Genomic DNA, 143,732 nt, shown 5'->3' on the forward strand with positions numbered 1-143,732 from the left:
TATGCTTAGTGTAGGTCAATGTGGAGATTTAATCACACCTTTCTCAGTTGAGGAAGTCAAGCAAGCTGTGTGGGATTGTGATAGTTTTAAAAGTCCTGGACCAGATGGTGTGAATTTGGGTTTTATCAAAGATTTCTGGCCGGAACTTCAAGAAGATTTTATGCGTTTTATCTCAGATTTTCACAGGAATGGAAAGTTATCAAAAGGTATCAACAATACTTTTATTGCTTTAATTCCTAAAATTGAGTGCCCGCAGCGCCTAAATGATTTCAGACCTATTTCTATGGTTGGAAGTTTATACAAAGTTCTATCAAAGGTCCTCACCAATAGATTGCGAAGGGTTATGTCTAATGTTATTTCTTCAACACAATCAGCTTTTATTCATGGTAGGCAAATTCTTGATGGAATTTTGATTGCTAATGAGTTGGTGGAGGATGCTAAGCGTCTAAAAAAGGACTTGCTTCTATTCAAGGTTGATTTCGAGAAGGCTTTTGATTCTATTGATTGGTACTATCTTGAAGCAGTCATGAAAAAAATGAATTTTCCTACCTTATGGCGCAAGTGGATTATGGAATGCATTAGTACGGCTTCAGCTTCAGTTCTAGTTAATGGTTGCCCAACTGATGAATTCAAATTTGAACGGGGGTTGAGGCAAGGAGACCCGCTTTCACCTTTTTTATTCCTAATAGCAGCTGAAGGTTTGAATGTTATGATGAAGGCGTTAGTAGAGGCTGGCCTTTTCTCTGGTTATAAGGTGGGATCTAATAACCTTCTTTCCATCACTCATCTACAATTTGCTGATGACACTTTGTTAATTGGGGATCGTAGCTGGGCAAATATTAGAGCTCTGAAAGCTTTGCTCCTTCTTTTTGAGGCGACTTCAAGTCTTAAAGTGAACTTCCACAAAAGTATGTTATTTGGTGTTAATATTCATGATTCTTGGTTGGCAGAGGCAGCTTCTGTTATTAATTGTAAATTGGGCAAACTTCCTTTTCTCTATCTGGGATTGCCTATCGGTGGTGATCCTCGTAAAATAAAATTTTGGCAACCTTTGATTGACCGCGTGAAGTCAAGATTATCGGGTTGGAAGAGTAAAAATCTATCATTGGGTGGCCGATTAGTACTTTTGAAGTCTGTCTTGTCCTCTCTTCCGGTCTACTTTCTTTCCTTCTTCAAAGCTCCCGCAGGTATCATTTCCTCTATTGAATCTATTTTTAATTGTTTTTTTTGGGGGGGATGTGAGGAGGTTAGGAAAATTTCTTGGATTAACTGGGACACCATTTGTTCCAAAAAAGAGAACGGAGGTTTGGGGGTACGGAGGATAAGGGAGTTTAATTTGGCATTACTTGCTAAATGGTGTTGGCGGATGAGGGTTGAAAATAGGAGTTTGTGGTATAGAGTTTTAGCATCTCGATACGGGGAGGTAGGAGGAATAATCGCCGAGGAGGGGCGGTTTAACTCTGTTTGGTGGAATAATTTGATTAATATTAAAAATGGGGCTGGTGTGGGAGGTGGTCGGTGGTTTGATACTAATGTTGGGCGGGAAGTAGGAGATGGTACTCAAACTTTATTTTGGTGGGATCCTTGGATTGATGGTATGGTTTTGAAAAATAGTTTTAGCCGCTTTTTTGACCTTGCTACTAATAAAATGGCTACGGTGGCTGAAATGTATTCGCTTGGGTGGGGGGAGGAGGGTGAAGCTTGGAAGTGGCGGCGTCACTTGTTAGCTTGGGAGGAGGAGAAAGTGCGGGAGTGTAGTTATTTTTTAACTAATATTATTTTGCAGCCCACTCATTCTGACAGGTGGATTTGGCATTTACATGCATCCAACAAATATAATGTTACAAGTGCTTATAACCACTTGTTGTCATCAACAAATAACAACTTGATAGCTGATCACATAACTGAAATTTGGAATAAGGAAGTGCCTTTAAAAGTCAGTCTCTTTGCTTGGCGTCTGATGCGTAATAGGTTACCAACAACAGACAATTTAGTTAAAAGACAAATTTTACAACCAAATGCTCAACTTTGTGTGGGTGGATGTGGCATGATGGAAGACGCAAAACACTTGTTCTTCTCTTGTGATTTTTTTGGTAAATTGTGGTATGGTATTTCTCACTGGCTCAAGTACCACATAGTGTTTCCTGAACATGTGTCAGATCATTTGTATCAATTTGGCACCTTAGGCGGGTTTTCCAAAAGCAACCGCTCAGCTTTTAATCTCATATGGCTTTCTTGTGTGTGGGTAATTTGGATAGAAAGAAACGCTCGGGTCTTTCATCAAAAAGAGGTCCCGTTACATCAATTATTAGATAAAATTAAACTTCAATCATACTGGTGGCTGAAAGCGAACCGTCCTAGCTTTGCTTTTTCCTATCATTTGTGGTGGTTGAACCCTTTACCTTGTCTGGGTATTTATCTGTAATGGGGGGTTTTGTCATTTGCTCTTGTTTTTTGTTACCCTTTGTTATGTGGTTGTAATTTGATACTCTTTCAGCTGGGGTTTTTGCACTACTTGTGCTAAAATTTCCAGTCTACAGTAATATATTTCATTTTAGCTTCTTCAAAAAAAAAAGGTATAGAAATGAATTTCTTTTATGAAATATTCAGTCAAAAGAAAGATAAATGAATACTAAAATTTGGTACTTAAAAATTTATATTTAGTACAAAACACCTAAGAACTTACTCTAAAATTATTAAATCTCTTATTTAAAGTTTAACTTTAAAGTCACTATTATGTTTCAAGTATTTCAAAAAGAAAGTTTCCAATGCAATCGTATTACATAAATTGTGTATTCATAAAAAAAATGATTTAGGTAAGAGTACTAATTTTAAGGAAAACCTGGTAAGGAGAATTACTAATACATAATTTATGTAAAAATTAATATTTTAGATTCATTTATTAAATGATATATATATATTCTTTATTATAGATCATGTATATCATTAAATGAATGAATCTAAAATGCAAAGTTTTATTTATAATAGTGAGCGGGTGATGTATATACAATGTTGTTTGGTAAAAAAAATATGTATGTATTTTCATAGCATATTCCTTAGAGTATTTTTTTTTAAAGTTAATTATATATTTAATTCAGTTTTATTAATACATTGACATTTTGCTTGCACAGTGTCAGCTTTGAATTTTCAATTTATATCAAAGTAGTTTGATGATGCAATTTTGGTAGAACCTCTAGGCTCTATCTCAATAATACATGAGAGACTTGTAAGATTTTATTTATATACTATAATAATTTATGCAAACTAAAACAATCAATAACCAAAACGTCACACCCTTTACTCTTATTTAAAATCATTCATTATATAAACGCAATTCTAAAATTATTTATAATCATACCATATGCATATGTCCATTGTTCATTAAATTTAGAATCTAATTTGCCCACGGTTAGCGTAAATATATTTTAGGACTGCACTATGGTGTGTTGACACACACTGTTTAATGAATGTCAGTGTACATGTGTGTGTTTAAACACATTTAATAATTTGACTAGCATATTACTGAATAGTTTTTTTTTTATGATAAAAGAAAATTGCCAAAAGGATAAGAAACAATACAGGGGGTGCTAAACTCTCTATCACATCAAAATGCAAAAAAAAAAAAAACTGACGCATAGAATGAGGAGGGGCATCTAAAATAGTCCAAGAAAGGGTAAAAAAATTTGAGTGTTACTTTTCCCACCCTATGTCTTTCCTCGCGCGCCCTATTTTTTTTCAATTTTACCCCTTGTCCGGATTTTGTTTTCCGGATTTCATTGTTAGAAATTTGCAGATATATTCGGATTATATAATCCGGAACAGTGTTTTATTAGAACTTTTGCAATTGTAAGGTCTACAATTCGTAAAAGAAAATGCAAATAAACTAAAAAACATAAATAAAAAGACAAAAACATAAAAAAAAATCATTTTATTAATATATGAACAATACATTACAATAATTTTCAAGCTTTCAAGCTTTTTAAGCTTATTACATAATATCCTAAATCTATTTCTAATCCTATCCTATTACATAAGCTATACCAGTGGCTCCAGCTCTAACTCCAGCCACTGATGAAGAGGAAAGAGGGTGGGAGGAAAGAAGATGGCGGTGAAGAAGAAAATCTGTTGGTGGGGAGACAGAGGGGGCACAGGTGCCTCTAGGGAACAAGAGACCATGATGGTCAACATGACACCCAGGCAAACCAACCTCAGATTCAAACTGACCCCCACCCTATTGACCGATCATATGACCCCTGATACTTTTCCAAAGAGGCCTCTTTCTATGAAAGACCAATGATGGAAACACATCGTTGTAGAAGAGGAGAAGAGAAGAAAGAAGAAGGTGTGAAATTTTTTGAGAAAATGAACCATATTTATAAGGGAGGGGGTTAAAAAACGTGTGGGAGGCCATCAATGCCGGTCAAAAAACGTGTTTTTACACTTGACCACCGCCCAAAACGTTTGAAAAACGTTTTCTTTGTGGTGCAGACCACCGGCCTAAAGCTTCTGGTGCAGTCCGGAAGATATAATCCGGATTACACATGCACTCCGGATAACGTATTCCGGAAAAAGACGATAATGGGGTGTCCCAAAGTGAAACTTGGGACGTTGTGTATGGTGAGGGTTGGTCCGGATTGTATAATCCGGATTGATTCAGCATTGGATTCTTCTGTGTGGCCCGCATTGCACCGACAATTTTTGTGGTCCACAGCGCCCAAATACCTCTATAAATAGGGGCCCTGTTTTCATTACAAGTAAACTACACCAGAAAAAAAATCATGGAATTCCCTGGCTTTGATCCGAACACCAAGCTAGCGGCAGTCTACTACAACGGTGGAACACCACCCCCTCTGTTTAGGATTTGTGATGATGTCACCCTCTCCGGGCTGAAGGATGAGCTGGATCAAATCAACCGTCAACTCAACCGCAGAGACACAAGGAGGGTGGTCGGTGTCGAATATCGATGTCCATTGTGCGACTCAGTCGGATCTCTTCGCTTCAGCCGGATGAAACTCACAAACGACGACGACGTGAGAACCATGTTCTCTGCCTTTGGTCAACACAGCGCTAGAGGACCGATCGAGTTGGACGCTTCTTTGGTTAGATCTACTGAACAAATTCTGAAAAGCTTGCACCGGCCCAGGAACTACGAAGAGATCAGGGCTCTGCTGGAGAGACGAGAGGAGGAAGAAGTTAGTTTAAATGATCCATGATAATGTATTATGTTTTAATTAATCGCGTGTTTTATGTTGTTTTAATTGCGTGTTAGTATTGTGTTGTTGAATTAAGTTGTTGCATTATGTTTTAATTGCGTGTTAGTAATGTGTTGTTGAATTAAGTTGTTGCATTATGTTTTAATTGCGTGTTAGTTATCTGTTGTTGAATTTAATTGTGTGCGGCGTTATTATGTTTTAATTTACGGCAAAGATGTGATAAAAATAACCAAATATATGCTTTTCGGATTACTAAATCCGGAAACCACAGGGCGCAAGTGTATTCCGGAAAACGAAATCTGGAATGCCTCAGCATAGGATTCTTTTGTATGGACCACATTGCACTAAGAGTTTATGTGGTCCATAACATCTAAGGACCTCTATAAATACATCCTCTCCGATTTTCACCTTCAATACCATCAAAACACACAAACCCACCAAAGCAAACCATGCAAATTTTTGTCATCAAGCTGAGGATCTTTCTCATGCTGTTTTAAATATATAGATCTCTATATAACGGCATGATGAAGATCTTCAGCATGCTGTCAAAAATATATAGATAGTCCTTGATGCCTCCTTGGTAGATAGATAACTCAAAAATATCAAGAGGTTTCTATGAGTTAGATCTTGCTGCCTGCCAGATGAATATGTCATTTGGCAAGGCAGCAGGATCTAACTCAAAGAAATCCTCTTGAAAACACCTTGCCTTGCTTCATTGTGTTGCAGATCTAACTCCAAAGAAGAGGTTCTTATGAACTCGATCATGTCGGCCTGCCGATCGTAACATGCCAGTTGGCAGGCCGGCAAGATCGAGTTCAAAAGCTCCTCTTCGAACCACCTTCCCAAAAGATTCATCATTTATGTTATTATGGTTTTTTTTAACTGTTTATTTGTCTTATGTTGCTTTTATTTATGTTATGTATCTTTGATCTATTTTTTTCCAAGGCATTCACAACGAAAACGATCCAAATAAAGGGTCAGGTGAAGTTCGGACTATATAATTCGGAATCACTGCATGCATTCCGGATCGTATTTTCCGGAAACCCTCAGTAACATTTTGGCCGATGACGTTTCACCAAAGGTTAGGCCGGCTAGTGGAGTTTGAATGCATTTTTTTACGGTTTTGAATGTGTAACACGTTTTATTTGACTGTAATTAAGACCTATGACTTATATAAGGCTATAAAAAAGGCTTGGATCTTCAACATTTTCCTTCATTCTTCTTCACCTCCTTTCTTACATTTTCTTCAATTTTTTTAAGTTTTTTAGGTAGCTTTTAGGAGTGTTTGTGGTGTCATGGTCATTGTTGACCGCTCATACGACCCCTGCAATTGCTTTTCAGCTTACGCGGGGGTCGTATAACGGTCAACAGAGACCCTTGACATCAAAGAAAGACACAAAATATGCATATCGAATATGTCCGGATTTTATAATCCGGAAACACTAACAATCTGGTTCGGAAAACGTAATCCGGACTAGGGGTATTTTGGAATTTTTGCAGGGCGCGCGAGAAGGCCATAGGATGGGAAAAGTAACACTCAAAAAATTATTAATAAGCGACTCGGATGATTATTTTACAACTGTTTTGAGAGGATTTGAACTCAGCGTCTTGAAGGCAATGTTAAACTCTTACTACTAAACTAACACCTCAAGTGTTTAGCATTAATTACTTATACACTCTAGCAATTAGTACCTAATCTGATTATCATTTTCCAATATGTTTGGCTTTTTTTTTAGCAAGGAGAATCTAGACTAGGAGGAATTGAGGACACAAAGGCAGGTTAAGTTTGGCAACTGTGTCCGTCAGTTTTCATGATGATTGACACTTAGGAGAATGAATTGTGACAGGTGGATGCAAGGATTAGTCATCATCTATTTAAAGGAATATATCACGAAAAAATAGTGGTTACCATGTGTTACATACTTAATGTGGAGGTTCTGGTTGGAATTTGAAAGTAATATAGTATGCTTTTCAAATGAGAAATGTTACTAAAAATACAGACTTTTCATTTTCACGTACTAAATTTATCATATTATTTCACTCTGACAAAGGAAGAAATGTAGTAGTAGAAAGGAATGATAATCAATCACGCTGTAAAACTAAAATCTATAAAAGTTTGGTAAGTGTACATACCACAGTAGACTTCAAATGTAGTATAGCAGAAATTTGTATGATTCAGTCATTTGAGTGGTTAAATTGCGATTTTATTTCGATTCAAGCAGTTTAAAACAAGTTAATCACGACCTTCAGAATTCTCGTGGATTCGATGTCCGATTTGAATTTTAAAACATTGGATTCAACTCAAACATTCCTGGTAAATAACTCTGCACGGTACAGCTTCTATTTGCAGCCTAGTTTGCAGGCAAAACTCACAATATTTCATTTTGACTGAGGGATAAATGTATTACTACTGTCCAAAAGAATGAAATACTTAAAACTAGTAAAAATACCCGTGCTAACGCACGGGTACCTGTTGGGGTGGACGATTTTTACAGTTAAAACTTGAATATATGATATTTTTTATAAATAATTTTGATAATGATAGTTTAGATGTTGATTATTTATTTATTTAAAAGTAAAATATATGATATTTGTATATAAATATTGTCTTTAATTTCAAAATATTTAATTGAATTATATTTAATTAATTTTATATATGATATTCAATTAAATGTAATTATTTTTCAAACTATTTTATATAAATTGAATTGTTTTAAAATAACATGGCCTAATGTTTTTTTATATTTATCTTGTCAAAAAAAAATGTTTTTTATATTTATCATTCACAAATCTTGGTCCCGTGTTTTTTTTTTAATTTATAAGTCACAAATTTTGGTCTCATGCTTTTTGTAAATTTATCATTCAGAAATTTTGGTTCCGTTTTTTTAATATAGGGACCAAAAGTAGTGATTGAAAATTTTATAGGGACTAAAAGTTGAAGGAAAATTTTAGAGGGACTAAAACGAAAAGTTAACATATTTATAGGGACCAAAAACATATTTAACCCTATAATTTATGTCTTTATTTTAATCTTAAATTCATTCAAATTCAAGATCAATTTCTGAGAATTCAAATGTAAAATTAGGCGGCAACTTCACTTAAACGTCAAATTTAGATGTTTTGGTAAAGTTAATTATACAGGTCAAAATATCTGGTTAATGTTAAAGTAGTCCCTCAAATAAAATTGATCCCATATTTTAGAGACTATGATCAATAAAATCCTTCAAGCAAAAATAAAAGAATCAATATAGTTTACATGTTATGAGTATTGATTCAACATAGACCAAATATTACAAGAACTAACACCAAGATGATGAAGACCAAAACCAAATGTTCCCTTTTTCAGGGATTAAAACCAACTGATGTCTCACAAAACCAAATATTGGGTTTTGTGCTGGTGACCGAATTCTAAATCAATTGGAAAACCCCCAAACTTTTGGGGCTAAATACAGTATACATGTATGTGGTTTTCTAATGCAAAACTTAATCACAAACACTAATCCGATTGCTAGCTAACTACGGCTTCAGAAAAAGCATTGCCACCTTTTATTTACCTGGTGCTACAGCAACTATAATTTTGAATCAAAATCACAGAAATGTGGTGTAAGATATAAATCCTCAAATTCATTTAAAATCCCTACTTGAAACCTGAGATTGGTAGAGTTTCACCTATGATGCAGGCAAAACCAAGGTTCATTCTAGGATTGAATAAAGCTGTTAAATTGAAGGGAATACTATACGATATGATATAGTTATAGGTATCAATCAGTTCTGCTGGTTGAGGAGGTAGATTTCTATTCTACTTTATCATTGACAAGTCCATCAAAGACCAGATATTGAAGAGCTATGGAGTACTTTGCAGCTTTAATACTACCAGTACTTGTGTCATCAGTCCGTGAATAACTCCTACCTTTCAAAATAAATGATCCAGATATATCCCCTTCTGCAAGAGTCAAGACAATTAATTAATAAATAAATAAACTTAACTTATATGCACCAGCAGTGTAAATAAGTTTTATACAGACATCTAATCATATTTCAGTGTTTTAATTGCTTGATATGCCATCTACAAGTGGACAAGGGTCTGATGGAGGTAACCTTTAATTGTAAAAGTAGTATGTATCCATTTCTTATAGATGAAGTGAAACCTTGGCGAGTCTCCCTGGTGAGTATGAGTGTCTGACAAGAGAAGCTTGCAGGACCCTTTTTGACTGCCAGAGCACAGAAAGGAAGCTTATCAATTATGATGTGATCATATGCATTATTTTACTATATTATCATATATTATAACCGTTAAGGTAAAGCTAAATAGCTAGATATATAGTGAACTTGTTTATGCAACATGACTCATTTGGGGATTACTAGACCAAAAAATGTATTGTAATGTGATTCCAGTTTCATGTTATATGTATATGATGTGTGGATGACTGAAGACCATTTTTCAGCACTTTGCTTATAAAATTTTATCCTCGTTGATTATTTGACCTGGATAAATCTGGTCACTGCATCGAACTAGATGCAATGCATCATCTACTAAAAATATTTTATCCTTTTCGCTTCTACAGAATGCTTAGTATGTATGTTTATAATAATCAATAGTTGACATGTTACTCAATGCTAGTGTCTGAATAATCACTTAACGTATGAATCTAAGGAACAAAATTCCATTTTCTGAAACATAAAGCTAACTAAGAGGCAATGTTCTATAAGTTATAACTAAGAAGAGACACTGACAACTCAACGCATGAAGAAATACTCAATAATCAGGAATATATGGAAACTTTGATTTCAATGTGTTAGGTGATACGTAAGTAGACAACAAATGAAGAAATATGAAAGTATGATCCTAGAAATTTCAGGATATTTACTGCCACAGAATACAGAATTGAAGCTTATCATCATGTGCATTATACGAATTAAACAGCTTAATTGCCTCCAACAAAAACAAATCATATCCTGAACATGCAACAGTAATTAATGAACACTCACTTTGCATAGTTAATAGCATTGTGGCATAAGGCTAGACTCTTGACCATGGCCAAGTCTCTCCCACGAGGATTAGAATATCGTTGTTGGCATACCCTTTTCAGATCAGAATTCAAAATCAAAAGGTGAAATGATAAACACATAGCAGTTGTTTAATTTATGAGACGAAATTACTTGTTGTCAAAGAAATCTCCAAAATCATCTATCACAACCGCATCAGGCAATGTATCATACAGATGGAAGGCAGCAAAGTACTTCCTAATATCTTCATCATCATTCACGTACCTACCTCAAACAATCAAACAATAATTAATTTCGCATAAGCATATAATCAAAAATCAAATATCAGTGGTGAATAGTGAAAGATAAAAAGGGTTATGTTATATACTTCATTTGTATACGTTGGAAGACATTAGAAGATGGGTCAATACCCTGAAATTCAGAAAACATAACATAATATAAGGCTCTCTTTCAGCTTAATTAAACACTTATAAGCACTTATCATATAAGTGTTTATCTATAAACTATTTCTATAACAAAAAGATAAATAAGTCAAACTATCTTGGTTTATAAGCGCCTACATATAAGTGTTTATCATATAAGTTGTTTTCATATAAGTTATAAATAGTTTTCATAAACTATCTTGGTTTAAACCGTGTTTGGATAAACAACTTGTTTTGCAGCTTATAGCATAAACTCTCATTATATAAGTGTTTATGAATAAGCTATTTCTATAACACAAGATAAATTAGTAAAACTATTTTTGTATGATCTAAACTTTGTTTTCCTGGAGAACTTATGAAAATAAGTTGAAAATAGCTTATGAACAAATCATAAGTTCTCGGAAACAGTGTCACAAGTACTTATGCCAGTAGATAAGCTCAAAGTAGTAAAGATGAGAGTGTGTTGTAGGTACCTGAGAAAGAAAAGGGGGTTTGGAATCTAATCTGTTTTGATTACAGATGAAGACAACATTTGGGTTGGAATGAAGTGCTGATGCTGATGCTGCTGCTACATTGAATGCAAATTGGAAAAGAAGTGAAGTCTTTCCACTGTGTACAAACAATATCAACAATTATTGATAAGATTGATTTAAGAACAAAAATTCAAACCAGTGAAATTGTATAGAGAGAAAGGATATTACGAAGAAGGAGGGCCAGAGAGAAGAAGAAGATTGGAGTGATTTTGAAATTGTTGAAACGGGTTTGGGTTGTTGCTTCCCTTCCAGAAGAACAACTCCTCCACCATCGCTTTCCCTCGCAAATTCACCTAATGGTATGTGCATAAGTAAAGAGGTGGTGGTAGTAGTAGTAGCGGTAATAACAAGTTTTCTTTCATGTAACTTAATTTTGCCGCTAATTCTAGTTTAAGAAAAGAAAATACCGCCGCGCTCTTATTTTTACCGCTAATGTTTCTCGCCCTATTTTAGAAGGCTGCTCTCCAAGTAACTCAACTTCTCAAAAAAAAAAAAAATGATTGAAAGATGGTTTCTGATGTAAAAGAAAAGTTGATCGAAACATATCTTCTAATAGTTTTTTTTTTTTTTACAATGCTAATCAAACAAACAAAAAAGAGAACAAAAGAACAAACCACTCTAGAGAAAAAAGTTCCAACTGCATCAATCCTTAGAAGACTTCAAGTTGGGCTATAAAATCCGCAAATTGGTTCCTTCTCTTAAATTATGACAAACAGTGACATTGATTTGATCAATGAGCTCCTTTATGTCCTAGATCAACACTACATAAGTATGAAACTTCATTGGAGGGCGTTTGATGAGATTAATACAATGAAAAGAGTCAGAGTAACAAACAAGATCAACTATTGTCATTTCCTTCGCCTGCAAAAGACCATGGTAAATTGCCAAAAGCTCCACTTAGAGAATATCAGCTGAATTATGGTGACGCCAAACCCACCAAATAATAGCATTGGGAGAGATCCTTTCAAAAAAAAAAAAGCATTGGGAGATAGAAGTATTGAGATACATTAATATTTATTTTTACTATTGCTTAAATCAAAATAGATTAGATCACCGATTCAATCGTGAAGATGAGACATACTATGAGTTTCTAATTTACAATGAGAATCATCGGTTGTTAGAGTTTTTGACTATTTTCAACCATTATTCTACCATACACCATACATGATACTTATCCACACTAGACATGGTCACAAAATATACAATGATAATGATGATAATAGTTAGTAGTAAGATCGTATCCATATTTTAATTTGAGTAAAAAAAAACAAATTTTCAAAGATTTATTGCCATCATTTAATTAGAAGTTTGTTTGTCCCCGTGAGCTTAGTTCAGTTGGTATGGACAATGCATAAAATATGCAAAGGTCCGGGGTTCAAACCTTGGCCACCACCAAAAAAAAAAATTAGAAGCTTGCTTTTTTGACTTTCAATGTTTCCTAGAAACACAGGGAAATGACTAAAAAACTCAGCGGTAGTTAACTACAGCCAGTTTTCTAGTTATAAACCAGCGGTAGTTAACTACCGCTGGGGGCATTTAAGTATTTTCCATGTGTTATTGGAAAGTTTTTGATGTTAGAAAAACAATTTTCATTTAATTATCCCTCAAGTTGAACGCATACTTTCACAAGTTGTATAAGACAATCAACTCCAATAGGTCCTGCAAATCAAGGATCGGGTTCTCGATAGACAATCAAAATATCAAAATCAATCTCATTTAAAATTTCATTGCAATGCTCTAATCTCATTTAAAATTTCATGGTAATGCTCTCTATGTGACGAAGTTTCCGAGCAATTTATGTATTCAACTTGCAGCTCGTTCAAGTTTAAGATTTCTCATCTAATAAAATCTGAGAAAGTTGATGAATCCTTTGCCTCTTGGGTGATTGTCAAGTTTGGTCCGAGCATGTAATAATTTCCATCATCTTGGTGGGGGATTTCGTCAAGCAATTCCTTTTCGTCGCAGAGAGGAAAGGGGAGCGGATCATTTGGCATGATTGACGACACTATTAAGAGGGAAGGTAGGTTGATGGTCAAATGTTGATGACCATCAAACTATCAAACTCAATTTAAGATAAAAATAAGCAAATGAGGTCATATCCCACAAAGATGGAGAATGGAAACTATTAAAGAACAAAAAGTACAGAACCCATAAAACCTTATTTAACATCCCTTATCTCTCAAATGTTCCATTGAAAAGATAATGACAAACAGCAATCAGTTTGTCCATATTTCAGTTTGCAAAGCAGAACCTCATGTGAACAGTTGATAGAATACAATTGAAAATTAATCATAATACAAGAAAAAAGATTTACTGAAATAAATAAGTGAACTCAGCAACATAACTATTTCTTTCCACTGGACTCCAATTTTAAATCCTGGAGATTCAGCAAGAGATCCTCTGCATTCAAGAAAACCTTGTTGGCAGAATTTGCAATTTCCTTAGCGATTTCCCTAGCAGCTTCAATTTTCCTCAAGTCTATAAATGCAGGGTTGTTGGCAATAGCTTGACCAATCAATTGAGCACTTTTGGCTTCTCCCTGTATGTCAAAAATAAACCATTAAGTAATGAGAAGTTGAAAAAGTAACTCCTATGTATTGGGTTTTGAGAAAAAAGATCAATAGGGGTCATGTTGAAGGAAATTTAGTTTCCTTCCTTGACAACTTATCCATGCATCACCAGTCATCAAATAGGTTCATTCAAGAGGAAAAAGTGGAGAGGAAGGGAGCAGGGAATAGAAGAACATTCAAAACTTCTGTGTTGAAGACGTATGAAGCTAGTTACAAATAACAGTCCTGATTATCCAGAGTTTATATCACTCAAACAAGACAACCAGCAAATACCATTGCAGCGATCTTTTCATTTTCTAGTTAATTTTATTTTGTATGATTTGGTAGCAATTTTTATATTTTTTTAAAAAACAACGGCAGCAATTTTTAGAAGTATTTTACCTGTGCTCTAATAATAGCACTTCTTTTGTCTTGTTCAGCTTTTTCTACAACAAACTTCGCTCTCTCAGCTTCTTGAGCAGCAACCTGCTTGGCTTCAATTGCAGCTGTGAATTCCCTCCCAAAAGTCAAACTTGTGATAGACACATCATCCAGTGCAATGTTGAATTGGGAGGCCCTTTCAGTCAATATCTTCCTTATTTCTCGACTAACAGCCTATAATTTGGATCATTTTAGAAATAATCAGTCTCGCCTGTATGGTTGTGATTCATTTTTAATATAAAATGAATAGAGAATTTATTTTATTCTTAAGAATGCAAATTCCAACTGATATGTAAAGAGGCATAGACCCAATTAATCCAGTATTAGTTGAACAGAAGATAGGAGAGAATCTAGTAAATAGATACCTCTCTCTGAGTAATGAGCTGACTGGCATTGTACTGTGCAACCACAGATTTGAGCGTTTCATGTATAATAGAAGGCAGGACCCTTTCATTATAATTCTCACCCAGAGTTCGATAGACCGTTGGTAATTGGTCTGGCACGGGACGAGTAAGAACTCTAAGTCCAATTTTCACCTGGCAAAATAAAAGATCCATAATAGATTACATGGAAATGAAACTGTGATACAGATTATGGTCGAGTATTGTGCATAAGAAAAATGTGGGGATAAATGAACCGTCTACACAGTAATAAAGTTAGAATGGACAGCACTTGCAATTGCTAAATCAGTTGACATTTTTAACATAAATTTCGAATTTCATGGTCATAGATTGTAACATTGTAATAGTTCAAATATGAATAATAATGAATATGAATTATGGGTGAAATGTATGAATTATGAATAATGTGATACAATTGAGAATTGGTGGTTCAGTTCAGGCACAGATTTAGAGATATTCCCTCCATTTCAAAATGAGTGTCGTTTTAGCAACAAAAAAAAATCAAAATCAAAATGAATGCCATTCTCGCTTTTCAATTTAGTATTAACTTTTTCCAACAGTACCCCCTAATTATTACTATGTACACTACTTCCAAAGCATCATATTCTACTTTAATTTATAACGATGGGAAATGCATCAATAGGTAACAAGGCTATTTTAGTAAAAATGTAATGTCCTTGGACAACATTATTGCATTTCTTAATATGTGTGTAAAAACCTTAAAGGACACTCATTTTGAAACGGGGGGAGTATATGAAATAGGAAGATATCAGATTAGTAATGAGTAATATGATACATAAGCCCACAAGGTCAACAGTCCACATAGATGGCGTGGATTTATATGGAATAGCACTGTGCTACTAGAATTATGCAACATTAAAATGACTTCAATGGACTAAACTGAAAGGGTAAGGTGAGGGAAGGTAGATCCAACTTCAAACCAAAAGACAAGTTGCTATTATCCTATAATCAAGTGTACTAAAGTACATGGTCAAATCTTAAGAACAAGAAAAAATAGCAGGACAAACAAAAGAAATTACCATTTGGAGATCACGGCTTCCTGAAGTGCTCTCCACTAAATGAGGTCGTGCACGAACATCATAGATCACGGGCCTCTCAAACCATGGGATCATAATATGTGTTCCTTCAGGATAGACCTGCATATAAAAAGGCATACTATATTGATATACTACAGCAAGGTTACTAGTCAACATAGGTCTATGCCTAACGAAACATATTAAAATAGAAACATATTAAAATAGGTTTAATAGGCTTGTTCAAATATTAAAATAAAAGATAAAAACCAAACTGAAACTGTGAACTAAACCAGAACTGAACCTAAAAAACTGAATTGTTAGTTAGTACAGTTCATTGAACCGAACTTTCAATTTAGAATCAGTTCTACAACTTGATCCTATTTTTTAGTTCAGTTTATGATACATCAGACGTGTATGAACTTGAACTCTATCGAAGTTTGGTTCAGTTTTTGACACTCACAAATTACAGATGAAGTGACAGTTGTATTGGACCCAAGTATGCAGGTCTTTGGAGTATATTAATTCAGATGTGTCTTTCATTCATGCTTAGTAGTAGCAAGATTGCTAGTGAATCATAACCCTAAAAAGCTTCTATACTAAAAAGGACAGACTGTGATACAAAACTTACAAACAATAATATGATAAAAATGACGGTTCAAAAATCTTCTGCTCTGGTTGGGAGAAGAGTTATCATGTTTCCATAACATAGACGGCATGAAATCATTTTAACCGATCATGAGACTGAAAACAAACAAAATTCAATACTAGACAACTAGATCGACCATGAGAACCTAAACAAAGAAGAAGATTAAAAACAGTCACAACAAATGTTGTGCTTTTATAAGTCTCCTTCATACATGACCCAATCATATAAAACGATATTCTATCATCTCTACAGTAGGGATTCAACAATTTTCTTTCTATCGATTTTTTTTTTTAATAAGTCAATTTTGGGGACTAAAAGCAATTCTACTTGAAGCTACTATTTGTAGCTTTTGATTCTAGAATCGATTCTAACACACAAATTTATAATTCAACTAGCTTTTACATGAACTTATCGAAACACATATCATTTTACCTGCAACTCACTTTAAATCAGCATCAATTCACTCAAAATAAAACTATTTTTCACAGTGTAGCCCCCTGACACTTATTGAAGATGTGTCCGGTGTCTGACACTGATGCGTGTGATTACATTCAATATTTTTCATTTAACTAACAGTGAATGAAAATGGTTTGACCTTATCCTTGACACCAACAACACGGTTAAAGACAATAGCACGATGACCACCCTCAACATTATACAAAGTGTTTGTAGCTCCATAGACAGCAAGTCCACCAAGAATGCTAACTTTAATCAAAGCAGAAATTCCACCACCACCGGGAACCTTTGGGATCTTGACGTTGTTGAAATTCATCTATCAAATCAACATTATTATTGTTATTACCATTAAAATCAACATCAAATCATAGAATGAATCATGATGCAAATTAGATAACATCTGAAAAAATCACAAGCGATAAACATAATTAGAGTAAGTAGAAATTGAACCTTGCGTTGCGGTGAGTGGTTGAAGAGGATGTTGTTTGGTTGTGGAAAGAAAGAAGGGTTTCGATGGGTTATAGGGTTTTAGGGCTTATTGAGCAAGACACTGCTTCCGAAACTTTCGGGTGTGTGTTTTAGCATTTCTGTGTTGGGTCGGGTACCCGATAATTTTTAACCCATTTCCATGGGATTTAGATATAGGCCGTTAGATCTGTACAAATTAATGGACAGGATTTTATAATGCCTGAAAGGGTCGGGGTCGGGTCGTTCTGTTTTTTTTTAGGGTAGCACTTGGGTCAGGAATTGATTTTCCGTAAGGCATGGTAAAGAAAAATTATAGTATGAATGAATGATTGATTGATTGATTAAAATAACTAATGTGGAAATCAACATAAAATTTGCAATAGAAGGTAAGGTTGGCGATCGAAGGTATGACACATGAGATGAAGGTAAAGTGAAACTAAGATGGACAATATATAACAAGGGATTTGATTTCGGATAAGGCATAGTAATGGGAATTGAAACAAAATAACAAATACACAATTTTGGTTGGCATTTCATTGCTTGAGACAAACATTTCTTTAATAGTCTTTCAAGTAATTGGATAATTATCCCACTGTGGAGCCTTCCATGTCATGTATTTTGTGGGATAAACATTTTCATGTTTGAAATGTGTTGGACTTTAAGTTTGTCACCAAAATGGTTCTAATTTAATTGAAGTTACCAAAATGCGAGATTTAGGGCAATTTGTGAAATTAAGTTAGAATTCTCTTTGTTGTTATTTTTTTTTTTTGGGTTAATACATCTTTTGGTCCCTGCAATATCAGCGAATTCCGGTTTTGGCCCTTGTAAAAAAAAAGTTTAAATTATGTCTCTGTCATTACAGATTCTTCCACTTTTGGTCCCTCATTTAAATATGTCAGCAGAATCTGTCTGCGTGGCATGCTGACTAGGACATTTTTATTTTTTTTCTCATTTAATTATTATCACATGGAATTTTTATTATTAACATTTATTTTTAAAAGGTTAAATATGTTATTGGTCCCTACATTTTATGCCCCTTTAAAAAATAGTCCCTACATTTCAATAAATGTTTTTAAAATCCCCTACATTTTTACTCCGTTAACATAAATAGTCCCTGCCGTCTATTTTATTAACGGATCGCTATGTGGCATAAGGGTGGGTCCATTTTGAGTCTTTTATGGCAGACATTTTACCAAAAAAAAAAATCTAACAAGCAAAACGCGATCTGCATCTTTAACTTCTTCTTCTTCTTCTTCATCTTTCTCTCTTCCTTCTAAATTCGTTTCATATTTCCATCTCTGAAACCAAAAAATAAGATATCTTCTCTTCTTGTGTCAAAAAAAATGATATCTTCTCTTCTTTTCTCTTCCTTAATACTTTCATTTTTTTCAATAATTTTTCTTCCGCTTCACTGTTTTTGAGCAGAAACATCAAATTAAGAAAGGGATTATGGGATTGGTAGAAACACTAAAATCCAAAATGCAACTCATACAATGCCCGCTATTCTCTTAAGTGCGCTTCACCACCCTTTGAATTACAATCTTCGTAAAAAAGAGATCATGTTCAAATAAACGAAGACAACGGTCAAAAAGTACAAAGTCTTACAATTTATCCAATGATTTTTTGTATCTTATTGTCTCATTATCCAATGTACTTATGCTCAACGATGTTATTCTCTCAAGTATAAAAAATAAGCTATTTGAAATTTATATTTGTCGACCAATATGTCTTCACATAGTTGAGTCTTCAAGAAGATTTACGAAGAAGAAGAAACACGATGTATGTGTTCTAAATACCACACTTAAAAAGAAAAAGGTTGTGTTCTTATAAAGATAAAAATTAAGAAAAAGTCAAGAACATGATTTCTACAACTCATTGTAAAATTCTCTCAGGTGAGAGTTATCAAATCTCGTTGTAAATTAGTCAAGTAGTTAGATGTACACTTGAATTGATATAAGATTATATTGTAATGTCATCTCCTAAAGAGTTGGAAACAACCTTACGTAATAGTTTGTAGGGACTCTAAACGGTGGAAAGTCTTCATGGTTAAGGTAATGAAATCTAAGATATGAATATATCTTCGTGGAAGTCTTAAGAGGTTGAGGCAAGAAAGTCTCTTTGTTAGGGCAAGGAAATATAGGATATCAGTTTATATTGGTGGGAATCTTCTAATTTGAGGCAAGGAAATTTCGGATACTTTGTATCTTAGTAATCAAAAGTTATTTTATAAATGGTGGATTAGACTAACATATCATGTTGATGAACCATAATAAAAGGTTGTATGTCATTCTCTCTCTTTAAAACCGTCGGTGAACCGTTGTTTTGAAAATTTGGATAATACAAATGTTTGGATTATATAATCCAAAAGTTTCTTAAACTCGGTTAAACTTAAACTTGATTCGAATTATATAATCCAAACAAATGACAATTTAAAAACAAAAGTAGGACGCATCAAGAAGTCATAAAGTGAAAAATAGTAGTCTTTTATTATTTTAGTTCAAAATCAATTTTGACGGTCCATGAAGTAAATAGATCAATCCAATTGACCAATTCATATATATGTACCGGCCTACACCACAAAGGATAGAATCTAGATCATCCCATTTGACAGACATGCTTCACGGCACATTGATGTTCCAATGGAGTGGATCCCACATCTCCAATGGACAAGTTGGCAACTGCATCATGATCTACCAAAGTACCAAACTGTGACGACAGCCTCTTCGATAACTCAGCCCCTCTCGAATTCCATTGTCCATATTAATATTTGAATTTCTACTACCATTTCAAACCAAACTAAAGCGCGTAGCGTTTTGTCTCGCCTTTTTGCCTTTGCACGTTACGCTACTACTGCCTACTCTTCGCTTTTCTCATTTCCCCCTCATCGAGTCAGTGTCATCATTTAAATTTAAGGGTTAATACGTTTTTACCCCTTGTAATATAGGCGAGTTCCGGTTTTCCCCCTATAAAAAAGATTCTTTTGATTCCAACCTTGTAATATAAAGATTCCGTCGAAAACCCCCTGGTCGAATATTGGACCCCCAGCTGATGACGTGGCGCGCTGAGTCACCCTTTTCTGCTGACGTGGCGTGCTGACTGTATAATTAATATTATTTTTTATTTTTTTATAGGGTACACGTGGCATTTGTCATTTTTTTATGTCTTTACCCCCTGTAATTTAGGCGAGTTCCAGTTTTCCCCCTGTAAAAATTTTAAAAATAAAAAATAAAATCTGGAAAATTTTAAAAAATAATTATTACTTTAAAAAAAATTCTGGAAAATTAATAAAAATTGAAAATAAAAAAAAATAAAAAAATTGTTCAGTCTTCTGGTTTATTTTCTCCTTTATGTTGTTTATTCCTTTGATGATGTCTAACTAATTCCTTTATGATTGGGTCATAAATGATTTTGTTCTAGCTCATGACCATGAAAGTTATTATAGTTTATTCAGTATAAATTGTACGTAATGCTTTTATGATTCTTACCCAATATAATTGATTTTAGGGAATTATAATTAGAGAAAAGGGCTTTGAGTTAAGGGATTGATCTGAGCTGTTTTTTTAATTGTCGTAAACCGATTAACAATCATATGATTTAGGTGCAGATTACTAATAAGTGATGAATAGATGATACGAAAGACCTAATCATTTCTCTAATCATATTTCAAAACCAATTTTATTCTTCAGTAATTTATTTATTATTGCAAAAAAACATGTTTTCCTAAGGCAACCCCCCATTAACATACATCCTGAATATTGACGAAATTTTTCAGGGTTATGATTTTTTCTGGGTATTTTTTTATTAATATTGATGAAGATGATGAAGGTGATAAGAGAATAAGATGAAGAAAGGAAAAAAATATCGGGTAGTTATAGTGCACTATTACTTACAATAGACGTCTAAAATTCAACGGTTTATGTTTTATCAAATAGATTCCAGTTATTGATCCAGATTTTTAAAATTTTAAATATTTTCCAGTTTTTTTATTTCGCAAAAAAATCTAAACTTTTTTTTATTTTGAAAATTAAATTCCAGTATTTTTAAATATCTTCTAAATTTCAAAAAAAATCCGAACTTTTTTCCAATTTTTTAAATTTCGAAAAAAAATCTAAATGTCTTTTCTGCTTTTTTATTTTTTTCGAAAAAAATAATCTGATTTTTTGTTATTTTTAAAATTAAAAAAAAATCAATCTTTTATTTTTTTAAAAAAATAATCTGATTTTTTGTTATTTTTAAAAGATTTTCAGTTTTTAATTTTTATTATTAAAATGATTTAATGATGTGATATGTATATACACACATGTTATGCGAAATTATTTTTTTTCCAGATTTTTAATTTTTTTAAATTTTTTTAGTATTTTTTTCATTATTTTCAATTTTTATTAATTTTCCAGCATTTTTTTAAAAAAATAATTATTTTTTAAAATTTTCCAGATTTTATTTTTTATTTTTAAAATTTTTACAGGGGGAAAACTGGAACTCGCCTAAATTACAGGGTGGTAAAGACATAAACAAATGACAAATGCCACGTGTACCCTATAAAAAAAATAAAAAATAAAAATAATTATACAGTCAGCACGCCACGTCAGCAGAAGAGGGTGACTCGGCGCGCCACGTCACGCCACGTCATCAGCTGGGGGTCCAATATTTGACCAGGGGGTTTTCGACGAAATCTTTATATTACAAGGTTGGAATCGAAAGAATCTTTTTTACAGGGGAAAACCGGAACTCGCCTATATTACAGGGGGTAAAAACGTATTAACCCTAAATTTAAATACTGTACTTTATTTTCATTTATTTATATCATATATGAAAAATGTATTTTTGTGATGAACAATTTTCTTAAATAAAATCTAACTATTTTTTTTATAAGAGAAGCTAACAATTTTTGTAGGCAGACTAACCATTGAAAATATATTTTATCTGTTACTGTTAATTTACTAAGCAAATTTGAATATCTCACATCAAATTATAGTTGCACCAGGCCCTGTTATTTTTCGACGTTAATATTCAATATCCGGTTTTCTTTTTATGAAGTGAACTACTAATTTTATTTTTTTGACAAAAGTGACAAATACCACATAAAATTCACACATACAACTGCGAGATTTTAGGTTTCAATTCGCGCATACAACTATTCCTATGAGCTTAACTTAATTGATAAAAATATTGCATAATATATGTAGGGGTCGGAACTCGAAATCAAACACCCTACTTATTCACCTTAAAAATGTGAACTTCTAACCACTAAGCAAAACAAAAAGATATCAAATCTAACAATTTAAACATTGACAATTAAACTAACTTAGGTCTTACGGATAACAACATATAGTCTTCTCTAATATAAAAACAAATAACAAATATTAAAAAAGGAAAAGAAATTAACTCCAAAAACCAACACGAGACTTTTCAGTGTGTTTTGTCATCACTCGCATGTTTTTCAGGAAACCTATCAGAAAGTCATACATCCCAAAATTGTTTCAAGTCAAGTACGCTTAACTGTAGAGTATGTAGTACCAAACAATTTTTATAAACTTTCCTTCAATCATGCTGTCTCATACCTACATGGCCTCATGAACTCTCTCATTCTCATGTAAATTCGGCCGTTGAGAAGTTGTCAGAAGCCGCTCATTACCATACTTTATACACTGACGATCACTCTCCGCCCCCAAAGGAGCATCGGCGTTACAACCTCAATTGTATTAAAAAGAAAAAAGATAAAAAAGGAGAAAGAGCCTCAAATACTCCATCCCTGCTAGCAAAGAATCCTTGAAATTAAGAAAAGTAAGCAAACTTTCATTATTATTGCCCATTTTGATTGAGAATCTTTTCTTCTTATACGCATATATGTACCTAGTAATAGTATCTCACAAAGAAATACATATGATTTTTCTATCCCTTAAAAAATAGGTTTTTTATGGAAAAGAAAAAAAATTAGTCCAATTCTTTTCTTCTTTTTTTTTATTTTTTTATTTTATAGAAAAACGAATTTCATTAAGATTCAAATACTAAAACAAATATGGTGCAATCAAATTGACCATGAGTTGTCTTCGTGAACTTAACTTAGTTGTTAGGGACATTGCATAAAATATGCAAGGTTCGGGGTTCGAACTCCGGCCACCACAAAAAAAAAAAATTGACCATGAGTCGAGACATTTCAAATTTTTATTTTGAGTTTAATGTTGGTAATTAAAAGAGTAAAAAATAACCAAACAATTGGAATCGAGCGGTTAATCAATTTCAAAAAATCAAAAAATGAATTGTTTAACCGAATCTGAGTTCGACCTCAAATAATTTTTGGCAAGACTTTATTTATTTTCCAAATAAACTCCAGATTATCAGTCTTTTTACCGAGAACGGGAGGGTTAACACAAAATAAAAAATAAAAAAAACACTGATGCAAGATTTAATAGGTTATATATATTTTGAAAGATTAATAGGTTATATTATATTTTCTTTTAAAAAAGGTTATATTATATTTGAGTATTTAAGTTATTTTCTTCTATGAAAAAAAGTTATTTTCTATCAGGGTAACATTTGGGTGACATTGAGTGTCTCATTTCATTTCAGGGTAATATTTGAGTGACATCAATGGAGTCATAAGTATACAATAAAAAACAAAAAATCTTTGTGTTAGAGAAAAAAGAAAGCCACTGATAACATTGTAGTTGACCAATGTCACGTGACGTTGGCATTCCAATGTCACCTAAGTGTTAACTCCTGTTTTCATACCCAGAGAGCTAGTAACAAACCCGTGCTGACGCACGGGTACAATAAACGTTTGTTTATTTGTAAACCATCGATTGATATTTATGAAAGTTTTGATGTAATATAATTATTATGTAATGTCAATAGTTTGTATTTGGTTATAAATGAGATTTAAGATCATGGTAATTCCTTGTTTGATGCAGCCTCCCGGGTAGTGGTTGGTTGAGGACGATTTTATTAGTCTGAACATTACAATTAAAGAATCTGAATGTTAATTATTGAAAGTTGAATTTAGTAGTAAAAGTTTGAAATTGAAATTAGTTAAAAATTTGTAAAAAAAAAAACATGTATTGCATGAAGAGTAATGAAATAAGGAAATAATGATAGACTTTATAATAAGTTTTAAATATTAGAATAGTACTGATATGTTTCAGAAATAATGATTTCAGAAATAAGTTTTAAATATTAGAGAATATCATATTAAAAGAAAATCTATCAAATATAGAAATAGAAAATTACCATGAATCTTCTCTATCTCGTAATAAATAAATAAAATAAAAAATTCTCGAGATCTTCGTATTGACTTTACTGTGATTTGAAAAAAGGACGTAAAAGAAGACAATAGAAAGAAAGTGGATCTGAAGATATTTTAATTTACCATATTAATCGTTTAGATTACGCCAATCAATTTTAATCAATATTTACCATAAATAAAATAAAAAAAAAAAAGTAATATCCGCTGAACGCGCCAACGCGCACTTTCTTCTTCCCCTTTTGGTCATTCAAAGTGCGCACGTTAGCCACCATCCCTATATTCTCTCTGTAACTGTCACTGCTCTCGCTTTTCAAAACAAAACTACACTCACAACTTTTAGGGTTCCGATTCCGATTCCGATGCAATGAGTCTCCGCCACCGTCAACCCTCCTCAACTCCTCCTCACGAAGAAGAGCCCTACAACATCATCCCAATCCACAACCTCCTCGCCGACCATCCCTCCCTCCGTTTCCCCGAAGTCCGTGCCGCCGCCGCAGCACTTCGCTCCGTCGGTAACCTCCGCCGTCCTCCTTTTGGCCAATGGCGACCTCACTATGACTTGCTTGACTGGCTTGCTCTCTTCTTCGGCTTCCAGAAAGACAACGTCCGTAATCAACGGGAGCATCTCGTTCTTCACCTTGCAAATGCTCAGATGCGTCTCACTCCGCCGCCGGATAACATCGATACTCTCGACGCCGCTGTTCTCCGTCGTTTTCGTAAAAAGCTTCTCAAGAATTACACCTCGTGGTGTTCTTATCTCGGTAAGAAATCAAACATCTGGATCTTCGATAACCGTCGTACCGGAGAGCCTGACCTCCGGCGAGAGCTGCTTTATGTGTCGCTTTATCTTCTAATCTGGGGAGAATCTGCGAATCTGAGGTTTGTTCCGGAGTGTTTGTGTTATATCTTTCACAATTTGGCGAATGAGTTGAATAGAATATTGGAGGATTATATTGATGATAATACAGGGCAGCCGGTGATGCCGTCGATTTCCGGTGAGAATGCTTTTTTGAATTTTGTTGTGAAGCCTATTTATGAAACTATTAAGAGTGAAGTTGATAATAGTAGAAATGGAACTGCTCCTCATAGTGCTTGGAGAAATTATGATGATATCAATGAGTATTTTTGGAGTAGGAGGTGTTTTGAGAAGCTGAAATGGCCACCTGATGTTGGGAGTAATTTTTTCACGACTGTTGGTAAGGGGAAGCATGTTGGTAAGACAGGATTTGTTGAGCAGAGATCGTTTTGGAATCTGTTTCGGAGTTTTGATAGGCTTTGGATTATGTTGGTGTTGTTTCTTCAAGCTGCTATAATTGTTGCTTGGGAGGAGAGGACTTATCCGTGGCAGGCGTTGGAGGATCGGACTGTGCAGGTTAGGGCTTTGACGATTTTCTTTACGTGGAGTGGTATGAGGTTTTTGCAGTCTTTGCTTGATGTGGGGATGCAGTATAGGTTGGTATCGAGGGAGACGAAGATGCTTGGAGTGAGAATGTTTCTGAAATGTATTGTTGCTGCTGCGTGGATTGTTGTGTTTGGTGTGTTTTATGGGAGGATTTGGGAGCAGAGAAACCATGATAGGCGGTGGACGAAGGCGGCAAATGATCGGGTGCTGAATTTTCTAGAGGCTGTGGCTGTCTTCATCATTCCGGAGGTTCTGGCTTTAGCCCTTTTTATACTTCCTTGGATTAGAAACTTTGTGGAGAATACAAACTGGAGGATCTTTTACATGTTGTCGTGGTGGTTTCAGAGCAGAAGCTTTGTTGGTCGGGGTTTGAGAGAAGGGCTTTATGACAACATTAAGTATTCATTGTTCTGGGTTTTCGTGCTGGCAACAAAATTTTGCTTTAGTTACTTTTTGCAGGTCAAACCCATGATTGCCCCAACAAAGGCAGTGTTGGACCTCAAGAATGTTGAGTATGAATGGCATGAGTTTTTCCATCACAGTAACCGATTTGCTGCTGGAATATTGTGGATTCCAGTTGTTTTAATTTATCTGATGGATATACAGATTTGGTATTCGATATATTCGTCTTTTGCTGGTGCGGGTGTGGGGTTGTTTGCACACCTGGGCGAGATTCGAAATATGCAGCAGCTGAAGTTGAGGTTCCAGTTTTTTGCCAGTGCAATCCAGTTTAATCTTATGCCCGAGGAGCAGCTGTTGAATGCTAGAGGAACATTGAAGAGCAAGTTTAAGGATGCCATCCATAGGTTGAAGCTCAGGTATGGGCTTGGTCGGCCCTACAGGAAGCTCGAGTCTAACCAAGTTGAGGCCAACAAGTTTGCTTTGATATGGAACGAGATAATTTTGTCTTTTAGGGAGGAGGATATTATCTCTGACAGAGAGGTTGAGCTGCTGGAGCTGCCACAGAACTCTTGGAATGTCCGGGTTATTCGCTGGCCATGTTTTCTTCTCTGCAACGAGTTACTGCTTGCTCTCAGTCAGGCCAAAGAACTAGTTAATGATACTGATAAGAGGCTTTATAAGAAGATATGCAGCTCTGAGTATAGACGCTGTGCTGTGATCGAAGCATATGATAGTGTGAAGCACTTGCTTCATGAGATTATCAAACCCAACAGTGAAGAGCATTCGATTGTGACTGTTCTGTTTCAGGAAATTGATCACTCTCTTGAGATTGAGAAATTCACTAATACATTCAAAACAACTGCACTGCCCCAGCTTCACCACAAGTTGATAAAACTTGTTGAGTTATTGAACAAGCCTGTCAAAGATTCTAATCAAGTGGTGAATACCCTTCAGGCGCTTTATGAGATTGCTATCAGAGACCTTTTCAAGGATCGAAGAAATCCTAAGCAGCTAGAGGATGATGGCTTGGCTCCACGTAATCCTGCTTCAGGTCTACTTTTTGAAAACGCTGTTCAGTTGCCTGACACTAGCAATGAGAACTTCTATCGCCAGGTTCGGCGTCTGCATACAATTCTTACCTCCAGGGATTCAATGCAAAACATTCCTATAAATCTAGAGGCCAGACGGAGGATTGCTTTCTTCAGCAACTCACTTTTTATGAATATGCCCCATGCTCCCCAAGTTGAGAAAATGCTGGCTTTCAGTGTTCTAACACCTTATTACAATGAAGAAGTATTATACAGCAAAGAACAGCTCAGGACTGAGAATGAAGACGGGGTTTCAACCCTGTACTATTTGCAGACTATTTATGATGATGAGTGGAAGAATTTTCTGGAGAGGATGCGTCGGGAGGGGATAATGAAAGACAGTGATCTGTGGACTGATAAACTTAGAGATTTGAGGCTGTGGGCTTCCTACCGAGGCCAGACACTATCGCGGACAGTTAGAGGAATGATGTATTACTATCGGGCCCTCAAGATGTTGACATTTCTGGATTCTGCATCAGAAATGGATATTCGAGAAGGCTCACGCGAACTTGTTTCGGTGAGGCAAGATAATTTAGACAGTTTCAACTCTGAAAGGCCACCTCAATCCAAGGGTTTAAGTAGAGCGAGCAGTTCAGTAAGTTTGTTATTTAAAGGCCACGAGTATGGGACTGCTTTGATGAAATTCACATATGTGGTTGCTTGTCAGATTTATGGAACTCAGAAGGAAAAGAAGGATCCCCATGCCGAGGAAATTTTGTATCTAATGAAAAACAATGAAGCTCTTCGAGTTGCATATGTGGATGAGAGAACTACTGGAAGGGACGGGAAGGAGTATTTCTCTGTCCTTGTTAAGTATGATCAGCAGTTGGAAAAGGAGGTTGAAGTATACAGAGTCAAACTGCCAGGTCCATTGAAGCTCGGGGAGGGAAAGCCCGAGAATCAAAATCACGCCATCATCTTCACTCGCGGGGACGCTTTGCAGACTATAGACATGAATCAGGATAACTACTTTGAGGAAGCACTCAAGATGAGAAATCTCCTTGAAGAGTATAGACGTTACTACGGTGTCCGGAAACCAACAATTTTAGGTGTCAGGGAACACATTTTCACTGGCTCCGTGTCCTCTCTTGCCTGGTTCATGTCAGCCCAGGAGACAAGTTTCGTCACCCTAGGACAGAGGGTTTTGGCAAATCCTTTGAAAGTTAGAATGCATTATGGTCATCCAGATGTGTTTGACAGGTTTTGGTTCTTAACTCGAGGTGGTATCAGCAAAGCTTCCAGAGTGATCAACATAAGCGAGGACATATTTGCTGGGTTCAATTGTACTCTTCGTGGAGGTAATGTCACTCACCATGAATACATTCAGGTTGGAAAGGGAAGGGATGTTGGTCTTAATCAAGTATCAATGTTTGAAGCCAAGGTTGCCAGTGGCAACGGGGAACAAATCCTGAGCAGAGATGTGTACAGGTTGGGTCATAGGCTTGATTTTTTCCGGATGCTTTCATTCTTCTACACTACTGTGGGGTTCTTCTTCAACACAATGATGGTGGTTCTGACAGTATATGCCTTTCTATGGAGTCGACTATATCTCGCCCTTAGTGGTGTTGAGAAATCAATGGAAAGTAACAGCAATAACAACAAAGCACTTGGTGCCATCTTAAATCAGCAGTTTATCATCCAACTTGGACTTTTCACCGCCCTTCCGATGATCGTAGAGAATTCCCTTGAGCACGGGTTCCTCCAAGCTATCTGGGACTTCTTAACAATGCAACTTCAGCTTTCATCCGTTTTCTACACCTTCTCCATGGGCACTCGCAGTCATTTTTTTGGCCGGACTATTCTGCACGGTGGAGCAAAATATCGAGCCACCGGCCGTGGTTTTGTTGTAGAGCACAAGAGTTTTGCTGAAATCTATAGACTCTTTTCCCGTAGCCATTTTGTGAAAGCTATTGAATTGGGGCTAATACTTGTAATTTATGCAACACACAGTCCTGTAGCAACTGACACATTTGTTTATATAGCCCTGACCATTACTAGTTGGTTCTTAGTTGCATCATGGGTGGTGGCACCGTTTGTGTTCAATCCCTCTGGCTTCGATTGGTTAAAAACTGTTTATGATTTTGATGACTTTATGAACTGGATTTGGTACAGTGGAAGTGTGTTTGCCAAAGCTGAACAGAGTTGGGAAAGGTGGTGGTATGAAGAGCAGGATCATCTAAAGGTAACCGGCCTTTGGGGAAAGCTTTTGGAAATTATCTTAGACCTTCGCTTCTTCTTTTTCCAGTATGGAATTGTCTACCAACTTGGAATTTCTGCTGGAAATAATAGTATTGCTGTATACTTGCTATCATGGATTTATGTTGTTGTTGTATCTGGGATTTATGCCGTGGTAGTGTATGCACGGAACAAATATTCGGCAAAAGAGCATATCTATTACCGGCTTGTTCAGTTCCTTGTCATAATTCTTGCAATACTCCTGATAGTTGCTTTGCTGGAATTCACAGAATTCAAATTCGTGGATATTTTTACTAGCTTGTTGGCATTCCTTCCCACAGGATGGGGCCTGCTATTGATTGCCCAAGTTTTCCGACCATTCTTGCAGTCTACGATAATTTGGAGTGGTGTTGTTGCAGTGGCTCGTCTTTATGATATATTATTTGGAGTCATTATTATGACTCCTGTGGCATTACTATCATGGTTGCCTGGCTTTCAAAATATGCAAACTAGAATTCTTTTCAACGAAGCATTCAGCAGGGGCCTCCGCATATCCCAGATTGTTACAGGGAAGAAGTCTCAAAGTTGAATGTGAAGCAAGGTAATTCAAATCATTTTTTAGTTTATTTTCATGTTCAGATTAGGATTTTTGGCACAGCTGTTCTTGTTTGTCATTGAGGTAAATGTTTTCTGAAAGACAAGTTTAACCAGACAATGCTATTCTATTGCTGAGCTGATAAAATTGCATATTTTGTTGTTTCTGTTTTTGGTACCTTGTGTGACTTCCTAGATTGTGTTTTACAATCAAGGAACTGTTTATTTTAAAAATTTAAGCCTATTATGTGATTAAGCCGGCAAGAAATTTTCTCATCACATGTTTGTTACAATTAATTCTTGCACGAGCATAGTGCTCATAGGCACAATCAGTTGAGAACTCAAGATAACATTAAAATAGCTTCAGCAGGACTTTTTTGTATTCTTCAATGTTATTTTCATATTTACTAAGTTTTTTTTTTATTGGTTGTACTTAATAGACACTGGCCGTGCAATAATTATTGTGATATGAATGCTCAATTTGCCCTTTTCTCCAATGTTAAATGTAGTGCAGCGAATTCACCAAAAAAAATAAAATGAATTGCAGCGAATGATTACAATTCACCTTGTTATGACATGAACCCTTATTCGGCACCTTTTTTGTTTATTCTGTTGTTTTTGGTATTCAGCTGGATCAGTTGCTGATTATGTCGATTTCCGTGCTTCCTGATTCTCCCCTCCTTTAAATGCCATCATGTTTGAAAATTTAAATTTAATGCATTTTGTAAGTTAGTTGTGTTTAATTTTTAGAAATTTTTACATTGAGGGAACATTTCAGGATATTCAAGGAATTTCAAGATATTTATGAGAGAATCGAAGTCCTTCTTATATTTTGCTTTCTAGTCAAGTTCCAATAAGCCTATATAAATTCATGATACTTGGTATTGGCGTATTGCCGGTGTTATACAGGATACACTCATTTTTATAAATTGCAGGACTTGAGTGGGGTGTGCTTGGTTCTGTTCATGCACTAATTTTTGCATTCTTGATTTTGGTTGGCTCTGATCCTCTGTTCAACTCCAACTTGTTTTGTTTGCCTTGGATTACCTTATTCCTGTGCGGATTGTTGTGTTTTAGCCTCTGTCGTGTTCTGTTTTCCTTTGTTTGGTGATGTATATTGCTTCGGTTGTCCTGTTTAGCTCTGTTGCTGCGTAAATCGCTGTGTTCTTAGTTATGTTTGGCTCTATTGGTGCCTTGTTTTCTAAGCTCTGTCCAGCTGTACACTGTTTTTAGCCTATTTCAACCTTTTCAAATTCCTGACATGTCTTGTAAGGTTTTTTGGGCCTCCTGAATTCAAATTGGAGGGCTTTTTTTAATTGCTTATTTCTCTGTCCTAATCTTCCAATTTGATTTTTATAATGAATTCGGAGAAGTATGTGCCTTTTGTATATGATTGCATCACAAGATGTCTGATTTTGTTGTGCTGTTTTTCCTGTAGGGTCAGAATCAATGGAGTGCCTTTTACATCACGTGGTTTGTGGAGCTAGAATTGAGACATCTGTATATGGTAATATTTTTTGTTGACATATACAAATACAATATCAAAAGTTTCAAAATAAACCTTTGTCATTAAATTTGGTTAGTTACACCATCATGGCCTCAATATTGGTTTATAGTTCCTCTTTTAACTTCATTGAATTATATATTGTAAATCAAATTCTTCTATCTTTAACTATTGAATTATTTTGTATTTAGTCCACCCTCATAGCCTCAATATTGGTCTCACCCTCCCTTCTTGCTTATATATGTGTATACTATATCTGAGTGGGTATGAACCATGCTACCTTTTCAATACTCGGTAACCACCACTTCAGTACATAAATGTTGTGACCAATTTTTGTCGGTCTTGTGAACACTTAAAATGAAGGCTTAAGCTCGTCTAACAAATGGGTATCATAGTAATTTATTTATGTAATTGGTTGATTTTTGTTCAGGACCTTGGAGAGTCTTGTTAATAAAACTATGCCAAAGGCCCATACCAATAACTGTTTGTGTGATGTCTTCCAAGTAACAGTGACCTTCAGTACCACGTTTTCAGTGAAGCACCTTGTACTTCAATGAAATATGAGTATATTTAAACCAAAAAAGAAAAAATATAAATAGAAGGGCTTCGTTCATAAGCCTATGTCGTGGAATTATATGTTTAATGCTTATTTCTCTGTTTTTCTGGGTGCTTTTTGCATGGTGTGTCCCATCTATGTCGCTGTTCCAAATTTGTTCAATTATCTTTGTCTGAAGGTGTTTTCTGTCGATAATTGTTTTTTATTGTTTGATCTTAGCTATTATTCATGTTTTTGTATGTGTCCTTTTGAGTTGTCACAACACTGGCATTCTGTACCCTTTAGTGTTTCGCGTCCTCGGAACTGTTATCGAGACTAAGTTAACTATCGACTTCCCCTATCTTTGAATATTTACCTTTTTAGCTAATAGCTCTGTATTATGTTTGCAGGATTCACATTGGAAATATATGCAGGGAGAAGCTATAGAAGACTACAGATTAAGACTTACTTTGTGTTCCCCAATTTTCCTCTGGTTCTTGTTGTGATTATATTTTGTTTTACTTGGTGGAGGAGAATATTATTTTCTGATTTCCTTTGATGGCCTTTGTAATTAGTCAATTCTCATGCTTAAAATTGATTTTGGTAGCTTGTAGTGGTAGGTGATCTTCTGATTATGTGTGCTGTGTCCCTTGCAGAAAACGGTAAATTATTCCATAGAATGATAGTAACATGATTCAGATTTTTTTAACATATAGTCTGAGATTTTTTACAAGAAAAAAATATATTACAGACTAATGCTATTTCTTCTGGCAGTACTGCTAATTCTCTTGTTGATGACTAAGTTAATTGAAACAAATTGAATTAAAGATCACAATAATAGTTGCAAATTTTGCATGTCTTTTTATACAACTATATATTTATCAGTTAATTTGATCTACATGTTCTAGTAGCTAGATGAATATCCAATTAGTTTCCTTATTTGCTATGAATTAAGGTAATCTGTAACCTTATCTTTTTTTTTGTTGAGAGAAATCTGTAACCTTATCTATTATCTGCTTAATACCTAATGAAGGAATCTTTTGTAGCGACACCCTTAACTGGCTAACAAGAAAGAGAGACAAAAAAGTACAGAAAAAACAGCGAAAGAAATAGTAGGATAAATAAATTAATATACCGGTAATGAAAATTTACAAGCTTATGATTGACATGCAAAAGATGATCTATCTCCTCTCTCTTCATATCTAAAAATAGTGCAAATCGTAGTATAGTGGATATGGCATGTAAAGGTTTTTCAACTAGAATGTTTGTCTAGTAAGTAGTAGTACAAGTTTATATCTAGAGAAATCGTATGTACAAAACATGACTTATTTTTAATTTATGGTAATAGTGGATATATCAAATTCTTGATAAAGCATGATAAAATTATTATTATTCTTTAACTTAAAAGAATTGAACAAAACATTATGAATGTAACCAAAAAAAAAGAACAAAACATTATGACTTCGTTTGATCTATATGCAGTCAACTCAACACCATTGAAGTTTGAATGTTGTTGTTCTTTAATATTAAAAAAACTAGTATACTACATAGGCAAAAAAATCGACTATACTTTACCGATTAAAGAATAAATAATGTGGCTCTCAATTAGTTATAAGTTATAACTGAGTAAATTTCTTTATCACCAAACCCATATGTTGAAGAAAACTACCACCACATCACATAGGTAGATTGTGAAGCACGTGTAAAACCAATTAATATGAATGCTAAAGATTGTGCAGTTTTTGGGTTCTTTTCGTGCGTAAATTATTCATGTTTGTAATGCTCAATTTTGTCCTAAGCTATTAAAGTCAATTGTTTGAAACTTCGTGCATGCATATCTTTTTAAATGGACAATGCACGTCTATTACACTTTTTACCTAAATTTGACTTCCATTTAAATAAAAGAAGTAAGAACAACAAACATTATTATCTTGAACACTCAACTCAATTAGAGTCTTGCAAAGAGCTGCAAGACACGATTGGTTTTCTTAGTCCAAAGCACCCCTTATGACACGTTATATTATACATTATAGTTGAGATTCATGTAAATTAATTAAAAATATTGTAGTGCTTCCTTTGTTATTGCGGTAAGTTTGAGAAAATCACAACGAAGCACGATAGTTTTGTCCAACCTTATTTATGAAATACTGGCATGGAGCCAATTGACATGGGGGAACCCATGAAAAATACACACGACTCTCTAGTCTCTACATCAAAAAGTTTGAGAACAAATACTTACAATAGGCTCTGACATCATCATAATCTGAAATCGAGTTAATATTGCCAAACTCAAACTCAAGAAAACCCATGCAGTGAGAGTCATCCACCACTTATAAATAATCACTATCTCAACTATATCACTCATCAATGAGAAATCTCCAGCTACCAAGAAACGCAACAATTCATGATGGTTTTGATAATTCTCAGTGTACAGCCAATGGGGGCAAATTGGACTTGTATAACTTTCAAAAACTTTTCCATCTCATCTCAAAAAAATGTAGATTTTGTATAACTGGATTACAGACTTCAAAATAGATTACTAATCTACGCCAAAACACTATATATACCCCACTATGCACCCAACTGCACCATTGATTATAAAAATAGGATAGATATTGTACAAAACCAGCCATAAAAGAACTCACTTCCTCTAACACACGTGTTTGAAACTTGGGTTGTGTAGAGTCAATCCCTTGTTGACCTTGGTTAGTCTGCATGAATGTTCAATAAATAGTGAATACATTGATGGCCTTTCCCATGGTACCATCCCAAAATCATCTATAAACTCCGACATTCCGCCAACTAAGAACTGCCAAACCAAAGCACCTGCTCCGGACCGGTTTTTCTTAGCAGATTTGTGGGATATGTCTAGAATTGTTTTGTACATCTTCTCTCGGTTCGACAACGAAAAGTTCGTGATTGAGTCTGATAATCCATATTCGGAGAACAAAACAGGTTTGTTTAATACATTATCACCATCTTCAATGTGAGAAAGCATCCACTTGGAGAGGAATTTCATATACTCTTCAAAATCTTGCTTATGAAACCTACGCAAAAGACGAATAAAAACAAAGGTCAAATTACAAAATAAAAAGATATCTGAAATCATATTGAGAATGTGTACTTCTGAATACACATCAGAAGAAAGATCTTAAAAGGGATAATTAAACATTTCAAACAAATTATTGATAAGATGGGCTATTGATTCGAAATAAAACATGAGAAACTCAAAGCAGAAAACCTTCCCTTCTGTAGGTGGAGTTCTCTGGAACTTCTGAAGTATGTAGCAACAACACTTCAGATGGAAGGTGCGTTCCGTGTCTGATGCGTACATCGACGCGACACTGACACATGTGGTTATGTTCAATAATTTCATTTTCTCAAATTATTACAGGTGTCGATGTGTCAGTGTATTGTCCGGTGTCTGTGTCAATGCTTCATACGAATCTAAGAAAATCCAAAACTGCAGATATAGAATTTAAACAATGTTTGCTTACCAATGGTCAGGATAGATATGGACAGAGGTGAAGTCAATATTTGAGGTCTGGGAGTTCCTAATAAAATCAGATCCAAGCCTGGATGCCCACCCTTCTGGTGGGTTGACAGTCAACCTTTTTGGGTCATTAGGACCGTAAAAACCTTCAAGTCCAATAGTGACCAGATGTTTCTTGTCGATCGATTTGACAAAAGTTGACATCTCTTCTATCCAATCCTGCAGTTCTATGGCAATTAAGTAAATTGTATACTCAAGAAATCCAGGAAAGAATGAGATATTTGCATTGGTCAAGTATCCACTTCAATGTCCAATTTGTCATTGATAATGCTAGTATACTTTTTTTCCTTCTTTAAATAAATATATTTGAAGGGGGTTAAAGGACAGGTGCATGACTTACTTGGAGAGTGTCACCAGAAGGATCAGTTAAACACCGAGGTTCATTGATCAGTTCCCAACCAAAAATGATAGGGTCATGTCTATATTCAATTCCAGTAATAGTATTTTTCCTGGTCAGAATAGTCTGCGACAGATTGACAAGAAACAATTAATTTATCTCGCGACCAGACTCGACGACTGCAAACATGCAACTAAAATTGAAATGTCCGGCCGGCAAAACAAAAAGCAAAGAATCGACATATGAATACAGTAATAATCGACATCAACGTTGTATCAAAATTCAAGAGGAAGAAAAACAGGATAGGCATAACATACCTTAACATAATTTTTGAAATAACTACGGATTGATGGATCATAGAAGAAAGAATCATTAGACGAACTTAACCCTAGCCCTTCTTGCCACGCCCACTGAACATACTGATCTTTCCCACCATATGCTTGCAAGTTATTTACTAAGCTTAGAAGCAGCCTAATTCGATGTCTCCTTGCTTCTGCTATGACATAGTCCAAGGCCTGTCACCCATAAAACCCTCAATAAAGTTTTCATTCATCATGCAATGATTCCAAACAGAAAATAAAGATTTTGCTCCATGGACCAAAAGAGCTACCGACACGAAACAAAAAAACATTTTTCATTTCTATTAGGCGTGACTTCAAAAAAGTATAATACAAAAAGAAAGGCAATCATCATAGACTTCTAAATCATGTATTCAAAATTTTCTAAATTTACACTTGAGGTGCTGGCTTAGTGGTAAGAGCTAAGCATTGTAACTTCAAAGTGCAAAGTTCAAATCCCCTCCGGGGTAGTTGTAAAATGATCATTAGTGTCACTTTAATTAATAAAAATTCCCCCCTTTCCCAATTTTTCTCTCCTAAATTTAAGCACAAATAAATTATCAAAATTTGACTTGCTAACCGTTGACTGATTTCAGTAAGAAGCGCAAACACCATTTCAGGAAGAAATCGACATGGTAAATTGATTAAGACCAAGGATAAAGGGAACGAGAAATGATACAACTCCTGCATCTTCATGTTGAGTCACAAACAAAATTGTAGAGATCAATATCAAACAACAGAAATAGAATCTTCAACTTTATACTACTGTGATTAAAATCATACAGAGAGATTGAGAGAGAGACCACTTCTCACTTTTTGTCTGTATATTGCATCCTAACGCATATGATCATACCACTTTCCAAGATCAATGGTAAACATGTCCTCAAATTTCAGCTCTATAGGACAAGCATTGTCAAATTTTACAACTATCACCACTTCAAAAGTTATTTCCCTACAAATTTTGCAAAATTGGGTCCCTTCCCGAATGAATCTCACCAATTACACGTACAAAGTTATCACCAGTTATATTATACATACAAAAATACAAACCTTGTTTTGAAAGCATCCAATCATATCATAAAAATACAACAAAATTTCAGGTAAAAACAACAAAAAAGTTAAAGAGAAGGTATTTAGAAAATCAAACTAGCCAACAGTCTAAGTAGTTATCAAACTCTCAACTATGTCGGTATTAGATTCAAACATACAAAAACAAAATAAGTTACAACAAAACAAAAACAAAATATGAAATTCAACACGAGGAACAACAAGAAAACAAAAAAACATGAAAATCACAAGTTAAAATACCTTAAAAGCTTGTTCATCAAAAACACCAGGTGAAGTCTGAAGTGCATTATAATCACCATCATTAAAAGCCCAAGTTCTACAAACAGTTAGACCCATTTTAGCCCCAGCTTTGAGCATTTCACCTACCCTAGGTCTTGTATAAGCATCCACAGATTGAACCATAAACCAATAAGAGTTCCATCCATTGATGTAAAAAGCTTTTCCATCCAACACAAACTGAGACCCCTTTCTTTCCACAAAACTTAACTCTATTTCTTCATCATAATCCATCCTTACCCCAAATGACATGTAAATGAATAGCACCACCGATGCAAAACAAAATATTGGATAAAATAAACCATTTCCAGCCATCATGTAGCTGAAAAGTGAAAACCCCTTTTCACTTTTTGCTACAAAAACCACAGAAATTTAACAGATTTAGGAGATTTTCAGATACCCTTTTGGCTCTTTATCCAAAGGGTCACTTTCTTTTTAGATATAGATGATGATTTTTGAATCCACTTTTTTCAGTCACTGATGTCAATGTGGTTTTTCTTCACACCCCAAATGATCAGAATGTATAGATCTCTCTTCTGAAAGAGATTAACTTTAAGAAGTGCTTAAAGAATGCAACTTTGATAGAGATGTAACAAGGGGTGTTTATACAGAAAAATGTGTTGCTTCTATAGAAAAAGAATGAAAACTATGATAGGTTATAAGGTTGAAGAGGAAAAAAGTGAGTGTGGTGAAATGTTAGTATCAGAAAATTATAATTATATGTTATACTTGGATTTAGATCTGAGTAAGAAGTGGAAAATTTCTTCAGTTCTAATATTTAAGGAAATTTAAAAGACAATTTCAAGAACTGTGGGCCACCTTGTGTTGTATGATATCTGTGTTGAGAAATGATATTTTGACAACCACTTTTTGACAACTTTTGGACAATTTTCTCTCTTATACTCACATGATGTTGTTATCCTCTCTCTTCCTTTTTCTCTCTCCATTGTTTTTGACCAATAAGAAGTGAGAAAAACAAGGTTGTCAACAAAGTTGTCATCAAATGGATGTCAAAATATCATTACTCATCTGTGTTATACCATGTTCTGCAAATTTTAAAATTTTAAACCATAGTGTGTGTTGTAACTCTATGTTAAGATTCTTTATGCATAAAGTCATATATCAATGTCCGGTTGAATTTCCTGCTTATTTACCTTTAAAAGTTGAAATTCTAGTGATTAAACTACTTGAAAAAAAAAAGTTATATATCATGTAGGGATGTAAATAGGTTAGGTTGGGTCATACTTTATAAGACATAAACTACTTCAAAAATTATATAGGTCTAAGCTGATCTATCACTTGTCATAAACTCATTCTTAAGGTCTGATCAACCTTTTTAAAGGTTCGATCTATTTTACACTAAGGTCGAGTAACGCCTATAAGCCTTCTACTAAATAGACTAAATCTTATGAAGACCTAAAACACACAAATATGTATGCTATTAAATAACGAAATCTTGCAAATTTCTAATCACACCAGCATACCTGCTACTAAATAACCAAACCATACGAAAACTTGAGTTTATAAAAGAAGCTTCAACGCTATCAATAATAGAAGAAATATTAATAAAAAGCTTAATAGATCAACCTAAAATGTTTTATAGACTTTTTTGTAAGTCTTATCCTGATCTATTTAATTAAATATGTTTTGTAAAAAATTTGAGCCTAGTCTTCTTATTAAACGAGCTGAGTCGGGCTAAACCTTAAATAGACTAGATCGTATGCCCATGTTGGTCGGTCTGGTCTCTTCCCAACCCTAAATATCATGTTCATAAAAAAATATTTTGCTATTTAGAACAAGATTGTTTATTTGTTGCATATAATAGATATTAGCATCTTCCACATGGAAGGTTTTCATGCTAGACAAAATGTACAACCACCATTTTCCTTATATTTTATTTTATTAGCCTACTATCAGTAATAACATAACTAGTAGGGTGATGCAATTTGATTTGATTTTATTATAAAAACAGTAGTTTCAACAAAAGGACAATTGATGCATGATTCGGATTTCAGAGGATTTGTGTTTGATTTTATAATAAAAATAGCTTGCTGTTTTTATTTTATTTTCTTATCACATAATTCACAAGCCTTATCTGCAAAATGTTCATTTTCATCACAATGCTCATCTTTTCTTAAAAGAAGAATTGGATCCCCAAACTTCAACAAATAAAAATGAAAATTACATTAAATTCATAGTTTACCAACACAAAGGGATAAGGCTAGCAAGTATTGTATGAGACATGTATTGACCATAGTGTACACTTTGAGATTTTGAGTCAAGTGTGTCCACAAATGATGGCCTTCTCTTTCACGTATTCTGCAGTTCATAGCCCGTTGTTACGTTCTTTTTAACATAAAATCAATTTTTAAAAGCAAAATAATCACTTTAGAACTTTTCCTCTGCTCATACACTCGATTTCAAACGTCTTGATTGAAGTCATGTTGTGTGTGATGCGGGTCTTTGGGGAAATTTCTAAAACAACTTCAAAGAAACTCCTTTTTTTTTTTTTTTGAAAGAAACTTCAAAGAAACTCCTAGTTTTAGGACTAGGACACCATATAAAATTCATGAACTAAACAGCTCACTATGGAAAATCTAATGACCCCGACTAGCCAAAAGTCCAAACTTTATTAAATGAAACAAAATAACCGATAATATTAGTAGTTTTTTTTTTAGGGAATATTAGGGTGTGGTTATCATGCATAAGCAAAAACTTATGCACCATGCATAAGTCTAGCCCATTAACACCTAGCCCAACAAAACTGCTTTCTACACCCTAGAAAAAACCAAATTTGCTTTCTTCATCCTCACATTCAACTCTTCATCAATTCTCCCAAAACACACAGAACTCAACTGAACTCACCGTACCGTACTTATGCACCTCCGGGAAGTAAACAGAAGTGTGAGAATGAGCAATTTGGTTTCAATGCAACGGACATTGAGCTCGAAGGAAACTATTCAAGTCCACAAAACTATTCCAAAGTTACTATCCTTGAAATAGACATCAAAGAGAATATCAAAACTTACTGAAAGTTTGAGAATACTTTCTTCACAGTATCCTTTTATTTTTTGAAATATGTCGAGAAACCAAGCATCCATTTCAGTTAAAGTTTCACAACAAATTGAGCACTACTAGTTAGGCCATTTTTTACAGAAAGAAAGAGCCCACAAGCAGTTGTTGCAACCAAGTTTCAGAATCTTTATGACCTATCTTGAAATGATATCACCGACAAGAAGCAACACATTGACACAATTTTCATTGAAAATCAAAGTTGTGCATAAATATTATAAAACGTTATATCTTCACATCAACATTTTGAAAATCAAACCAGACATCAAATCGACAAAACTCCTATCATGGTTTAGCTACTTCAAAGTTCAAACCACTAAAATGGTTTTAGCAAGTTTTACTCTGAAACCAATATGCTGTGTAAATGGTTTTAGCAAGTTTTACTCTGAACACTCAGTTGTCCACTCTCATATGAAGTTGATATCAAATCCATTGAAAACAGCAACGAACACTATTAAGAACAAACAACCATTAGATATCATAAATTGAAACTACAACTGAAGCAAAATTGAAGCTAATATGCCAAAACCAATATACTGTGTAAATGGTTTTTTCAAGTTTTACTCTGAAACCATTTTGCACTGGAAATGGTTTCAGAGTGTTGATTTGAAAATACAACTGAAGCAAAATTGATTCTTATACAAATCGAAAAATGAAGCTTATTGCTACAACTGAATCACTAAATTGATACTATACTGAGCTCTGGTTTCTTCTTTTCTCACTCAACTCTAACTAACTTCAACTTCAACTATCTCACACTTTCCACTTCTGGATCTGTTTCTTTCTTCCATTTCAACGCGATCTTCTACAATGCTTCTCTGATTCTTCATCTTCATTTTCAGGTCAATTTCTGTAACGCATGCGATAATCGTTGAATTCGATGAAATCGCATTCAATTATTTTGATTTTTTCTTTTTCCTTCAATTTTTTAGTAGGTTTGTCGAGAATTGTGAATGGCGTCGAAACAAGGAGCGAAATCCTCCCTTCCAAACATGGATCACCTCCATTCATCTCGGCGGCGAAGGCAGTGGTGTCCTAACGCATCTCCGGGAACCCTCCCCTCCGAACTCATCGCAGAAGTTATCTCCGGTAACGGCAACGTTAATTTTCTCCGGTGAAGAGAAGAATAGTGGTATCTTCTGAAACAGAAATCAGAGAAGAGAAGAAACAGAATCGGAGAAGAAACATAAATCATAGAAGAGAAGAAACAGAATCGGGGAAGAATAGTGGTGGTGAAGAGAAAGAGAACTGATTGTGATGCAAAACAATGGGAAAGAGCTGAAGCACAAGATTATAACACGTGTCCCTGATCTGACGGTTGTGATATGTTTATGCATGGTGCATAAAGAAGGGACTTATGCACCATAACTTTTGCCGGAATATTATTCCTTAGTAGTTATTACCTTTTTTAGGGAATTCCTTAGTTATTTCTTAATAGTTTGTGTGTCTATTAACTAAAAAATAGTTTTTTTTTGGTACAAAAATAGTTTTTTTTTGTGTGTATATATATATATATATATATATTATTCTTTTTGGGTAATTTCTTTGTTAATCCTCCGGTTATCAAGAGACACATACTCTAGTAATCTGGAGTCTGGTTGGAAGATAAGTAAAGTCCAACAAAAAATTGTTCTACTCAATAATTAAACTCAAATTCTTTCAAAGAATTTGTCTTTGATGAATTTCATTAACCATGAGGCAAATCACTTGATTGCTAAAAAAATATTTTTCATTTTCCATGATTCCGTTAGACTTATTCTTCTAGATTCAAGCCAAACTTTTAGTTTATTACTCACTTCATTTCTTTTTAATTGTCATTTTAGAATATTACATTCAAATTAAGGAAGTGAATTTTTGAAATAATTTTTTCTATTATACCCTCATTTTAATAAACCATAAGTTCCTTTTTTTTTTTAAACGCACGTTCTCTCTTTTCAATAAATATAATTCTCGATCTTTATTCCATAACAAACAATTGTTATACTCTATTTCCAACAAATTTCTTTCTTTTTTTTTGCACACACTCTATCCCTCTTTGATAACAAACAATTTTTTTAATAATTATAAAAGCAAAATAAAATCTGTTCAACTCTTTCTCTTTCTTTTTGTTCCAACAAGTCTTCTACTTTTTCTTCTTTTTAAACATTTATTGTTTCTTTTTTTTTTACTAGAATTGTTCTTCTAATTTACACTTAAATTTTTTAACAATGTTACAATTTTATTTATAAAATTTATACTCTTCATGAATTCATTATCATAAGTAACAATTTTGTTTAAAAAAGACAAATTTGAATTTTCTAAATACAGAACATAAATTAGTTTTCTTGAAAAAACAAATGAGTAATTGAGAAAAAAATATAATTGACGGATTATATTTTTAAAAAATCAATATGATAGTTAAATAAAAATATAAAATCAACCATCAAACCACACTTTTGTTTTTTTGAACAAGCAACATCAAACCACACTTAAAAAGAAATCGGAGGAAGTATTATTATCTAAAGAACCTGAAAATTAAAATTGTTGAGGGAATAAAGGGCAGTGTCAGTAAAGCTTCAATGCAATACATGTCTGATTTTACCTGCTCCACTATTATAATGGTCACAGGCACCATGTCACTGCCCACTAACTGAAGCAACAAACAATCTAACACTGCAAAGTGTCTCTAAATCTAAGTGTTTAAGAAAAGAATATAACTAACTATGCTTATTTTTTATATGATTTATTCTGCACACATAACTATATTCTTTTACACGGCATTTGATTGTTTAAGTAGTTCCACTTACAAAGACTTGTATCTCATTTTCATCAGATTTACTTTTAAATACATAAAATCATTATGTCAAAGGTTTTTTACGAATCATTATGTAATTTCATATACAATTTATAGCTAACAATATTCTACGAAGCATCACAAACACTAACATATATACACGAACAATCAATTAAATATAATTACATGTGTCGATGTTATACTAGTGACAACACGGACACATCTTCGATCAATAATGCCGGTGTAACACAAACAAAATCATAGAAAGATGCAATGAAGGGAGCAAAGTTTGGCTTGCTTGCAGGACAAGGCATGAGAAAAAATAATCTACATCAAAGTCTGGTCGGTAGGCATGTGAACGAAGACACAAAATTCTAAATTCAAATATTATTATATACATTCTTATTCTTACTCCCTCTGGTCACTATTATAAGCAAATTTTGACTTTTTAGGTTCATTTAATAAATGATGTATGTGGTCTATATTATAGACCACATACATCATTTATTGAATGAATCTAAAAAGTAGAAATTTGCTTATAATAGTGACCAGAGGGAGTATTTCTCACATTCACATTAATTCATTCTCCACCGTCACCTGAATCCTCAATTAACTTATTTACCTAAGTCCTAAAGTAAACACGTCACCCTTTTCTCCAAAGAAGATTTGCATTCATTTCCAAGTAATTAGCTTTATCCTCTTACAGTATTTGAGACAATAATAGAGCAAAGAAAGAAAACAGATGCCAATATTTTTTTTTCTTTTTTAGTCCATAATTTTTCCAAATAATTTGATCCATAAATGTATCAAAATTAAAAAAACATCTCTGAACACGTCTTTTCTTAACGAGTCTAGTCTTCAAGAGCGTCTTTCTTTAATTAGTTTGGTGCTCAAATGTTTCTTCTGTTAGTTAGTTTAGTTCACGAAATTACTAACAAAAAAAAAACACACTCAGATGTTTTTGTAATTTCAATACATTCAGAAACTATATTGTGACACCGCATTACATATTTAGGGACCAACTTCATTGATCCTAATACCAAGTCAGATGAACACTGTCAAGAACTTAGAACGGCAAGTATTCACATGCCAAACAAGTTAGTATCCATCTACTCAGATCTAATCACAAGTTCACAACCATCCACTTTTCCTTTAATTTTCTCACTCCACACTTCTTTTCTTATCTTACATACAAGTTACAACAATAGGTTAATAAACCACAACAGGTTCTTTTTTTTTTTTTGAGAGAAACCACAACAGGTTCTGGGAGGGCCCAAGCACAGAAATAACTTCTCCCTTCAGGAATTAGGTACTGTCATAACTTATGAAAACAAACACTCATAACTAATTTGACAGATATCCAATAACTAATTTTGCTTCTCTAAGGATGGTTCAACCATAATTTGACTTCTAGCAGAAGAAATTTCTTAACAATATATTTTATTAGAATAGAGACAATATGATATGATATATTGTTGGCTAGTAATCTAACTTAAGGAACCCCTCTTAGTCATAGTCTTCTCAACAAGGTTTAGCTAATTTGAAAGGTCCAAAGTCTCTAACTAAAGATATTGTTTAAAGAATGAAAGGTAAAGATTATACAGAATCTCAACATGGTCCACTCTTGTTTACTCAGCTGCCTAATTATTTTTTTTGGTAAACTCAGCTGTCTAATTTGACTTAAAAAGTAAGGAATTGACTAATACTCTGTAAGGACGTGAGTTCAACTCTCGTTGTTAGCATACGTGTGTCTCGTGGATGCTTAATATGTAGGTATTTATGTCAATGTTTTCTGCTTAGAGGTCTGTCTTGACCTTCTGAGGCCCCAAAACCAACTCACCTAAAAAAAGTAATACACATAGCACTCTTCACTAAGTTAACATCTTTTCACTCCACTTTTTCATGTTCTAAGTTAAGAATTAAAAAACTTAGAACATAGTTTGCAAAATGAGTCATCACACAGTGAAGACCAAAACCTTCTGAAGCACACAACTATCTATAAAAATGCATTATAATCTTGAATCAGTAAAACTAATGAGCTTGTAATAAGTCATGAAATCAATGAATCTACAACACTTGCATTTACCATAATCAAAAACCAGATTAGCATCAAAACAACATTTTCAAGTTTGATTTCAACTATGTAATTTGATTCCTACTCTGTCACCAAAAAAAAACAAAAATTAATTAATTAAGACACTTTACCAAATCACACCCACCAGCTAGCTAGCATGATTTGCAAACCCTATCTACCAAAATCAAAACCAACCACTGAACAACAAACTCCACCAAATCAAATCCAAAATCATTCACTATTCCTTCTAACCAAAACAAAATACCCCAAAACAGCACAAACAGCAGCAACAACATTCCCTTCTTTCAGCAAAATCTTAATAACAAAACTGAAAATTTCACCAGTAATCTTCCTTCCTTCAACCACCAAAGTCCTCCTAGGTTTTCCAAAGAAAGCCAACAAAACAACTATGGTTATCCACGTCACCATAACTGCAGGAACCATAATAACCAAAGCAGCAACCATAGAAAGCAACCCAAAAACAGTTCCAAGAAGAACAGATGCATAGATTGCAGGCCAACCAGAGGTTGATGATTGAGCTTGTAAATTGTACCAAGAAAGCATTGATTTGAGAAAATTCCATGAAGAAGCTAAAAGGGTACCGTAAACAAGGAAAAATAGACATGCCCATGTTCTTCTTTTGCTCATTATGTTCAACAATAACATGTATGAATATGGTGCTTGTTGTTGTTGAATCGATGATGTTGGTTCTTCTTCTAATTTTGCCATTCTTGAAACTCAAAAAACAAACACAAAGACAACAATTTTGACTATGTTTTTACTTTTTCCTATGTAGTACCAAAGATATGTCTCGGTTTATGTTACTTGTTTTTACTTTTTCCTATGTAGTACCAAAGATATGTCTCGGTTTATGTTACTATATGTTGAAAACTCACGCGCTTTTGTGGCACGTGGTGTTTACTTAACATCTTGTTGTTTGGCACTTGAGAAAACTAAACTGAAGTGGTTGGTTTTATGAATTAATTAATTGAAGTTTGTAACTTTAATTTGAGTAAAAAAAATTATGGGCAAGTAGTGTACTGCAAGCAGCTGCTATGTTTATGCTATTGTTAGGTTGGGTGAATTCATTGGGGACCATGTCTTAAAATTCATAGATCATTGGTGGCACTTCTCATAAATCAACAATGGTATCAAAGTCGCTGATTATTAAAGGGATTGGTGGTAAGACGGCGTGCCATGTTAATATGGTGGGTGTCAACGACGATGGCAGTGCAAGTGTATGTGTGTGAAAAAACTTTTGTTTGAGAGGGAACAATCTTAAATGATCGGATGAAATCATACTTCATGGAGAGTTTGTCGTGTGTCAAGTGTAAGTGAGAAGTTCACATTTGATGAATGTTTAGCAACATATAAGTGAGATAATTCAAATGATCGGATGAACTCATATTTCTGAGAGAGATTATTGTGTGTCAAGTGTAAGTTAGAAGTTTCACATTGGATAAAAAGTGAATGTTTAGCAACATATAGATGAGAGAACTCATAGATCTAATGTCTTAAAGCTTTGGATAAAAATGTGGCGTCAATTTCTCTTTACGTTATTGCTCTTAGTCCAATGTAATTATCAACGGACTTCCTTCATGATTCAACACCGATAAACTTATTTTCATATAACTAGTTTTAAGTTTAATTACATTTTTTTGTCATTTAACTAATTTTTGTGTTGTAAGTTGGTTTCTTAACTGTTAAAATTAAAAGTGTCATATTGACCCTTCAATTTGATCGAGTTACTACAAATTGACCCCTTCCTTTGAAAATACACATAATTGTAGTATTAGTTCGTGGTGATGTGGTAGATTCAATTGTTAGGAAACATGATATCCAATGAAGAAATGAGAGAAAACTCAAATAATGTTTGTATTGATGATAAAGTGTATATTACAAATGAGTGAATTATTCCACCAATGAGGTTATTACAAGTATATATACTACTACAAACTAGTATCTAACATATATCTCTAATAGTCCCCCTCAAGTTGGAAAGTGTTCAAAACACTTCCAACTTGAAATGAGAAAATACAAGGAAAGATGTCGGGAACACATCAGCTAAAAACAACATAGTCATCAAACAAGTGCTTATCCAACAAGAAGCAACCACAACTCAAGGTTGAACCAATTGAAGGAAGAAGCATCAAAGCAACGCTTAACCACCATCTGGTAGAAGCAATCATCAACAAAGCCAATTAAGGCACAACGCTTAACCATCAAGAGTTTTCAATAACTCAAGACAGAAGCACAAGAAGAAGAAGAAGAAAAACGACGCTTAACCATCCTTGGACAGAAGCACAACGCTTAACCATTCATGACGGAAGCTTATCAACATGGCTGACCCATCATGAACAGAAGCACAAGACAAGAAAAACAAGGATATCCAAAATCAATGATGATATCCTAAAGAAAAAGAAGTGCAAGGAAGGGCCAAAGTCTACAATGGAAGGATGTCATATGTTGAACAAACTTCACACCAAAGGTACCATGAAGCAACAAGACCAAGGTTCCAAAGATAAAAAAGAGATGCCCTCCAATGCCGAGCTGAGACAAGAAAAACCAAAGCGTGTGTTTTCACATTAACCTTTAGGATCAATTTGTCCCCACCGGTAGTATAAATGGTATGAACAGCGAATCCCCTTCAGGATATTATTGGTTTCCTTAATATGATTTGCACAAGCACACTAAGCGTATCTTTCGATAGTAGTTTACAGAAGAATGTTTCCTACACTTCACTCATGCATTAGAGAAGAGAAGGATGATTTAGTGTAAGAAAATGGGAGAGAATAAGACTATGAAACTTGCCAAATTCGTGTACCTTATGATGGTTACAAATCATGTATTTATAACACATGATACACCTCTTCAGATATGAGAAAACAACCTTTCACCATGAGTTGCAATCATTTGAAATCAGAACTTTTGATTAAAAAAATGTATCGGTTCACTTATAGTTATGTAATAACAATGCATTTCAATCAAATCTATGAATCGTTGCGACCATTGGAACCCAAAAGCTAAGAAAAACCCGCACAAAACACATGTTTTCGAATTGCTCAGAAACGTGCCTGGCGCTTGACCTAGCGCTCAACACTGCCTGACGCTTGTACGACACTCAGCTCCAGGACCCAGCGTCCACAGACAGAGAGTCAACACTTGAACTTCCTTCACAAGCGCCCGACGTTGTGGTTTTACATCATGTAACTGGTCTTAGTTCCTCCAATAAGTTCTAAAATAATTCCATTATTTTGGAAATTACTCACAGGATTGGTACGACAAAAATGACCAACTTGTATTAAATTTGTCATGTTAAAGAATCAAACGACACTTTTATAAGTTAAAGGTACTATCCAAGGAGAATAATCATGAGAAAAATAACCATGTCAAGTTAAGTCCAAGTTAGTTGGTGGGATGAGGTTCAGAGGTTTTAGTTATTTTAACAAAGACTTAATTGGAAAACACTAATGGTTGCTACTGATTGGAGAATAATCTCTAACTGGGAGGTTTTCAAAAGCACTTTCATGAAAGGCAAAGTAGGTAATCAACCAAGTTATTCATGGAAAAAATTTCCTAGTTCTAAAAATGTTGGTTCGAAAGGCACATGAAGCAGGGTTGGTAATGGGAAAAGTTCAAAGATGTAAATTTCAAGAACCCATTAGGAATTTCCTTTGGAAATTAGACAAAAATATTCACACCATTAGACAGAACTTGGAAACATATCCACCCCATTAGACAAAAATTTCCTAGTGCTAAGGATCTTTATTTGCATGCTTCCTTGTTTAAGGTTTGTATGGTATAAGTTGATGCAAGTTGTATTGTTAATGTTACACCAGGGTGTTTGATTGGACATAACCAACCTAATTCGATATCTTTTTCTTCATTCTATTTATGTTGTCTAATATTCTATTAATGAGTTTAACTATACTTCTCATCCATTTACTTGAACATACATACAACAACAACAACAACCAAGCCTTATCCCACTAAATTGGATCGGCTACATGGATCAAAAACCATATTTGGATCCAACTCATTGACCTCTAAATCTTTTCTAATGATTTCTCTAATGGTTTTCTTTGGTCTTCCTCTACCTTTTTTAACCTGACTCTACTTGAACATGCATAACAAGTTTTTTTTGTTCGGATTGGGCTTAACACAACAATGATTCTATAAAGCTATATAAGTATCACACTATGACCTATCAAGGTAGGTCTCATTCTGATCCTAACATTCACCTCGAGTTTACACTAACTTGAGTGTGTGTCAAAGTGTTTGCAAACACCCCACCATCGGTTGTCACCTCCACCTCGAATGACCACTTTCATATCAAATTTTGAGTGAGATTAATCTCCTTTCACAAAGCATTCCTTCCACTGATCTACCATCGCTACAAGATCTCTCTTATTCATGAATTACGTGGAGAACAATCGTAAATCTTTACCTGATTAATATTCTTTTTTGGTATTCCATGAAGAAAAATACATATTCTCACTATCTTGCGAGGCATAATATCGTTTTCCGGCCTCCATCACAGTAAAATTCATTGGCTAACGTATTTTATCGAAGAGAGGCTGACATTTTTTTTTCTTCTTCATCAAAATAAGCTTTCAATTTAGTTACTCATGTATTACACTATCTCCTATTCAATCCTTAAAATATTTGTAGATAATAGGTAATTTATGAAGTGTATGAAATGGAAACCCATCATTATTTCGTCCCATTAGTCTCCATTGTCAAGATGCTATGAATTAGTAAGACAAATTTTCAAATAAAAACAAGTCAAATAAAGTTTGATGTAGTCAAAAATTATTTATTTTTTTATTACATAATTATTTTCTTTAACGCTCGCTATTCTATTGTTTTTTAATTGGATATTCTCCGTGTGTAATTGCAAACCTATTCATCTAGAGATTTAACACATCTGCTTCTTTAGAGTTAGGTTTGAACCAAATGCCTCTATTTAAGTTGTAAGAGATCCCTTATCATCTAATTTAAGTGCTCTCGAGTAACACTACTTGTGATAAGTAATCATCTTGATACATCGTCGTACAATCTAAGTTTTCGTAAACACACGGAACATAGATATTAAAAGAATTTCTATTGTACATTTGACAATTTAACATGTATCGAAATATCTGATCTTTAAATTAATAGTCAAATGATTTAGAAAGTAAATATGCGAAAAGTAACCTTCGATTTTTATTTTTTTTAAGGACAAAACCCTTCGATTTGTGAATGTATCATAGAATCCCAAATATTAATTATGACATTGTTAGATGTAAACTTCAATCACAATTGTTCCATTTACTTCTCACTCTTTCCTCCCATCAACCGACAAATTACTTTACGAAACCCCTCTTGAAAGCTCTCCTTTTCAATTATATTTTGAGGCCTAGGATCAATCCTTAATACCTCATCTGCAATTTTTTGTTGTTGAAAAATACCCCATCTACAGCTCGAGGGGATGTAAGACTTACGTATTGCATCAATTAGTTCCATTACAATTATTTAGTTAAAGGGTTAATTAGTTAGTTATACAATAGCTACTCTATCTAGATTTTGCGTATATAAACAAACAATAATGTGTGTACACGTTATTTGCATTATTTATGCTTTATGACACTAGCTACTCCGTTCTGTAGTCAATTAGCCAGCATTTGTGCCCCTTCCCCTACTTCACTTCATGATTTGAGTTTGACCATGAACAAGGTTTTGGAATGTATCTATCTATATACTATTTATCCCTATTAATTAACAAAGTGTATCTAATAGTATTTTGTGGACCATTCCACTTCACGTTGTTCTTTAGTCAATAATATTTCCCTATTTAACAACAATTTTTTTCTTCATTTTCCCTAGTTTACATTCATTTTTATTCTGCCCACTCTTTTGGATTTTATATCCATCATGGTTTTGTAAAAAAATTTAAGCCCCTTGTTTTCTTACTCTTTGTATTTTCCAAAAGCATCGACATCCAAAACTGGTATACCAGTCAAATCCATCCAAAAGGAATTAGATATGTCATGTTTCCTTTACTCTTCAAGCAATCAAGGACAATACAGTTAATGTTTTTGCCGACTTGGTCAAGTTTATTTCATCCTTTAAACGTCATTTTCTTTTCTAAAAGATATTGTTTTATACTCTTCACTATATAAAATTGTACTCAAAAGTATCATTCAATATGGTACATAATTGAAAAATTATCAGCAAGTGACAGATCCAAGTGATAAGAAATTCAGGCGTCTTAAATAAGTAATTAGGTTTGGATCTTCTGTTATTTTTAAGAGGCTTATATACTTAGCTTATTTAGTTAGGAAAATAGTTGCAGGTGAGCTAAAGAGATAGTTAGGGGAAATCACATGTTTCCTACAAATATACAAAATAATGTGCGTATTGACATGAAAGCTAAGGTGAAAAAATCTATTAAAAGGACTAAAAAGGCTTTGCATGAAAGTTGTTTATTAAGTTTTTTTTTTTAGGCAAAAAGAGGTGCAGATAGTGAACCAAATGCAACAGCTTAGAAATATATAGATAAAAAGAAACAAAAGCAAAAGGAGAAGGGGGGCATAGACCAAAATTAAACCTTCTCAAACAAGGAAAAAAGCAAAAACAAGAAAAACAAAGCAAAAAAGAAATAAAAAGCAACCAACAAACCAAGAGATAGGAAGGAAAGAACGAAATCACTGATTGAACTCAAGTCAATTCGGAGGTCTTCCCTTAGAACGAGTGTTATGAACCTGAAAACCTTTCGGCACTTTCTTCTTCTTACTCTTAGACACCTCAATAAATGGCTCTTCTCTATCAAGAGAGCGGTTCTTCGAGTAGTTGATAGCTGCCTCTCTTTCTTCCTCATCAGTATAAACCCGAGGCTCACTTGCACAAGCATCATTGTCTTTCAAATATGGCCGCAAAATCTCCAAGTCATGGGCGATGTTAGGATTTAAAACATCTTTAGAAACCATGACATTGGAAGAACTCAAACCATACCAAGACGGGGGATCTTGAATATAATCCAAGTCTGTGATAGCGTCACTCCAAGGACCAACAATGCGCATATCAGGAAATTTGTTGCTCTGTTTGTCTTCACTTTGTTTTTCATTCATCAGTTCAACATGTGCTGCTTCAACAGGGTGACAACTGATGTGTTTGTGGTTGATGTTATAAACCCTGAGGAAGAACTATTTTATAGCCCTTCCCTTTAGACAACACCAATCTACCATGGAGGTAATTGTTGCAATTAGCTAGACGAGATTGATAAAGATCCTCAGAAATTTTGATTGAAAGGGTATTTCCTTTCAAACAAGGTTTAGGGAGTTCGAACAATGGAGCATCTACTTTGTTGAGAAGGGCCTGTGCAAAATTGCGGTTAGAGACAGATTTTGGCGTAGGCTTCGGCGTAGGTGAGACCAAGCAAGGCCACGGACAAATGAACTGCTCTGCCATAGCAGACATAGCCAGACCAATATTTTGGCACAAACAATAACCTGAACCAACACCAACAGTTGAACAAGCAGCTAGCAAACAGAATCAACACGCATAACCAAAATCAGAACAGTGTCACAAGCAAACAGAGCCAAAATCGGAAGTGTCACAAGCAAACAGAACCAAAATCGGAATAGTGTCACAAGCAAACAGTACCAAAATCGGAACAGTGGTTGTCTAAGATAGTTTATTAAGTTGTCTAAGATAGTTGTCAAAATATGATTTGTGATTACCTTATTACTAGTGAAAAGACAGATACTCACGTGTCCGTCTTTCAGCTCTTTATATTGTGCTAAGGTTATAAATTATGAATGGTAGTTTTTATAAAATTTTGATTTTGATTATAAATGTAAGTATAAATATTTATGACTTTAAAAAATAACAAATCAAAAAAATTGTGTCCAGCTTTTTCAATAACATCAACAATATAGAAAATATAATATAAATTCTTATATTTTTGTAATGACTCCAACAATATAACATTATTATAGGAAATATTGTTTAAAGGTATAATTAAAATAATAAAAAATCAACTCAATTTTTTTGTCAAAACAACTAAAGATATACAAAACAATTTTCGTATTGACATAAAAGTTGAGGTGAAAAAATCTATTAAAAGAACTAAAAAGACTTTGCATGAGGGGTTGTCCATTAAGTTGTCTAAAATAGTTATCAAAATATAATTTGTGATTATCTTATTCCTAGTGGAAAGACAGACACTCACGTGCCCGTTTTTCTACTCTTTATATTGCGCTAATGTTATAAATTATATACAGTGTTTTTAATAAAATTTTGATTTTGATTAGAAGTATATGTATAAATATTTGTGATTTTTCAAACAATATAAAATTAAATAATATATAGTTATTGATATTAAATATTTAACTTTTTCTTCTCTTTGTGGGTCTCATCCCTTTTTAATATTAAATATTGAAATACAATGATATATAATTATTGATTCTCCATCCACCCTAAATTATAAGAAAAAAAACTCATTTTTTTGTCCGAAATTATAAGTAAAAGAGACCTACTTTTGTCTTAATTAGTTATGTTGTTTAAAAAATCATCTTTTCTAATATGAAATTAAATGCAAATTATATTTAATTTGTTCTCCCTCCAAATTTTTTCTGTGGCTAATAATCAATGAAAAATATTTTTACATTTTCTCATGAAACTTATTTCAAAGTGAACACAATAAACTATACTACAAACTATTATGTTTTAGTTTTCTTAATACGTGTAAAATGTTTTCTCTACTTATAATTTAGGACATAGTGGGTATATGATATGAAATTATTCATAAGTCCAAGTTAATAATTTTTATTGAGGACATTTTGTAAAAAAAATGGTCATGCTAACATAAATCCTTCGGGACACTATCATATGTAGGAAGTGGTGTTTAAATCCCAAATTTTCGATTTATTAAAGATATTTTTTTTTTGTCAAGTAGCCTAGTGACTAAAGCATAACCACTAGACTATTTAATAAAAAAATATACTAAAGCATAACCACTAGACTACTTAATAAAAAAATATATTTAGTTTCCTTAAAAAAATATTTAGTTGTTTTTGGTTTTTTTTATTGATTTACGATTTTAACTCTGATCATTTTTGTTAAACCTTCCTTATATAAGGATTAGACTATGCCAAACTAATTAATGTTCCTTTTTTTTAGAATAATTCTTTCTTATATTGAGAAATAATCGATGTTCCTTTTTTAGAATAATTAATGTTGATTTTTTTTTTTTTGACAAAAGATAATTAATGTTGATAATAAATGGAAATTAAGAGAGTTGTGGCCAAGTTCTTCTCTTAATTTACTGTCAAACGTTTCTCTAGAGACGCAAAATTGATTTCATTTCATGGCAGGATGGATATTCCAAATTGTGTTTTGCAGACATAGAATCCTTTGTTTCCAAAACCAACAACAAACACTTTAATTTTTAATTAAAAATAAAATAGCACCATTACTTTGTCACGCATGAGAAAAATAAAAAAGTGAAAACTCATTTTAGTCTTTCATAATTTTCGGATAATCCAATTTAATCTTTGATAAAAAATTAAAATTAAAATTAGTCTCCAACATTTTCATATTAAAATTTCTTCAAAAAAAAAAACATTTATATATTAAAAACAAATTAATCCTTCTACTATAATAATTCTTAATCGGTGTGAAATAATCGAATATGATAAATAATGTGAAATGAAAAGAGTAATTAATGTTATTTTTCTTATATAAAGAAAACAATAAATGTTCCTTTTTATTTCCTAAAAAAATAATGTTCCTTTTTATAGAATAATTAATGTTCATTAACAAAGGTAAATCAAGTTGTTAATTATGCAAGTTCTTCTCCTAATTTACTGTCAAACATAACTAAAAAAGCACAAAATTGATTTCATTTTATGGCATGATGATTAGCATATGCCAAATTTCATTTTATTCCAAACTGTGTTTTTTAGACATAGGATAGAATCCTTTGTTTCCTAAACCAAAAGTACTTTAATTTCTAATTAATTAGTAAAAATTAAATAGCACCATTACTTTGTCACTTAGTGGAAAAAAGAAGAAAGAGTTGCATTAAAATACCAAACAAAAAAAATTACTATAAAAAACGCGTTTAATGTTTAAGCCTTTTGTACTCTCCCAAACAGAACTTCAACGACCAGCTTTGAACACAAAACCAACACCAATCGTTGTTTGACAGAACAACGTGGTTGAAGAAGAACTAAGAGAGAGAGAAAATCACACTACAAAATCATCATCATCATCATGCACTAGAGAGAGAGAGAGAGAGAGTGTGGTTTGTGTCCTTTGACTGAGCCTAAGCCGGCATAAGCCGTCTAAGGTTGTTGTCTGGTTGATGATAATGTTCTTTTTATGTCTGAATACGCGTTGAATTTTCTATCAAACTTTTCTCTTTCCTCTTAATTCCAATTCAAAGGTCTTCCAACTAATTTTCTTTCTTTTTTGTTAAAAAAATTTAACTTTATTCCATACTTAATATATTTGAGTATTCTAATCTTCACCCCAGAAGTTGAATTTCATACCCTTTATTTTCTTCTTTGTAAAAATGTTATCTTTTAGTGTTAGGATCTGAATTTTGATGTTTGATTGTTGTTTACTGCTTCAGAATTCATTTGGGTTGGTTTGGAATTTTCAAATATTGGATTTATGGGAGAAAAGTTTCAATCTTTGGTTTTGTATTGAGAAAATAAAAGTGGTAGTTGTAGTTTTATTTAGCATGACTATGTTCATGAATTTTGGTGAGGTTGTTTGAGAGAAATTTTGTTGCTTTTGAAGGATGATATTGTAATTGTGATATTACTATATATTACATAGTTGAAGTGTTGTATATTTTGGTGCTGCAAAATGGGTTGTTTATGTTCCAAGAGTTCAGCTGTTGAAGATAATAGTGAAAGTATATCAAAGAAATATCAATCAACTAGCACTAGAACTTCTGAGTTGAATGTTTTGAGGTTGAATTCTTCCAAAAGGGTTGATGGAGGAGGTGATTTGAGAGTGAAAGCTTCATCGAATGAAAAGAAATCAAATGGTTCAGGGCAGTTGTATGATGATCAAAATGGGAGGAAGAAGAAAATTGAGAAGAATGAGTTAACTGTTATTGATCATCCTGGGTTTGGAAGGGCTCCAAAGGCTATAGAAGCCGAACAAGTTGCGGCTGGATGGCCGGCGTGGCTTTCTTCTGTTGCTGGTGATGCTATTAAGGGATGGATTCCAAGGAGTGCAAATACTTTTGAGAGGTTACATAAAGTAAGCTGCTTCTCTGTCTGCTCTATTTGTGTATGCAATATGATTAGATTTATATAACTCTTACTTTTAGACTTGGTATATGGTTAAATCAGTAATGTAAAAGAAATTTAAAACACAATAATGTCCCTATGGAAGGAAAGAAAGGGATCAATATATAATGTTTGATTTGATTAGATAAATATAGATACTAGGTGACAAGATTTCATGTAAAATTCGTATTGCAGTTTAAGGTAGGGTTAACTTGATTCTTTGTACTGCAAAAATAGAAACAAGAGTGAATGCCAATTAGGTTGTAGCGTAACTTTGTCTTGTTTATTTGAGTTAAACTTCTTATATTGGTGAAGAAAAGAGGTTGTATTCTTTGATGTTCTTTCCAATTGATGATGGTTGTCTATTGATTTTAAATGAATAATTTGGTGTTCCGTTATGCAGATTGGGCAAGGAACTTATAGTACTGTTTATAAGGCTCGTGATGTGACTAATCAAAAGATTGTTGCATTGAAGAGGGTACGGTTTGATAATCTTGATCCTGAGAGTGTCAAGTTTATGGCAAGGGAAATACATATTCTGCGTAGGCTCGATCATCCAAACATAATCAAACTTGAGGGCTTGATAACCTCGGAAACATCTCGCAGCTTGTACCTTGTTTTTGAGTATATGGAACACGACCTAACAGGACTTGCATCAAATCCCAGCATCAAATTCTCTGAACCACAGGTAGTAACGGTTCTTTCGATTCACTCCGTTGAGAACTTGAGATATGACCAAATTAGTCTTTATACGGCTTGGACAATTTTCATCCTTTAATCTAATTTTTGGGGTTGAGTTAGGCTCAACCGATATTCTAAGATGGTATCTGAGCTTATCCTAGATTTGTTATTAGGCCATCCACATTTGTTCATGCTCCAAATGTCCAGTCTTGGACATGATGTGGTGTGTTGATATCCTACATTGACCACAGAAACGGCCTAAGTAGTTCTTATTTGAAATATCAAGTATTTGATTGAAATTTGTTTTCTAAGAAAACTCCTAATATTTGATTGAAATTTGTTTTCTAAGAAAACTCCTAAAACAATATTTTCTTTGTATGACAGCTGAAATGCTACATGCATCAACTTCTAAGTGGATTGGATCACTGTCATAGTCATGGTGTCCTCCACCGTGACATAAAGGGATCAAATCTTCTCATTGACAATAACGGTGTTTTAAAGATTGCCGATTTTGGTTTGGCAAATGTTTTTGATGCCCATCTCAATATTCCATTGACAAGCCGCGTAGTAACTCTGTGGTACAGACCACCTGAACTTTTACTCGGAGCAAATCATTATGGCGTTGCAGTGGATTTATGGAGCACTGGTTGCATACTAGGGGAACTATATACGGGCCGTCCCATTTTGCCAGGAAAAACGGAGGTATGGTGTTTACAAATCTACTTTCTCCCTTGCAATTTTGTAAATTGGTGGTACTCATAAAATGATTTTTGTTCCTTGCTTGTGAATAAATATATGAGGTAGCTAAAAATTGATTTTAGTTTCATATAGGTTGAGCAATTGCATCGGATTTTTAAACTTTGCGGCTCACCATCTGAGGACTATTGGCTTAAGTTGCGGTTGCCACATTCAACAGTATTCAAGCCTCCACATCATTATAGGCGATGTGTTGCTGATACATTTAAGGAATACTCATCAACTGCTCTCAAGCTTATAGAGACCCTACTTTCTGTAGATCCGTCAAATCGAGGGACGGCAGCTGCTGCTCTGAAAAGTGAGGTATATGAAGGACCGTTTTCACATATCTTGTGTATAACTTTGCAATGAAGCTCTTCATGTTATTTCCTGCCATTATAACCAATAATACTCCTGAGAACCATGTGATTCTCCATTCTGAGCTTTTCCCCATTTTTTACAGTTCTTTACATCAGAACCTTTGCCTTGTGATCCATCAAGTTTACCAAAATATCCTCCTAGCAAGGAGATTGATGCTAAAATGCGGGATGAAGCAACCAGAAGGTACCTGATTTAGGTTAATTCTTTATAAGTTGAGGTACAGACAATGACATAAGCCCATTTCTATAAGGTAACTGATATGTATCATTTTTGTTTATAATCTTAGGCAAGGAGCTGTTGGAGACAAGGAACAAAGATCTGGCTCAGCAGTTAGGCAAGAAAAAGGACCTAGAGCCGCTGTCTCGACAAAAGATAATGCTGACTTGGGCACGTCAATACAGGTAATCTTTTTTTTCAACATATATGCATTCGTCGAGGAATGCACATATATTAAATTTGAATTATTCTAGTGTGCTATTTAGTAATTTCAGTTGTGTTCTTTCTACTGCGTTGATTTTTTTTTTCTTCTTTTCCACTCACTTTATCTTACTGTTGTCTGAAGCAGCAGAAACATTATTCCATTACAAAGAACCGAAGTGAATTGTCCTATCCTCATAGAGAACACGTGTCTGGCACTCAGGGCTACCCACACAAACAATCAAAAGATGTTAAAGAAACGGAAAATAATTTATCTGGCCACTTTTATAGTAGACCGTCACATTCAGGCCCATTGGTTCCTGGTTCTGGTTGGGCCAGGGGAGTGAAGGAAGTTGATAATGGACCTACAGTTTCAAACAGAGTGAACCTATCGAAACTATCCGGGCTAGTTGCATCTAGGACTTTATTGTCAGAAGATCAGGAGCCAAAACCAGTTCCCTCCTTTCCCTACAGAAAACCAATTGAAGTTAGAAAATCCGTCGAGGCGACTAATGGATCAGAGTCAAGAAGAAGGCGGGATAAAAAACGTATTGTTGATCAAAGTCAAATTGTAAATAGAAGAGTCCCAACCGAAAAATCAACTCCGGTAAGTTATTATAGTTGTTATTATTTATTTCTTGTTTTTGTTTTTTCTTTACTAATTATCAATTTTTGGTAGTGAAAACCTTCCCTTGCTTCTATAAGGATTTAGCAGCTCTCGTGTTACACGAGCAACTCTCATGTTATATTTAAAACCATGATTGTCTTTATCTTTGCTGAATAATTGATAATGAATAGCGATTTGGGGCTCTATTTTCAGGATGGACATGGATCTAGTGGAAACAAGATATACATGTCAGGTCCATTACTGGCTTCAAACAATATGGATCAGATGCTCAAAGACCACGATCGTAAGATCCAAGAGTTTTCAAGACGAGCAAGAGGTGAGAAAGTCCGTGCACAGAGAAAGTAGTTACAAATTACTTAAAATATTTCAGATTCGGCAGCTGCATACGGTATTTTTATGATAACATTTATTTATCTCTCAAAACTTTAGAGAAACAATTCAGGAGCAGTGAAGAGTGCATTCACTCTTACTGTAACATATATCATGTAAATTGCAGGCTCTATAACAACAAATTTATCTCTCACTTACTATTCATGTTTCAACAATATATATACAAAATAATATAAACAATTTACTATGGTAGCTTTTGGTTATAATTCACGCTGCCAAAATAGTTTTCAACTACTGGTTGACCCTAAGCCTGTAGGAAAAAAAGTTGAACTAGATGTTTGTGGTGTTGGCATTTGATTTGTTTTTATTTTAGTTGAAGAAATGTAATTTCAAACATAAAAATGATATTGATCTGTTTAAAATTAAATAGAATTCAAAGCCATAGGGCTATTTCTAGGAAGATGCTGCAGCTTAACATAACAAGAGGCGTCTTTTGGTTTTAGCTGCAGATTATTATTTGTTCACCATTAGAAATAAGACTATAAGAAATTTCTTTTTCATTTAAGCTAGGGGAAATTATGTCTATCGTCCTCTAAGTTTGACAATTTAGATTATTTAACTTTTTTCTCTCTCAAATTGATTATTTATGTTACATTTTATTTGCACCGATTGTCCTCTCTCCCACCTTCAACAACGACCAGTGCAACTGAAAGCATCTAGTCATTAGGGTCTCTGCTCACCAATATTTTTTCAGAAAACATCCATCAAGTCCTATAAGAGGATCTACATTTCTTGAAGTTTACAAATTACAACCATCAAGATATATGTCCAACATCTCAAAACTTGATGATAAAGGTCTATCCACATCATCGGTCATCGAACTCTGGACTTTTAACTCCTTTAATTTCTTAGCTCAACCAAGTGAGCTGCTCTCCCCCCTCCTCCACTTGCAAATTAGTTTGGAAAACCAATTTGACCTTGCTACTGGGATTAGGTTTTATCACTTCATAACAGTAATCCAGAAAAATTTCAAAATTAAAGAACAATGTATAACAATGTAAACAGGATGTAATATAAAAGACCAATTTCAGAAAAAGAAAAATTTAAAGGACCAATCCAAAAAAGCTCTAACTTTAATTTTGCTTTTAAGCTGTTATTTTCACTGGACAAAATATGCTTGATAACATCTAATTGTAGTGAACTTCAATTCAACTTCAATCAGATCAGAATTACAATCACAAGAATTTTGCTTTTAAACTATTGTTTTCACATATGATCTGAAGTTTTGATGAAATTACAAAACAACAAATTTATAGAACTCATTGTTTAAGCAACAAGGAAGATAATTTTAAGGACTTATTGGTTGTCAATGTGACCTAATTATATATTTTTGATCCATTAACATTAATAAATATTGATTCTATCACAACAAACAACTGGGTTTTTATTGGCAATAATAAATACCTTCCGTATAACTTTTGAGTGAACAAGGGTTGTTGATGCAGATCTTAATTGATCCAATAAAGCATAATCAATTAATCACGCCATAAATTGACTAGATATCCTGTGGTGGATGGTGCAGAAGCTAGCTAGTTGCATCATGTTTTCGTTTGTTTGGCAAGCCATCTACTTAATTCAGACGGTGCTCAAATTTAAAAGTTATATCATTCATGAGGAAGTGTTAAGAATACTCTTTTCTAACTTTTTTCTCTCTTCAACTCATTTTTTTATTTAACGAATGTTAGAAAGACAGTGTTCTAACATTTATGTCTTTTAAGCATTGTTCAATCAATAAGTGTATTCTAAAAAAAAAGTACTATTTTTCAGCTAACAACAATTTATTTAATATGAAACTTATATTCTTTTATGAAGTGAATATACAAAATAATTTTCATGAATGAAACAACATAATGTGATACTTTCAAAAATTGGCTAATGATATCACTTAATTTTCCTTCCCAGATTGATTGATATTCATTTTCTGTATTAAATAAGAGAGTAATGATATTTTGACATCCATTTGATGACAACTTTGTTGACAACCTTGTTTTTCTCACTTCTTATTGGTCAAAAACAATAGAGAGAGAAAAAGGAAGAAAGAGGATAACTAAGTATGAGAGAGAAAGTTGTCCAAAAGTGGTTGTCAAAATATCATTTCTCTAAATAAGAAACTAGTAATAAACAATGCGCGTTCTTGCAACAAACAGCACCAGTGGTCTAGTGGTAGAATAGTACCCTGCCACGGTACAGACCCGGGTTCGATTCCCGGCTGGTGCATATATTTATGTTTTTTTTTCCGCATTTTTTTGTTTTTGTTTCATTCCGCATTTTTTTGTTTTTGTTTCATTCAATTTAATGTTACTCTATTAAAATTTATACCCGGCTGGTGCATATATTTATATTTTTTTTTCCGCATTTTTTTGTTTTTGTTTCATTCAATTTAATGTTACTCTATTAAAATTATCACAAATGCAATTAAATCACAAAGCGGGGATAGCTCAGTTGGGAGAGCGTCAGACTGAAGATCTGAAGGTCGCGTGTTCGATCCACGCTCACCGCATTTATTCTTTTTTTTTCTTTTTTTCTTCTTCCTGTTTTCTAGCTGGACCCTTTTCTTCTTTAATCTTGCTAACCACACCGCCTGTCTTAAACCTTATCAACTCTGTCTATATCCCGTGATGATAATTTATAACTTATAAAAAATTTGTTTTGAAAGTTTCAACTAAATATTATTGGTTATCCATTTATTTTTAATATGATTATTTGGCCATCCACTTAATCTCAAGCTGCATGCTACTCATACTGAGATAAATTATGCAGTTCATGATATAATATTAAATAAGTATTCCATAATAATCTCAACCAGTTTACTCAATCTCCTTAAGTTGATGATATAATATTAAATAAGTCTTCCAAAGTCATTCTCATTCTCAAGATGGATAATGTAGGCCATGTTTTGAATAAATAACTTAACTAAGCACTCACAACATAAGGAGATTGTCATGTAAGATTAAACTATGTTCTTATAAATAACTATAACTTCTTTTCATAAGCTATTCTGAAGAGCTTATGAAAATAAGCTGAAAAAAGCTTATAGACATGTCATGAGTTGTTTCTATATGCTCTCTCAAATAGTGTCATTTAATAAACTAAAATGAGTCGATCCAAATAGACCTGTAATGCTTCTTATATTGTCAACTGCTCAAAATATGTCTATTTATTGATTCAATCACAATTCTGGACCTTTTAATCGGCAATATATAATATAATACCTTGGTTGGACTTATGACTTAAACAAGAGATGTTCTGCTGTAGCATTACATTAGTCTTACTGTGAATCCATAGGCAGCAAGTTGTATATTTATATATATAGTGCTACCTTAGTCAGCATAATTAACTTGAATTTCTCATGCATTAATTTGTTCATTTTCCTTATGTTTATGTTATGGATGATGATATCATAACTTCGTACTTCTAATAATTGATGAACACTTTATCTATATTATAAGCTGCAGTTTGTTTAGCAACCCCACCATAGCTTAATTAATAATACATTTTTCATTTTCATGGTGACACTGCTCAAACTCAAATCTATCCTTTATATATAAACAAAGATAATTGTCTTCATCGTTCATTTGGATAAATGACGTACGTTTCCATTTTGCAATAATTTTCTCTCAAGTTATAATATGAACATGTTAAAAATTCTAATGCTTCTTCCACTAAAAAAAAATTGCAATGCTTCTCAGAATCTCATATCATTTCAATTATTAGTAGTATATTGTAGCTACACTACAAACATGTTAGCTGAGAATTTGTATGGGGAAAAGCCAACTGACTGAATCACAAATTGGGGAATGTCACTTTTCTAGGCACAAGTTTCTTTTTGTTGAAAAAAAAAAGTTAATTAGGCGATTAAGTATGAATAAGTGTTTTCAAAATTATTTCTAAAAACATTTATTCATAAAGAAGATATAAAATATTTCTCAAAATAAACTTAATGTTATTGAAATATTGTATGATAATATGTTATCGTCTCAATTTTTTCAAAATTTTAAATATATATGAAAATATAGGTTTAACCCTATAAAATTGTTGTCACGTGACTGAAAGGTCACGAGTTCATGTCTAACGTAATATCGTGTACAATACACCAATTACTGAAAATCTTTTCCAAACTCTATGTATGTGGAAATTTTAGTGCACCGGACCGCCATTTTTAATCTTTTAAAATCAAATCTCCAAAAGACCAAAGCCCCTTCAAATCCCTCTATCCAAACATGTCTTCAATTTATCTTCATTTCTTTTTTTTGAACAAGAATTTATCTTCATTTCTAATTGTTGAAGTTAAATGTAATTGCCAACTTGGTGGAAACTGTCATTTGTGCTTGTCTTATGCCAATTAGGAAAACAATATTTCAGATTTGCTATCATAAACTAGTTTACTTTAACCTTTATTTGCACTTTTTTAGTTCTTTTTGATCATCACTCATATTATAAATATAGTATGTTCTTAGTCTTATCTCTTCATTTCCTACGTGTGTGCTCTTTTTCACCTAACATGGACCCTTATTGCTTGATGTCACGAATTCCACCATACAAAGACAATGGCTGGAATTAATTAAATATTGTACTGTGTTTAGTGATCCATTTACCAACTTGTTTTTTTTTCATTGTAAGGTTAGATTTAAAACAATACATTCTCATAAGAAACAGTTTATAAGAGTTTATTGTTTTTTCTGTGTATAAAACAGTAGATTCACCGTGTGCGTGAATGTTAATAGCTAATTATTTCAATTATCTATAACTTATTTTTTTTTTTTTTAAAACTCAGTATCTAATCTAAGAACTAACTATTTTAAGGGGTTCAATATCACCGTTTACTCGCGGGTGCTCCATTTAAAGCCTATGGACTGGCCCACCAAGTCATGGGAGCTTATTGAACTTCCAAAGGGTCAAAAACCCGTCCTGGGAAAGATATTGTGCAAGATTAGTGGTAAAATGACAAAGCTGATCATGTTGAAAAGTTTATAAGGTGTTGATCCTCGTGTGACCTATTTGAAAAATAACAATAAGAACGAACAAGGTGTAGAGATTGTTGAAGCTCGCAAAAGTAGCTTCAAGTGGGAGATTGTGAAATGTATAGCCATTTTTTTGTGGCAAAACAATGCCACATGTCCATGATACATGTAAAGACAAGTCGTAATTTTCATGTGATGCAAAGTGGAAAGTTGCATGCATTGACAAGTTGCAAGATGCATGCGATGTAAGTGACATGCGCACCTGGTGTATTGCAAGGAAGAGAAGTGACTTGTTGCATCTAAGGAAACTTGGTTTGCCTTTGCCCTCTCCTATAATAGTAGGCATTTTTGTACTATTTCATCATCCCATATCAAAGTAGTAGAACTTGCTCAGAGTGAGAGGAACTATAGTTTCTCCTATGAAGTTTCTCCAAATTTTAGTTTCTCCTATTTTTAATATAGAAAGTTTGTAATTTTTCCCACTTGGTGAAAATTCTTCTACTATTGTCTCATGGGTTTTCCTCTTATTTGTTGAGGAATTTTCACGTAAATATTATGTGTTCAATTCCTCTTTTCTCATCTCTTAATTTACTTGCGTGAGATTATTTTGTTACTCTAACATCCAATATTAAATTGAGTTGTTCCTCCATATTGAGCTTAAATCGAGAGATAAAGTCAACTTTGAGTCAAGTTTTAAACTTGATAACAAATCGATTTCAGTTAATTTAATTAGTTAGACACTTGATTCATTTCAAACTTTATTCCCCATAAGGTATCTCACCCTCATACTTAAGTATCTTTATAGGGTAATCCAAATTTCGTTTAATATAAATTAATTTTTCATGTAAAAAATATAAATTACTATGTTTGGGTAATAAAGTTGGAGGATTGTTAAAATGAAAAGATTTTATGAAAGTCTTTTTAAACTAAATTTATTGAATTTCAAAAAAAAAAATATTTTTCATACTATTCATGTCTATCTCTATATGTTTTAAGTTTCACACACTAGTTCCTACTTATTTTTCGAAACATTTGAATTGTCTAAAGTTTTAAATACCTTGAAAATTTAATCACCTCATCCAAAACACACTTACTTAATCTTACCCCTTTATGCTAGGATTCTACGAAGATATGTCATTCAATAAACATTTCATTTTTCCTTAAAAAAACATTTCATTTTATCTTTCTAAATTGCAAGTTGAGGGGGAATGCCTCTTGATAAGGTTCAAGAGTCCGAGGTTTATTTTCCTTTTCTCTTTCTAGTTTAATTATTCTTTGAAAATGATTTAGTTGTAGCTCCTAGTTATTCTGGCATCATTTTGCTTCAGTGAATATCCGCATCAGTCATTTGCAAATAACATTTAATTAATCTCATAAAATGTCGAAATCAGTATAGCTCTTTTACACTTGATATGTTTGTGAATGTATGTACACATTTTTGCGAACAAAATTATACTTCTCACTTTTTCCCCAACTTGCATATAGGAATAAGTTGTTGATGTTTTTGCTGTTATTATTATGGTTATTATTACTTGTGTGCATTATCATGACATCATAGTAAGAGTGTGATTGCAAATATAGCTGCCTTTTATGTTAACTTATTTTTCAAGTATTAAAAATTATTGGTTCTTTAATATTGTCACTTGAAGATGCTAAGAAATAAATTTATGGTTTATTTAAAAAATACTTGAGGGTTAAGACCGGAAACCATCGTGTAAATATATGTTTCCTTCAAAAAAATATTCGTGTAAATATATGTTATTATTTTATTTTACTAAAAATATGTTCTCATTTAAGAATTTGTTTTTAAATATCGTATTAGGGCTAAGACTCGAGCCATGTTTAAAAAGATGCACTTTCTAAATTACTAGACCATCGACCCGTGCTATCGCACGAGTCATACCACGTAGAAGTTAATCGAATCAATCGCAATAATGTAAAACAGATTTAGTTAATAGAAGTTTTATAGCAATTTAAAAATATGTTCCTTCCTAAGACAACAACAGCAACAAAATCAACTGGTAGCATACATTACAAAAAGTTTTGAACATCAACCATCAAGATACATTATGAAAGACTTCGCCACAAACAACATTTGAGGTCGTATCAGTACTCTCTCCATCTCCATCAACGATTAGTATTTTCAAACCCTGTCTTGAAGTGACCCTGGAAATTTCAACGTACAACTGACCATGCGAGAATACAGGACTCGACAAATAAATTCAAACATTTTTAAGTGATTGCAGCCATTTCTAAGTTTTTCTATTAAAAATAATTCTTATTAAAAGCAATTATTACCAATTTATTGCAGCCATAAAAGCAATTAGTGCAAATTAAATGTATTTTTTCTAAAAAAGTTTTTTGTAAAGGAATTATAGCTAGGTATATTCACTCGCATGCTTTTAATGTGAATGACTGTAGTATTCTATTGGTAGTAATTCCTATTTATTGCAGACATAAAAGCAATTAGTGCAAATTAAATACACCCTCTGGTCACTATTATAAGCAAAAAACTACATTTTAGATTCATTCATTAAATGATGTATGTGGTTCATAATAAAGACCACATACATCATTTAATGAATGAATCTAAAATGTAGTTTTTTGCTTATAATAGTGACCGGGGGGTGTATATTTTTCTAAGAAAGTTTTTTGTTAATATCATTATTGCAGTCATGAATGCTTTCAATACGTAGTAATTGGCAGAGCAATTAGTGCATACTGCATAAAAGCAATTAAAAGCAATTATTATTCGAAGAAATTTTTTCTATTAAATATAATTCTTATTAAAAGCAATTACTACCTATTTATTGCAGCCATAAAAGCAATTAGTGCAAATTAAATGTATTTTTCCAAGAAAGTTTTTTGTAAAGGAATTATAGCTAGGTATATTCACTCGCGTGTTTTTAATGTGAATGACTATAGTATTCTATTGGTAGTAATTCTTATTTATTGCAGACATAAAAGCAATTAGTACAAATTAAATGTATTTTTCTAAGAAAGTATTTTGTTAATATCATCATTACAATCATGAATGCTTTAAATACGTAGTAATTGGCAGAGCAATTAGTGCATACTGCATAAAAGTTTTCAATTGCAATCAACTACGATTTCATCAATTTTTTTGTGATGAAATATATTTTTTTCCATTAAATAGAAAATTAAAGATGCTACGGCACGAAAAAGAGAGCAAACTAAACTGGAAAGACAATGACATAAACTGCATTACGTACTTTTTTTGCCTTTTTTTACCTATGCAAAGCTGATAATATTTGAAAATAAAAACTAAATTATTCTTTCTTTCAAAGAAAAACTTAAACTATTACTAATAAAAAACTCCAGTCATGTGTTTATCAACGCTTGGATACGATAACATATTTTTTGTCCATGACGCACTTGTACTTGAAAATCAACACGTCTCCGCCCTCATTACCATTGGCAGCACAAAAACTCGTCCAACCTTTTCCGAACATCACATTTGGTATGTGGTCGTCTGTATATTTGAGTCTCACAGGAATTATATTGTCATAAGGTCCGCACAACATGACGTAATCGTGATGTTTCACTCTAAGGAATTTGCCAAAAGTATCAGGTAGTTCCTAAAAAAAAATGTTAATGACAGACAAAAATCGTTTATTATAGCATATATCTAATTGAATAGCAACAAAAAAACAATAAATAACCTTCGGTGATTTCATCGATCGATATCCAACGATAGGAACTTCAAAGGTACAATAACATGATGCTGCCGCACTCATGGAATGATAGGGTGGATAATCAGCTAGTGTAATGTTATGAGCAAAAACAAAGATTTGAAATCTACTTCCACCAAGGTACTGGAAAGCAATAATCTTACTTCCACTAAACTCGTAGAATGATCGCAATGCACTCCAACCATCTGTCAACAACGGCCGACAAACTGATTTGTTGAACATGACGTTATGAGTATTCCCATCACAATCTAGCAAGTGTCATTGCTCCGGTAGCTCGTAGAAATATTCAGCAACGAAGAATGGTTGCAGTTCTCCGACATCCTAGAAGTTAGGCAGAAAAAGTTTACGGAATAAGTTTACGGAATCCGTTCATCTTATTTAAATAGAAAAAAATTAAATCATCAAGTGAAACAAACCTGATTTTGTACATGCACTGTGAAGAATGAACATTTAACTTTAGTGGTAAAATTTGGGGGAAACTTTACCTTAAAACGCATTTCTTCCTATCACTCTATTTCGGATAGCATTAAGAGTTAGGAGACGATAAAATTTGGTAAACGCATATCTTCCTATAACTTTAGTGGTAAAATTTGGGGGAAACTTCACCTTTAGCAATCGTTAAGAGTTTCTGTAGATAAAAATGATGGTAGGAGACGATAATGGTGGGAGATGATAATGGTAGAAGATGGTAATCGTTAGAAGTTATGGTGATTTGATTAGCGGGAGATGACAATGGTAGGAGATGGTAATCGTTGGGAGTTATGATGATTTGATTAGCATTAACTACGTTTTTAATGGACATTATGACGTACATGCATGAGAGAGGAAATGAGTAGTTTGAAACATAGCCTTTGAATCAACGGCTGAGATTAGATTAGCAATGAATTTAAATCAACGGCTGAGATCAGATACATGCTTAGAAGGGAAAAAAGCTAGTGATTATGGCAAACATGATAGCTTGGCAACTCTAGCTTTTATAATAAAGGATGTGGTACCAATGAGTTTTTGTTTTTGTTTTTGAAGAGGTACCAAGGAGTTGGTCCAAGGATTTGGTTACTGTAGATGTTGTTATTCTTCATCAAGATGTATTTTCACTAGCTTAATAAAGTTATTAGCACCAAGTGTTCGGTGTTGTGAACTTGTGAAATGAAATGATAAGGAGATCAATGATTTAATTTTCACTAGGAAATGAAATGAAAGGAGATCAATGATTTAATTTTCATTCTCAACATAAAACTACTCCCCCCGTCCCTATATCTAAGCGCCCTTTTTTAGAGGCAAATGGTGCTTACATATAGGAATGGAGGAATTAATTAACAATACTAACATTTGCGGGGTAAGAAAAACATCATTTGACCTTTTTTTTTTTTTTTTTTTTTACGAAAAGAATACCTCATTTGACTTGGTTTTTGGTGTTGCCCTTGTTAAATGGCTAAGCATGTATACTTTATTTTAAGTTGTTAAGCCTTTGAGCTTTGACTTTTTTACTTAAACACAATATTTTTCCTTGATCGATGATTTTAGCTTTTTTCTTACCCACTAATAAAAGGCTATGCCTTAAACTTTTGGTTATCATGTCGTAAGTATTACTATTTTTGTTGATTGTTAATGCTCGTTGATTACTAGTCTATATATTTTTTGATTAACTTGAACTCATTACATTGCTAAACAAATTAAACTCATTATTTTGATGTAGTTGTTGATGGAGGTTGTTGGTCGTTCTTCATCAATGTCGGTCGGTCTACTTGCAAAGACACTCCAACGACCAAGTTAGTGAGGACTTGAAATGTTTAGAGTTTTTATCTTGGAATGTGAATGTAGATGTTTTGACGGTTATACCCTTATAGCACAAAGGTCGAACGATCGCTTGATCATTTGAAGGATTCATATGGACTTTGAGCACCTTATTTAGTGCTTCGCACATTGACCTAGTCCGAAATAATATCTAAACTTTAAGAGTGTATGCATTAAATTATAGCTCATTATTGATTTGATGTGAATTCGTTCTTTACTCAAATTATGATTTGAGGCTCGAAATTATGCTTACAATAAAGTGATATGATTTCATCAAACATTTTGTTTTGAGATAAATTTCAATTTCCATTGAACCAAAGAAAAAAGAATCCAATTTCCATACACCAAACTGAAGTTATAAACTGTAAGTGTAATCAACTCAATTATATGCACTAATGATGTAATTGTCAATGGAATTAATGACAAATCAGATTTTATAAGATTGCACATTTATTTGTAAATAGTCAAATAATCATTCTATCAATTAGCATAATTAGTTGTAAATGTATATATGTCAGTTTAGCTAATTTAGTGGGTTGAAAGTCAACTTGAAAGCTTGTAATTGCATTGTATTTATATGAGAAATCAGAATGAAGAGGGACACAGTTTTGACCCTCATTTCTCTTAGTCTCTCTGAGTTTAACATCCCTCATTTCTCTTAGTTTCTCTGAGTTTAACATGGTATCAGCCTAGGTTACAATCCAAGAACCTAGTCTGTTTTTCTTTTCTTTCACTTCTGTGTCTCGGTTATTTGTTTCCCAGTCCAGATTAACCTCTCGTTCTTGTTCAATACCTATTTCCATAGTCACATGTCTACCGAAAAGCATGAAATCTTGGTGGTTCGCCTTAATGGCAAAAACTACTCAACTTGGGCATTCCATTTCGAGATATTTGTCACAGGAAAAGATTTGTGGGGTCATGTTGATGGCAGCACTCCAGTTCCTGACAAAGAGAAAGATAAGGTTGCACATGGCAAATGGGTAGTCAAAGATGCTCAAGTCATGTCCTGGGTCCTAGGTTCTGTTGATCCAAACATTGTCCTGAATCTCCGACCTTACAAAACAGCAGCCACAATGTGGAATTACTTGAAGAAAGTCTACAATCAGAACAACGCCGCTCGAAGGTTCCAGCTTGAACACGACATAGCCTTATTTAAACAGGATAGTCTCTCCATCTCTGAATTTTACTCTCAATTCATGAATCTTTGGGCTGAATACACTGAGATAGTTTATGCAGACTTGACTTCTGAAGGTTTAAGTTCCGTACAATCTGTTCATGAAACTACCAAGCGAGATCAATTTCTTATGAAATTGAGATCTGAATTTGAAGGTATTCGGTCCAATCTCATGCAAAGAAACCCTGTACCATCATTGGATGCATGTTTCAATGATCTGTTACGTGAAGAACAACGTCTACTGACACAGTCCATCATTGAAGATCAAAAATTGTCTACTGTTCCAGTGGCTTATGTGGCACGAGGAAAGACAAGAAGTCATGACATGAGTGCTGTTCAATGTTTCTGTTGCAAGAAATTGGGACATTATGCTTCAAACTGTCTAGACAAAGTCTGCAACTACTGCAAAAAAGACGGACATATTCTTAAGGAATGCCCAATAAGGCCACCAAGGAGAAATGTCACAGCCTTTACAACCTCGGTTGATTCATCTATTCCTAGCAACTCGGTCAATCCAGCACCGGTTCAGCAAAATGCTCCTACTGCTTCATCAGTGACCCCTGAAATGGTTCAACAAATGATCATTTCTGCCTTCTCTGCTCTAGGAATATCAGGTAAATCCTCTTCCTCATGGTACTTTGATTCGGGGGCTTCCAACCACATGACCAGCAATGCCCAATTTCTTACTAATATAAAAAAATATTTTGGAAATCTAAAGATACATACTGCTGATGGAAATCAATTACCTATCACAGCCACCGGTGATATTTCTTCATCTCTAACAAATGTTTTTGTCTCTCCTGGTCTCACTAGTAATCTCATTTCGGTTGGTCAATTAGTTGAGAATGATTGTCAAGTACAATTCTCACAATCTGGTTGTCTTGTGCAGGATCAACAATCAGGGAAGATAATCGCGAAGGGGCCTAAAGTTGGACGTCTTTTCCCAATCCAGTTTTCATTACCTCAAAGTCTTTCCTTACCTTTACTTTCTTGTAATTCTGCTATTGTTGATTACCAAGTGTGGCATAAGCGTCTTGGACATCCAAACGCAAATGTACTTCATGAGTTGCTAAAATCAAATTTTCTTGGAAATAAACACACCCCATCACTTAATTCTGTTCATTTTGATTGCATTCCTTGTAAGCTTGGTAAAAGTAAAATTTTGCCATTTCCAACACATCAGTCTAATGTAACACAACCTTTTGATATAATCCATAGTGATGTTTGGGGCGTGGCACCTGTTATATCTCATGCTCATTACAAATATTTTGTAACTTTCATTGATGATTATAGTCGTTTCACATGGGTCTATTTTCTGCGATCAAAAGACGAAGTCTTTTCCACTTTCAAATTTTTTCATGCTTATGTTCAGACCCAATTTTCATCAAAAATCAAAATATTTCGCTCTGACAATGGGGGGGAATACATGTCCCACTCATTTCAAGAATTTTCGCAATCTAATGGCATTATATCTCAAAGGTCATGCCCCTCAACTCCACAACAAAATGGGGTAGCGGAAAGAAAAAACCGTCATTTGCTTGATGTTGTTCGCACCCTTTTGTTAGAGTCTCATGTGCCTTCACGATTTTGGTGTGAAGCTCTTTCCACTGCTGTCCATCTTATAAACAGAATGCCATCTCCATCAATAGGTAATGAATCCCCTTTCACTCGGTTATATGGTCACCCACCAAATTACTCCACTCTACGTGTCTTCGGTTGTGTGTGTTATGTCCATCTTCCTCCACAAGAACGCACCAAGCTTACTGCACAATCTGTTGAATGTGCTTTTCTTGGATATTCTCCTCATCAAAAGGGTTTTCTATGTTATGATCCTAACCTTCGTAGGATTCGGGTGTCTAGAAATGTCATATTCCAAGAAAATAAATATTTTTTTGCATCACATCATGACCTTGTCTCTTCTCCAGTTTCTGTTTTACCAATGTTTTCTAACTCTCATTCAGATCAACAATCATCTAAACCTCTCTTGACCTACAAAAGACGTAGTACTGCCACTCATGGGCCCCCTCAAGATAATTCCTTGGTTGCTGGTCCAGTAGAAGAACCAGAACCAGCTCCTCTACGACGCAGCTCACGCCAAAGCAATCCCCCAGAAAGGTATATCAATTGCATGACAGCAACATTATCTTCTATTCCTATTCCTTCCTCTTATAAACAGGCCATGGAGAATGATTGTTGGCAGAAAGCTATAGAATCTGAACTTCTTGCCTTAGAAGAAAATCAAACATGGGATATAGTGCCATGTCCCTCATCTGTTAAACCTTTAGGCAGCAAGTTTGTGTTCTCTATAAAGCTGCGCTCGGATGGATCTATAGATCGTTACAAGGCTCGTTTAGTTGTGCTTGGAAATAAGCAAGAATATGGACTAGACTATGATGAGACGTTTGCTCCGGTTGCCAAGATGACAACCGTGCGCACCATTCTTGCTATTGCTGCGTCACAAGCTTGGCCGTTACATCAAATGGATGTCAAAAACGCATTCCTTCACGGTGACCTTCAGGAGGAAGTTTACATCAAACTTCCTAATGGTATGCCTACACCTTCACCTAATACTGTTTGTAAACTAAAACGATCTTTGTATGGATTGAAACAGGCACCAAGAGTATGGTTTGAAAAGTTTCGATCGACACTAATTGGTTTTGAATTTTGTCAAAGTCAGTATGATCCATCTCTTTTCCTACAAAGAACTCCTAAAGGCATGGTGGTGCTTCTTGTTTACGTGGATGACATCGTTGTGACTGGTTCTGATCAAGATGCTATTTCTAGGATCAAAAACCTGTTGCATTCAACTTTTCATATGAAAGAGTTGGGCCGTCTCACTTATTTCTTGGGTTTAGAGGTGCATTATCATCATGAAGGTGTTTTTCTAAATCAACAAAAGTATATTCAAGACTTGGTCCAGCTAGCTGGACTCACAAATGCAACCCCTGTTGACACTCCCATGGAAGTTAATGTTAAATATAGAAGAGATGAAGGTGACCACCTTGATGATCCCACTCAATATCGCAAACTGGTGGGAAGTCTCGTCTATGTAACTATCACTCGCCCAGATATTTCTTTTGTTGTACACACAGTTAGTAAGTTCATGCAAGCTCCACGACATTTTCATCTTTCAGCAGTACAACGAATCATTAGATACCTCCTTGGCACCCTAAAGCGTGGTTTATTTTTTCCTGTTGGTTCATCAATCAAACTCCAAGCATATAGTGATGTCGATTGGGCAGGCTGTCCAGACACAAGAAAATCTACTACTGGCTGGTGCATGTTCCTAGGAAATGCTCCTATTTCATGGAAATGTAAGAAACAAGATTCAGTCTCAAAATCTTCCACTGAAGCAGAATACCGCGCAATGTCTGCTGCTTGTTCTGAAATAATATGGTTGCGTGGACTTCTAACAGAACTTGGATTCTCTCAAGAACAACCGACTCCGCTGCATGCTGACAACACTAGTGCCATTCAGATTGCAGCAAATCCAGTTTACCATGAACGGACGAAACACATCGAGGTTGATTGTCACTCTATTCGAGAAGCCTATGATCGAAGAATCATCAATCTACCACATGTCTCAACATCTGTTCAAACAACAGACATTTTCACTAAAAGTTTGACACGTCAGCGGCACAATTTTCTACTTGGCTAATTGATGCTTGTAGATTTACGAGCATCAATTTGAGGGGGGATGTCAATGGAATTAATGACAAATCAGATTTTATAAGATTGCACATTTATTTGTAAATAGTCAAATAATCATTCTATCAATTAGCATAATTAGTTGTAAATGTATATATGTCAGTTTAGCTAATTTAGTGGGTTGAAAGTCAACTTGAAAGCTTGTAATTGCATTGTATTTATATGAGAAATCAGAATGAAGAGGGACACAGTTTTGACCCTCATTTCTCTTAGTCTCTCTGAGTTTAACATCCCTCATTTCTCTTAGTTTCTCTGAGTTTAACAGTAATGAGCATGATTTATATATATAAAAAATGATGAATGATTAGAACCATAATTAAATTATTGTTTGATGCAAAAAGTAATACAAAATTACAAATCAGTGACGTAATTCGTTTATAAAATAAAGGAGAGGCAACATCCATCAAAATGTACATGCATGTCGCAATTTTTCATTCATATATAATATGTAATACTGTTGTCACTTTATGCACCTTTTCATTCACTTTATTGCACTTTTTCCATTAATTAAATGGATCTTTTTTCACTTTCAAAGGGTCATAACTCATAATGAACTTATTACTGTATATGATTCCAGCATAATATGCGAACAGTTTGGTGTAACATATAGCCATATAGGAATTGTTTTTAGAATCTTGTTTCAAAGTAGGTGCACCCTATAACATACAAAGTTTTTTTTGTTTTGTTTTTTACAAAATACAAAGAATCTTATTAAATACAAGTTTTTGATCTCAAATATCTCAAATTTTCATCTCTCTACAAATATTTCAGAAAGTTTTGTCTTTTAAATATTTATGTTATGACTTTTGGTTCATGATTTTAAGTCAACCTATGCATATGTTTCATATTCTTAAATAAATTTTTGTAGAGAAGTTAATATAACAATCTATCCCACAAAAAATTTGATTTTTTTTTATCACAATATAAATTAAATATGAATTTTTAAGCGCTAAAAACTTAAAAAAAAACCTCATATAATTCATTTTTTTTGTTAAAAAAATTAAAACTTTGGTAAGAGATATTTCCTTTTTTAGAGAAGAGAGATATTTTTATAATATACTAAGCATGATTGCAAAAAATAATTCAAAGTTTTCAAGGATAATATGAGTTTACTTAAAAGTAGGACTAAAAGTCGAGACGAAAACATTTGAAGGACCAAAGTTTGCTTCTTTTCTAATCACATATGTCATCTTGTCCCACATATGATTTGCACTTCCTTGTGGCTGCACAAAATTTGCCTCTAGAATCTTGTGTTCGAAAATCGTATATTTTTCACCCTCCAAATGCGACACTTGATCCTTTGAGCCCCATTGTGGCTTCTTCTCTTCGCTCTCCTCCTAAGTCTTATACCTCTCGTTAAAATACCTCTCGTTATGACTATATAGTCCAAACAAATATATATGTTTGATTTTTGAATAAGAAAGAAATCTATTTGAGAACATGTCACTCCATATTGACTAAATTTCCACACCATAGTATTATCGCTCTTAATAATAGGAATATGCATCTCGATAATCCTATTAATATCTTGTTGTGGAATTAATTGGTGTAACATCGTTATACTCCTTCATCTTGGTCCAATAAACCACAAACTTGAATATCTTCAGCTCCTTCCACTAGAGGGCTATGAAGAAAAGGATCATTCCTGTGTCACACTCAGGATGTAGTCCACACCTTAATGCTACTACCATCTCCAACATTCCATTTTATTCCTCCCCTAACAATCACTTGAGAAGTGTAGACGTTGTCAACTTGGGTTATGATCTAGATTAGCCTTGAAGAAATCCCCTCTATGGATGTATTTAGCTTTGGAAGCCTCAGATACTAGAGCATATATATCAGATTGAAATTTTATCCCTGTTTTCCTAGCATTGCAAGATTAAAACTGCAAAAATGTCGGAAACCCATCCCACCATTCTTTCTCATAGTAAGGCGATCTCGGTAATAGGTAGAAGGAAAACGCCCATGAACAAGAAAGAATTGTTTATCATCCTTGAACCTTACGAGAGTGGTTTTTGAATTGTAATTTTTTTTGGTCAAATAAATTAATGATTAAAATTTCACCTCATATTAAAGTGAATAAGTGGGGAATGATAAGTTCGAACCTCAAATTCTGTATATTATAATATTTATACTAACTGATTTAAAAAATTTCAATGGCAATCTGATAAACAAAACAACGATCAACAAATAAAAATATGCAAGTGGCTATAACTATTATTCTAATTCTGATTCTATCAAAAATAAATTATTCTAGTTTAATGTTGAATAATCACCGTAAAAAAAAAAAAATCGATGCGTGAAGATAAGTAAACAATGATATTTGAGACAACAATTTGTTGGCAAGATAACTTTTTAAATCCATTTATCCACTAAATCAAATGTCATTTGTATTTTATATGCAAAGTGGCAATTCAGGATTTATCCCTATTTATTCAAAAAAAAAAAAAAGGATTTATCCCTATTAGTGACCTATTGGGATTGTGTATTGTGAAAGATGCTAAACTCCTACAGCATGGAGCAATTAACTACAATTCACCCTAAAGAAAAGTTAACTAAAATTCAATTTTTTTTGTTGGGAACTAAAATTCAATTATTTATTTTTTTTATCAAACTTTACTTACTTTCTGGTCAAACTTCATATTACTAGAGTCTCTTTCTCCTAAGAACAGACACGGATCCAGGACAGTGTAAAAGGGGGCAATTGACCCCACTTAATTTTTGTTTTTTACACCAATAATCATATGTTTATAGTTATAAACCCCATTAGTATAATACTATTGACCCCGTATGATTTATTCTTTCGACTAATGACAAAGTATAAAACTTAAATACTAGAATAAATTGATACAAAAGTGACACTGGTTGACGTGTTACACTTTCGATACAAAGTTAAACCACTATATAAAGCTAGAGTATTTTTACGGGAGAAATACTTTCATGGACACAATCACAAAAATCAATATTGTTAAACACACTCTCAAATGAAATGAAAAAAAATTAAAGAAAAAATATTTAATCATATCAATTGATATTATTTAATTTTATTCTCTTTAATTTTTTTATGATTTTGTGTGTGTACCCAAATATATTTATTTGGGTTTGTGTCCAAACAAGTATATCTCATTTCTACGGTTCATTGCCATTTGCCTTGGTAAGGGAAGTAGTAAATTCTTTTAAGTGGAAAGCTGAAAAGGTACCTAATGAAGCAAGTTTAAATCCAAGCGATTCATTTTTTGCATTTATAAGTAGAAGTTAATTAGTTTGGCTCGATTTTATCCCATTGGATTTTCTTCAATGGAGCTTATGAGACTTCACAATCAACTTGAAAATTATATTATGGATGTTCGTTCTAGTGAACAATTTTCTAACTTAGATGGGATTAGTGATCTTTCAAAAATGATGGTGGAAACAAGAAAATATATTGTTTATCCAATGATGTATATGTATATATTTTTCTATATATATATATATGTATATATTTTTTTTATAAATGTTGATGATAAATTACATTGACCCCGCTAAATCATAAAAAAATTATTGTTAATTATTGGTAATAAAATTATAAAAAAATTATTTAATCACAACAATTGATATTATCCAATTGATAATTATTGTATATTAACAAAAAAAAAACAATTATTGGGAAAATATACAATAATGATAATTAAATATTCATAATAAAATATCAAATTAGGAGGAAAAATATTAGACTAGGACAAGATTATTGACTTTAAGAAAATAAAATTCGCACTTTCTTTTGGAATGTACCATATATGTTTAATCATGTTAAGTAAGTTAATCATTTCCATATTATGTTTCCAGAAGAGCACATGCCACAGCCAGTGGATGGAATATGCGGACATCCAAAACCGATCTCAAGCATATAGTACAGTGGAGTATGATCCATCAAAAAGGTCATGGATTGGATAAAAAACACCATGTGACATAAAATAAAATACTTTATTAATTAACTAGTATAGTATTGAGACACACACATACATGTATGTGTATATAAAGAGTGTGATAGAGGTAGAGTAATTCACATTCACATTCACTTCTTTATAAAAAAATATCACATTCATTTCATTATTCATATACTCATGGAGAAAGAGTTATCCACTACTCCGGCTGCCGCTTACCGGAGCTCCGACGAGGTCAGTTTTGCTGACACAGTTTTTGGATTTTGGGAGGAGTTCCAAGATTCATCCGGAAATTCATCAAATTCCAGCAATGATGAGGAAATTGACGACGAAGAAGATGATGATAGCATTTGTACTATTGAAAAAAATAAAGCTTTTTGGGAAGAACAAGACCAACTTCTCAAGGTAGATTACTAATTTCATTATGTCCAATTAGAAAAAAAAATACACTAATGAATATTAGTAAAGTGACTAATTTTTATTTATGTTTCCATATTTGAAGGCAACTCTGTGCAGAACTAGCTCAGGTGAGACAAAGGTTAGGCAAGCTACAAAGGAGGCTATGAGAGAATTGAACATGTCTGAGATGCTATGCTTGTGCCGGCGACCGGTGGTGAGCTGCCGGAAATGTTTGCTTAGAGAGATATGTGATCGTTTATCGAATCTTGGCTTCAATTCCGCCATTTGCAAATCTAAATGGAAAAGTTCTTCGGAGATTCCATCAGGTATGAAAAGTTCTTCGGATTTAATTTATATACACGGACAATATAAAATGAAAAATTGTTATTTAACTTTTTTCCTCTTTTTTTTTAACATAGGGGAGCATACTTATTTAGAAGTGACAGAAAATTCATCAAAAACTAAAAGTGGTGTAATAAAAGTGATTATTGAATTAAACTTTCGAGGTGAATTTGAGATGGCACGTGGTAATGAAGAATACAATCAACTAGTGAAGCGATTACCAGAAATATTTGTTGGAAAAGCAGAGAGATTAAGAGTATTGGTTAAGACAATGTGTTCAGCTGCTAAAAAATGCATGAAGGAGAAGAAATTGCATTTAGGACCATGGAGGAAACAAAAGTATATGCAAGCTAAGTGGAATGGAAAATGTGATAAGTCCATTTTGGAACCATTGCCTATAGTGTATTCAACTAGACCAACAAAACCTAAGGCTTCAATGCTCACTTGTGATTTAATGATGGAAAAAATTGGGGGACATCACTGTACTGCAGTTGAAGTTGTATGAATGAGATGTTTTTTGTTTTTGAAGAGATTTGAATGAGATTTTGAGAAATCGTATTTAGTTTTAGTGTCATATAGTACTATGTGACTATGTTCAATTTTTGTAAAAATTATAGTAAAGCTAATATATTTGAGGATTGTGATTTTAGTTGAAGATATGGGGATACTATATTCCTTTTGCATTATTTTTATTTTCTACAAGATTACAGATAATTCTAGAGCCGTGTATATTTCGCTCGATCATGATTCAAAGTCTTTATATAGTGAAGGTCTAATATTTTCTGTTAGACTCAATCCTATTAGTCCCACTTCCGTTCTAGTCCCGTTCTAATCAAAATGACATGAAAAAGTGAAACTATTTAAAACATTGGTTTGACATCTGATTTACCAAATTAAAATGATTAGTTTTTTCTTTGCTTTTTTTTTTTAGGAAAGTTTTTTCTTTGTTTTGTTGAAGAAGCATTGAAATGAGTAGTTGATTCAACAATGCCGGTTATTTTACGACGGTTGATTGTATCATTATTCGACTACATAAACCATCTTTTTAAGGCAAGAGCATTTTAGCGAGATGATAATAAAAAAAATTTACATTAGGTAATTGGTTTGTTTTTCCTATCGAATTTTATTTTATCCTCCAAATTTATTTTCTTGTATGTCTTTTTACCATGATCACTATCTTGCAATTGTCCAATTGATAAAAGAAAATTGTAAATATTTGTAACGCACTTACGATGCCCCCCATATATGATTTGATACCTATTGTGGGTAATCCTCCACAAATCTCGATATGTATGCGCCATTGTTATTACAATCAATGTATCGAAGTTATAAATACTAGCGAAAAGACGGTCACGTCTTTTATTGCGCTAACATTTAAAAATTATAAACAGTGTTTTTTTATGAAATTTTGATTTTGATTAAAATAAAAATATAAAATGTTTTTTTCTTTCAACTTATAACAAATCAATTATGTATTTCAATGACACTAACAATATAACAAAAAAATATAATATAAATTCTTTTTTATTTAATGACACCAACAACAATCTTTATTATAGAAAAAGTCGTTTAAGGGTATAATTGGGATAATAAAAAAGTAAGTATAGTTATACTCATTTAGTTTGTTACACTTTTTAAATGATAAAGGAAAAAAAAACTACACACACACTCATATCGTGTTTGTTACACTTTTATTTTAATATTTTAATTTACTTTTATCTATTTGTTATATGTGTTATTTGTATTAAAAGTTTAGGGTAATTTTGGAAAGAGAAAAAGCCGGCGCAAAAGAGCTGAAATGAGTTATTTTCTTTATATATAGTATAGATATTTTAAAGTGTTTTTTATTAGTAATTTTATGAACTTAATTGATTAATACAAAATATATTTGAAGACTCTATCGACTAACAAAAGACACATTTGAAAACCAAAATAGCTTATTAGAGACACATATGGGTATGTTTTTGTATTTTTGATACATTCAAAGATTAAAATAGATGTGTATGCTAACAATTTTGTCATTTTAACAAGTATTCATCTCAACCCACCTTTTTATAAAAGGTATGACTAAATTGATACAATTTTTAGAGACTAAATTCAATAAATGGAATTTTTATAGTTTTTTTTTCCAACATCAATGTATGTATGGTTTGATATTGTAATTTATTGTACACATCATTGTTGATCAATAACTAAAAACAACAAATTGTAAATAGTAAAGTAGATTCTTTCAATGAGGACATTGTTGCTCATTGATTCTAGATTCTTTCAATGAGAACTTTTTTGCTCATGCATGACTAGTTTGAAAATACAAATAATAAGCAATAGTTTAAGGACATAATAGGAAATTTAATATAAAAGTACTATATTATATAGTGTGATGGAGGGAATCTCAAAGCTAAACCTTGTAGTAAAATAGCTCTAAAGTAAAACGAAAATTCCACCAATTTATCTAATTTAAATGCCAAAAACATATTGAATTATGGCTTATCAGTTATGAGCAAGACCCAAGAAAAGAGAGGAACAGATCTAGGCCCAAGTTATGTTAAAAAGAGACTTATCTTTCTATTCATTATTTTTTAGGAGGCTCTCTCTGTCCTTGAATTCAGAGAACTATATTCTATCACACCACAAATTCAAAATTAGAGTGTCATTTATAAGACATGAAAGCGATTCACTTGAGGATCTAGAAATGAGTGTAATGAATGTGGTAAATGCCAAGATGATCATAGTTGTTGAGATATAGTTTGTTTTTTGAGGTTTCATGTTTTGGAGAGGGTTTAGGTTTGCTCTATGGTTTTTGTTGTGTAGAGAGTTTAGTTTCTGTTGTGTGGAGTGTGTTTGGATCGTTTTTAATGTATCATGAAAGTCATTTTCTAAAATCTAATATGTAGTTGGGTTTCTGTTGTGTGGAGTGTGTTTGGATAATTTTTAATGTATCATGAAAGTCATTTTCTAAAGTCTAATATGTAGCTGAGTTTTAGTTGTGTGGAGAATTGAATTTTTGTTGTGTGGAGAATGTTTGGATGGTTTTTAGTGTATCATGAAAGTCATTTGCAAGTTCAATTTCAATGCTAGCTATTTTATTGGTTATTTGAATCTTAAATTCTTTTTGCGTTCAAATTTCTATCAATCTAATCTGATGTCGGTTGTTCTAAATATATTAAGACAAGTAGTGTGTAATCAAAGTTTGTAAAAGTAAAAAATTAATTTATAATTGTATCATTTCAATTTTTTTTTTAAATCTCTTACAATTGGTAAATAATGTCTATATTAAATATTATTTTCAACACACACGCACGCGCACGTGCACGTACGCGCGCGTGCACACACACACACACACACTTAGATTAAAAAGGCCACGCACTAACGGCTTTGTAAGAAAGGGTTCATAAAACACCAACCAGAATTAATCAAAACAATGATGGTGAACAAACCAACAACATAAGTGAACTGAAATATATATACCCACGTATCAAATCCACGAGATACCCCTGCGAATTTAACATTGTATTTATACGCTGCAACACATATAATTAGGAAACTTACAATTTTATTATATATCTTCGCATAAACCTTTAAAATCCTAAAACATCAACACTCAAAAGATGTGTTTCCCTTGACCTAAAACTTTATCTTGGGAAGGTACATCCCAACAAGTTCTCTTGTAAAAGTTGATTTCCTCTTTATTATAAATATTGCTTTATCTTGGGAAGATACAATTTTGCTTGGGAAGGTACATCCCAATACCAGAAACTTTATCTTGGGAATGTACAATTTTGCTTTGTATTGGGAAGTTACCTATTGTAAAGCCCTCAAGTCACCTAAAAAAAGAACTATAACACATTTTTTCTCACTACTTCTTTCACACGTTTACTATAAAAACTCTCAAAGAGGAGAAAGAGTGATGAAGGTGAAAAGGTTTTGGACCATGTTTCTTGTTCTAAGAAAAGGAAGGTAAATAAATAACCTTTTGTTGTTCCTGTGAATGACTAGATCTCCCACCCGTGCTGCCGCACGGGTCATATATAGTTCACAATATCACTTGCAATAGATTAAAAATAGTGGATGTGATATATTATGAAGACTATGTAAAAAACTCTTTAGATATGTCTTTATATTAATCTGTTTTATTAAATAACCTTTTCCTTGTCCGTGTGTTTTCTCAAAATGAGCGTATCTCAATCTGTATTTTTTATTGCAATTCGAAACATAAAGAATATTGTATATTTCCGAAATGGATATCTATTGAAATGTAAGCGCAATGACATCGGATACAAAATGTTGACGTTCATTAGGAATTATATACAGCAGCAAATTAAGCATGAAATATGGCAATAAGAATCACACTCATAGTACCAAGAAATCTGGCAACATTGTTCTTGATTAATAAGCTGCCAATTCATGTTAAACGTACCCACATACTCAGACACAAACCTGTATTCTAGCTGCATTTCAGCTGCTATATATTTCTGCAATCGTATGGAAACAAAGCAGAAGTCCTTTCACACACTATTTACATAGTAGAAAACACAAAACAGATTCAATTATAAAAGCATGCCATAGCTGCAATGCGATATTCAATGTTTAATAAATTGCAAAAACCAAGGTTCAATATACATAAATATATGCTTATAAACCTTTAACCCAATTGAATAGTAAATACATTTCATTTCAGATATATTACAGACTTATAATGTAACAATTTGTTAACAATGACAAATGTTAAACATAAGACGGGTTGATGGTCATCTCTAAAATCTACCAAAATTTGTGGTGACTTGACAAACTCTTCACAATACTTAATTTTCCTTTATTGTTGGCAAGCTCTTGGTTTCTATTCCATTGTCTTCTAAATAAGTTTTACCTGAAACAAAAACATAATTTTCTATAAAATTTGGATCTCCAAAGGACCACCTCCAAATATTAATTAGGATATGTACATCATCATCATCACCACATATAGTATATTGATTTGATATCCTATGGAGACACTTCTTTCAGATGGGATCAAATCGGCAAACTATGTTCTCTAAATGCAATTTTGCAGTCAAAGAAAACCATCTTAAAACTCAATTCATATTACTTGCAACTTGAAATCATATGAAAATGGGAGACATAATACATGTAGAACAGACTCTAATAGATAGTGCTTTTTCTTCCTTATTTTCCTCTGATCATGTGATTTGGCAGCAACAAAATATGATGACAGATTAAAAACAGAAAGTGCAATGAGTTAAACTAACAATAATAAATAAACTAATACGTTTTGGTTTGCATAAAATATGAACTATGTGTCGGTGTCCATCACCAGTTTTGGATTGAATTCAACAACGAACGTTCGCCATTTTAGTCGAATAAGCTCGAGATTTTCACGGTCATCGTCAGTAGTGGCTAACCAATCAACTTTTGCTGCACATAGACAAACGAACAATATAATAAATCAACATACGTTGCAATGATATATAAATGACATAATTTGGATATGTATGTCTCAGATTCTTTCTAGAATTAAAAAAATAATACCAAATTTTTAGATCAATCACATTATAACTCAAGTCGATTAAATTCATCACATGAAATCTATATAAATAAAATAACATTACGCACGCAACACATACTGATTCACCGTTTGATTGCAAACCATAAGTTACGTTAACATCAATCTCAAAACAGGGATCTTCATAGTTTAACTGATAGTGTCATATAAAAACACACTCAGTTAAGTTCAACCCTACACAAATCATCCGAAATTATAGAAACAACACAAAGATGGACAAACACACCAGATTGAATTTTTTCTTTAAAAACAACAGAAATCATCAGAATTTTTTTTCTTTAAATCAACACTTAGAACAAATAAAAACAATGCAATTGAATCCTACATTCTTTAGCCTGCAATGGAAAGGAAAGAAGAATCATTGTATGGTGTTTTGATTAGTGCACTACATATGCCTTGTAGAGATAAGCACTAAGATTTCATAGTTACACTAAGCCTCTAGTCATTGGTTGCATAGATATAGTTTTTTTGAGGAAAAATATAATTCAAAATTCAGAGTCTTTTCTTGTATATATAGATTGTTGATTATATAATTTTAAGTGAAATACTTTACCAGAAATTCTTTATAGTCAAGAACACCATTTTCGTCTATGTCGGCTTGGACCCACAACTCCTTTATCTCTTCCTCATTCAACCCATGAGAATGGCCAATTAGATTGAGCTGCAAAGAATTGAAAGAAAAAAAACTTATAAACACATGGATTTTCAGATAAGCATGTACGTTAAATGGTCTTTTAGCGTGCTAATGGCATAGTTAATACTGCAACAAACCTGTCGAAGTGCTTCACAGAAACCAGAATACGTAATACAATCTTCATTATCGGCCCTTAGAAATGCAAATGCATCACTTTCTATCAGTGAAGCTCGCCTCAACAGAGATTGAAAAAATAGAGAAATTTTTGTCAACGTCGATTTGGTTCCACGAAACTAAAGATTGAAATTCAATGAGACATTTCATCAAACACATAAAAGGGGAAGAAATTGAAGGTGAAATACTTACACAAATATGGATTTAAAGATGAGGTAAAAAATATACCAACGGAGAAGGAGAAGGAGAAAAAACTTACACATAGAAGTGAAAAGGAGAAAAAATCATCCCACCTCTCCTAGCCGCGACAAAGCGTGTCGTTCACTCTCAACTCACTGTTATCGCAGTGGTTTCAAGTGAGGTGGCCGGAACTATAGGTGATGAGGATGAAGAAAATCAGCGATTGTGAGAGGAGAAGAGGAGAGAGAAAATCGAAAAATGAAAGAGAAGAGCTGAGGTAGAGGAAGAAGCTTGTTCCAAGAGAGAGAAAGAGAGAGGAGGAGAGAGAGAGAGAGAGAGAGAGAGAGAGAGAGAGAGAGAGAGAGAATGAGTGAGTGAAGGTTGTAAATGACATAGGAAATGGAACAACATTTATTAATCTCATTTGAATCTGAACTGATTGGGAACATATGGATTATGTGGAGATCTACACAGATGCATCCAACGGCTAGAACAATTTGGAGCCAAAACCATCAAGATTAGGGTTGGCATAATTTGTTAACATTGTTATTCATATTAGAAATAAGTATGATGAGGTTATTTCTATTGATGAGGATGATGATGATGATGGTGGTGTTGAAGATGAAGATGATAAGATGTTTTATTCTAAACCAAAGCAGCAAAAGAGTGATGAAGATGACAAGGGTTTGTACTCTGTTTCTGGTGTTTGTAGCAAGAATGTTCTGTTATTTGGTGTTTCTAGCAGAACTCATAGCAAAAATGTGACATTGTTTGGTTGTCTTTCACTTGTTGGTGCATCAAAGAGGAGAAAGAGTGATGAAGGTGAAAAGGGTTTGTACTATGTTTCTTGTTCTAAGAAAAGGAAGGTAAATGAAGAACCTTTTGTTGTTCTTGTGAATGCTGAGGTTATTTCCATTGATGAGGGGGAAGATGATGGTGCTGAGAAAAAATGTGGTTTGGAAGATTCTCCGTTATGTCTTGTGGCAGTGCATAAATAGGTGAACCTCTAGATTCTCGCAAGTCTTTCTCGGTCTAGCCTTTTAAATTATGTTTCTGTTAGTGTTAGTTGTGTTTTACATAAAAGTTGACTTGATATTTGTATGATGTGTTAAAGAGAATATGAAATTTTATTCATCATTTTTATTGAATAGGATATGAGGTGTTGCATTATTTTCAAATCCTTTTGAAAAATTAGGAAACTATAAAGGTCATTTTGTCTAGAGCTGTCAAATGGGCCGGCCCGGCTCAGCCTGGCCCATGCCCGCTGGGCCAATGCGTTTAACTGGGCTGGGCCAGCCCGCCCGGTTGATGCATGGGCTGTAAAATTTGAGCCCGGCCCTTACATGGGCCAGCCTGCCCCGTATTCCTTTTTTTATAATTAGTCACTCACCACTATTTTTTTCCTAAAATATGATTGGGTGAACATAAAAGTGTAAGGAATTCTTAATTAACATTGAATATTAATGAAACTCTATATTATTCATTCAATTAAATCAAATTAATAGTTTATAAACTTTAAAATCTTAAAACTTTAAGATAAATTCATTCATTTTTATTAAGTTTATTTATTTAAATATTTTTTTATTGATAAATTTTAAAATAGTTGATAATTATTTTCAAAAATATACTATTTTTTAACAAAAAATCAAATTAAATAGTAATAATGGGCCGGCCCAAAGCCCGATGGGCCAGCCCGGCCCGGCCCAATTTTTGTATGGGCCAAATGGGCTTGGGCCAAAAAAGCCCGAGTGTGTTTTTGGGCTAGTTTTTTAGGCCCGGCCCGGCCCAAAAATATGGGCTTTTGGGCCGGCCCGTTAGCTCGGCCCATTTTTGACAGCTCTAATTTTGTCCCACAGGCCACATATCATTTTGCACTTCCTTGTGGCTGCCAAAAATCTCCCTCTAGAATCTTGCGTTCGAAAATCCTATATTTTTCACCCTTCAAATGCGACACTTGATCCTTTAAGCCCCATTGTGGCTTCTTCTCTTTGCTCTTCTCCTAAGTCTTATACCCACAACTAAAATTCTATGTTGGTTCGTCAAAATATCTCCCAGTATGACTACATAGTCCAAACTTTGATTTCCTAATATGGAATAAATGTATTTGAGAACATGTCAAATAATACATAAGTTCATGGTTTTTTAAAAAAATTGTTTTTAAAATTGGTGTAACATCATTATACTCCTTCATCTTGGTCCAATAAACGACAAACTCAAATATCTTTAGATTCTTGTGTCACACTCATGATGTATTCCACACCTTAATGCTACTACCATCTCAAACTTTCCATTTTATTCCTCCCGTGACAATCACTTGAGAAGTGTAGACGCTACAACATATAAAACTTGGATTATAAGATGCTAGAGCATATATATCAGATTGAAATATTCATCCTTGTTTTCCTTGCATTGCAAGATTAAAACCGAGAAAATGTTGGAAACCCATCATCCTCCATAATTTGTACTCATAGTAAGGTGAGCTCTTAATAGGTAGAAGGAAAACGCTCATGAACATAAAGGAATTTGCTTATCATTCTTAAACCTTACGAGAATGGTTTTTGAACTGCAATTTTTATTTTGTCAAATAAATTAGTGATTAGAATTTCACCTCATTAAAGTGAATAAGTGGGAAATGATAAGTTTGAACCTCAAACTCTCCATATTATAATGTTTATACCAACTAAGTTATGTTTACGAGAAATTTTCAACGGCAATATGATAAACAAAACAGCAATCAACAAATAAAAAAATGCAAGTGGCTACAACTATTATTCTAATTCTATCAAAAATAAATTATTCTAGTTTAATGTTGAATCACCGTAAAAAAGAAATCGATGCGTGAAGGAAAAGATAAGTAAACAATGATATTTGAGAGAACAATTTGTTGGCAAGATAACTTTTTAAATCCATTTATTTACTAAATCAAATGTCATTTGTATTTTATATGCAAAGTGGCATTCAGGATATTTATCCGGTTATCAGTGACCTATTGGGATTGTGTATTGTGGAAGATGCTAAACTCATACAATATGGAGCAATTAACTAAAATTCATCCCTAAAAAATGTGAACCAAAATTCAATTATTTTTTCGGTTAGACTTTACTTACTTCCTGCCAAACTTCAGATTATCAGAGTCTGGAGAGTTAACATAAAAAAAGAAAAATCAATTATTGAGAAAATATACAATAATGATAATTAAATATTCATAATAAAATAACAAATTAGGAGGAAAAATATAAGACCAGGACAAGATTATTGACTTTAAGAAAAAAAATTCGCACTTTATTTTGGAATGTACCATATATGTTTAATCATGTTAAAGTAAGTTAATCATTCCCATATTATGTTTCCAGAAGAGAACATGCTATAGCCAATGGATGGAATATGCGGACATCCAAAACCGATCTCAAGCATATACAGTATATTATGATCCATCAAAAAGGTCATAGATTGAATAAAAAAAAAATATCATGTGACAAATAAAATAAAATACTTTATTAATTAACTATTATGTTGAGAATAAGACCCACTCATACATGTATGTATTTATAGAGTGTGATAGAGGCAGAGCAATTCACATTCATTTCTTTATCAAGAAAAATAATTCACACTCATTTCATTATTAATATACTCATGGACAAAGAATTATCCACTCCTCCGGCCACCACTCACCGGAGCTCCGACGAGGTCAGTTTTGCTGACACAGTTTTTGGATTTTGGGAGGAATTCCAAGATTCATCCGAAAATTCATCGAATTCCGGCAATGATGAGGAAATCGATGATGAAGAAGATGACGATAGCATTTGCACTATTGAAAAAAATAAAGCTTTCTGGGAAGAACAAGACCAACTTCTCAAGGTACTACAACATTAATTTAATTTTCATAATTTATGTCTACTTAAAATATACACCCATTACCATTAATAAAGTGACTAATTTTTTTTTTCTTTCTTGTTTCCATTTGAAGGCAACTTTGTGCAGAAGTAGCTCAGGTGAGACAAAGGTTAGTCAAGCTGCAAAGGAGACTATGAGAGAATTGAACATGTCCGAGATGCTATGCATGTGTCAGCGACCGGTGGTGAGCTGCCGGAAATGTTTGCTTAGAGAAATATGTGATCGATTATCGAATCTTGGCTTCAATTCCGCCATTTGCAAATCTAAATGGAATAGTTCTTCGGAGATTCCAGCAGGTATGTAAATTTGAACAGTTCACTTTTTCTTTTATGATTTTTAGTAATTTTTATGGATTTAATTTATATACACGGAAAATATAAAATGAAAAATTGTTATTTAACTTTTTTCCTCCTTTTTTTTGAACATAGGGGAGCATACTTATTTGGAAGTGACAGAAAAATCATCAAAAGCTAAAAGTGGTGTGATAAAAGTGATTATTGAATTGAACTTTAGAGGTGAATTTGAGATGGCATGTGGTAACGAAGAATACAATCAACTTGTGAAGCGATTACCGGAAATATTTGTTGGAAAATCTGAGAGATTAAGAGTATTGGTTAAGATAATGTGTTCAGCTGCTAAAAAATGTATGAAGGAGAAGAAATTGCATTTAGGACCATGGAGGAAACAAAAGTATATGCAAGCTAAATGGAATGGAAAATGTGATAAGCCAATTTTGGAACCATTGCCTATAGTGTACTCAACTAGGCCAACAAAACCTAAGGCTTCAATGCTCACTTGTGATTTAATGATGGAAAAAATTGGGGGACATCACTGTACTGCAGTTGAAGTTGTATGAATGAGATGTTTTTTGTATTTGAAAAGATTTGAATGAGATTTTGAGAAATCGTATTTAGTTTTAGTGTCATAGTACTATGTGACTATGTTCAATTTTTGCAAAGATTATATAGTAAAGCTAATATATATGAGGATTGTGATTTCAGTTGAACATATAGGGGATACTATATTATTTTTGCATTTTTTTCTTTACAAGTTTTCCAGATAATTCTATTCGAGCCGTGTGTATTTCGCTCGGTCAAGATTCAAAGTTGTTACGCTTCGAAGGTTTAATCTTTTTGGTTAGACTCAACCCTATTAGTTTCATTTTAATTCTAATCGCATTCTAATCAAAATGACATGAAAAAGTGAAACTATTTGAACATTGGTTTGACATTTGATTTACCAAAATGAAATGAGTAGTTTTCTTTTTTTGTTGAAGAAGCATTGAAATGAGTAGTTGATTCCACGGTACTAGTTATTTTACAACGGTATTCGACTACATAAACCATCTTTTTAAGGAAAGAACATTTTAGCGAGATGATAATTAAAAAAAAATAATCATATTAGGTAATTGGTTTTTCTTTTCCCATTGAATTTAATTCCTCCAAATTTATTTTCTTGTATATCTTTTGACAAATACTAAAAAATGGATCAATGACATCCAAATTCAACATCAATCTTTTTTAGATGATCATTATCTTGCAATTGTCCAATTGATAAAAGGAAATTGTAAATATTTGTAGCGCACTTACGATGACCCTCCCACCCCATCTAATATGATTTGATACCTATCGTGGGTAATCCTCCACAAATATCCATGTGTCGGAACAATTTGAGTAAATAGCTATTTGATCTCGATATGTGTGCGACATTGTTATTACAATCTATGTATCGAAGTTATAAATATATTTTAAAGTGTTTTTTGTTAGTTTAGTAATTTTATGAACTAAATTGATTAATACAAAATGTATTTGATGACGCCTAACAAAAGATGCCTTTGAAAACCAGAATAGCTTATTACAGACACATCTGAGTATATTTTTGTAATTTTGATACATTTAAAGATTAAAATAGATGTGTATCCTAACAATTTTGTCATTTTAACAAGTATTCATCTCAACCTCCAAGTGTTGGAGGGAAAGATGAGAGGACATTTAGGATGAAACTCTTGCTGCTCTATTGTTCCTTTGCTAATAGTTTATTGTGTATTGTTATGACTACTTATGCAAGGTAATAAGAAAGATGAAATCATCTAGTGACGGAGCTAGAATTTTTTTTTGGGTGGGCCATCAAAATAAACTATAATATATAACACAAAACTTATGCTTTAATTTCTTAAAAAAAAGATTATGTTTTAATAAGCAATAAACACAAAGTTGATCATAAAAAAATTAAATTACATGCCTTAAAAATTCAAAACAATTAACTACACATTTCAAGTGTCTTGAAAGTGTGATAGTAACGTGTGCCGAGAGGGTGAGCCACAAGGTAATTTTGCTTAAAAATCAAAATATTTTAACGATTTCCCCCTTTTTTTTTTGTGTGGGGTGGGTCGTGGCCCACCCGAGTCTTAATGTTGCTCCCTCACTTAAATCAAAACACTTGTGTTCATTTAAGAATGAAATACTCTATAAAATGGATGGCCTTAGTTACCAATACAAAACTAACTCATGGAAAATAGAAAATGTAAAGAATCCATCAATTTTCTATACTCCAGTTATTGGCAATTATTGTTCAATTTACACATAGAAAAGAACTGGAAATGCATTCATTTTACCCCTTAATATTTCTTGCGCATCCTATGGCATTTCGAAAATGCCATCCAATTTTTGGATTTTAAAATTTTATTATTTTCAAAGTGCAAAAAATTAGGGATTTGAATCTTCTCCCACCATTTCTCTCATGTTGTTGGTGCTGCACTAATCTCAACCATTTAGTCCACCTGTTTTATGAGTCAATCAACCATTAGATTAGGAAAAGGAGGGATGTCCTGACTCTAGAAAAAAAGGACAGGAGATGATCATATTCCAAAAATTAGCCACGATCATTTTGGCCACAACTCAATCGTGATTAATTGTTTTTTTTTTCCTTCTTCTAAAGGATTTCCACAATTTCATATTCAAAAATCCAAATGGAACTATATTTCGGATTGTAGGATCCAATTGCTCACTTTACATGCTTTGAACCCCTTTTATGCAAATATCATGGAAAAATAAACAAAATTTAATATTGACCCAAAATGTAAAACTGGTATTTGGATCTTAAAATTGAATGTTTAAAAACACTTATTTTCTGTTCAAATTATAAAATCTAAATAGGTAAAATTCCTAAAAATAACACTTTCACGGTTCAACCGTAGGTAAAACAACTTTGAAAATAGCAAAAAAACTCATTTCATATTCTAGACTAGAATATGAAAATTCGTATGCATTTTTCATAATAATTTTGTCGACATTATTTATCTCCCTACCTCTTTTCTAAAAAAACTCATAGCGTGCGCGGGAACCATAGAAAGTGAAAAAATAATTTCTCTTTCTAATCCCAAGCGCAAGCTCAATTCAGTACTTTTCTGAATAGGTTGATAGCTCGCCGGAAAACGCAACTCAGCTCAACTGACAACTGACCGTGAAAACGCAGCCAGGATTGGTCGTCACCGTAACCGTGCGTCTTCTCCCAAACTGTATAATAAGCTTTGTTTCTTATCTATTTTTTTTTAGTATGAACGCTAGGTGTTTGATAAATTGTTTGATAGAACAATACACTGAATACCCTCATTTGCTACTAGTTTTTTATCGCTCATATTCCTGTTTTGGAGAGCAAACCCTGATTATATAATAATTTTAAATGCTTACTTATAACTTTTAATTTTTGTGGTAATCCTCTTTTAATCAAGCTTTTTACATTTATTAAAGCTTTCATTGAATTGAATCTTAGGAAAACCGGTTGCAAACGCATCGAGTCAGCTCGTAACCTGGTTTTTTAGCTGATAGTAAGTTCAAAGCTAGTTAAAAAATGTTATGGGGATGTTTGTTCATTGTTGCTGGCAATACACTTGGTGTTTGTAGGACTTTGTGGTTTAGGAATTATAGAATTTGGTAGAGCTTGAGGTAATTTGCTTCGGTGAGTATTTCATACTTCATATTGGTGTTGGTATACGTTAAATGACATTGGATTAACTAGAAGGAAGTGGAAGGCATATGTGGTATACAAACAAGAAACCATGGAGATGGACTAGAGAGAGGTCAGAGGACTATAAAGGCAGTGTTTTATTTTCATAAATTTATCATTTGAAAATTTCCTCCCTTGCTCAATTCTCAAACGCACAAAAAGGGGTAAAACTTATAATGTAGAGGGGATAAACTGGCGTTGAAATCTTGAGGATTTTACAATTAGCGTAGTTGGTTGTTCATTTCAAGTTCTAAGTTATAGAGAAATTTGGGTATTTGGATTCATACTCGGTTGTAATTGAGAGATACGAAAGGAATAACTCTACTATAAAGAAAAATGCAGGGTCATACATTGGGCATTGGATTTCTTTGATTTCTCTGTAGAACTAATATTTTAAATTTCGGCATTGGATTTCTTTGATTTCTCTGTAGAACTAATATTTTAAATTTCTACCATTATACATCATTATTGATAGAAAATGCTTCAAGGATGCAAGTTGTGAGATGACTCTAAGGCATACTACCAGGCTTAGTTTATATTTCCCCCTAAAATTAATGGTTATCTCCAATCATTTTAATTCAGAAATATTTATTATTTTTTTAGATAAGCTTTTCTCATTGTGACTCTTGGGAACAGTTACAAATTTTGTCTATGTGATTTTCTCAAAAAGACAAAAATACTATTACTGTATTTTTTTCTTTCTTTTCGTAAGTAGATTTTCTTAAATGTAGGGTGCATCGGCTAAATTGTAAATAGAGTTAAATTGTAAATAGAGTTAAATACGCAACTGGGTCTTTTGTTTGTTGGGAGTAAATACAAAATACCCCAAATTTGTAGGGACTAAATATAATTAACATTAGTAAATATTAAAAGCAGACGATCTCATCACATTTTACCTCAAGTTTATAATAAGGGAGCAAATATATTGGTAATGTAATGAATTAATAATTTTAAACAAAAGACAGTTACGGACTGGGATTACTTTTTAATTAATGGAAAATGTGGGTCAGAAAACATGTCATTGAGTTCACTTATCTCTTGGTTGCAGTTTTAGGTACAAGAGAATCTACCATGGAACCAACTTGTACTGCTTGTGCCATGGAATGGAGCATCCAACTTGAGAAGGGCCTCCGTTCTGGTAAACCAGGTCACAGCCAATTCTTTCGTATTTCTTTGTCTTTTCTTGTTTATTTATCGTACATTTTAACCATAACCATGAACACATCTGGTTTTAGGCATGTCCCGTACGGCATGTGCCAAGCACCTCAGTAAGTGTCCAATTAAAATAATATATATTTTTTACTTAACACGGCTTCAACAAGAATGGGACACCCTTCTTTCTGAAAGGGACACCTTTTTAAAAGATGAATCAAGCCTATTTTTTTTATAGGTTTTCCGCAGTGGTTTGTTGTTCTAGATATTTATATTCATATACCTATATGTGTTTTTGATTGGTTGGGTTTTGCTTCTAACTTGAATTATCTGAATTATCTAATTTCACCTCTTTTTGATCTTTTATAAATAACACTCATATAGTATATTATCATATAGTGTGTGTGTGTGTGTGTACATTATCATATATTGTGTTCATTTGCCCTGTTGTGTCTTGTCTCTATGCTTCATGTTTGGTTCTTCACCAAGTCTTATTTTTCATCAGGTGTGCCTGTCAAAGCCATATTGCAAATGGGCACCCACCTTCAGCGTTGGAGTAGAGAGCTCGAGTCTGGTATTGTTCCCAATGGCATGATAGGTCTTGTGCCAGGTGAGGATGAACTATTTGCTAATACCATCCTCTTACGCCTTGCTGATGCATTTAGGGGAGGCGACACAGAAATCAGGCTTTCTGTTGTCAGAGTTTTCTTGATCGAGAGAAAGCACCATGATAACAGGAAGCACAAGCAGTGTAAAGGGTTGCTGTCAATGGCCAGAGTAGCTAACCATCTGGAGTTGTTGAAGCGGGTGAAATCTGTTTTCAACAGTGGAGATTCAGAGTCTAAGGCTCTGGCTCTGGTTCTGTTTGGTTGTTGGGCTGATTTTGCCAATGACAATGCTCAGATACGATACTTGATACTTTCCAGCCTTGTTTCTCCTCATGATTCTGAGGTAAGATTAGTGCCTTGTAGTGTTGCTGTTGTTCTAGATGTCCAAATCATTCTTGCTAACATCTACCATTTACGCATTATTATGTGTGCATATATCATTACGTCACTTTAAATAGCCAGTCATGTTTTTTTTTCTTCATATTTTAAAAAATTATGCAATCATATTGCAATTGAGAAACTGCAATTTTAATTTGATGTACGAGGTTATATTGGAGTGGATTGATGATTATTGGAAATTATGTTGTATTTTTCATTTTATAAACAACGAGGTTGATTGTGTTGGAATATTCTCCTAATTTTTCGTTTCTTGAGTTCTTTATTGTTTAGCCAAACTTCTTTGTGGACACTGTATTTTGATTAATTATCTGTGTGCATATGATGTGTAATTGGTTTTTACAGGCAAGAGCATCATTATTTGCGGCCGGTTGCTTTTGTGAGATATCAGATGATTTTGCATGTATTACGTTGGAGATGCTGTTTAACATGATGAACTCACCAGAAGTATCATTGCCTATAAAATTGGCTGCAGCACGAGTTTTTGCAAAATTCAAGTGCTCATATTCAGTTGCAAAGAAAGCATATAAGGTTGTTGCCCTGCATTTTCTATTTATAGTTATATAATTTTTTTGCTTAGGGTGTTATTGATACGATGCAAAGTAGATGAAGATAGTGACTAGAAAGAAATGGAGAAGAATTACCTAGATCACATTTTAGGTGTGAAAAGAGTTTTGGTAACTGGGTTTCCACTTTAATATAGATATGCATCTTGACACTACACGGACCTAACTAAATAACAATGTGAAAAAATTCCTCTGGTAATATTTTAACAAAGCATCATCTAGTTCAGTCTAACCAGGCATGCAAGTTGGTGGGTGATGAAACTATATTTGAAACTATATTTTGTGTGTTGCTGGCTGCCTCATTTTTCAATGAACAATTTGGTTGGACAATAGTTTCAAAGTTAGAAAATTCTAAACTTTATAAAAAATTAGTTCTGTGGGGATGAATTTAAACTATTTCTGTACTAAATGAACTCCTTAGGAAGTGTGCCTCAGGACTGGTGTTCGAATTCAATATTGGGGCAAAGTGTAAACTAGCATAACAATAGTTTGGTGCAATAAAACACAAATTTTGAACTGTTTGTTTTTTCTGTCTGTTTCTTTGTTGGAACTATCTCATATTCCAGTTTTCTTATGTTATGATTTATTTGATGCAGATAGGTCTAGATCTGATATCAAATTCTTCAAATGAAGATATTCTTGTTATCATGCTATTCTCACTTTCAAAACTGGCTACCATTTCTACACTTCTTACCTCCAATCATGTAAGTGTTTTTATTTATTTATTTATTATTATAGTATACTATGATTTAGGCTTCCTATTTAGTACGCATAATGAAAAGGATAAGGGTCTGCCCAATACTCTATGCCAACTTTTCATATACTACATGTTTGACAGGTTGTGTGGACATTTGCCCAAATTTCCTATCTTCAACTGCCCCATTCTGCTTAAAAAAATCCCCATTTTTTTTTTTTTAAATTGTAAATCATATATTAACTTTGTGAAACTCACTGCTAGAGTTCTACTTCAACAAAGCAGATAAGCAAGTTAAGGCTTTGTTTGAGATTTTAGGGGGGAAAGGGAGGGACGCTTTGGAGGGGTAGGGGAGGAATAGAATGGGAGGTGAATCCCTCGCATTATTTGAGAGTATTTTTGGAGGGGAACGAAAGATAATACTTATGAATAATATTTTCTTTGTTTTGAGATTATTATTATAGAGGAAAAGAATCTTGAAATTAATTCAAAGCCCTCCAAAAACCTCAAAAGTCCTTCTCCAATGCATCGTTGAGTTCCTCCGTGTTGGAGGTTGGGGACTACGCTAGTACAATTCATTCCTCCTCGCTTTATCTTGAAATCACTCCCTTCCCTTCCTTTCTAAACTCCCAAACAAAAACTCATGTGATTAAATAAATCATCATGCAGCTAACTAGTGCATGCATGCATGTTGTACCCAATTTGATATAATACACCTTTCAGTGCTTTCCGTGTTTAATAATTTTCTAATCACTTGGATTCAGGTGAACTTCCTTGTTTCATTTCTGGAAGGACAATTAACTTCACATGTACAAGAAACGGCCTTAAGGTGCATACATTTTTTATTCAGAAACAATCCATCTCTAAAGCTTTACTGCAATACGTCCTTTGAAGTCCCAGATGGACAAGCCCTGGATCTCTCGCCATCTGAATATGAAACTTGGAATGGTGATTGGACAGATGATGAAATGGTTGAACTGAACAAATTGTTATCAGATTCCGAAGCACTTAAATGTATAGTATAAATTACTAACTCACTTGCCATTGTTAATGTAAAGTTTAATTTTATTTTTCATCAAAATTTCAACTTCTCTGGCACATTTGAAGTACAAGTTGTGTTTGGTTATATTGATCACGGCTTGCACCATTAATATAAATTAAAAGTTTTACAATATTTCCCCTAAAAGAAATGAAATTTTGCAAAACATTAGATTTTTTTGTCTAATTTATCAAGGCAGAAATTGGATGGCTATGTAATAATATACTTGTTTCAGCCTACACAAAATCGAGACGCTCAATGTTTGGTTCATTCAGTAAGAAATATCCAGCATCATATTAAGTTTAATTTACACGATTTAGGTTCCGTTTGGTAAAATTAAGCTATAAAGCTAACTTGTAGCTGATAGCTTATAGCTAAAAAGTTAGTCGATTGAAGTTAAAATGTTTAGTATAAATTAAAAGTTTTACAATATTTCCCCTAAAAGACATGAAATTTTGCAAAACATTAGATTTTTTTATCTTATTTATCAAGGCAGAAATGAGATGGTTATGTAATACTCCCTCCGGTCCTATTTATAAGAGAAATTTGGGTCAACAAAAGTGAATGTATTTGGTCCAATTTTTTAACCAAATACATTAACTTTTGTTGACCAAAATTTCTCTTATAAATAGGACCGGAGGGAGTAATATACTTGTTTCAACCTACACAAAATTGAGACGCTCAATGTTTGCTTCATTTAGGTAGAAATATCCAACATCATATTTAGTTTAATTTACACGGTTTAGACTCCATTTGGTAAAATTAAGCTATAAAGGTAACTTGTAGCTGATAACTGATAGCTTATAGTTGAAAAGTTAGTCGATTAAAGTTAAAATGTTTAGTAAATTTAGCTGTTGTAAATGTAAAATCACATAAAAGTACATAATTTTTAAATTTAAAATATATTTAATATAAAATGAAATACCCCATTATGGCTCCTACTTTTCTGTTTCCAATAACGGTCATTTTTCCATAACATGCTTATTCTCCATATTTAATATGCTTAATAACCTTTTTTATTTTTATTTTTAACTCGATGCTCATCAACTTTAAAATAATATAAATATGATGAATGAATTCAACTCAAATTATTGTTTAACAATTCGTTATGGAAATAGCAGGTGATAAATGAGTTCAATTGAAGTTGTTTTATTTAAATCTAAATATTTTACGAATTTCAACAAGACAATTGAAAGAACAAGGTCATGATCATGGTGCAAGTGCAGGTTATTAGGGAAATAACAAAGTTAAAATGGAAGAAAATATAAAAATTATAAGCGTAAACGCTGTTTCAAATAACATATGAGAAAAACTATAAACTAGTAAAAAAAGAGTTTGTTATAACCACATCTAATTTTATCAAACAAGCTTATAAACTAATTCAATAGACAACAAGTTAGCTTCTTTACATTACCAAACATAGACTTAGTAGAATTTATTTGATTTTCAACTTATAGAAGAGTGTGCTTATAGCACTCTTCTTAATTAATCAATCTAGCATTGATTGGATCCACTTGAGTCTCTCTCCCTCCCTCTTTTTTTCTTTAGTCTGCCAAAGTCAAATTTCCAAGCCTCAAAAGCCGCCTCTCTTGGAGGATCACATATTCTTAATACCCGTTTTTTATAAGATCTTTTATCTATCTTAATATATATTAAGAAATGTTTATGAAGTTCATAAATCATAGCTCAACTGATAAAAATGATGAAATTGTTAGGTCGTCGTGATGAAATTTTGAACCCCGACTCCTTCACGTACGTGTGTTTTTAAAGGTTTTATCATTTCGTCTATCTACACAAGAAAAAAAAATATAGTGTAACTAACATGCGCATGGTGTATGATTTTTTTTATGAAGAGGCAAAAAACCAAACAGAATAAGCTCTTCCAGCACAAGGTTTATGACTTTTATTAATGTAGCTTTTTTGGTGTGAAGGTATCAAAGGAATTCAAATACAAAATCTCTGGTTAAGTTGAATGAGAGATTTTGTATTTTATGACTTTTAATGTCACCTAATAATATACTTTTATTAATGTATTACAGTTTTGTATGTTTTACTCATCTCATTTCAATTTTTTGTAATGTTTCAATTCGACTTCTTACGCTTTATATTTATGATAACAATGAGTACACACATATTTGACAAAGTTATCGTTCTTTTTCTTATATAGTTTCTCCTTATGGAGGAGTATATTTAGCAAAATTACTGTTGCTTCCCGTGTCTAACAACTCAATGTCTCGATCAACTTTATTTTTTGACAGAAAAATTTGTTTCACCACGCATGCTCAAGGAACAATTTTGTATGAATGTGGAATAAAGCTAGGACTCATTGTCTAGCTACTTTTGTTAAGTTTGGGTTCGTACGTAGATCCAAAAAGAGACGTTGCAATTTCGTGGAAACGAGAAGGAATTGTGGCTGAAGTTAATTAGAAAAAGCCATGCAACATATGTTGTATGGTTGAGAAGTGTATGAGGATGACTTATTGACTTGCATCACTTGGAATAATTGAGGTGTTAGGGTTAAGATTGAAATAACATAGGAAGATAGAAAGAAAGTGCCACGAGGTTTGATTAGTCTTTGTCGTGTCATTAGTTAACATAGTACTATATATGTTCCCAAATTTCAATATGAGAACTATTATGAAATGTGAACGAAAACGTTTAAAGATAGCACCGCAATTTGAATAGTGAAAGTACTTGAAAAAAAGTTCATTTATTAAATGACTAAGGGGAATGGATTATTGAATAGTGAAAGTACTTGAAAAAAAGTTCATTTATTAAATGACTAAGGGGAATGGATTAATGGACATAATTTAATTTTGTGCCACGTTTTTATACTATTCCATTGTCTCTCCACGAAGTTTCATACATAGAATTAGAAAGCATAATGAAATGTAGGGATCAACCATCGCTATCATGAATTATCAATAATGGTCACAATGTGTAAATAAGACCGTTTCCTAAAAAAAAAAATGTATGCAAGACCATATTCCTTGTCGTCAAAATGTAGTCGTCACCAAGGAAAAAAAAGACCATATTCAATATTTGGCATTTTATAAGCAGATGTACTTTAAAGTCAACGCTTTTTCCTCTTAACCCTAAACTTGGAATTCAAGAATTTCTTGGGAATTTATAACATTACTCCATACAAGGAAGCTTATACATATCCATAAATTGAAAAATTCCGTCCCGGTTTAACTGAGTCAGTTGACCATTTCACACAGATTAAGAAAAGTGTATAAATGAAAGAGAGAGAAAAATAGTTGATACATTCTTCTTTATCATAGATGTAAAATAGAATATATTAAATTTGGAGTCGTGAAAGTAATATTAATTAAAGTTAGGGTTGTGCTAACCACTGCCTCAAGGGCAATGGTTAAGGAATTTTTTATTTGACAAAAATAAATGACATTCATTCATTCAAATTGATAGAGTACATCGATACAATGAAAATTCGCTAAAAACAAAAAGGATGAATCTGTGAACAAACTCACAGCATCCATGTTAATAGCATAAATCGGCAAAGTACTAAAGCCTAAACATACGACTATATTTAAGTCACCAGAATACTCATGTCTCCGGATCTGCAACATTGATGACTCCAAAGTCATTGATTTGATCTGCACTGGATCGAAGCTGATCTAACAATCTGAACCGAACAAATACCTGAACGAAACAGGAAAACAAACAACATCGCACAAAGACGACGAACAAAACAAACATCGCACAAAGACGACAAAATCACGAAAGAAAAAACGAAATAGATGTGAAAATCACTTATTTCAATAAAAGGGAAATAGAAAAAACGAGTTAGAGGGGTGATTTTGGGTCAAAAATTGACCCTAAATCACCCCTCTTTGGTGGATGAAGGTGAAGAAACTAGGGTTTTGGTGACGGCTCTAAAAGAGAGAAGGGGAAGATAGAGCGTTCTGGGGAGTATCAAGTTTTGTCTTGGAAATACAAGTTTTTACTTTTGTCTTGATAATAATTACACAACTTTTTGTTGCAAAGTTACTTATTTTAGTACTTTAACCAATGCTCCAAGGGCACTAGTTAGCATTCTACTTAAAGTTATAATTGAAAAAAAGTAATTAATATTGTATTGAAAAGTAAAATAAGTCAATATTCTTGAGACAATATTTTTTCTACAAATGACTCAGTTATTATGGGACGGATGGAGTAATATATTTGCTCTCTAATTTTATTAATCATATAGATGGTTGCCGATTTTTGTATTTTAGAAAAAGACCATTTCATAAAGAAGAAGAAAACACAGTTTTATTATTTATAAACACTAGTTACAAACCCGTGCTTCGCACGGGTTGAATTACGTATTTTTTAAAAAGTTTCCTTTAAAGGGGAAATGTTCAAATTACGGAACATTACTATTCTTCGTAAATTTGATATTGGCCTTAAAGTTCACACAAGTAGACACCATTGTGATGATTTCAGTGCTAAGAGAAATGCCTCAAATTCAAGTCCTTGTAAAGAGACAAACTCAAAAAATTCAACTTTGATGTTCAAACCGTAAGCAAACAAAGTGAAAGTACACAACACATTACAGAAATTCAAAGTGACTCTAAAATAAAATAATGTTAATGAAGTAATGAATGGAAAGAAAAACTTGCTTTGAGTAACTCCAGAAAGAAGTAGGAAAATAAAAACTCAAGCATAGAGTTCATAGTAAAAATAAAAGATTAAGATGTTAACTTACAAATTCTAAGTTGCCTGCTACTTTTTTTTTTTTTTGAAGAAAAGTTGCCTGCTATTGTATTACAGAGATTGACAAGTCTATGTACATTTAGTGCACAAGTTATATGATGACTAATGTAACTTTAAAGGAGTTTTCATTAACATTAAATTTTTTGAATGGAACCAGTATAGAAACTATGGAAACAATCACTAATTGTGTGATGAATATAATTTGAAAAGGAAAATCGTAGTTATATTAGAAACTCATTAAACTTGTGAAATCAGAATATCAACTAAGACATACTTATCAAGAGCCTTCAATCTACTTGACCTTCAACTTTGAGTTGTTAATGTAATGAGTCAGGATTTCTTGAGCTGCAATCCATTGCCAAAACTAATTAAACTCAGAATTAGGCCTAACTTTTTTAACTATGTACAATAACAGTCTGATTGTCTGCTACTGCTGCCACTATGCTATTCCTTCTGTTTGTCCTCGTGCTCTTATCTTTTTTTTGCAATTACTTTGGGATGATCTTCTCAAAAATTCCAACACCAACTTTGAGAAGGAAGAAGAATTGTCTTGTAGCAATTGAGGGTCTTGCTTTCCTCGATCAATGACTTCCAAAGCTCAAAGTCTCTAAACCGAGTTATGACATGAATTCGATCACCCTAAACCCATGAACAAAACAAAGATGCAGAGGTAAATCCAAATGCACAACATCAAACAACGTAAATAAACTATAAAAGATTTCGCAACAACTGCGACCAAATCCTTTTAACCTTTGCATCGCCGATAATAAGTTTCACGTGCTGATTTCCATTACTTCCAATGACAGTCCACGACTCAAGCAGCCTAAAACCGATTTTACAAATGTCGGAGTCTTTGTTCAAATCCCTGATATAATTATAATCCTTTGACATTGAAAACCCTACATAAAAACAATGCAACTCATCACCAGACCATATTGCAGCACCTCACAAACTTGTGTTTGCACTAATAACAGAATTTTCGTCGATTATTGTTGTGAAAGGATGCAGAGACACAGTCAGAGGAAACAAATTCAGTACATATGATTAATCACATGTTGTTGCATGGAAAATGACATTTTCATCAATACAAATTAGAGATTGCGAGAAATTGAGTAAATTGCTAATCAATTGAGACTGAGATAGGTAAGAATAAATGGATGAACAAAATTAGCTTGTTGTGTTTTTGCAAGACTAATAGTGGCGCAGTCATTCCCTACTGTTTTTGCATCAATCACCAATTACTTCTAGATTCTTCTTGTTAAGGAATATAATTGTCAATACAAACCAACACAAATTAGTTGCAATCTCTAGTATCTATACTCATAATTGTTGATACACTCTTTCAAAAAAAGTTGAATCCAAGTGACTGAACAAAGTATAACCCTTTAAAGGAACCTCAACTTTTATTGTCCTCAATACATTGTGTTCCTATTGTCCTCAGTCAAATAAACCAAATCCAGAAAAATGGCTATATCTGCGACAAAGCCACATAAAAATCTTGTGCATTTACAAACCTCACTCCACAAAAAAGAATTATATGCGTTGCATAATGTGAGAAGAACCAAACCTTTGAGAATATGCCAAATAAACAGTCCATAATCATACAAAAATTCAAAACCATCAATCCTGAGGAAGGGAAAAGGTAAATTTATCAGCATTCAACAAATTATGTAGAAGAACCAAACCTTTGAGAACCATCAATATCAAAAGATTCCATATCATTAATTTTCGATACATCAAATGAGAAAGGAAGCAAATTTTCTGTATCATTGGCATAATTTTCTTTATCATAAGTATTCAATAATCAAATAAAACATATAACATCACAACAACACACCAAAATCCACATACATGCATGAAAAACGGCCACAAACAAAAACCCAAAAACATGAGGCAAATTAAGGGAAATAGCTGCATCTTTCTAAGAAATTACTGTCGTTCATAAATGTGAAAATCAAGCAAGCATATTGCACAAATCTCAGCTATATGTATATTTCTAAAACATTTACCAAAGCATTATAAAGATTTGTTGTAGGAAAAGAGCATGTTCTATTTTGTTCAAGAGATTAGGAAAACAACATTATAATTAACATGATACTAATTGGAACCAATGAAGGAACCAACAATGTGTAGATTAACGTTACATAATAGTTAGGTTTATAAAAGAGACTGCAAGTGTCATAGACTAACCAAAAAGGGATTTTTGCCAATATTTACATCAGACAAAATGAAAAGAACAAATGGCATCCCAAAGTCAAGATAGTTTACGATTACAGTCCAAAGCGATACGCCAAAATAGTAGAAGTTCAAATAGTTCAGCAGCAAAGATCTACTTTGGAACAACTCGAATGTGCAATTTCTTCTGTGACTTTTCGAGATCAAAGATGAGCTTACCATAGGGAAATAACTGCAATATTAGTCTAATGCATATTAACATAGATAAGATGTATACCAATATAGTTACATATAATTTATAAAATGAAGGTAGCATAATTAATTTTAAGCTAAAGAAAATGTACCATGACTTCTAATTTATCTTCTTATTATCTTCCTATAAAGTCTAGATAAATGCATGCATGTGTATTATATGTACCCCGTTGACCAATTAACATTGTTGAAACAAATGGAAATTAAGCATCACTCCCGCATGTGCATCTATAGCTAGCACCATTTGACATTGATTTCTTCGAACATTTGGTGCAACTGTCATAATACCATCCAAACTGGTTAGGATTGAATTTAGCTGTCTTCCAAATAGTGATGCAGTATGTATCCTAACACAAATTATACACATGAAATAAAGAATAATGCAATATGTATTTTTAATTTGTGCGTAAAAAAACTCAAAGCATGTTTGTGCATAACAAAAGCAGACATTGACTAAGTTTATAAATCAGCAATTGGCCTAACTTGAGACAGATTGGAAAAATCGTTGTACGAAGTACGTTGAGAAGAAGCCGAACTCTGACTTAAGTTCTGACTGAAGCTTTGACTCTGAGCTGGAGAAGTGTTAAGGTCACGACAATAATTCAAGAAACATGGTCAAAAACAATCAAATCAGATTGTGAAATAATAAGTTACTCTAACACTGTATTGTGAAATCATAATGCAAACTTACTAAGTCTTAAACTTCTCAACAATCGGATGATGTAGGTTGATGAGCAGCCTCGAACCTGACCAATTGTTACATATATTTGAGTTTCCATTGACTACAAAATGGAAGCAAAGAACTCAAGGTAAATAGATGGTAAATGATTAAGTTACGGAGTATTTTTCCCATAGTGTTACATCAACCATATTCCCACCGCATAAGGAAAGACATCTTTCAGGTCATTATCAAACTTATACAAAATCCTATCATCTGATGCTGACAAATTAGAAAATAATACCTTTTATCTTTCAACACAATGTTCGTACACGGTTTCTTTCCAGTCCCAATTGACGTTGTCTTGACAATCTCATGAAGAAGCCCGATGATTTCTTAAAAAAAAATACATCTATAAGAACATTATAATCGGAGAAAACACAGAAATAAATTAAAGCACATAACTATACCATATAAAACATCAGTTTTGAATTTTCCATCGTGAATTTCCTTAAATGACTTCAAGCGAAATTCATGAGTAAGAACATTAGTAAACTTGTCATACATCTGCACCTTTGTACCAGAACCAAAAACAACCTTAAAGGGATTAAATGCAATGTCATTATCAAACACATGACAATTATACAAAGTATAAGTCTTGTTTTCCTCGATTCCAATGCTCCAATTCTCTATATCGAGTTATTACATGAACTCGATCACTCTAAATCCGAGAAAGAAACCAAAAAATATAAGTAAATCAAAATGTACACTAATAAGTAACATTTGATAAATCATAAATGAAATTACAACAAATCTTAAGTAACTCATCTAACCTTTGCATCACAAATAATGAGCTTCATATGCTGATTCACTTTACTACCAGTCACAATCCAAGAATCCAGCACTTCAAATCCTATTTTCCAAATGTCCAAATCATTTTTGAGATCCTTAATGTAGTCATAATCCCTTGATATTGAAAGTCCTATATAGAAATACAATAATACATCATTTAATTTTATTCCATTTGTTCATTTGGATATCGAAAGAAGCTAACATATTTCTATGTGATCAATTTTTGTATCATCAAATCAAGCTGATCTTAAATGCACAAATTTATGTATCATCAACTTTCTGGACCTCAATGATATGACAAAAACAAATTTACACCAATCAACTTTCGTAAGGCTCAATGATATAGGAAAGAATAAACCAAATATGAAAACTGTTACAGCTTTAGACTACTCACAAAAACTAAAATAACACACATGCATCAATTTTTTTTTCAACTACAGTACCAGAAGCTAAAATAACAATTGTGTCAAAACCTTACCATGAGCTAAAATTCAATCATCATGACCTCTACTATACTCCACATAACAAAGGAAAATTTTTCTACAGCCATGCAACATAACAATATCTGGTACATAATCCACTAACAATTGAAAAAAAAAAAAATGCATAATCGTGAAGAAAGGAAGAAAACCACCTATGATGAAGCAAAAACTAAAACATTGTCGAAAAATGAATCCCTCAAGACATAAAAATCAGTCAACTCAAGTCATGCATGGTCTCAGAACCATGAAAAAAAGGAAGAAAATCACCTCTTCTGAAGAAGAAAGTGAAACAGTGTTCCCAGCTGAACTTAGGTACCGTTTGGCCAAGGTTTTTTACGGTCTAAAAGTTACTTCAAAACAAAGTTAAAATAAAGACCTTTAAGAAAGAAGCTAAAGTTGTTTGGTTTCTTTGTTTTTTTAGTTTTAAAGCTATTTTAAGTTAAATGTTGTTTGGCAAAATATTGTACAAACTTTGATTTTTTTTTTTATGGTGTCCGGGGTTCGAACCTCGGACTTGACATATATTTATGCATTGTTCCTATCAACTGAGCTAAGCTCACGACGACAAAACTTTGAATTTATTATGAATTAACATAATAAATAAAAAAATGTTTAAAATATTTTCTGAAGGCTAAAAATGTTAAAAAATAAAAGATATTTTTTTTACAAATACTATATTTACTCAATAACGTTTATTTTGTGTAACATGAATACAAATTTGTATCATCATATAAATGACTTGTTAAATATTTGAATATGAGAAGCATTTTAAGGAGCCTGAAATAATAACATAAATAATATCAAAATAGTTGGTTTTTTCTATTTCAATTATACTCTATAACAAATTTCGTTATAAGAATACCATATTTTTGGTGTCTTTCAAAAAAATAAGAATTTATATTATATAATATTATATTTGTTACATTGTTGGTGTCATGGAAACATATACGTTTAATTTTTTTTTTAATAAGAAAAGGATATGCATAGCTTGTTACAATTAATGACTTTTAATTTAATTGTAAAATAAAACTTGAAAACCATCCGCATAAGGAATAAACAAAATTGTAAAAGGCATATCAATAAAACTTGAAAACCATCCATGGATATTCTTTCACCACAAAAAAAAAAAAAAAAACGTGAAAACGTGATAGTTTTTTACTGCTTTTTTTTTTACACGTATGTTTTTCCATGTATTTCATGTTCTTTTCTCTTACAAACCCACAATCTTTTTATTATTATTGAATCACCAACAGAAAAAATAATTATCTAAGAAAATTAACGTATATTTTATTTTTTCTTTGCTAGCCTATGTATTTATTTTTTGCGTATAAAAAAAAAGCAAAGGGAGAATAAAAAAGCAACCAATTAAAAGTCATTAATTGTTTTACCATTTTGGGGTGATGGGTGTTAACTCCAATAGAGAAGAAAACTAAAGCTTATTGTATCACTAATTTTTAATCAATCTAAGCCATTAATTAACAATACAATTAAAGGCCAAGATTTGGAGTAAGTAAACAAACTTACTCTTGGAGTCAAAATATCCTCCCTCATATATACTCCATCCGTTTCAAAATGAGTGTCGCTTTAGCCAATTGCACACAGATTAAAGAATGTAATTGTTGGAACACTAGTTAATTCTAGTGAAGAAAATTGGAAAGAAAAACACTATGAAAGAGCTAGTGTGTGGGTGTGACTTAAAAATGTCCCACATTGGAGGGTCACCCCAACTAGTAAGTGTTTATATATGGGCAAAGTGACCTCCAAGGGTGTGCCCTTGGGGTACCCAATTTTGTGAACGGGTGAACGCTTACAAAATATATATATCGCGCACGACGACCCGGCCGGGTCGGGTAGGGTCAGGCTTGGGCTTGGGTCGTGGAATAAAAAAAATGATATATATATTTTTTGTCACTTGAAAATGTTAAATTAATTAATTAATTAATTTAATCATTATCCGTAAGCGCTACGCGTAACAAATAAATTTGTTACGATCCGACCCGATTCATAACGCGTATCCAGAAACTTCCGGATATATCCAATTAAGAAACAAAACGCGTTTGCTTAAGGATTAAGCAGACTTAATCCCCAAGTCACTCGTTTTTTGTTACAAACTCTCCCTATAAAAGGAGAAGTTCGTCCCACTCATTCTTCACATCGAAAAGAATTTCATTGAGTTGTTGGGAATTCTTTTCTTCTCTTCCCCCTCCGACTTGTGTTAACAAGTTTCTTCTGCTTCTACTCCTTTCTGTCCCTTTCGGTTTCAAATAGAGCAGTTATGTACCGTATCGAGTGGATTCGATCAATCGATTGAACCATATTTTAAGAGTGTTCTTAAGATCATAGTCCCTTCTTCGGTTTAATGTCCCTTCGGAATTAAGAGTGGTCTTAAGTTCATAGTCCCTTCGGAATATAGAGTACTATTAAGATCATAGTCCCTTTTCGTAATACTAATGTCCCGTCAGAATTAAGAATGATCTTAACAGTATATAAATTATTTCAATAATTTTCTATTTAATGAGAAATGGTAGTATCACCATATTTGAGTGGTCGTAGTGCCATATTGATGTTTTGGAGAAGTTAAAATTAGAATGGTGGTAACACCATATTTTAGTGGTCTCAGCACCATAATAGAATGGTAATAATACCATATTAATTTGAGTGGTTTCAATATTAAAGAGTGGTCTTAGAACCATATTTGAGGGTGTAATTCTCGAACGATTTTCTACAGTGCAGTAGTTAATCGAACAGTTGTAGCTGGGCTTGTTTTATCCTGGAGGCGGCGTGGTTGATAGTCTACCTTGCACAACTTTGGGTAGTGCCACGAAACGTCTTAAAGAGAGCGACCTGGTCGTGACTCAACCTAGTAACAACTTCGGTAGATAACAGAATTTGGAAATCCAAATTTAACAGTTTGGAAATCCAAAAAACAACAATTTTAAGACGTTTCGATCTGCTATGTCTACTGAAGAAGTTACTTATTGAGGTTAAGTTGTCCCTAAATACATTAAGGATAAATCAAGCTATAGGTTTACATCTTTTGATTGAAATGATGAAGTGATTGTTGTTTCAATCAACAACGCTAAAAATTTATTTGATGAAAACAATAATTATTTACAAAACAAATTATTAGTTACAGAACCAAATAAGTTTTGATTGTTACAAAACATGAGACAAATGTTTGGAGCTCATAATGCGAGTGTCGCATATTTATTTTCTTACAAAATAGTAACAAGATAAAATAATTTAGTTCCATTTGTTACAAAATAGTAACAAACAATGGAAAATGATAAAGTTTTATTTTATATAAAACTTAATGTCCCTTACGTGTTATTTTAAAACAATAACAAGAATTGCCATAAACTTAAATGGCATACTGGATGTATAGACATGTTGGATGCTCTAAATATTAGAAAGAATCTGAATTTCAGATTTTATTAAATAAGACTGAGTTGACTCAGACTTAAAGAGAGACTTGTGTATCATGCATTCTTGTGGGAAAAGGTTGTGCCTTTGATGACATGTTCAAAATTAAATTCCCTTTCTATATAAGTTGGGTAATTTTAAAATTGATCATGAACAAGAGTTTAATTTTTGAGTAACTTGGACTTAATTCCAATGTTATATAATTAGACAATTTTATTTGTTGCAGTCAAGATATATGAACCAAAAAGTTCTTATAAATCAGAATTTAGAGAATTTGAATCTCTAAACATAATAAATTATGATATGTGTTAAATTGATGACACATAAATTAGAAATGATAAAATGATATTTTTATCATATTTATTGATGACTGTGAACTTTGGAAAAATAAAATTGATATGCTTGAATGTTCAATTTTTTATAACGATAATTGAAATTTATAGAGTTCCCAAGTCTAAGAACAAAAATTGTAATTAAGAAATTTTTGAAGAAAAGACAATCCAACTTGTCTTATTTTTGAACTTGGGATTGTCTGGACTATATTTAGATCCTGGACCCCAAGAGAGTTGAACTCACTAGTAGAGCCTATGAGTATGTATTCATCGGGTATGCGATAAATAACGAAACATATAGGTTTTATGACCTAAATGTTAAAGTGATCATAGAATTTAAAAGATGTCGAATTCTATGTAAATATTTACCCCTTTAACTAAAGAATAGTGGGGGCACTAGTGGGGGCTCTAATGGGAGCACGACATTAGTGGGGGTAAAATAAAATCCCTTCTAAAAATTAAGAACTAGTGGGGGCACTATATCTAATCACATTCATGTAATTAGAAATAGTTATGAAAACATCATACGAGATGTTATAGAACCTCAAGGAGGTAAGAAAGCTAAAATTGCTAAAGAGTATGAACTTGGTTTATACATTGGAAGAAGATTCATTAAGCCTTAAAGAAGTTATATCCTCATTGGATGCTGAATTATGGCAAAAACAATAAACGATGAAATGAATTTTCTAGAGTCTAACAAAAACATGACACTTGGTTGACTTGTCTCATAGTTGCAAAACCAATCGGTTGTATTTGGATTTTGGAAAAAGGAACTAAAACCTGATGGTACGGTTGATGAATACAAGGCTCTCCTTGTAGTCAAAGGTTTTAGACAAAGAGAAAAATATAGACTTCTTCGACATTCATTCACCAGTCACGAAAATCATATCCATAAGAGTAATAGTCCCTTTAGCCGCCGTTCATAACTTGATAGTACTTCAAATGGATGTGAAAGTTGCCTTTTTTATGGTGAACTAGAAGAAGAAATCTATATGGAACAACTTGAAAGTTTTGCGATTCATGGACAAGAAAACAAGACATGTAAGTTAGATAATTCTTTGTGAGGTCTAAAATAAACTCTTAAGGATTGACATGAAAAATTTGACATTCTAATGTTATCGAATGAGTATAAAGTGAATGAAAGTGACAAATAATATTTGCACGATCATATGTCTCTATGAAGACAACTTGCTCATATTTGGTTTAAAGATTCATGTTATGAATTATGTGAAATCATTGTTTATCAATAACATTGATAAGAAAGACCTAGACAAAGTTGAAGTAATTCTTGGTTTCAAGATTACTAGATCAGAAAAGAGAACTTTTTTGATAAATCTCACAAATTTGAGAAGATCTTAAGAAAATGTTATTATTTGAGTATAAACTTGCAAGCATATATTATGATCCAAGTGTAAGAACACTTGAGATGAAGTTAAGCAAATAGAATATGCGAGCATCATTGGCAGTCTGTAGGTAAGCCAATGAATGCATTAGACCCGACATTGTCGATGTCGTAAAACTCTTGTGCAAGTTTACTAGTAGACAAAAGAAAAGCATTGTCATGCTATAGAAAGAGTCATGAGGTGCCTTAAGAAGACTATGACTCTAAGATTACTTCACTAGGAGTAACATATTGTACTTAAATGGTACAAGATATAAAATAGAACATCTTTCAGATGAATATTTAGCGACTAGTGTTTGCACATTGAGCATCACTAGAGGAGTTGTTTGTTAAAACAAATGATATTGACTCAGTCCACTATGGAATGAATCTGAGATGAGAACACTAGAGAAAACTAGTGAAGAAGCAAGTTGGCTAAGATCCTTGCTAGCAGAAATCCCTTTATGGGAGAAACCGCTACCGACTGTGTTAATTCATTGCGATAGTACCGCGACTATTGCAAAGATTAAGAATCGTTACTACAATGGTAAGAGACGACATATAAGGTGAAAACATAGCACGATTAAAGAGTGTATCTCTAATGGAGCGGTTAGAGTTGATTTTGTACGTACGAATGAAAACTTAGCTGATTCTTTGACGAAAGGACTTAATAGAGAGAAAGTCTGAGAAACATCCAGTAGGATGGGACTAATGTCTATAGCCCACTGAATGATGGTAACCCGACCTATATGACTGGAGATCCCAAGATTTAGGTTCAATGGGTAAAAACAAGTCATGAAGTGGTAGAACATGCTATGAGAGAAAGAATATAGAAAGCATGATCCTGCAGCGAAAGAAGGATGAGGTAATAGTGACTCTTAATGAGATCTATACCCTATGTTGAGTGGGGTACACAGCTACAGGAGTACCCTTGATAGACTCACCTATGCGAATGTGGAACTTAGGCCGGTCCTATGGAATTTTGAGGCAGAATTCCTAGAGCATTCGTTAAAACCGGGATACACGTGCATGGCCTTAAAACGCACGGGCTTTTAGAATACACCTATGAAAAGGTTTGTGTGTGGATTCTATGTCTGAGATAGAGTTCAATGCTGTAAGCAACTCTTGTTAAATCAGAATACCTTCCACTATACAAAGGTTCAAGTTGTTGGCGACACCTTTGTAAATTAGCAAATCTTATTGAAAAGTTTACGAAACCATTTTGAAGTCAAGTGGGGGATTGTTGGAACACTAGTTAATTCTAGTGAAGAAAATTGGAAAGAAAAACACTATGAAAGAACTAGTGTGTGGGTGTGACTTAAAAATGTCCCACATTGGAGGGTCACCCCAACTAGTAAGTGTTTATATATGGGCAAAGTGACCTCCAAGGGTGTGCCCTTGGGGTATCCAATTTTGTGAACGGGTGAACGCTTACAAAATATAAATATCGCGCACGATGACGGGTGAGTCCGTCCGACCCGGCCGGGTCGGGCCGGGCCGGGCCGGGCTTGGGCTTGGGTCGTGGAATAAAAAAATGATATATATTTTTTGTCACTTGAAAATGTTAAATTAATTAATTAATTAATTAATTTAATCATTATCCGTAAGCGCTACGCGTAACAAATAAATTTGTTACGATCCGACCCGATTCATAACGCGTATCCAGAAACTTCCGGATATATCCAATTAATAAACAAAAAGCGTTTGCTTAAGGATTAAGCAGACTTAATCCCCAATTCACTCGTTTTTTGATACAAACTCTCCCTATAAAAGGAGAAGTTCGTCCCACTCATTCTTCACACCGAAAAGAATTTCATTGAGTTGTCGGGAATTCTTTTCTTCTCTTTTCCCTCCGACTTGTGTTAACAAGTTTCTTCTGCTTCTACTCCTTTCTGTCCCTTTCGGTTTCAAATAGAGCGGTTACGTACCGTATCGAGTGGATTCAATCAATTGATTGAACCATATTTTAAGAGTGTTCTTAAGATCATAGTCCCTTCTTCGGTTTAATGTCCCTTCGGAATTAAGAGTGGTCTTAAGTTCATAGTCCCTTCGGAATATAGAGTACTATTAAGATCATAGTCCCTTTTCGTAATACTAATGTCTTGTCAGAATTAAGAATGATCTTAACAGTATATAAATTATTTCAATAATTTTCTATTTAATGAGAAATGGTAGTATCACCATATTTGAGTGGTAGTAGTGCCATATTGATGTTTTGGACAAGTTAAAATTAGAATGGTGGTAACACCATATTTGAGTGGTCTCAGCACCATAATAGAATGGTAATAATACCATATTAATTTGAGTGGTTTCAATATTAAAGAGTGGTCTTAGAACCATATTTGAGGGTGTAATTCTCGAACGATTTTCTACAGTGCAGTAGTTAATCGAACAGTTGTAGTTGAGCTTGTTTTATCCTGGAGGCGGCGTGGTTGATAGTCTACCTTGCACAACTTTGGGTAGTGCCACGAAACGTCTTAAAGAGAGCGACCTGGTCGTGACTCAACCTAGTAACAACTTCGGTAGATAACAGAATTTGGAAATCCAAATTTAACAGTTTGGAAATCCAAAAAACAACAGTAATAATGTTGTCCAAAGATATGATACTTTTAATAAAATAGTCTCGTTAGCTATTGATGCATTTGCCATCATTATACATTAAAATAAAAAATGATACTTTGGAGGTTGTGTGGATACTAATAATTAAGGGTACTATTGAAAAAAAGTAATTAATAGTACATTTAAAAGTGAGAATGACATTCATTTTGAAACAAATTATTTATACTAAAGTGACACTCATTTTGAGACGGAGGGAGTATATATATATATATAAGTATAATTTCTTTAGGCATCTATACCTTTTTCGAAGAAAAGACATCTACAATTTTAATTTTAATTAAAATCAAAATTTTATAAAAATAATCATACGCATTATGCAACGCCAAAAAAAATTATACACATTAGCGTAACAAAAATACAGACACACATAAAGTATTACTCTAAACGCTAATGTGTGTGTGTGTATATATTTGGGAGGTTGAAGAGAGAAAATAAAAATATACGGTATCATTAAATGACAGTGTGAATAAAAATATTTTTGAGGTTGTGATGATTAAACGATATTGAAATTAAATATATAAGTGATAAAAAGATAATAAAATTTCTTTGAAAAAAAGTTAATAAAATTAAATGGAACTTCCTTAAGAAAAATTAAATGGAACGGTTCAAAAAAAAATAAATGGAAGAAAAAAACATATTTAAATATAATATTAAAAAATAAAAGAAAAGATTCCCAACGTGAATTGAAGAGAGATGCTTGTGAAATAAATTGTCGAGAAGTTGTTTTTTGAAGTAACATTCAACAACTTTTGGCCAAAGCTCATTCCATTCAATTTTATGCATTAAAAAAAGTACCTTTTTTAGTAAGTAGTTAATTGATATTGTATTTGGCCTAACTTCTCCTTAAAAATGTAGTGATGTTGAAAAAAACCGGGTCAAACGGTATCTTAATCTCCCACAACGGCAGTGTAGAAACAACTGAATTTGGGAGAAAAAATTGGAAAATAATTAAAAAAAACTGGAAAATAGTTAAAAGTTTTTAAAAAAATAAAAATTGAAAAATAGTTAAAAAAACCGGTGAGGTAGCACTAAACCAAGCAACACTAAAAAAAATTATATGCATTAGCGTAACAAAAAAACAGACAGACGTACATAAAATATTACTCTAAACGTTAATGTGTGTATATATTCGCGAGGTTGAAGAAATGAAATAAAAATATTTGGTATCATTAAATGACAGCGTGAATAAAAATATTTGTGAGATTGTGATGATTAAACGATATTGAAATTAAATATATAAGTGATAAAAAGATAATACAATTCCTTTGAAAAAAAGATAATAATATTAAATGGAACCTCCTTAAAAAATTAAATGGAATGCTTCAAAAAAATAAAATAAAATAAAGTTAAATGGAAGAAAAAACATATTGAAATATAATATTAAAAAATAAAAGAAAAGGTTCCCAATGTGAGTTGAAAAGATGTGCTTGTGAAATTAATTGTCGAGAAGTAGTTTTTTAAAGTAACATTCAACAACTTTTGGCCAAAGCTCATTCCATTCAATTTTATGCATTCAAAAAAAGTACTTTTTTTAGTAAGTACTTAATTGATATTGTGTTTGACCTAACTTCTCCTTAAAAATGTAGAGAAGTTGGAAAAAAGTCGGGTCAAACGATACCTTAATCTCCCACAACGGCAATTTAGAAGCAATTGAATTTGGGAGAAAAAATTGAAAAATAGTTAAAAATATAAAAATTGGAAAATAGTTAAAAGTTATTAAAAATATAAAAATTAGAAAATAATTAAAAAAAATTGGTTAGGGACAAAAATGGAAATTCATAGGCCATTGGTGAGTTGGCACTCAACCAAAGCCATGAATTATGAAATTACCAAATCGCCCCTCCTAGGGGCAAAAATGGAAATTCATATGACAAAAAATGGAAATTCATATGACATCAATTTTAATAAATTGTATATAGATTATACTATTTCTTTTTACGTTTTATTGTAAAAATATTCAATATTCATCACTAATCCAAGTAGTGAAAATTCAAAAAAATAAATAAAATTATTTGGTCAATAGGGACGCAGAGCATTAGATACAACAAAAATGCTATGAATTCTGCTCTTTACTCAATAAAATTCACTCGCTATGTGAGTTAAGTCACGCAGTTACTGTTTTTGTACAAAGCCCATTAATCCATACTCCAAGCACTATTTTCTTTCCCTCGACCTTTAAAAACCCAAAAAGTACGAAATTTTGGGTCAAAATCTTCATTACAAATAATTGCAAATCGTCAGGAAGCAAGTTTCTACGTCCATCAAGCATCAAATATTAGGTAATGTATCATCTAAACTCATCTCATTTTAGTGGTTTTAAGTGCTGGTTCATCTGGTTTTTCGTAGGACATAGGGCTTTGTGTGAGTTAACTTGCGCAGGAGTTAAGGGTTGAGTGTCTTAAGTGACGCTACTGTGTAGAGCGATTTTTTTGAATTTTTGCACCACTTTTGTTCTTTGTTAGCTTGTTGCACAAGTAATTTATTTATTTTTTCTTTGTTATTTTTTTATTCAATAGACATGAGTGAGATGGTTGACAATGTGGCGGATGACGACGTTGAACCAAAACCGGCCAAAATTGAAGCTTCCGGCGTAGGTTCTGGCGATGTTAAACCAACCGTTAATGTGAAACCCTTTAAAGTCAAAATTCCCTTTGAAGCTAACATTGGTAAAATTGAAGAAAAACCTAAACCGGTACCTATCAGTGTTGTTTGCAAGTTTGCGACACCGCCTCATTTTTTACAACAAACCTTGAAGGCATCGGCTCAAGGAAATGTCAATGTTCGTTTAGGTTGAAAGGTTTCTTTGATAAGGATACAAATGATTAGTGGATTGCAATGCTTTGTGGAATGCACAACCATGACTTGGAGGAAAAGTTACAAGGCCACCTTCTTGAGGGTAGACTTAATGCGGAGGAGAAGAAAAAAGTTATCGACATGACAAAGAGCTTGACGGTGCCTCAGAATATTCTCACCAATTTGAAGCAAAATAACAAAGAAAGTGTGACAACTATCAAGCAAGTCTACAATGTGTGAACAAGATGGCGCAAGGAGCAAAGAGGTGACATGACGGAATTGAAATACTTGATTTCGAAGTTGGAGGAGCATCAATACGTCTATTACACAAGATGCAATAGTGAGAAAACCACTCTTCAAGACGTATTTTTTGCTCATCCGGAGTCAATTAAATTGCTCAACACTTTTCCGACCGTTTTGGTCATGGACTCCACTTTCAAAATCAACAGCCACTGAATGCCGTTATTTGAGATAGTTGGTTGCACCTCTACTAAAATGACGTATCCCGTTGGTTTTGCCTTTCTTTCCACTTCCAAAGAGAAAAGATGCACGCCTTGGCACTTACTCCCGCTCACAAGCTTCATCGTGTACTTTAAAACCGTTTCGGAATATCCCATACATTTCACAAATTCCAAATATCATGAGACCTTTTGTTGAAGAAATTGTGAATGTTAAAGGGGATGGTAATTGTGGATTCCGGGTCATAGCTAGGCCCTTGGGGATGGATGAGGAAGTTCATGTATTGGTTTGTCAAGCACTTAATCATGAGTTGAGAAATCATAAGAGTGACTACAAGCCGATATATGACACGGAGGACCGTTATAAAAAAATCTTGAATGGTTTACACCCTTCAACAAGAAGAAGTGGTATTGCACCGGATGATAAATGGTTGACCACTCTGGATATGGGTCACATTATTGCTACTTGCTACAATAAAGCCATTGTTCTATTGACTTTTCCCGAAAAAGGTATATGTGAGACATATTTCCCATTCCGAAGTGTTTCACCACTTAAGCCACATTCCAACATCATGTGTCTTTGCTTAATTCCCGACCACTTTCTTCATCTTACTTTGAAAGAAGGTTGTCCGTTACCACCGAGTTGTAAGGAGTGGATGAACAACAAGATTGGTGAGGCGGAGAAATGACATTTTGATTTTTTGGATAGACAAGCCGCCTTCAATGACCTCATGTCCAAGGAGCGGAAGCCACCAAAGAAACCAACAAATGAGCACAATCCAATTATTTGAGATACTCCCACTCGGGAAAAAAAAAGAAACAAGAATTTGAAGTCATGGAAGACATGAAAGAAGAAGAAAATTTAGCACCATCACTAGATTACTTAGTGTTGGAGTAAGCCCTAATAGCCAATCTATGTTGATTGGGTTTGGCTTTGTATCATGATATTGATATAAGTATATATTGTGAATATATAATAATAAGGCATTTCTGTATTGATTTTGTTTTGTTTCAAAATAATAAAGTCCCTAGAATAGTTAGTCCGTTTAATGGAACATTAAGTATAACTTAGTTGTGAGACCCCGTTAAACATAAGGAAACTATTCTTAAAGTATTCGTAGTCAAACTTTATTGAGAAGTGGGATATCATTAAAGCATAGAGACTATTATGTGGGTAGACTGATGATCACATCTCACAGATCATGGATAAAGAGTTATCAAGTCTTCACATAGATATAAATATTAGGAGTAATATTTATATTGGATTGACCCGCCATGAGAATACTACATAGTAAAAGTTATGAAAAGTGTCATAAGATATTCTCATAGTGATAGTGGTGTATTCCACCCTTCGACCTGAAACCACTATGTACCCTAGATGTTGGAGTCGAGTGCTTTGTCACCATTCAAACGTTGTCCGTAACAGGATGACTATAAAGTTGGTTGATGGATACTCCATGAATCATGCTGAGGGACATGAGTGACCTAGATGGAATTTGCCCCTCCTACATAACAGGAGAAATGTCTACGGGCCCAATATTGAACTAGACAAGGATGACACGGTCTATGCCTTGTGTTCAATATAGACATGAGGGCAAAAGGGTAATTATACACATGATCATTATCACAGAAAGGTTTCGTCAGATCACATGACATTCTCGTCACTTGGGTAGCAGTGATGTGTTGCTAGATACCGCTCACTGTTTATAATATTAAATATGTGATTTAATATTATTGCCAACGTTATTAGAACCTATAGGGCCACACACAAAGGACAGATAGATGCGAGAAATAAATAAGTAAGACTTATTTATAAAATAAATTAGTGAGACTTATTTATAAAATAATTAGTAAGACTTATTAGTAATTAAATAATTAAATATGACTTTATTATTTAATTTATGAAAAATAGAGAAACGCGGTCCACCAAGGTACGGTGTGTTTAAGTGAAATATGATGCACCGTAAGGTACAGTGTACTTAAGTGCTTGACTTGCTGACCACACAAGTGGTTCTATAAATAGAACCCTTGTGCTGAAGCATTTATAGAACTTGTTGGTTGAAACACTTAACCTAATTCTAAAAGTTAGAAACCCTAGCCGCCGCTCTCTAACCCTTCTTCTCTCTGAATCTCCGTTGGAATTGGCTAGCACCGGTCATCGGAGAAGTTCTATTCTTGTGGACTGAGTAGAGGCATTGCTGCTTTGCTTTGCTCGTGATCAGAAATATTTCTGCTACAAAGGTTCTTCTCTTCAAGAGGTAAACACATGAATCTTAAAGTGTTTAAGTTTCTGTTTGATTTGTGATTAATGATTTAATCAAGATCCGTTTCAATGGGATTTCTTTTGCAAAGAGGATTAAAATTTTGAAAAACCCCTCTTAAAATCCCTTCACTTAAATAGGTTATAAGTTATGAGACTTTTTAGTCAGTGTTTGTCCTTTTTTGCACGATATCACATTGACGTATTTTTTGGTGTTCGGATATGTAATTTGGATATTTGTGGCCAATATGTAACTAATATTATATAAATATATGAAGTGATTTTTCTTTTTGTGGCCGGTTATGTCACGCCAATTATTGCTCGTATTTTTTTGTTTCTAATTATTCAACTATTTTTTCACTCATATTTGTTTTTCATTATATTTTGTGAAGTGAAACATGTCTGAAGATGCACAAGATCCAGTTGAACTTCATGTTCGTTATATAGCCGTGAAAAAGAGGGCTAGGTTCTTTGTAAACCCCATCGACAAGTTGGACGAGTTGAAGGCAAAACTTGACGACTTCTTTATCCATATTGGTTCAAATCAAAGAACATGTGCGGTAATAGTAAATGTGCCAGGCGTGGACTTGGGGGAGGATTAGAAAGAAGACTTTTGGAAGACCGTGTATTTTCCACAACTTGTCGAAGATGATAGCGACGTTGATTACATGTTTCGCGTGGTGGTTGAAAATAACACTTTATATCTTTACGTCTGATCCATTGAAGTGTAATATTTATTAACGTGTAATATCGTAATTCGTTTGAATTTGTGTCTGTATTGTTGAATTTTAATGAATTTGTGTTTATGTAATTTAACGATGAATTTGTGTAATTTTGACCGTTTATGTGAGATTATGTAATTTTCGAAATTTATGGACAAATTGGTGTAATTTAAATCGTTTACGTATCATTAAGTGTGATTAAGTGATTACGGGTCATTGCCGGCGAATATGTGTAATTTGGACTGTTTGGATCGTTTATGTGTGATTATGTGATTGTAAGAAAAACAATGATTTTGTGTAATTTGGATCGATTACGTGCGATTATGTGATTCTGTTGTTAAACATGCGTAATTCGGTTCAATTATAAGTGTGTAAAGATTACGGGTCATTAATGACATTGTTTGCATTGAATGCACATCAGTACACCATTAAATGATGTACTGATATATCAGTAGGCGTGAGTTAACTCACGCAGGTCTTAATACTCAGCGTGAGTTAACTCACATAGTGTTTTACATTTGCATGACATAAATCACGCTGCGTGAGTTAACTAAGGCAGGATTAACACTTGCGTATGTTAACTTACGCAGGGGTATTTTGGACATTTTGTTTAGGTGGGAGCAAAACTTGTTAGGAGAAGAGCAAAATTCAAATAGGGAAATGTTAACTAGTGCCCCCGGGGCACTGGTTAAGGGCTTTAAATAATACCTTTTTTTTTTATCAAAGTTTGTATAATCAGGGCATTGGAAATTGAAAACTTTTAGGGAAATGTTAACGAGTGTCCCTGGGGCACTCTTTAAGCATCCTAAAATTAGTAATTATTCTTTTAAAAAGTCAACTGTTACAATTTCCAATGCATTCAATATACAACTTTTCATTAAAAACTTGCTATTTAAAGTGCTTAAAGAGTACCCCGGGAGCACTCGTTAACAAGACCCTTTTAAATACTATTTTTTTGAAGGAAGCAAAATTCAAATACTATTGGAACACTAACTTGTGACAACAAAAAGACACTTGGGCATGCCCTTAAAAAAGACACTTGGATACGGTTCATTGTTAAAAATGATTTTTTTTCTTTAAAAAAAACATTTTCAATTTTTCATATAGAGGAGGATTTTTGTTATTAACCAATTTTACAATTTCATTAACTACAAAAATTTACATTTTTACTACAAATATGGTTAACAAGATTTTTGCATTGAAAATTATGTAATTTATGACTTTGACAAACATTTGACTTACTTTAAGATTTAATTTCTTTTTTTAGATACTTAAACTATGTCATTAAGATAGTACTATACTACATGCTAACATGATCTTTTTTTAAAGGAACTAATTAAGGAATTATAAAAAGAAATATATTTTTTGAAAATTATGTATTTTATTTTTTGAAACTTGAAAAAGTGTTGCTTTTAATGTTAAATCATTTCTTTTCATTTTTAGTTGCTTAACTAGGGGTAAAGATCCTCTCCATTTGACAAAATAAATGGAGTATGCAATTTGGAGAGAGACAGACGCATAAAATAAATAACGAGATCTATCATTAATTGGATCCCGTTATCATTAATTATTTTTTACTTTTTTCAAAAAAAATTGTATCTTCAAAAACACAGGACCATTTTTAAATTTAAATATAAAAAAACATCGTATTCATGTGTCTTATATGTTGTTCTAATAGCAAACGTGAGGATACAAATTAAATTACAAATAGAGAACAAGACGACGACACGGAAAGTGTAATCATGAGTCTTTCAACGTTCCACTTCGACGACTCGAATATAGTACGTTACATTGCAATATGTTTATTTCAGAACATGACGTTTCCAAAATGACGTTTATGATTTCGCTTTTGCTTTCACCAAAAGCTAATTATTAACTATATATTGTTTTCATCACTATTCACTCCCAATCTCACTCCACTTCTTTAATTATTCCTTCCTTTCCTTCCTATATATATATATATGGACCTACATGCACACCACACAAAAAATTCACAAACATTTCAATCCTATTCTTAACCTACCTACATAGCTATATCCCCTAGCTAGTTCATCTTAGAAATTACTTAAAAAGGGAAAACTAAGATTAGTTTATTAATACTAATATTTATATCTAATTATGGATCAAATTGGAAGTGATCAACCTTCTAGCTCTAATACAACCAAAGTTGAAAGAAGGCTGGTTGAGAAAAACAGAAGAAATCAGATGAAGATCCTCTACTCCAAACTCAACTCTCTTCTCCCTAACTATAACCCCAAGGTTCTAATTTCTTTCTTTATATAGATGTAAAAGTTAGTTACAATACTAGTTAGCTACAATGGTTTTGTCACAAAAAAAAAAGTTAGTTACAATGGTTATTAGTAGTTTTCTTTGTTTGATGTAATTTTTTATAATTCAGGAATTACCGTTGGCGCTACCGGATCAAGTAGATGAGGCGATAAACTACATAAAAAGTTTAGAGGCAAATGTTGAGATGGCTAAGGAGAAGAAAGAAAGGTTATTAGCAGTAAAGAAGAAAAGATCACGTGAATATTGCTTAGGTCTACCAAAATCACCATGTTTTGAAATTCAAGAAATTGGTTCTTCTCTACAAATCATTCTCACGTGTGGGTTTGATAACCAATTCATTTTCTATGAAATCATTCGTGTGTTACATGAAGAGAATGTAGACATAAGGAGTGTCAATTCCTCTAAGGTTGGAGATAATTCACTCCTTCATGTTGTTCATGCTGAGGTATATATCTAAATCAATATTTGTTACTTAATTAATTGAACTTTCTTTAATTTTATGAAATTTAATTACCTAGTAATTGCTCTCTCTTTATGCAGATTCCTCCATCTTGTTTTCAATTTGGAGCGACGAAAGTGAGTGAGAGATTGAAAAGGTTTGTGTATGGATCTTCCAGTGATGTGGAAATACAGCCTGAGTTGTGGGATTTTGAAATTGGAACTGATCATAATATGTGGGGTTTCTAGTTAGGTCTATCTTAATATATAGGGTTTCCAAAAGTTTTGTAAAATTAGCTTATGATGATGAAGTCAATGCAATTGCAACTTCTCAATGCTTCAAATAATTAAAAATCTAAAGTTGTGATTGATTGTCGGTGTAAAATAATTTTACATTGAAGTTATATACGGCCTTTAATCTCTTAGCTTAATATATATCACATAAGAATTATGCTAGATTAAGGATCCTGATAAGTTAATCGTCTTGTACTTCCCCTTAATTGGCTTTCTTCAATGCTCAAGTTGGATTACTTTGGGAAAGTGATTGTTATTCAAATGAACAGTTGATTTTGGACAAAATTCAAATCTGCAAACTTCTCTCATATATAACTGCTTAATTTTTGGATTTTTTTTTGAAATTTTGTAAGCGATTATATAGCTGACAGGATAAGATCAATGTTCATTCCTTTTGTTGAAATCGATGTTCTTTCAATACCTTAGACAACCATCTTTTTTATTCATACTCCATAGAAAAAAATTGTCTTATAGCTTGAATTTCACTACTCACTTTTGTTGGTTGAGTTATATTATTTGCAAATGATTAGAGAAATAGGCTGTCTTTCCCCTTTTTTTTTTTTTTTTTGAGGGGAGGCTGTCTTACCTATTAACGTATATAAATAGATAAATAATTTTTTTACATGAATATATCATGTAGTGCAAAATTTTAAGATAAGATATGGGGAATACTTGGTAAAAAAATAAACAAAATTGCGGCATACTTTTTTTTTTTTTTGAGATTTTCATTTTAATATCAAAAGTATTTTTTTTAATCTATAGATTGAGGGATAGATATAACTATTTTTTTTAATGTTTCTTTTGATTTTTTTGATAATGATATATTGACATGGTAATATATTGGTCCTTACCTCTTGTACTTAATCTAGTTATATATGATTCTTTTACTTATTTATTTATAAGCAAAATGAATTAATGAAAATATTAGGGGTATTGTACTTAATTGTTATATTATAACTCTTTTACTTTTTTTTATTAAAAAGAAAAATGAATGAATGAGATCATATCAGGGTATCATTGATATGATCTCATTCAATGAGATCATATCAGGGTACTCTACCAACACACGTTGGCTCAGTTGGTAAGGAACGGGCCACTTCCTTGCAGAAGGTTGTGTGTTCGATTCCCTCTGCCGATGTGAGGGCAGTGTTGGTGGGTGATCTGTAAGTACCTCTATAAGTGCCCTTTGGGCCCTGAGGCGTGCCCTGACCCTGGTGGTGACCGGAGCCGAACCCACCTAAACTTTTTTTATGTAACCAAAAAAAAAATTAGGGTACTCTAAACCCATTGCAATGTTAGTTCTCATACGCTTCAAAGTTTCAAGACAAGTTAAAAGACTATTCCACCAATCTGAAAAAGATTTGGTTTTCTACTCCTACCTTTCCTACAAATAAACCAAGATCAAGGTATTTGATGTTATCAACCTCCTCCGCAAGATTTGCCACCTTTCCATTGAATATAATTTTATTTCTCTCCAACCAAATGCATCAAGTAGTTCTTGCCTTTTACATGTTAAAAACTATCAGAGTTATTATTTATTAAACTTTTTGCATAAGTTAATTAGAAAAATGTTTGGTGGACACCTCATATGAATGTATACACATCGAGACAGAAAGAGTTGGAGAAAGTGATGCGGTAGGAATAGAGACAAAATAAGATAGTGAATGAATGTTGGAGAATATTGACCGTTGAAATATCATGTTTGCCTTAATCATTTGCGTGAAAAATCATATTTGATTCACCAGGTCATGTTTTATATCATGGTTCCCCAAAACTTAATAATAGTATGGTGTAACCTTGGATCCATGTTCCTTTTAACTTGTTTGATCTTGAAAAGAACGTGTCTATATGTAATTCACATCAACTATTGCAATGATAGGTTCTTCAGAAAATCAAGCTGAGGCTAGATAGTCTCTGATTCCTCTCTTGGTAGTCAGAGCCCGGCCGAAGTTTTGGTCTGAAGCATATTGCTATAATGCTATGCCAAAATCATCAAAACAATTAGAACTATGATGTAGTAGTACTCTTAGTTTAGGTAAGCTAAACAATTGAAAAATGAATAGACAAATTAATCATCAAAATTGTAAGCAATTGTAAAAATAGTTTCTGAATTTTGCAAATTAGCAAATACATAAATTGTTCTTTCATTAACTTATGTCGATAAAAATTATAACATGACACATAAAATAAGCATGCAGGTCATCATCGGGGCGGATCCACCATAAGGAATGGTGTGGCAGCTGCCACACCAGATTATTGCCCAATATATATATATATATATATATATATATATATATATATATATATATATATATATATATTAGGAAAATGCTAACAAGTGCCCTAAGGGCATTGTTTAAGGAACCCACAAAAATAAACTATGTCACAAGTCCAACACATGTTAAAGTCATAACCGTACAATTTCCAATGCAAAAGTTGCTACTTTTAGATGCTTAAACAATGCCCTTAGGGCACTTGTTAGCATTTTCGGGTCTTGCTAACAAGTGCCCTAATGCCCTTAGGGCACTTGTTAGCAAGACCCTATTTTTTAATATAGGAGACTGAAAAACTAATATATATCATATAATTTGTTAAAGTTCCACAATTCATTGCATGGCCCAGTGGTAGATTGTCCTTCATCCCGAGGCATGTCCATGGTTCAACTCCTAGCAACTAAAGAGTGTTATGGATGGGATGGGATTCAAACCTAAGACATAGAGGTGAAACAGACTGTCCTAGCCATTTTGTTGTTATGTTTTATTTTTTGTTTCTAAGACATAGAGGTGAAACAGACTGTCTTAGCCATTTTGCTGTTATGTTTTATTTTTTGTTTCATTTTCGCATTACTAATATATATATCATATCATATATCATCAGGGGCGGACCTGAGCAGGGCAGGGTGTGGCAATAGCCACACCAGCCCAGGCCCAAAACTTTTTTTTTTCTTTCATACAAAGCCTATCTTAAGTAATATATACTCTCTGTTTCGTAAATAAACAATTGTACACCTTTGGCCTGGTGGCGTGGGTTTTGAGTTTTTGAGTACAATGTCCCTGGTTCAACTCTCAAATCTCAAATTCTGCATTTGTACTTAATTTTGTTTTGGTTCTGCATTTGTTCTTAATTTTTTAAAGTTCAACTCTCCTTTTCAATTTTAAATTCTGCATTTGTTCTTAATTTTGTTTTGGTTCTGCATTTGTTCTTAATTTTTTAAAGTTCAACTCTCCTTTTCAATTTTTTTAATTTTGTCAGATAATAATATAAACAACATAAATTATATATATATATATATATATATATATATATATATATATTATGATTTTGCAACTTATGTCATGCATTATCTAATCTATAAAAAAATATGAAGGGAAGACCCATTTTTGGATTGAGATTTTTTTACTCCGAATTTAAGAATCATTTATATTATTTTATCATTTTTATGATGTCATTTAAATTATAATTAAAAAGTTAAATTCACTAAAATATAAACAACTTTACTACACAAGAAACAAAATGATTGACGATTTGTTACGATGAATACAAATGTTATTATGTATAATTTATTTCGTCAAAATTTTAGTCTTACTTCTTTAAAAAATAAAAAATTAGCCCCACTAATAATATAATCCCAGATCCGCCCCTGTATATCATACACTAAATAATTTCTTTTATAATTTTGCACACCAAACCATCATGTCTAGGTCCGCCTCTAGTCACCATACATAACTTTTATTTGCCTTCAATTAGATAAACAATGAGATTGATCTTTAAATTAATCGGTCTTTACTCCGCATATTGAATTTTTAAAACATGTTAACATTCCACTTGAATCTCCCTTAAAAAAAAATTCCACTTGAATCTCACATCAATGCCACATTTTTTTTTTGTCAACAGCACATCATCAGGTCTAAATTGCCTATAAAATTTACAAATTATGAATCTTCTAAAGTATACTTTTTATTTTAATCGTTATAAACTCTATATTAGTTCTTCATCTCCACATCATCACTGCCAATCAACGGACAATGCTCATGAGAATGTGACATGAATTTGGGATTTACGTGTAAAGCTATACATTATTTAAGGCGTTACGACGTTATTGCCTCTAACAACAAAAATTGATAGAAGAAAGTTGAAAAACTTAGCAGACACTCTTCTTTTCTCTTTTCCTCTCTAACCTTCACTTCTTCTGTATCCATTAATAATGGGTAGTTTAGGACCAATGTTTGCCCATAAAGTACCTATCTAAATCGTTTTTCTTCCCTTTTAAATGATTTTCGCATATATTTAGTTTTTCTTCCGTGATTTCGTCGTCTTAGAGACATTGTTTTATTTGTTTGTCGTTGTAGTGTTATTTTCATTTTTTATCTTTTGTGTTGTTTGTTCGTTTAACTTCATTCCGATGTTGGAGATTAAACAAACGACATTGGTGTCTTCAACGTTAATTTACAAATACGGTGACAAGAGCATTCCAAACACGTTAATATCCTCATATACGTAGGTTTTGTCATATTCGTATTCATTTTCCGTTTGTATGCTATTAACCTGTGATGTTGTGAGTTTGTTCGTAAATTTATCATTTTTTGTTTTAGCCGTCTTTAATTTTTATTTTTCTCTATGGATAAATTCTACTGTTCTGAATGAATGCATATCTTTTTTTTGTAAATTTATCCACCAATTCATAAAACAAGAAACTACTTTGACCAATATTTACAATTTTGAAAACTTGCCTATTATTCAGTCTAAACATTTGGCAGTAATCGTAGACTATTATTTATTTATTTTGAACAAGAATCGTAGACTAATATTGATTTTGGTTTTGCTTCTTTAGCTATGAAGTGTAGAAATTTTAATGATATTGTATGCAAGGACGACTTACATGGACTTCGAAAATTCATATATCTTCAATATGATTATGGGAAAAATGTTCGATGAAGAGCGAAAAACAAAGAATTATAGTATTGACTTGTGAAGTCTAGCCCATAGAAAAAGCAAAAGTAAAAAATAAAAAAATAAAAAATTGTTAGAGTGGTAACGATAAAGGGATTAAAGGCAAAGGAAAAAACAGGTAAATGAGGACATGGAATAAAGACCTACATTGCAATATTTTATTAGTCTTGGTGCTTTACATTATTTTAATAATAATTGTATAGATTTGTTGGCTGCTTTAAATTATGTGCTTTCATAAATTCCATAAGCAGAAAACTTTGAAAATTGAAGGATGTTCAGCATATTTCCGTATTACGGTTGGTATGTCAGAATCATAGTGGATCACTGCGATTTTGACATAGTCATCGTCATACAAAACAAACACTTAAATCTGAAACTATTGGATCCATTAGTGCTGGCAGTGCTGCAAGTGTGCAAACCAATTGCAAGAAATCTGAAACAAAGGCATTGAACACCGTTGGGTAGATTTTACTATTAAATCCTTTTTTTTTATAAGGACCGTTGCTCTATGCATCTGTTGAATTACTCAACCTCTAAAATAAGTCGACCGAAAGATGGAAGATAGTATCCAATGGAAAAAAAAAAACCAATGGATCGTATCTCCTAGTATATTTGATGTGGTCGGAAGTTACAATGTCATAAATGGAGAGGATTTTGAGCCATATTGAAGGGCACATGGATCAATTCTCGTGGGTAAGAAGGTTGTGCTAGAAAACTGGTGATGGTGGATGTAAATTACAATTTTGATAATGTTTAAAAGCAAATGTTAAAGAGTGCTCTTAGGACATTGGTTAAGAGGATAAAAATATAAATATTGCATTAGAAAATGATGAAAAGTGTTGAAATTAATTTTTTAAAAGTTAAAATATTGTTGAATCCAATACAAACTTACTATTACTTTTAATTTCCTTAACAAGGGCCCTTAGGTAAGGGCACTTGTTAACATAATCCATGTTTAAAAGATTCTGTTGTTCGTATTTCTCTTAGCATGAAGAAATTCTAAGAAAATTGCTCTTTACGTACCTAGTGTTTATAGCTCTTTGGTTCCCTAGGACATGGCCAGTATTATGGTCAAGGCAGCCCCAGCTGCTAATTTCCCCCATAATTTTTTTTTTTTGTACCTTAGGATTAGCTTTTTTTTAATCTTGTTTCTGAATTAGATTATGAGGTTATAGATAGCAAAATCAGGATAAAGTAGCATTTTGCTGTGAAAAAGTCTGCGGCCACCATTCATTATTTGTACAAGACACCTTATTGATAGCAAATGCGAAATTCACATTCAGAATTTCTTTTGATGTTATCTTCTGGTTGGGGTAGATTCTATTGATGTTTTTCATTCTTCAGCTCTATAATTCTAAATAAATTATGCTTTTGGTTTCAATTTACCTAATTATAATGCAACCAATGCATTCCATATTCAAAGCCGACCAATGTTCATGATCAGATTCAGCTTTATAGAGTTGAACAGTGCTCCCTCCGTTTTAAAATGAATGTCGTTTAAGGTTTTTACACACATATTAAGAAATGTATTGATTAAAAGAAAGAGAGATGTTATTTTACCAAATTATCTTAATCAACTATTGATTTGTTTTTCATTAAAGAAAAAATAATACTTTAGAAACAGTGTATATAATATTAATTGAAGGGTACAACTGAAAAAAAAAGTTATTATTGCATTGGAAACTAAAAGTGACATTCATTTTGAAACAATATTTTTTTTTTGGAAAATGTTAAATTGTGCCCTTAAGGCATAAGCTAAGAAACTAAAAGTAGAATTATTTTTTTGGAAATTTTGTATTCAATATTATAAAAGTTTAAATATTTATACTTTCAATATAAAATTTATTACTTATTTCTTTTTATAGATCCTTAACTTGTGCTCTTAGGGCACAAATTAACAAGTACATTTTTTTTCTTTTAAAACGACATTCATTTTGAAATGGAGGGAGTAATTAACTACCACTTCATATTTATGGGTGAGTTCGAACGGTTACTAACTATTGCCCACGAATAGATGACAATTAACAATTGTTCAGAAGTAAACAAAAGTTGTGAATTCAAGGTGTTGGTGAGCAAAAACACTAGGTGTCTAAATAGCAAATATTTAAATTCTAATTGTGTATGTTGACCCTAATGACTTCCAATATTATAGCATTTCCATGTTACACAGGATTTTGCATCTACTGTTTATTGAACATGATGAAATTTTATATAATTTGATAACTTCAAAATACAAATAATTGTTAAAAAAATGTCTTTGTTATGTAGAGTCCAAAATTTCATAGGTGTTTCATTCATATTTTCAGCCTCCAATAAAAATATTCTTTTCATTATTTCTATCAATTCCCCATTTCTCTTCCCTGTTACTAACATAATGCCAGATTGTCTAGCTCAGTTATAAACTGTTTTTCTTTCTGTTTGTTGACTACATTGTAAGACCAAGTGAGCAACACAAGTTGGCTATCTTCACCAAGTTCTAATAATCAAGAGTATGGATGGGATACATAATGGTCCTGTTGGCTACCCATATCAAAACTTTTTTGTAGCATAATATCTCAATGTAACGTTCGTCATGATATAAGATTAAACGCACAGCTGTGACTGAAGTGACAGAAGAATAACAAGACGGTTAAAGTAGAAAAGTCCCACCTTTGAAGCTGTGTTCTAGGTGAAATTTCTTTAGATCTTTCAGTATCCAAATCTAAATGAATAGAATAAGAGTGAGATCACAATAGTCGATGGACCTGTGTTATTTATAATTTATACTGTTCATTTAGCATAGAATGCAATGAATTGAGTCCCATCATTTACTTGTGAAAAAGAAATGAGGACAATATGTAAAACTTACAAACTGATGCATAAAATTAAAACAAAAAAATTGCCTGATCATATTTCTGAATGCCCACTTAAATTACAATCTCAATAACCAGCTATTTAAGCTGAAACCTAACTTTCGAAGAAATAAAAGAAAGCTTAATCATTATTTCTGCCCGCATTTCTGATACGCCCGAAATGTTGCATATTATGAGTGTAACCAGTTGGTACAAGCTATCAGGTTCTGTCACCAAGGTAACCAACTCCAACTAACTAGATTAACATACTCCAATAAATGCCACATCTGAATACGCAGAGACCAGTCAAATAAGCAATGCTTCCCATTCAAGTGTTTCACCGGCAAACATGGGAATAATATCTCCAAATGGAAACGATAGACACTCGGGTACTCTCCAAGGAGATTTCCTCAGTTTAATCTTTGACTTGTTTCTGGGGATACCATAGAAGTCAGGTCCATTAAAGCTTGTAAAAGCTTCCAGCTTGTCAAGTGCACCAGCCTAAACACCGGCAACAATTTCACAAGACATTAAGATTAAATTTGACAACTTTCAGAGCAAAATATGAGTCTTTGCATCAAAAGACATACCATCCATACTCAAATAAGCAGTTTATCATATCTTAAAACACACATCAGAGAATTGTTAGGTATCAAGAGAAACCTCTCTATTAGTCGGAACAAAACACTTAACCAGTTCACTGAACTGTTATGGCGGTTTGGTTTGGAACAACATTATCAACAGTTCAGTTCAGTCTTGAGCCAAGGATTCCACCAAAAGCTAGATTAAGATTTTTTTTTTTTTAGCTAGATTAAGCTAGATTTGTTGGAATAGCTATTCACCAGTTCAGTTCAGTCTTGTACCAACTGGTGAATAGCTTGTACCAACTGGTGAATAGCTAGATTAAGATTTGTTTTTTTTTTTAGAACTAGAGAAAGCTCAAGTTTGAGGGGAGATTAGCTCCTCTATGTAACTTTTTCCTTTCATCAAACAAATTCACTGGTGAATAATATTGTTTCTCTTTAATTGGAAAATCAACCATTGATAGGTTCCTAACAGAGATGCATGTGAATAATTACCAAAACACTATTATTACTATTTGACATCACTAACACGTTTAACATATGAGATACTTGCTTATTCTGCAAACCTTTTGGAAATAATATTTTAACGAAGAGTGCTATGGACACTCTCTTTCTAACACACTCTCTAATACCCACTCTCTTATTGGGTGAAAACCATGTGGGTCTCACACTTTGGAAATGGCTCCCACATAAAGTGGTGAGATCCACATGGGTTCCACCCAATAAAAGAGTGAGTGATAGAGAAAGTGTTCATAGCATTTCTCTATTTTAATTTCTATTACAAAAGAATAATTCAAATTAATCTTCAAAGAAACTCAAACATGTTGCAATTAAATCCCTCTGAAACCTACCCATATGCACATTTGTGAAATTAATAAGCAAATGCAACATTGACCTACGTAATCTAATATAAACTTGTAAGAATGTTACCTCTTCAAAAACCTTGGCATATAGTGATAGAGCAACCGGGGAGTTGTAGATGCCAGCACATCCACAAGCAGATTCCTTTTTACGCCTATCATGTGGAGCACTATCAGTTCCAAGGAAAAATCGTCTACTTCCACTAGTGATAGCTGAAACAATAGCCTGTCCTAAATAAGGGACAAAAGGAATTCATGGTTAGATAACCAAGAGATGCGGTTTTGTCTAAAAGAATATCATTGTTCACTAATAACATTTTCTCAACCAAACTTAAGAATTAGCACAGCCTATAAAGTCTGAAACTCTTCAATAGGACTGTGTACTCTCTGCAACAACATTAAAATTTATAAAAGTATAACGATGTTCAAACTTCGAATGCCATAAAATGCACTGAAGACATTTATCTCCTTCATCATGCAAGTCAGATCAATAAAAAATCTGATAAATTTACTGAAGACAATGTCCACCACAAGAATATTATAAAATCCGTACTTTTTAAATCATTACTCCCTTCGGTCACTATTATAAACAAATTCTTTTTCAGGTTCGTTAAATAACCAATGTATCTGGTGTATATTATAAACCAGATACATCAATCATTCAATGAATCTGAAAAAAGGAATATTTGCGTATAATAGTGACCAGAAGAAGTAGTTCAATTCTTTCATTCTTTTGACAACCATTGTTTGAAAATCTAAACCAAAAAACTCTCTTAACTCTAAAAGATGTTGAAACTCTGAAAAGTAACATACTGTGGATCTCTCTTTTAAGCACGGGAAGACAGTAATTGTGAGGCTGCAAGCCACCTTGGAACAAAGCATTGCGATTGAGAAGAATATGCTGAGGTGTAACTGTTGCTGCTACATAACCTTACAAAAATAGCAAATTATCAGGATGATTTTACAACTGCGGTACAGTACAATAAATTGGCAAAAAAACTATCCCAAGTAATTTACTACAATACCTTCTTTGCAAGACTCTACAAATTTAACAGCATCCATGGTAGTAATATGCTCCATCACAACCTTCAATTGCGGAAGCCTTCGAATTAAAGGCTCTAAAATTGTTTCAATAAAGACCTTTTCCCGGTCAAAAATATCAACTTCTGGATTTGTAACCTCTCCGTGAACCTGTCATGTATACTGATTCACTGATAAGAAAGTATAGTGAATTTTTTTGAGAATTTTATATATTATATACACATACAAAACATGCATAAAGAAGGAAATGTGTCAATGGACCACACTTGGCTTGCCATAGGAACCACTTGGCTCATTGTCAACTATTGAAGAAGTGTTTGTAGATAATTTCATTGTGGACGAGTTCTGAATTTGATATCCAAAAACATAATTCTATTACAAAGGTTTAACGATTATTACATGAACAATTTAACTTACGATATAAGAAATTAGAAATTAGAATCTAGCATCTTCAATCAGAAAAAACATGACACCATAGAGCATGAAATACATTTTTATGCAACAGTATAATGGTCTCTTTTGATTAGATTATTTGATTTTATCTACAGGCATAAGCACTTGTGAGACAGATTGAGAGAGCTTATGAGAACAGCTTATGGCATGTCCGTAAGCTTTTTTCAGCATATTTCCATAATCTCTCTAAGGTAGCTTATGAAAACAACTTATAGCTTATATGAAAACAATTTAATTTATTTTCTTTTGTTATAGAACTACCATATACATAAGCAGTTATATTTAATTAAGTTAATTGTCCAAACGGGGCTTTAGAACATTAAATATAGTTCCTCCCACAAAAAAAGAAACAAAAAATTGGGGAAGGGACATCTTAAACATAAAGAAAGAAACACAACAGAGACAATAAAAGTAAACAAATTACCAATAATGGCAAACCTTGCTCAACCATTTCCTCAAGAACAGAATAACAATTTCCAAAAAGATCTGTAACACCATCTTGTGAGTTTGTTGTAGCTCCAGCAGGATACAACTTCACACCATAAACAAATCCACTTTTTTCTGTCAATGCAAATAGCAGCAACATCAAGTTGTGTAGTAGTTTATTGGATGAACATAACATATACACAAAATAAATCCTAAATAAAAATAATTTAAATTTGACTTAAAGCAAAACTCATATATTCAAAATAGAGACAAAAATTAAATTAAAATTTGAGGGTAATATTTCTTAAATTTGTGTGATTAGACTACTCACTTGCAAGTTGAATCTCATTCGGAGTTGTAGCATCAGTGAGATAAAGTGTCATGAGAGGAGTGAAATTGGAAGTTTTAGGTATTGCTTTCAAAATAGATTCTCGATAAGAAATAGCAGAAGATGTGGTAGTGATAGGTGGTTTCAAATTGGGCATGATAATAGCCCTTCCAAAATGCTTTGCACTGTGAGGGGTTACAGCTTCAAGAAGAGCACCGTCGCGAAGATGAAGATGAAAATCATCAGGTTGTGCAATTGTTAGCTCCATTCTTTCTGTCTCTGCTGTTGCTTTCGACGGCAGTTGAAGCTTCTCTGTCGGCCTTGCTCAACTCTGCAGCGTTGTCAGAGACTCTATCGCAACCTTTTTTTACGAAAACAGGGTGCCGATGGTGAACCCTCTGCAGCACACACTATATAGATAAAAAAAAAAACGAGGTTAAGGAAGAATGGAGGCTTAAATCTGACCCAGTTTAGGGGTCTGCAAAAAAACTGGTTCTCCTGAACTGTTTTACAAAATCCGGTGAACCTAACTTAAAGCCCACCCAGCCCAATTTCATTAAATCCAAAAAAAAACTGTACCCATTTTAAAAAACCAAAAGTTAACCTAATTTCTCCAATTGCAGTCGCGACTCAACGTATGGCTTCATTATTCAGCTTCCGCCATTCCTAATTTCCATCATTCATTTCTCATATTACTTTCCAAATTCACACGATTTCTATGAATTTCACATTTCTCAGAGGTTTCTCACGAAATTACAAGAAAATTACCATCGAAATTGTTCATCCTAATGGTGTTAGAAGCAATAAGCTTATATGCAACACTGCCCCAATTACCACTACCAATAACAGTGACTTTGGATCTGTTTGTAACATCATTAACACTGTTCAAACCATTGTTTTGGGACGCAATTTCTCCTCCTTGGATTTCCAATGCTGGAGCCATGACAGAACAGAGAAAGAATTGAAGAATGCAATGAATGGAACAGAAAAACAATGAAGAAGAAGAAGAAGAAGAAGAAGAAGAAGAAGAAGAAGAATGGAAGCTATGGCGAAAAGGAATAGAAAAGGGTCATTGAGGGTGGAGAAGACAGTCACAAGTTTGGTGAGAAACTATGTTTATGTTTATCTGAGAAATGTAAAACCAATCTAGGAAAAACTAGTATTTTATGCTAATCCACATATGAACCGTTCTTTTTTAAGATAAACTTTAAACCAGATTTGAACCAGATTGGAACCATTTCACAATAAAAACCGGTTTTCTTTTAATATGGTTTGGTTAACTAAACTACATTTTTAAAGTGGATTGGTTCACATATGTGGTTAACCACGAACACCCTTAGTCCCAGTTAACCACACAAAAGTGTAGGAATCAGCCCCAACAGGTATTGCAAACGAACAACCTACAACAGAAGTGGTCTATAAGACTATAACACCCTGATATAATTTTCTAAAATATTATACAGAATATTAAAATCTGATATTGGATACTTACAAAAAAAATGACTCGGGTTACAGGGTAAATTAAGTTCTTGCCTTACATAAATGCAAGATTCAATTCTCAGGGTACACATGAAGTCAAAATTCATTCATTACATAAAAAAAAAAAAATCCAGAAAGAAAGTCTTGAACCCATTTTTCAAGAATAAAACCTTGAGCTGCAGCAACTGTCACCTGTCTATCTGAAACTAAAATAAAATGGAACGGGATGAAACTAAGTCTCAGCAGATTCCCTAACTACAACCATAATATCAGTCACTAACTAACTATAATATTCCCTGTTCAGTTAGTCCATAATCACTAACCAATTGTTTGTGTGATCTCTAACAACCATCTACATAACCTTGTATTTGTTAATTAACCACCAATACCGTTCAACAATTACAATTCAATAATAATAAATCTTGAACAGAAAGTAAAGGTGGAACACACATAGATCATCTTGGCCGTTTTAGCTGTTGTATATACTATTGAGTGTGAGGGTACCCAATATTATTTACCTGTCGGTAAAGCATTAGATATAATAAAACGATACTTTACCGGAGCTGAACCTCACAATTTCATATTTTGGTTTAACATTCATACTTCCAATTGTACAAAATATAGGTATATACTTATGTATGACATCATTAATAAATTATGCTCTTATTTCAAAGAATCCTATACTTAGTAGTACAAACTATAAACGAGACTAGTTACTAACTGAAATTCTTTTTGAAACCTAGTAGAAATAAGTTTGTTTAAAGTAGATAGCAGGACACCTTATAATTGATGGGCAAGTAGAAAAACAATCAGAAGCAAAGTCAGAAACAACTTGCCTGTGTATTCATGAAATAAAACAAATATCTTAACACAAAAGAACTTATGCCTAATTAGTTCTGACTTGAAAAGATTGTAATATATTCAAAGCACAAACCAATCAAGTGCAATCCGAATTGCACAGTAAATCATCGAACATAACTAATTATTATCTAATAACTAGGTATAGGTATGGTGTTTTTTCCAATTCTGCCTAGATGCCCCTAATTATCTTCTCCCAATTATTCTTGGTTAAACTATCTATATTTCTAATTAATCTTCTTCACATCACATCGTTGATTAGAATTTGGATTGTTACAATAACCAAACCTAAAAGGTAAAACCAGAAGCAAAAACACACACACACACACACACACCACAAGCACAACCTAGCGAAAACCAGAAGCTGATTATGTAAAAGCTAATAGTGATGCGAATTGATACATGGGGATTAGGGAGGGGCAGTAGTTCGAGACTCACAGGGTCAAGTAAGTCTTAGCATCTGCTACTTGGAAGAAGGATGGCTTCGAAGATCCGGTAACAGCTGAGGCGTATGAAGATAATGTTGCTTGTTTTCGAGAGTGAGTGAGTGTGACAAACTCGTAAAAACGGTGAATGGAAGTGATTCTGTTTCTAGATCTTACATTAGAAAGTCAAACCCACGTTTCAAACGACTTTTATGGAAATGGAGAAGCTTCCTTTCCTAACTTTTACAGCAACGTGATTTCTTAGCACAATTTTCAAAAGCGTTAATTATGTTTCTAGTCTTATAAAATAGCGACCTTGTAAGTTTAGTCCCTATTTAATTTTAATAGTATTTTTAGCCCCTAATTTTGTTTTTCTGCACTGAGTATTAGTCCCTACTCAATTCAAATTTGTTTAATTTATGCTTAAACTCTTAAATTTTTGAACAATTTTTTGCAGACATGTTTAGAACATTACTAAAAGTTCGTCCGCAAAAAATTATTGCAAAATTTGATTTCTACATTCAGATTTTATTACTTTTTATCTTTAACTTTTGTCGTTTTAAAAAATTCATATTTAATTCATTTCATGTCAGAAAATTCTAAATTTTAGTAAACGAACCTTTCATAGTGTTCTAATCTTGTCTCAAAAAAATCGTTCAAAAATTTAAGAGTTTAAGGATAATTAATCAAACTTTGTTTTAGCAGGGACTAAAATTATAAGTAAATTTTATTTTATAGGGACTAAAAATGCTATTAAAATTAAGTAGGGACTAAACTTACAAGGTCGCTATTTTATAGGGACTAGAAACATAATTAACCCTTTTGAAAAATATAACGTTATTCCAAACACATTATATTTGATTTCATTGTCTAATTTGGTGCATACCCATTTTCGCTTAAACTCATCAAAATCATCTCATATTTGTGTTTTTATTTGACACATTTTTGTTATTAATTGAAGTTGGATTTTTGTTTTTGATGAGTTGTTGTTAATTTAGAGGGTACGACCTAATTTGGCACGTTGAATAAGAAGCACATGAAGCTTAGACTTTGCGTTAATTGAAACTAACTTCACTAAATAAGAAGAAGCTTAGCCATGGTTTTGGAAAAAACATCAAACTTTTTTTATGGTGACTAGCGCAAACGTGTCGTCTTTCTGCTATTTTTGTTGCGCTAACGTTTGAAAATTATAAACGGTATTTTTTTTATGAAATTTTGATACTGATTAAAACTAAAATATAAATGTTTATTGATTTCAAGTTATAACAAATCAAACTAACCATGATTATCTATTTCAATGATACCAACAATATAACAAAAAATATAATCTAATTTTTTTTAATGACGCCAACAACAATCTTTATTATAGAAAAAGTCATTGTTTAAAGGTATAATTGAGATAATGAAAAAGTAAGTATAAATACAATCATCTAGTCTATTACACTTTTAAATGATCAAGGAAAAAACTGGATATTTGTGTTTGTTACACTTTTATTTTAATATTTAAAGTTATTCTTATCTATTTGTTACATGTGTTATTTGTATTGAAAATTAAGAGTATTTTGGAAAGGAAAAAGCCAGCCCAAAAGTGCTGAAAGGGATAATTTTCTTTATATATAGTATAGATTTAATAGACAAAAGATTATTTTGTTATTTAGATAACTTATACTTGACATAAAAAGTTGTGATGTGAGTGTTACTGATGACATGAATAACTTCACATATTCAATACAAGTGTTTCATTAAACAGTTTAGTTGATCAATGAAATAAAATAAAAACTACAAGAGATGTAAGTTGGTGTGTTTGATGATTTTAATGTTATTCGATCATATGCTAAACGGAAGAATAGAGCTATTGGCCTATATTCCGATGATTTTTCACACTTTAATCATTTTATTGATAATAACATTTTATTGGATCTTCCGTTGTGCGGTCGAAGTTTTACTTGGTTTAGTGGGGATGGTTCTTCTATGAGTCGTCTTGACATATTTCTTCTCTCAAAAGAATGGTGTGCTTGATGACCTCACATGATTCAACAAGCATTATTACGTGGACTTTCAGATCACTGTCCTTTTTGTTATTAATTGATGAAGAAAATTGGGCTCCTCGGCCTCAACGAATGCTGAAATGTTGGGCGGATTTACCGGGGTACCATCAGTTTGTAAAGGATAAGCAGCGGTCGATTCAGGTTACTGGTTGGGGTGGGTATGTTTTAAAAGAGAAGCTTAAGTTGATCAAAGGGAGCCTTAAAGTTTGGCATCAGACTCACACTCAAAATCTTGACGACCTTTCAAGACTGTATCTCTACCCTTGACGCTAAAGGGGAGGAATAAGATATGGATTTGAAAGAAGTTGATGAATTATACTCTCTTTTCAGACAATTTGCATTCTATATTTGGCATCAACAATATCATGTCATCTAGGCGAAAGGTCAATATTATTGTTTCTTTATCTGTGAATGGGTCTACTGTCGAAGGAGTGGATGGGATTTGAGGCGCAGTTTTTAACCACTTTGCCTCACATTTTCGCTCAGTTGTCGTAGAAAGATCTAGTGTTGATAATCTCAATTTTCATACTCTTAATGTGGGACATAGAGGATTTAATCAAACCATTTACCATAAAGGAAGTGAAACAAGCGATGTGGGACTGTGATAGTTACAAGAGTCCAGGTCCGGATGATATTAATATGGGTTTCATTAAGGATTTTTTGTCTGAGATGAAGGATGATGTTATGCGATTTATTTTAAAATTTCACAGGAATGGGAAGTTGTCAAAAAGTATTAATAGTACTTTTATTGTTCTCATCCCTAAAGTTGATAGCCCTCGACGTCTGAATGATCTTAGTCTCATATCTTTGGTTGGCAGTTTGTATAAGATTTTATTTAAGGTTCTAGTTAATAGACTGCGTTGTGTTCTGGGAAGTCTCATTTCTGAATCTCAATCGACTTTTATTCATGGTCAACAAATTCTCGGTGGTATTTTGATTACTATTGAGCTGGTGGCAGATGCTACACGTTTTAAGAAACACATACTTCTTTTTTAGGTAGATTTTGAGAAAACTTTTGATTCAGTTGACTGGTGTTATCTTGAAGTGGTGATAAAAAAAATGAGTTTTCCTACCTTATGGCGGAAGTGGATCATAGAATTCATTAGTACGGCTTCAACTTCCATCCTTGTTAATGGGTGTCCTACTAATGAATTCAAAATTGAGCGGAGTCTAAGACAAGGCAATCCACACTCTCCTTTTCTATTTTTAATTGTTGTTGAAAGCCTTAACGTAATGATGAATGTTTTAATAGAGGCTGATATTTTTACTTGATACAAGGTGGGAGCCTCTGATTTAGTTTCAACCACTCACCTTCAATTTGTTGATGATACTTTACTCGTTGGAACTAGAGGTTGTGCCAATATTAGAGCTTTAAAAGTTGTGCTTCTTCTTTTTGAAGGATCGTCTGGTGATAAGGTGAATTTTCATAAGAGTATGTTGTATGGAATTAACATCTATGAGTCTTGGTTGACTGAGGCAACTTCTGTTCTTTGTTGTAAAATGGGTCGTTTACCTTTCCTTTATTTGGGGATACCTATTGGGGGAGACTCCTGAAAACTGAACTTTTGGCGTCCTTTGATAGATCAAATTGAGTCAAGATTATCTGGTTGGAAGAGTATAAATCTTTCTTTGGGTGGTCGATTGGTACTCTAGAAGTGTGTCTTGTCTTCTCTCCCGGCCTACTTTCTTTCCTTCTTCTAGCCTCCTGCATGTATCATTTCTTCTATTGAATCTATTTTTAATAGTTTTTATTATTATTATTTTTTTTTTTTTTGGGGGGGGGGGGGGGGGGGGGGAAGGAGGGGGAGTGAGGAAATTAGAAAAATATCTTGAATTAATTGGGACACTATTTGTTCAAAAAAAGGAGAATGAGGGTGAGGCGGATTAAGGAATTTAATATGGTGTTACTTGGCAAATGGTGTTAGAGGATGGTGGTGGAGGCTAGGAGTCCGTGGTATAGAGTCTTAGTTACGAGATATGGGGAGGTTGGAGGTTGTTTAACGCAAGAGGGCAGAGCGAAATCAGTTTGGTGGAACAATTTTATTAATATTAAAAGTGGTGTTGGTTGGGAGTTGGTCGGTGGTTGATGATCATTTAAGGAAAGAGGTTGGTGATGGTACTGAAACTTTATTTCCGTGGGATCAGTGGCTTGATGGTATGATCTTAAAAAGTAGTTTTAGTTGCCTTTTTGATCTTACTAATAATAAAATGGCAATTGTGACTGAAATGTGCTCTCTTGAGTGGGGGGAAGGTGGCGAA

General features: G+C 33.1%; 15 protein-coding genes and 3 non-coding genes across 27 annotated transcripts; 11 read left to right on the forward strand and 7 right to left on the reverse strand.

The window, feature by feature from the left end:
* Window positions 1-4,778: 4,778 nt before the first annotated feature.
* LOC146931595 (uncharacterized) lies at window positions 4,779-5,213 on the forward strand. Its single transcript, XM_085707672.1, has one exon. It carries the CDS (start codon window positions 4,779-4,781, stop codon window positions 5,211-5,213), a length of 435 nt encoding a protein of 144 aa, XP_085563798.1.
* Window positions 5,214-8,447: 3,234 nt separating this feature from the next.
* LOC146931596 (tRNA dimethylallyltransferase) lies at window positions 8,448-12,376 on the reverse strand. Of its 2 annotated transcripts, none has more exons than XM_085703101.1 (7): window positions 11,344-12,376; window positions 11,116-11,251; window positions 10,588-10,631; window positions 10,374-10,484; window positions 10,203-10,295; window positions 9,312-9,424; window positions 8,448-9,156 (listed from the first exon to the last, which is right to left on the reverse strand). In XM_085703101.1, the coding sequence occupies exons 1-7, from the start codon at window positions 11,445-11,447 to the stop codon at window positions 9,008-9,010; spliced, it is 750 nt and encodes a 249-aa protein (XP_085559227.1). In that variant the 5' UTR covers window positions 11,448-12,376; the 3' UTR covers window positions 8,448-9,007. The 2 variants fall into 2 exon arrangements, with proteins under 2 accessions (XP_085559227.1, XP_085559228.1); XM_085703102.1 differs by having other exon boundaries at window positions 9,239-9,424.
* A 939-nt stretch (window positions 12,377-13,315) lies between these two features.
* Window positions 13,316-17,198, reverse strand: LOC146931597 (prohibitin-1, mitochondrial-like). The gene is made up of 6 exons (XM_085703100.1): window positions 17,156-17,198; window positions 16,845-17,021; window positions 15,607-15,723; window positions 14,531-14,701; window positions 14,127-14,339; window positions 13,316-13,714 (listed from the first exon to the last, which is right to left on the reverse strand). Exons 2-6 carry the CDS (start codon window positions 17,019-17,021, stop codon window positions 13,520-13,522), a joined length of 873 nt encoding a protein of 290 aa, XP_085559226.1. The 5' UTR covers window positions 17,156-17,198; the 3' UTR covers window positions 13,316-13,519.
* Window positions 17,199-24,623: 7,425 nt separating this feature from the next.
* Window positions 24,624-32,710, forward strand: LOC146931598 (callose synthase 12-like). Its single transcript, XM_085703104.1, is given in 4 exon segments — window positions 24,624-30,067; window positions 31,516-31,584; window positions 32,527-32,567; window positions 32,569-32,710. Coding segments are annotated over 4 exon segments (5,451 nt in total). The 5' UTR covers window positions 24,624-24,780; the 3' UTR covers window positions 32,623-32,710.
* Window positions 27,725-27,802, forward strand: LOC146931599 (small nucleolar RNA J33). The gene has a single exon (XR_015009246.1). It is a non-coding gene; the product is annotated as a small nucleolar RNA J33 (small nucleolar RNA).
* Window positions 32,711-34,570: 1,860 nt separating the features above from the next.
* Window positions 34,571-38,435, reverse strand: LOC146931600 (mannan endo-1,4-beta-mannosidase 2-like). Its single transcript, XM_085703103.1, has 5 exons — window positions 37,653-38,435; window positions 36,324-36,521; window positions 36,010-36,132; window positions 35,614-35,828; window positions 34,571-35,163 (listed from the first exon to the last, which is right to left on the reverse strand). The coding sequence occupies exons 1-5, from the start codon at window positions 38,004-38,006 to the stop codon at window positions 34,767-34,769; spliced, it is 1,287 nt and encodes a 428-aa protein (XP_085559229.1). The 5' UTR covers window positions 38,007-38,435; the 3' UTR covers window positions 34,571-34,766.
* A 7,156-nt stretch (window positions 38,436-45,591) lies between these two features.
* Window positions 45,592-52,231, reverse strand: LOC146931601 (uncharacterized). The gene has a single exon (XM_085703106.1). The coding sequence runs from the start codon at window positions 46,334-46,336 to the stop codon at window positions 45,839-45,841; it is 498 nt and encodes a 165-aa protein (XP_085559232.1). The 5' UTR covers window positions 46,337-52,231; the 3' UTR covers window positions 45,592-45,838.
* Window positions 52,232-52,311: 80 nt separating this feature from the next.
* LOC146931602 (uncharacterized) lies at window positions 52,312-53,065 on the reverse strand. The gene is made up of 2 exons (XM_085707673.1): window positions 52,831-53,065; window positions 52,312-52,730 (listed from the first exon to the last, which is right to left on the reverse strand). Exons 1-2 carry the CDS (start codon window positions 53,063-53,065, stop codon window positions 52,312-52,314), a joined length of 654 nt encoding a protein of 217 aa, XP_085563799.1.
* Window positions 53,066-55,730: 2,665 nt separating this feature from the next.
* Window positions 55,731-60,333, forward strand: LOC146931603 (putative serine/threonine-protein kinase At1g54610). 2 transcript variants are annotated; one of them, XM_085703107.1, is made up of 8 exons: window positions 55,731-56,866; window positions 57,299-57,583; window positions 57,961-58,278; window positions 58,408-58,635; window positions 58,775-58,875; window positions 58,979-59,093; window positions 59,258-59,716; window positions 59,930-60,333. In XM_085703107.1, exons 1-8 carry the CDS (start codon window positions 56,465-56,467, stop codon window positions 60,080-60,082), a joined length of 2,061 nt encoding a protein of 686 aa, XP_085559233.1. In that variant the 5' UTR covers window positions 55,731-56,464; the 3' UTR covers window positions 60,083-60,333. The 2 variants fall into 2 exon arrangements, with proteins under 2 accessions (XP_085559233.1, XP_085559234.1); XM_085703108.1 differs by having other exon boundaries at window positions 59,261-59,716.
* A 1,940-nt stretch (window positions 60,334-62,273) lies between these two features.
* On the forward strand, window positions 62,274-62,344 carry TRNAG-GCC (transfer RNA glycine (anticodon GCC)). The gene has a single exon. It is a non-coding gene; the product is annotated as a tRNA-Gly (tRNA).
* A 210-nt stretch (window positions 62,345-62,554) lies between these two features.
* TRNAF-GAA (transfer RNA phenylalanine (anticodon GAA)) lies at window positions 62,555-62,627 on the forward strand. Its single transcript has one exon. It is a non-coding gene; the product is annotated as a tRNA-Phe (tRNA).
* Window positions 62,628-68,441: 5,814 nt separating this feature from the next.
* On the reverse strand, window positions 68,442-69,023 carry LOC146931606 (uncharacterized). Its single transcript, XM_085708338.1, has 2 exons — window positions 68,772-69,023; window positions 68,442-68,687 (listed from the first exon to the last, which is right to left on the reverse strand). The coding sequence occupies exons 1-2, from the start codon at window positions 69,021-69,023 to the stop codon at window positions 68,442-68,444; spliced, it is 498 nt and encodes a 165-aa protein (XP_085564464.1).
* Window positions 69,024-79,527: 10,504 nt separating this feature from the next.
* LOC146931607 (uncharacterized) lies at window positions 79,528-80,796 on the forward strand. The gene is made up of 3 exons (XM_085703109.1): window positions 79,528-79,805; window positions 79,903-80,125; window positions 80,219-80,796. Exons 1-3 carry the CDS (start codon window positions 79,581-79,583, stop codon window positions 80,644-80,646), a joined length of 876 nt encoding a protein of 291 aa, XP_085559235.1. The 5' UTR covers window positions 79,528-79,580; the 3' UTR covers window positions 80,647-80,796.
* Window positions 80,797-90,284: 9,488 nt separating this feature from the next.
* Window positions 90,285-91,591, forward strand: LOC146931608 (uncharacterized). Its single transcript, XM_085708340.1, has 3 exons — window positions 90,285-90,547; window positions 90,657-90,879; window positions 91,012-91,591. Exons 1-3 carry the CDS (start codon window positions 90,323-90,325, stop codon window positions 91,437-91,439), a joined length of 876 nt encoding a protein of 291 aa, XP_085564466.1. The 5' UTR covers window positions 90,285-90,322; the 3' UTR covers window positions 91,440-91,591.
* A 2,209-nt stretch (window positions 91,592-93,800) lies between these two features.
* On the forward strand, window positions 93,801-99,194 carry EMB1895 (ARM repeat superfamily protein). Of its 4 annotated transcripts, none has more exons than XM_085703111.1 (6): window positions 93,801-94,100; window positions 95,637-95,735; window positions 96,246-96,691; window positions 97,090-97,275; window positions 97,907-98,014; window positions 98,769-99,194. In XM_085703111.1, the coding sequence occupies exons 2-6, from the start codon at window positions 95,660-95,662 to the stop codon at window positions 99,027-99,029; spliced, it is 1,077 nt and encodes a 358-aa protein (XP_085559237.1). In that variant the 5' UTR covers window positions 93,801-94,100; window positions 95,637-95,659; the 3' UTR covers window positions 99,030-99,194. The 4 variants fall into 4 exon arrangements, with proteins under 4 accessions (XP_085559237.1, XP_085559236.1, XP_085559238.1 ...); XM_085703110.1 differs by having other exon boundaries at window positions 93,801-94,081; XM_085703112.1 differs by having other exon boundaries at window positions 93,942-94,081; window positions 95,637-95,726.
* A 20,175-nt stretch (window positions 99,195-119,369) lies between these two features.
* LOC146931610 (uncharacterized) lies at window positions 119,370-119,876 on the forward strand. The gene has a single exon (XM_085707674.1). The coding sequence runs from the start codon at window positions 119,370-119,372 to the stop codon at window positions 119,874-119,876; it is 507 nt and encodes a 168-aa protein (XP_085563800.1).
* Window positions 119,877-124,142: 4,266 nt separating this feature from the next.
* On the forward strand, window positions 124,143-125,436 carry LOC146931611 (transcription factor bHLH162-like). The gene is made up of 3 exons (XM_085703114.1): window positions 124,143-124,428; window positions 124,568-124,903; window positions 124,999-125,436. The coding sequence occupies exons 1-3, from the start codon at window positions 124,288-124,290 to the stop codon at window positions 125,143-125,145; spliced, it is 624 nt and encodes a 207-aa protein (XP_085559240.1). The 5' UTR covers window positions 124,143-124,287; the 3' UTR covers window positions 125,146-125,436.
* A 7,425-nt stretch (window positions 125,437-132,861) lies between these two features.
* PYR4 (pyrimidin 4) lies at window positions 132,862-139,575 on the reverse strand. 5 transcript variants are annotated; one of them, XM_085703119.1, is made up of 7 exons: window positions 139,439-139,575; window positions 136,667-137,061; window positions 136,334-136,470; window positions 135,441-135,606; window positions 135,229-135,345; window positions 134,486-134,646; window positions 132,862-133,472 (listed from the first exon to the last, which is right to left on the reverse strand). In XM_085703119.1, exons 2-7 carry the CDS (start codon window positions 136,929-136,931, stop codon window positions 133,278-133,280), a joined length of 1,041 nt encoding a protein of 346 aa, XP_085559245.1. In that variant the 5' UTR covers window positions 136,932-137,061; window positions 139,439-139,575; the 3' UTR covers window positions 132,862-133,277. The 5 variants fall into 5 exon arrangements, with proteins under 5 accessions (XP_085559245.1, XP_085559241.1, XP_085559246.1 ...); XM_085703115.1 differs by having other exon boundaries at window positions 136,667-137,073; XM_085703120.1 differs by having other exon boundaries at window positions 139,403-139,575.
* Window positions 139,576-143,732: the final 4,157 nt, after the last annotated feature.

The sequence above is a fragment of the Medicago sativa genome, chromosome 4, assembly GCF_051527215.1.
Source record: "Medicago sativa cultivar Bolivia chromosome 4, Bolivia_mono, whole genome shotgun sequence".
NCBI classification, from domain to species: Eukaryota; Viridiplantae; Streptophyta; class Magnoliopsida; order Fabales; family Fabaceae; genus Medicago; species Medicago sativa.

Coding starts and splice junctions, on each gene's coding strand:
- PYR4 (XM_085703119.1), bottom strand. CDS start 136,931: ATGGAGCTAACAATTGCACAACCTGATGATTTTCATCTTCATCTTCGC. Junction 136,471..136,666: donor GAATGAGATTCAACTTGCAA/GTGAGTAGTCTA, acceptor TTGCATTGACAG/AAAAAAGTGGATTTGTTTAT. Junction 133,473..134,485: donor ATGCCAAGGTTTTTGAAGAG/GTAACATTCTTA, acceptor GCCGGTGTTTAG/GCTGGTGCACTTGACAAGCT.
- LOC146931607 (XM_085703109.1), top strand. CDS start 79,581: ATGGAGAAAGAGTTATCCACTACTCCGGCTGCCGCTTACCGGAGCTCC. Junction 79,806..79,902: donor AACAAGACCAACTTCTCAAG/GTAGATTACTAA, acceptor CCATATTTGAAG/GCAACTCTGTGCAGAACTAG. Junction 80,126..80,218: donor TTCTTCGGAGATTCCATCAG/GTATGAAAAGTT, acceptor TTTTTAACATAG/GGGAGCATACTTATTTAGAA.
- LOC146931611 (XM_085703114.1), top strand. CDS start 124,288: ATGGATCAAATTGGAAGTGATCAACCTTCTAGCTCTAATACAACCAAA. Junction 124,429..124,567: donor TCCCTAACTATAACCCCAAG/GTTCTAATTTCT, acceptor TTTATAATTCAG/GAATTACCGTTGGCGCTACC. Junction 124,904..124,998: donor TTCATGTTGTTCATGCTGAG/GTATATATCTAA, acceptor CTCTTTATGCAG/ATTCCTCCATCTTGTTTTCA.
- LOC146931606 (XM_085708338.1), bottom strand. CDS start 69,023: ATGTTCAACAAATCAGTTTGTCGGCCGTTGTTGACAGATGGTTGGAGT. Junction 68,688..68,771: donor GATCGATGAAATCACCGAAG/GTTATTTATTGT, acceptor ATTTTTTTTTAG/GAACTACCTGATACTTTTGG.
- LOC146931596 (XM_085703101.1), bottom strand. CDS start 11,447: ATGGTGGAGGAGTTGTTCTTCTGGAAGGGAAGCAACAACCCAAACCCG. Junction 10,632..11,115: donor AACCCCCTTTTCTTTCTCAG/GTACCTACAACA, acceptor TCTGAATTTCAG/GGTATTGACCCATCTTCTAA. Junction 9,425..10,202: donor AATGCTATTAACTATGCAAA/GTGAGTGTTCAT, acceptor GTGCTCTGGCAG/TCAAAAAGGGTCCTGCAAGC.
- LOC146931600 (XM_085703103.1), bottom strand. CDS start 38,006: ATGATGGCTGGAAATGGTTTATTTTATCCAATATTTTGTTTTGCATCG. Junction 36,522..37,652: donor TTGATGAACAAGCTTTTAAG/GTATTTTAACTT, acceptor TATGGGTGACAG/GCCTTGGACTATGTCATAGC. Junction 35,829..36,009: donor CTTCTGGTGACACTCTCCAA/GTAAGTCATGCA, acceptor ATAGAACTGCAG/GATTGGATAGAAGAGATGTC.
- LOC146931595 (XM_085707672.1), top strand. CDS start 4,779: ATGGAATTCCCTGGCTTTGATCCGAACACCAAGCTAGCGGCAGTCTAC.
- LOC146931608 (XM_085708340.1), top strand. CDS start 90,323: ATGGACAAAGAATTATCCACTCCTCCGGCCACCACTCACCGGAGCTCC. Junction 90,548..90,656: donor AACAAGACCAACTTCTCAAG/GTACTACAACAT, acceptor TTCCATTTGAAG/GCAACTTTGTGCAGAAGTAG. Junction 90,880..91,011: donor TTCTTCGGAGATTCCAGCAG/GTATGTAAATTT, acceptor TTTTGAACATAG/GGGAGCATACTTATTTGGAA.
- LOC146931602 (XM_085707673.1), bottom strand. CDS start 53,065: ATGTCTGCTATGGCAGAGCAGTTCATTTGTCCGTGGCCTTGCTTGGTC. Junction 52,731..52,830: donor TTGCAACAATTACCTCCATG/GTAGATTGGTGT, acceptor CTGTTGAAGCAG/CACATGTTGAACTGATGAAT.
- EMB1895 (XM_085703111.1), top strand. CDS start 95,660: ATGGAACCAACTTGTACTGCTTGTGCCATGGAATGGAGCATCCAACTT. Junction 95,736..96,245: donor CCTCCGTTCTGGTAAACCAG/GTCACAGCCAAT, acceptor ATTTTTCATCAG/GTGTGCCTGTCAAAGCCATA. Junction 98,015..98,768: donor CACTTCTTACCTCCAATCAT/GTAAGTGTTTTT, acceptor ACTTGGATTCAG/GTGAACTTCCTTGTTTCATT.
- LOC146931597 (XM_085703100.1), bottom strand. CDS start 17,021: ATGAATTTCAACAACGTCAAGATCCCAAAGGTTCCCGGTGGTGGTGGA. Junction 14,702..15,606: donor GAAGCCGTGATCTCCAAATG/GTAATTTCTTTT, acceptor TTATTTTGCCAG/GTGAAAATTGGACTTAGAGT. Junction 14,340..14,530: donor AGCTCATTACTCAGAGAGAG/GTATCTATTTAC, acceptor TCCAAATTATAG/GCTGTTAGTCGAGAAATAAG.
- LOC146931601 (XM_085703106.1), bottom strand. CDS start 46,336: ATGGCAAAATTAGAAGAAGAACCAACATCATCGATTCAACAACAACAA.
- LOC146931610 (XM_085707674.1), top strand. CDS start 119,370: ATGAGACCTTTTGTTGAAGAAATTGTGAATGTTAAAGGGGATGGTAAT.
- LOC146931603 (XM_085703107.1), top strand. CDS start 56,465: ATGGGTTGTTTATGTTCCAAGAGTTCAGCTGTTGAAGATAATAGTGAA. Junction 58,876..58,978: donor CGGGATGAAGCAACCAGAAG/GTACCTGATTTA, acceptor TTATAATCTTAG/GCAAGGAGCTGTTGGAGACA. Junction 59,717..59,929: donor CAACCGAAAAATCAACTCCG/GTAAGTTATTAT, acceptor CTCTATTTTCAG/GATGGACATGGATCTAGTGG.